Raw genomic sequence first — 144,179 nt, 5'->3', positions numbered from 1 at the left:
GCTTTCATAAAATGCTTCCAATTATTACAATGAAAAATAAAACCAAAACCTTTCTCTGTTCTCTTTCTGGTACATTGCTCTCATTGTACTACTCTTACATTATCCTCAGATTACAGAAGTCCTACAGCAAAACTTCTGGTATTGTTTTATCAAGCTAAACATGCAAGAATAGCTTAACATTCTGGAAGTCCCCAGCTACAATTTATGTGACACAGCAGAGGGTGGAAGGTATCTTTCTGTTTCCAGAAATTATAGGAGTCTAGAAAACTTGTTTAAAAACTGAACATTTAACTGTGCATGGCTAAAATCAGGGAAGACAGATCCTTTCTAGGTGACAGCCTGTGAAGAGTGGCTGAAGAATTGCTATTGTATTGAGAACAAGATTTTTTTGGTTCAGTAATACTAGCTCAGAGAAACAGATGCCACTGGTGTTTTAACCAAACAGTTGAATAAATTATTTCAGAAATAAGCATCAGCCTCTCCTGCTCATTGTCTTGGGAAATGCCCAGAAATTAGTGATTTAGGCAGTATGACTGCTATATAAAGAATCTTGTAAGAAAACATCTATTTGTGAAGTATTTTTAGTCAGACTGAGGTCTTTTAACCCTACCTCCACATCTGTTTTCCTCTCACTTCCAGCATTTATGAGCTCTGCACAAATTCTATATGATGCTTCAAGAAAATTATGTAAAATACGTTATACAGGACTAGAAAAGAGGAAGTGATAGGGGGCAATAATGGCAGGTGACCCTGAATGCAGGCAAGTACCAATGGAAAACATATTAGAAGAATTTGACATGGACATCTATTGTTTCTGAAAACATCCAGGCAGTGAACAATAGTGGCCAGATCTGGGGGGTTTGAGGAGACATAGAGCTCATTTCTGAAAATACCAATTGCCACCTCAACCCACACACAACAGGTGAGAGTCTGTCTTTACACATAGGGAAACACATTCTCACCCCAAGGAATTTGAGCACCACTGTTTTCCTTCCCTGCCTTCTCCCTTTTCAGTCCCTTTATACCTACTTCAGATGCCATTAATTCATTCTGAGTCACATTTAATTCCAAATATAAACTCCTGGGCAATGAATGTGAGATCCAGAAATACTAAAACGACAAACACTTGCTAGTGCAGCCTAGATTAATCTTGGATATTTAATCTTAAAATATTCCTTTCCTCTGTGTTATATCTGGACTGCAATAGAACAGAACAGAACTGCATTTTTCTAAAGTATCTTTTATTCCATTCCCCAATCCATGTTTCTCTTAATGCTGTCTTCCCGATGATTTTTTCATTGTTTTTCTAAACTTAACTTTTGACCTTTGCAGCAGTTCTGGATTCATGGCTTTCATACCATAGTGAGTCCCTCTCTTGTCCTGTAGGCAAAAACGTACCATGTAATATTCGCCTACTGTCCTGTCAGAAAGTCTTGTTCGTAAGGACTCTAGTCTAGAAGTGTCCGTCTTCTGTTCAGTGAACCCATGACATTTGTTTCTGGCATTCACTAGGTATCTTTCTTTTTACTAAAAATCTTCAGCAAGTAGCTCACCTAAGGTCACGTAGGTACCTACCAGTCTCTTGCCATCATCCATCTTTCCTCCCACCCTTTACGGTTTAGGCTTGTATAGGTTCTCTCTTCTACTTGATTTCCCTTCTATTCTCTTTCCTCTGTTAATATAGTTCTCAGGCTTTTGCTTTCTTTCACACTTCAATCTTTTCTTTTCTGCCCCGTTGTAGTCTGTGCTAGAAGCAAACCCTGGTTTGTCCCCATTGCCTTTTCCCTGGGGTCTTCTTTCCGCACTCAGAGCATTTATGGAAGAAACACCACAAAGCATTTACTACATCTTTTCTGTCCTGTTCCTCAGTTAACAACTCTTCTCCCATTTAGTGGATTTTCTCACCCTGAACATTAATCGCCTTGTCATTATCTTCAAGACCCCCCCACTACAGCCAGCATTTTACTTGTTCCACAAATAGTCCTCTCAGCCTCCCAAGAGGAACCTGACCAAACAGAGTGCCTTTGCATTGCTTTTGTTTTCCTCTTCTTAAACTATTAAATTTGCCTATGAAAAACAGATGTTTCTTGACTGCCTTTTCCCTAATTCCTTTACTTGTTCCAATGACCTCACTGTTTGGCCTGTCTTCCTCATGCTCTTTTGATCTTCCATATTACTGCTTTCACGACAGAGAAGTGCTTCCTGGCATGTTTTTCCTAAACATCTTTGTCTTTTACCTGTGAGACATCCCTTTTCTGCGTCATTGCAGATACAAGTGATCTACCTTTTAGATTTGTAATCTAGGTTTAATCTTTAATTTAGAGTGCTTTTTAACATTAACTTGTAAAACCTATTTTTAAATGTGGCAGATTCTGTTTAGGTGGTGGTGGGAGCTTGCAGAGCACTGCAAAGATACAGTTTTATTGTCCATTTAAATTCTTAAAGCTTTGCCATCTTACAATTCAGTTGCTGTGGCATTATGTTGTCTGTTCCTGTCAAAGGCAGTTTTGCTCTGCCAGTGTGCATGTAGAAGGCTGCTGCTAAGGTCATTTTCCTAGTCCATCACTTTGACTTTCACACCCTGCAATTGCTCTTCCCTTCTGTGTTACATCAGAAAAAGTACTTTTTTAACTTTCCAAGCTCTTCAGGTCTTATTGCTGTATCAAGTTGTCATTTCCCTCCTCCAGGTGGTCTTTGAGGCCAACTTTCATCACACCCATGTAAAATTCTGAACTGCATACATTCAGGCACAAAGTGACACCTCCACCTATCTTTTATGTCCTAAAATCTTCCATAGAGGCCTGCGTTATTCCCTTTCAAGACACTGCTTAAACCACCATTCTTCTTTGACATGGTGCTCACAAGAGTGGGGATTGCTGGGCTTTTGGTGTACTGAGATCAGAAGCCAAGCACACCCACGAATGTTGCTCATTGTTTTCCTTTACTCCTCCCATCTGTCTCTGTCCATCTGTTTTGCCACATAGTTTAATTCTAGTCTCTCTGAGTAGAAAACAGTTTTATATGTCCATAGCATCACCACCTACAGCACTTGAGACACTGGGGTCCTGAACTGTGGCTAAAATTCAAAGATGAAAGCCATAGGATAGTGCAAGCAAATAAAAGAAAAGTAGATGTAATTATTAGAAGAATTTTACCAATATTTTACTGAGTTGGTTTTGGGTTTTCTTTTGTATTTTCCTGACAAACACAGTGTTCATAAGTTTAAAAAAAAAATTCTTTCTTTTCCCTTGTAGTTTAGAAATGTTAGTGTTGGTTTTTTTTTGTCACAACAAACTAATCAACATTAATTTGTGTGCGTGAATTCTGGCAGAATTTCTCCATCAACTGTTCATGAACATTTTCTCTAAAACAGTCTGTAACGTGGTGACACAACAAGTGTTAAAAGGATACATTAACATTCCTGCCAGTAATGACAAGAGGGAGTTAATCCATATGCTGATATGCTGTCAGTCAAAAGCAAATTAAAGAATAAATTTGTCTTTGTGCAAAAAGTAAAAGGGACATTCCTTGGTGGTTTTTTTTTTGTTTCTTTGTTTGTGGTTTGTTTTGTTGTTGGTTTTTTTTTGGCTGTTGTCCTCCACGACTTTGTGTGGCTAGAGTGCATAAAAATAAATACCATGGCTCATACTAGACATGTTGTATTATTATTATTATTATTATACATTATTATTAGGAAGATACATTCAATTTTTATCTCTTTTTTTGAAAGGTGTTTTTCTCATTACATAGTCTAATATTAGGAAGCAGAGAGGACAACAGGTAGCTTGGAGTCCTTCTGCCATTTTCTCAAAGCCTTCAGTGGAGATCCATATGCCTACTGTGCCATTTCTACAGTTACTTTCCCTGTCCAAATGTCAGGGGCAGAGATGTATCAGGGGCCCTGACTAGAATGTAAAACCAGCAGTGGAGCATTTTTAAGTGCCAAACTTTCCTACTGGCTATATGAAACATTGGTGTTTCAAGCAAACAGGGTTTAAATTTATTTTATTTTATTTTATTTTATTTTATTTTATTTTATTTTATTTTATTTTATTTTATTTTATTTTATTTTATTTTATTTTATTTTATTTTATTTTATTTTATTTTGATGTGGAATATCAAGGTTTGAATTTCTAGTTTTTCCAACATTTGCACCTCTCTAGATGGCTAATGTGTTCTACTAAAATGCCTTACTGAACATCAAGGGACATAATCATGTCTTTAAAAGATTTGCGGAATTGAGAACGTAGCTTTATTCATGAAGAGTTATAATAATCTTTCATGTGTCTGCCCTGGTTAACAAGGTATTTTGATAGAATTTTCTCCTGATATATAGCATCAAAGCCCCTAATGTTCCTAACCTCTGAAACAATTTCTAGTCCAGATAATGAAAGTCAGTGTCTGTGTGTCATTTGTGTCTTTGAAAATGTCCCCTGACGCCCAGCAATACAGCGGAGTGCTGTTTTGATACTGACTGCTCGGAAGAACAGTCAGTCAATGGTTTGACATTTTCTAATCTGGATGCATGAGATAAGTCAGTTTAAAAAGCCCAGTGAGCTCACTATAATGGCAAATATAAAATAATTTGGTCTTTTGATATAAACAGGTGTTGTACAGAGTTGGATTTGGTACGGCATTACTTGGTTAACTTTGGAAAGTGCTGTCTGCTTCACCTCAATTTGTATATGCACATATGAAGTTCTAACTAATGAACATTTCTGCTAACTCCACTATGCAACAAGCTTCCCTCTATCAGGCAGTAATAATCACAATGTTTAAGCATTTGTACTGCCTAATGGTAAGAGAATACAATACTGCCACTGCCATAAAAAACCCCTGATGGAATTACTTAGCCAGACCACTTCTGGTTTGCATAAAAAAGCTCTGATTTATGAAAAATATCTCTCTTCCTGTGTGAATTCATTGCAGGCCTCTTCAGACCTGAGAGTTCTTAAGCAGAATGTATGATTTGTTCTTGATGGAAAGTATGAACTGTTGCAATCCTCCTCCTTCCTTCCTCTCCCCATTCAGACTATGCCTGTATCTGTCACTGAGGGTCAGTACCCCAAATGTATCAGAGGAAGCAGTAATAAATCCTAAAATTGGAAGTTACAGATAGATGTGGTTAAAGTTCCATCTTCACCTCCTTGGTTAGAATTAGGAGGTTTCCTTGTTGACTTTTAATGCATTAGGATAGAAGTAAGAGAAATCCTGAACCCAGTTCAGTGGAATATTTCCTCCCTGACCTCAGTGAGGACAAATTTTCTGTCTGAGACCTCCCTCAGATTTCACTGTAAAAGTCTGCTCTACCTGTTTCCCCTTGAGAAAGTGGGCCAATCATCTCTTGAGTCGTCAGCAGTAGCGGAATAGCCTCTAAGGTTAACCAAGGAATTTTATGGAACACTTACTGCTTTACCTCTCTCTGTTGTAGTTCTGATATTGATAGCGAACAAGATACATACTCTTATTGGGTGAAAGGCAAGACACTTGGGTGTGTCATGGTTATGTTATTACAGGTTGCTTTAGACAGATAGAAACAAGTATACAGTAGGCAACAGATGAAAAAGTAACAAACAATACAGCCCTCTAATGGTAAAAGTGAATGCTAACATTTCAAAGAATAAACAATAATTGCATGAGAGAAATATTTTTATAAATCATATAAAATGTAGTCCCCATAAACCTTTCTCTGGTACTACTGATACCAACTGGATTGAAGTAGAGAAGATGTGAAATCCAAATAGTGGACAATGATGAATCCTAAAGCACAGCAAAAACATGTAGCCCTGATCTTAAAGGCCAGCAGAACTGAAAGAATCAGGAGGAACTTGAAGGATGCAACACTTTCTCTGTGACTGCTCTCCATAACTGCATAGCTCACAGAGCTGCACTGTGCTTTGGGGGTCCTTTGGCTGGTTTCAAAAAAATCATCACTCCACTAGGGACATTCTTCTTTCCTAAGCTACCCTGGGATCTGACTTTGACCTGAATCCTACTTTTTAGTGCTGATGTTTGAGCCTAAAGCTGCTTTTGTCGTTGACTGTACTTACAGTAATGCCCTATAGTTTCCTAGGCAGTGACCCTGTGGTGCTATAAAAGCAGCAACTGACACTAAGGGATTTTATTCTCTTTGTGAACATTAGAAAACACAGTTGTGTTCAGTTAATTAAAATGGGAGATAGTTTGTTGCAGGAAGTACACTGGGAGAGGTTCCTGGCTCTGTTCTTCATCCAGATCTCTGATCTGTTGTCTTTACATGTATGCTCACCTTTTCCCTCGTGGAACAGTCCAAGGCTGGGCAGAAGCTACGTGAGGAACTGACTGAAGATATGTACTAATAAAATTGTTTATGTGGAATTATTTCTGTTATTATCTGGGATAAACCTTCAGTTTTAGGGATATACTTCTCCCTGCAGATTTTTTTGCTGGTTTTCTATTTCATGCCCTTTGCATGGGTCAGTCCTCAAGTGAATGACTACCATCAGTAATGAAGTCCTGGCTGTCTAACAATCAAAGCTAAGAGCCTCATCGCTATCCCAATGACTACCTTCTGCTCTCATGCCCCTCTAGCAGCCTCAGCAAGTCTGACAGGCTGACATGGAAACACAGGCTACTTCCCCTCTTACTGCATATTTATGAATGAGGAGTTTAATGTAATTTCTATGTTTAAACCCAGATCTCCTTCTACCGGAAAATTTACAGCTGTGTCATAGCTGGCCAGCAGACACAGCCAGTGTATCATATAAAGATAATGTGAACTACATAAAACCACATTATTATCACTTTTGTCTCTTCCTAGGTGCTATGGCATCCACATATTACATCACAAAAATACGTTGGAAGTTCTTTGTAGCAAAGACCTTCCATTCCCCTGTGTTTGTAGAGCAGAGCACTGACCCTTTACTGATATGACTTGGTGCTACTATTGTGTAGCTAAATACATGAATGAAGGGCTAAACTCTACCCTTACTCACAGCAATGAGTAAATGAAGCTGTTTCAAATTTGGGCAACAGTCATATTTCCAGCTGAAGGTATAATTTGCTTTCTGTGCAATATAAGCTTTTTCAGGAAGCTTGATGTAGCCTGCAGGATATTTATTCAGGCATTTGTGTGAACGCTAATTCTTTTGGGGACTGTTACACTTAGAACTGCATATAGAATCTCATAAGCATTACTGAAGATCTTTAGTTAAATCATAACTTAATAAGACATACAGGTTTGCGTAGGACACAATATTTTTGCACTAGTTTGCACATTTTCTAGAATGGTAAGAGACAGCAAATAATATCAGCCTAATTAGAAACAACTCCAGAAATAATCCCATTAGAATTGCATCAATGGCATTGCAGTGCATTTTTCAGCTACTCTGAGTATGAAATACAAGACAGCCAGGCTTCTGCAAATTAGCTACTATTAACATTTTTCCACTTCATGATTTAGAAGAAATTCAGACCAAATAAATCATATTTGCATACGTGAGTGATACTAACAGTGACACTGAAGAAGTTGTATTTGTCATGCTTTCCTACAGTATGGTCCATACTGCACTATAGACTGCTTCTTTTTCACCTCTCTTATTTCTAATAGCAAGGATTGCATTTTCACTCAGAATCATTTAATATGACTATGGCTGTATCATCTGTGAGAAATTGTTATTAGGAAAGCAAATTAGTTTTGGCTTTTTCATGTTTTCCAAAGCAGTTTAGCAGTTGCAAAAGAGAAGAAAAGAAGACTACATACATATTATATGGATCATGTCTGGAGAACTAGTGATTTGCATATCTATTCTTTGTATTTGAAGCAGCTGATCTATAGGATAGAAGAACCTTGAGAAGACAACTTATGCTTTTATCTTCTCAAGAAATTTTCCTCCATTCATTTCAGTTGTGAATGGCTGTTTTCCATGGATACTTAATACTAAAGTTCTCTCTACCGATTGTGTGTCAGTACCTCAAATACCTTGCAGTCCTTTCCAGACTGGGGACTTACACAGGGCTGTACATTACAGTTTGTCTTCCCAGCTGCTGATATACAGTACACGATATTTTATTCCAGAGGTGAAAAGCATATTATGTTGTATACAGAATCCCATAGAGCCTTTCCATTATATGAACTCATTTGTGTGAAAGGCAAAGTTTATCAATTCCTTACAGTTTTAATCCTATAAGTAAAATTATAATTAGGCCAAATTCCTCTGCTTCAATTGCATTTACCTGAAAAATTTAGTTGGGAACTTAGTAATGCTATGTTCTCTCAACAGTAATACAGTCAGCTTTAAATATCAGTCCAGACCTGATATGCTCCCTGGAAAGGTCTCTGTCATTCCACTGATTTTACAGGTAACACAGAGAACTTAAGCTCTAAATTTAGACACGTCAATTAAGCGACTTAAATGGTGTGAATCCAGGCTTAATTTCCTGAACTTTTGTTAAAGATGTTCTCCATTGCCATTTTGTTTCTCTGAAGGCCTTCCTTAGTGGAAGAAAATTGTCTTGACACCATGAACTCTATGGTTTAAAATATATAACTTAAAAATTGTTTTAATATAACTTAAGTTAAATTAGATTTTAGGATTCAGGACACTTGGGATGCTGAACAGACTTTTTCACCTTTGTTTATAAACAAAGTAAATCTTTATGGGCAAGTTGTAACTGCTGAAAAAGATTAAAAAACAAGCAAAGTTTATATTATTAAAACACAGAGGCAGTGTTTCTGGCTGCTGAGAGTCTTCATGAATGTGCTGCTATGTTGCTTCCAAAAAACTTCCTGTCCCAGTTGATGATACAGCAGGTTTTTTTCAGGAGGAACAGCACTTAGGAATGGGTTCTTCATTCTCCTCATATCATCACACGTTACAGTGCAAGGGTCAGTTTTCTTTCACCTCATTTGTCTGGTTGTACACTGTCATTACAGGATTCACTTTACAGAGTAGGTAGGTGGAGACATCATTTATTTCTCATCATGAAGATACATAATCGTGTCTAATTTTTTTGCATGAGTGCCTTTTGCAAGAGGCATGATAGACTATTGTTTTGACTAGGACTTTTTACATACAGACCTGGTTTGTGAGAGGTCCTCCTTTTTGCTGCCTGGCCTCACTACATCACAGGAATCAATTTGGTCAAATATAATTTGTAGTTTGGATTTTTCACTGCAGAAAATTATAATTTGAGCTGTAAAAATGCCAGGCATGTAACACTTCTCTGTTCTTTTTCTTCTTTGCAAAGGTGAACCAAATAGACAAAGAGCATCCTGACACTTCACCGTCTCAAAATGTAAATGAAGCATCAATGTATTTTCAATAACCCTTACTGACATTAGATAGAAAACCTGTAATGTTCTTCAAAGAGAAATATTTAATTTCTTCATAGTAACTGTGTAGGGCTTTTTCATGTGCTTTGCTATTTCTCTTAGAAAGTGATTATTACAAATTGTGCTGCTATTTCTATGACTTTCAAAGGTGTTTTCTTTTGTTTGTTTTCTTTTGGCTTCAACTTCGCTCCTGTGTTCGCACTTCATTTGTTACATTTTAAAGAATCCCACTAATCAGCTGGAAGCTATTAAGTCACTGGAAACATTGACTGCAATGAAAGCCATATCCCATTTTTATGGCACCTGAGACCCTATTTTCAGGAATCCATCTGCACAGATGGGCTGGAATACAAACACAGGAGACCCTCCCCATCACACCACAGTGACCTACAGAGGATGAGATACTTTATAAAGAGAAAGAAAGGGAACATTGCATTGGGATACCTTCTTGATAAAGCTCAGTACTCTCTGCATGAGTTTATGCCTTGCCCACAGAGGTAAAAGGAATTTGTTCACTCACTAAATACAGGGGACAAGGAGAAGTTCTGCCCAATGGAGCTTTTGGGAGGACTCAGACCAGCTAGCAATGCCACACTTGGGGACTAGCCTGCCCACAGCGGAAAGGAAAGACACAGTGGCCACTGCCGGATGGAATAGCCTCTGCATACAGATGGGAAAGAAGCAGTAGCTCTTACTCTGGAAGGTTCAGCAAGTATTGGGGCAGCATGACCAGCTGTGGCTGGATCAGCAGCAATTTCCATGGAAGCAGCCTGGGAACCAAAAACTGCTAAAGCTCCTGTTTGAGCATCAAATATTCTTCAGACTATCTACAAGAGAGATTCTGCTTCTCAAAGACCAGTCTAAACTAGCTGGGTGAAGACTGTCAGATATGACATGGGAAGGCAGCTAACAATGCCTGGTTTTGGAATTTCTGAAAGATGATCTGAAGTATCACTTTTAGATGCATCTGAAGATGTCTTGCATTGTTGTCCTTTCCTTTGCTGCAGACCAAGTTGCTAAAAAGTAGGCGGGTTTACATGAAATGGAAATAATCTTTGAATCCCTAACTGAATGACTGTTTATCCTGTGAATGGCCAGATGGATGTAAGAAGACAAAATATTTAAGGTACACCTAAGGAAACAGGAAGACTAAACCTTTTCTTAATATGGTAAGAGATTTAAATGATATGTCCAGGTCCTACCATTGACAGTACAAGTAAACTCCTTTCTGAGATTAGTAGGATAAAACTGATCAGTCCTAACTGAGTTTCCAGCAGACACAGTCCCCTTAATTAATCTCTTGTGTAACAAGATATTTTACAGAATGAAATTATCACCTGTGTGTGCAAACATGTTTAATAAGACCAGCTGTGCTCACTGAAATGCCTAATACTTTGAAGCTTGGAGGGTACCATGGAATTAATTTCGTATATAGACACCTATGGAAATTTAAGGCAGTCCTCTTATAAACGTGAGAAAGTGTCGATCTTACTGTGTCTGAAGCAAAGATTTCTCATATCCAGCAGAATAATGTATGTGATAATAGAAAAATATCCCACAGCTAAGGAAGCCAGCTGAAACCCTAAAATTGTATCTGCAGTAGGGTTCACTAGAATTATTACCACACAAGTGGTGGCCAAATCCCAAACCAACCCTCTGCTATTTATCACTTTAGCCTTTTCTGTCATCAGGATGTCACAGATCCACTGCTATGAACATAAGTCCATATGAATGAACATTTTTCCTTACCATAAGTTACAGGTCTGTCAAATGAAGAGCAAGCCTGATTCAAGTTTAATGGGGTGGAAAGGAAAAGAGAAGGTGTGTAATTGAGTCTGAGGCATCTATACTCACTCTGAGGTAGGAAAACATGCAAGAAGAAAAGCAAGAAAGAGAATCTGGGGAACTACAGGCTGGTGAATCTAACCTCAGTTTTTGGGAAGACATTGGAGTAAATACTTGCGGAAACCATTTGCAGGCACATGAAGGACAAGAAGGTGACTGAGAAAAGCCAGGATGGATTTAGCAATAGAAAGCACAACCGATCAACTGTTGTGATTTGGCCCCGGCCAGCAGCCAAGCACCACACAGTTACCTACTCACACCCCCACAGTGGGATGGGGGGGAGAGAATCAGAAGAGTAAAAAGGAGAAAACTCCTGGGTTGAGATAAAGACAGTTTTTAAGAGGTAAAGCAAAAGCCATGCATGCAAACAAAGAAAACAAGGAATTCATTTACTTCTTCCCATGGGCGGGCAGGCAGGTGTTCAGCCATCTCAGAAGAGCAGGGCTCCATCACATGTAACAGTTACTTACAAAGACAAACACCATCACTCCAAACATCCTCCCCTTCTTTGTCTTCCCCCAGCTTTATATACTGAGCATGACACCATATGGCATGCAATATCCCCTTGGTCCGTTGGGGCCAGCTGTCTCAGCTGTGCCCCTTCCCAGCTTCTTGTGCACCTGGCAGAGCATGGGGAGCTCTTGACTAGTGTAAGCACTACTTAGCAACAACTAAAACATCTCTGTGTTATCAACACTGTTTTCAGCACAAATCCAAAACATAGCCCCATGCTAGCTACTGTGAGGAAAAGTAACTCTATCCCAGCCAAAACTGGGACAGTAATTTATTTTCCATGAGGAGATGTCTTGATCTATGGGCAAGGAGACAGGGCAGCAGATGTTGTCTACCTTGACTCCAGCAAGATTCTCAGCACGGTATTCCATGTTGCTAAGTTGAAGAGATATGTTTTTGATAGATGGAGCATAAGGTCAGTGGAAAATTGCTGGATTGTTGGCCTCAAGGGCTAATGGTCAGAGGTTCAAAATCCAACTGGCAGCTGGGTACCAGTAGCACTACTTGGTGGTTGATACTGGCACTGGTGCTGTTTAAATTCTTCATTAATTACTGGCAACATCAAATACCCACCCAACAGTTTGAAAAATGAGCAAATTGCGGAGTGGTTGATGTGCTGGAGAGTAGGGCTGCTATTCTGAGGGGCCTTCACAGGCTACAGAGGGTCAACAGGAACCTCATGAATTTCAGCAAAGACAAATCAAAGTCCTGCACCAGGCCTGTAATGACCCTATACAACACAATAAACTGGGAACTGGCTAGCTAAATAGAAGCTGTGGACAACAAGCCAAGCTGTAATTGCCAGTGTGTTCCTGTGGTGCAGGAAGCTGCAAACTGGATTTTATTACCATGACACAGACAATAGGTGGAGAGAGATATTATTCCTTTCTCCTTGTTTGTGTAGCACACTTTTTATTCTACACCTTATGCTGGTTAAAAGCCATGGGAGTATTAATAAAAGTGTGCCCTAGATGAATGACAAAAAATGCTTTTCCAATCTGATTATTCAATATAAAATGTACCTTTAATTTAAACACTCTTCTTTTATGAGATTCCATTATTTTGGTAGGTATTTATGATTCACAGGGAGAAGAATGGTTAGGAGAGATTCTAACAAACATGGAAAAAGGGGAATTTTGTCACAGAACCTCGGAAAATAGGTCATAAAGCTTGTGTGTTCACACAGAAATTCAGGAAATTTGCAGACTCTTTGGTGCATCTGCTGTTCTGACTGGTGTCTGGCCAAGGAAACAGAAGCCTCCTCTGATAGGAGAGCCTCTCAGCATGGACAGGAAAGGAGATGTGAAAGCTGTCAAAATAAATCCCAGTTATATATACTTTATGTCTCTCAGTGCTATAAAGACATGGTTCCTTCCAAAGTTTGCATCTCCCCAAGGACTGCAGTCATTAACTATGACATGATCGGCACCTGGTCTCTGTATTGCATCTGACATTTAGTCAAGTCAGTGGCAAGGTGCATCAGTACTCTTATCACAGCCAGAGTCCCTGTTACAGTGGGTACCAACTTTTTTTCAATACTATCTTCCCAATGTAGTGGCTCAGTGATGAATGATTTTCAGATATATCACCTAGGACAATGCTGGATTCTTTCTCTCTGATCCTACTAGTATCTTTTCTATTCCTTCCTTTCAGGAGATGTTGATTATATTGTCCTTCATTACTTTATCTCTGAACACTATATAAACTGGGGTCATAACCTTGGCTTGGTAGAACACAAAGAAGCAACTAAAGTAGTTAGAAAACAGGATGAGATTCAGGTAGGAGTACCTTCTAGAAACACCAGTGAGCAGCTTGGTGCAGCAATTGTCTACAATGATCTTGGAAAATGCTTTCCTTATCTAGTAATTACCAACAGATGTTTTATAGTGTATGTTAATACACTTAATGTTATTCAGCATGAAAAGAAAGGGGAGACTAGAAATAAAGTGTTTCCATACACAATAGCTGACACCTATCCATAACAAATGTTCTGTGAGGATTACCCGCAAAAGGCTATAGCAACTGCAATTCTGTCCCATGGCAAAGATGGCACTATTTTTTCATCCCCACCCAGTTTTTGGATTCAGTATCTTCTAGCAATGCACACCTGAAGGCTGAACATGGGTCCATAGCTTTTATGAACACTATAACTGGCACATGAAGAAGGAATCTATACAGCCTTTTCCTCCCCTCTCACATGGGCCAGCTCAAGCCTTGCAACAGTGATCCAATCTGAAACTCTGAGTTAGGTTAATACCTTCTTATTGTTCTGTTTCTCATTCAGGGGAGGGGACAGCCCATGGATGGAGAGGTTTACAGGTATTTGTGAAATAAAGGTTTTCGGCAGGGGATGAAGATCCAGCCCTTGTTACACATTAAGTCTGGAAGTCAAAAAATATGGATAACTTTCAGCATATTCCACTTCTTCTTGTCAAAGTACAAGAGAAAATCTCTGGATTCCCAAAACCCATTTGTAGGAGGAAAAATTAGGTATATCAGGAAGATATACCTAATATTTTTAGAGAAACAAATGCTGTAAAGGTATAAAGTTGCTGCAGCTGATATATTTAGAGACCTCATACTTCCAATGTACTTCTTGGTAGGCTCCTGGGAGTAAAAAACATTAAAAAGCACCAATTACACATGGAAATATAAAAGCTATAGGATGTTTTAACCATAGTTTCACTAGAAATTAGTTAGAGATTAGCAATTCTATATGAATTTTGCAATATTTAACAGTTCTTCTCTAGCTGTTCACTAGGCCAAGGAGTGATGGCAGACATTAGTACTTCCCAGCATAACACTATGACTCTGAGTATATACATATTTAACCTCGTGTTTTTTACCCTAACATTTCACATGAAACAGTCCTCCTATGCAAATTTTGTAGCTCTTTTTCCTCTGCCTGACTTTTTACTCGCTGACTGGGCTTCTAGTTCTACATAGGGTGTTTGTTGAAACAGACTTTGATTTTTCTACTGTAATGTGGACCTTCAGCCCTAAGAAAAAAATTGTTTCTCTGCCAACTTTTTCCACTATGCCTGTGCTGAACTGGCCATGAAAGTTTTGGTGAAGCTAAGCTCACCTCTCCTTACCCAACTTTAAGTGATCTTGAAACTAGGAAATCTGCATGGTATTTGACAGGACAGTCTATATGACCAACATAGGGTTGGTTTAGCCTCATGTAATTTTAAACATTTAATCAAAGATACTGCTCAGTAAAAGCTCCCTTCAAATCTGTGCAGAGTTTTAGGGCCTCAGTGGATTAAATCAATGTTTTCAGGTACCTCTCTCTTTGCACTGACTATAGGGGAGGAATTTAAAGTCACACTGCTGATGAATTCCATGCATAAATTTAATGAGAAAGAATTTGGGATAAAGTATAGTGTGTGACAATTAGTTATTTTAAATATATGCCCTTGGTATATATTTTTATTTTAATAACTTCACTTCTCTTATATAACATTTATTTTAAAATAGCTCACTGAACAAATACCTCAAATAAGTCTGTCTTTGGAGAGGTGCAAATACTGGCACTCACTCAGTATGGTGAAAAGAAGAGGGTTATGGACTAAAGAGTGATCTCAGTTGAAATTATTGGTGTTTTAAAGGCTTGACTGTTGTCATCCTCCAGCTCCTAAATGGTATAACCCATGTGAAATTGAGCCATAGTTTGAATACCAATAGTAGCATCATGGTAGATTTCCAACCTCAGGAAATACTAAGTAGCAAGAATTCCTAAATCCCATAGAGGAAAATAAGGCTTCTCCTCAGCACAGGATAATATTCACCTTTACCTATTTTTCATTTTCTTTAAAAAAAATAAAAAGAAAGAAAAAAGATTAATAGTTCTAAAAAAATTCTAGCAGAATAGATGGGCTGGACAGAAATTATATTTATTGAGCCAGTAGCCTCCAAACATGTTATTCCTGCTCTCACTGTGTTATTGAGATGATTTTTCTGAAATGAAAATAATTGAAATTGACATTAGAAAAACCAGCAGCACATAATAATAACCAGCAGCTAAGCTACTGGGTTCTGAATAAAGATTTCTAATTCTCCATAAGCTTTTCTCAAATTCCTCCTAATATGGCCAAAGACATTCATAAATTGGAAAAGCTTCTGCCAATAGGATATGGCTTATGGGCTTAACATGAGAAAGAGTTGGCTTCACAAAGCTCCCTCAAGGCGTTCTCAGGAGAGTCTGAAGTGACCAAAGACAGTGACTTCTCAGACGCTCTTGTCTTTAGTAGGTAAATCCAATATTAGTTCATCATCCCGCTAAGAGTTTTTGTGAATCCTTTGGCAGCTGTATTGCTCAAAAAGCCCAGGATTTCTGAGGCAAAGTGGATTTCTAGTGGAGCCATGTATAAGAAAAGCTGCAACAATTTGAATGAGAAAAATTAATTTCTCACATACACAAATAATAAACAGTGAATTCTACAGACCAGTAGGTTTGTAAGCACAGGATATGTTGCTTTTTGGAGGACTCTAAATGTCCTTGCAGAGACTAGTTTCAGTTTAACAGCTTTGTAGCTCTATTGTCAAGGGAACTATTGTGCTGTTATTGTTGTACAATTTAATTTTTCAGACCAGATAAGGTATTGTCTAGTAATGAACCCTGTTACACAAATATGGACATTTATATTATAAATGGTGATAATAATTTCTGTCTGTGAGGCGCTTGTACATCATGCAAGGTATTGCATTCTTACAGGATTAAGCATGCTCTCTGTTCCAAATCACTGGCCAACGTAATTTATGACATGGGGCTCCTTTTTGCTCTATTCAGCATCTTCAAACCCCTTTATCTGTGTGGAAGACACTGGCCTGTTTTCTTCTGTATAGTGTTCTTCCCTCCTAGTTTTTCTAATTTTGTTTGTCTTTTAATTCACATCAATAATTTCAATATAATTAAAAAGAGGTGAAGAAAACCAGCTGGTGGGAAGTGAAAAATGTAATGATTTCCACAGACCAGAGTAATTGTGGTTCATCATCTTTTTCCGTGGAAATGTTCTGTCATCAGATACCATCCTGAACTACCACCTACTGTCTGGTGGGTTTGTGCTTTGTTTTAAAGCATTCATTGTTGCAAACATAGCTTTTCATGCAAAGCCTCAAACCTGCTGAGAGTTGTCTTGACAATGAGTTATCCAGAATTCCCTGTAGGGCAGGAAGCTAAACCCCCGAGCCAACAAAAGGAAAACGAGGATGTGCATACAGTTATCGCTTGTACTCCCACTGTTTCAATGGAAAACTCATGTGCTCTAAAGGGACAGACAAAATCGAATCAGATGAGGAAGCAGGACACAAGCTGGTTGGTAATTTGAACCATGTATAAAACAACGGAATATTTTCTTGTGTCTACAGGTGCCTTGAAACAATAGCTCAGAGTGGGATCAACCACTGTGCTCATCTCTGTTTAAGTGTACTTAAACATAGAGAATACCAAGACATTGCTAACTGTAACCCTCTTCCTGAATTCCTCTGCCAAGGGATGCAGCTTTCTGTGGCTCAAGGCTTAGCTCCAATGCAGCCGACAAGAAAACCTGGGATAAATGTCAGAGAAAATTGTTTTATTGTGAGAAAGAGATACGAGGCAGTGCATAGAATCATGCAAGATAAAAAAGCTAAAGCTGCAAATTCATAGCAGCTTCAGGATCTAAGGGGAAAAACACCAACATGGAGACTTGGTGCATAAAGCCCTAAAAGAAAAAACAGGAATCGTAGGACAGCAAAATAGCAATAATGAGGGTTGGCCTCTTCCACAGAGCAGCGGAGGCTGACCCTTTGCCCCCTCCTTGACCGCTGCCTGGCCTCACAGGGCTTCTTATTAGGGGTTTTGAGCATATGAATGCTTAGACTAATAGCTTGGTAAGTGCAGGTGTTTGTTGTGTGTATTAGCTAATAAATTACTTCTTTGGTCTTTCAAGCTATGTGTGAAGCACTTGAGAACATGGTAAAAGCTGCCTGAACAAAATGATTGAGGGAGAGCTAAAACAACCATATTGAAAACAATTTTGTAATTTGCAGTTTGTTTTTTCTCTTTCAAGGGAGTGGGCTTAGCCATTCATGTAACCACAATTTGGAAAATCACAATCAGCTTCTGTTTTCTATACTAACCTCTGATCAGTTAGATGGGAACAGAAACCAACAGAGAAAAAAAAATCAACCCTGTCAACTCAAAGAATTCACTGTAGTCTTTTATTTTGTATTATTTCCTACAGTTGGACAAAAAAAAAAGAAATTTGGCAACTCTTTTTCCACCATATTTGCAACGTTCTATATTTCTGATGTATTCTTCATTGTCCTTGTCTGGGTCTAAAACTCTTAAACTTGATATAGATTTCACAGACAGGAACAAAGACTCTAACATGGAACTGCATACTCTATGGAGAGTTAGGGTTAAAATAGATTATATGATACTTACAAAGGTGTCCTTCCAGCCAGTGGGGGAAAATATGTGAATTAATTGGTCTTGCTGGCTATCTTTGAAAAGCCCACAAAATTTAAAAGAAAATAAAATTTCTATAGAAAATAATTTCTATCTTTATTTACTTAAAGAAATTATGAAAGGAATAAAGCCAAATCTTATTTAACCATCAGAAGCCCTTCAGAATGATATCAGTTAAACTCTGAGGAACTTATTTAATATCCAGACTCTTTTAATTATAAAAGCATTTGTTTTATTTATAGTTTTGCTCAGAAAAGAGAAAGATGGCAGAGGGAGATAGAGTTGGGCGACAAAAATAAGTGTTTGGATGAACCTCTGAAAGTTCTTAGGCTGAATTGTGGTAGACAATTAGAAACGCTACTTCAGGTATAAAATGTAAAGCATATTGTGTATCCTTCAGTTCACTGTAGTAGAAAATACAATGGAGAGGATGTGCTTTGGGATAAAACTGTATGCTATCTGCTTTGAGTGCAGCCAATACAAATGGAAATATTAAAATGCAATAATGCCTGTATTGAAAAGTCAAATAAGAGAAAACCTGTCTGCTGCTATTTTGTTCTCAGATCTTCATGCGGTCTGATATTTCTAGCCAGATTAGCAGGAAGCAGCTTCACAACACTGGGAGCTACACTAACAAAGATTGCTCTCCTGTAGAGCTGAGCCATCAGGACAAGCTTCTTAACATTTCTGGCATAAAATGAAGACATTTATTATGATTCCTCTAGAGCCTAGAGACAGAGGAGAAGCTGACACCACACAGGCTTCCTTTAAATAGTTTCAAATTATGCTGTGCTCTTCCATGTTTGGGCTTTCACACTGTAAACAATACACTTACATCCTTAATTTTAACACCTCTGATACTCCAGTCATGGTTGAAACATCCTCACCTCTGATAACAGGTTTCATACCCCACCTCAGCATTTCTTGTTTCCTCTTTCATGTCCCCTCCATGCCCAGGAGCCTTTCAGATTCTGCCTTCAAACTATCATGAAACCTCTGCATTTGTTAGAACTGGCCAGAACAGCAAATGCATCTTTGTGAACTCCGTGGGGAAAAAAAAAACCCAAATCCTAACAATTTTACTCTACTGTGATCTTACCCAACTCACAGCAAAAGGCACACTAGAGGGAGGATGCTGGGGGCTGATACGATCACTTTGAACATGCAATGGGTAAAACATAGATCCAGAAACAGTCAGAGATTGCATAGGAGAATCACCTCACTCAGAAGCAGCCCACACCAGCACGGACAGAGCATAGCAGCCCCTGTTTTTCACTGTCTCACCTGTCTGTGTGTAGGGTGTGATGCCCAGAAGTAATTTCAGTACATTATATCTGTTAGTAGTTAGGGTAACCTAACCTTATGGACAGTATCCCAATAACAGAAGAACTTTACATGTGCTTTTCAATGACAGAAGCCAATTTGGTCCTACAAAGACTGCCCTTTTTGCATGACTCCAGCACTGTAGCTCTTATGTACTTTAACACAAATATTTCCAAAGTAGAAGCCTTTTAGAAATGCATGGAGAACTCCATTTTAGTTCCGTTCCTGGGCTCGGGGCTTTCTATTCCTCCACAAAAATAACTCCAGCGAATTACACGAGAAATCTGTACCTTGTATGCCAAGAAATACAGTTCAAACTTTGTTTCATGAAGCTAAAGGTATCAACACAACAGCATTCTCATATCACTTGCAAAGAAGACACAATTATGTAATTTTAAGATTTAAAGTAGATCTAGAGTGAGATAATAAGTTTGCTTCCCTTAGAAATGATTTTAGGGATTTTGGAGCAAGAACTGAATATAAAGTTGGAGGGTTTTTTCACTAATACGATATTCTGCATCACTCCTTATTGCCAGATGAGTATTTTGTAGAAATATTTTCTCCAGACAGTGTGATATCCTGAAATGTTCTAAGATGCTTTGTTGTCAGATTTTGAAATAGAGCTGTACAAAGAAAACACTTTTTGAAAACAATTCACCATAAATTTAAAATCAATGTTTTCCTTGATTGCATATCTACCCAGGAGAAAAATTCTAGTTCATTTACAGGCTATTAGGTTCAAAACAGAAATGACTGGATGAAATTCAGTGAGTCAGATGAAGTGGTAAGTCAGAATAGATAATGTTTATGGCTTAAAATCTATTCAACTGTTTAGAAGGAAAAAAAAAAGACATATTTGTAATATGCAGTTGTTTGTTTGGGGTTGGTTTTGTTTTTTTTTTTTAAGGGAAAGAGAGAAAGCTCAAGTCTAGAAATGCACGCTTCCCTGAGAGATCTGTTTGGTTTATCAAACTAACAGTGCAATTCAACATAATTTTGAAGGCCAAGAATAGGAGCTGAAAACTTGGGCACTGATTCAGCAAGGTACTTAAGAATGAGCTCAGCTTTAAAATTGCTCTAATCAAAGACAATGTTCATGGAGCTACTGCCTGATTTTAGAAAGCAAATTTAGCACTAATGAAAAGATGCAAGAATGAAGCAAGTAAAGGCTGTCATCTCTTTCTGTGCAGAAAAAAATTTACTGGGGAAGAAGCAACACAAGCTTTTTTAAGCCTTTCCTGCCCACCCCATCCTCATCACCCCTACCCCCATATGTTTAAACTTAATTTTATTTCTGATGCAATCCTTGAGATGCTTAGCGACACTTTTAGTTAGTACCAACAAAGGTAATGCTGCGTTGACACCAATTCAAACTAATAATGTAAAAAGCAGTTTGTAGCTCTAGCCAGCCCTGGTAACTAGCCCGTCCCCTTAACGGTTCAGCGTCTTTTTTTCCTCTTCTTGTCACAAACTCACTGCCTGAACTTCTTGTCCATGGTTCCCACATTAGCAACACCTCAGCACAATGTCTGCTACCTTTTCTCTCACTCAGAACATGTCAGGATATTTGCCTGACTGACAGGTTTAATTATGAGTAGCTGGAGCATGATCAAGGGCACTAAGATGACAAAGAGAGATGAGATTTGGGGTGGATTACTGGAGGCCTTCGGTATTCTTGTAAGCCTCCAAAGATGTTAAGCTGTGAAACAAAGATTTTCTTGGTAGAAATTTTTTTGAAGAGGGGTTCTGGTTTCTTAACCAGGGAACAACTTTCATAAATAATGAGAAGTTTAACTGAGAAATAAACTTTTATTCCCCCACGATACCCTGTTCTTGGCATTGAAAAATTTCTCATCAGTACCAAGTATCACTGTGTCTGTAATGCAACACTGAAAAGAAAATTCTTCTTTGTGTTATAATATGGTTTGGAGTATTTATTTCAGGGCACATTTTCTACAGTGTCCCACTGTGGTGAACAAGAAGTCTGCAACTTCCAGCAAGGGCTTACCAGATTTTCATTAAGACATCTTTTGCACTGTTGTGCACCAGCAGGACAGGACTGAGATTCACCCTATACTTCTCGCACAGGACACAGGAAGGCTGCCCTGAATTACAGTCTGTCACCCAAAACACTGTAGAATTTCTATAGTCTCCTCAGAAACCAGAAGGATTCAGGGGTCGGTGGGGACAGGAATGAGAGCCAGACCCAGCTCTTCTCTCCCAGCTTTCCATCTCTGACCGTAGCTGGAAAATGCATAAGGAAGAACATGGCATCAAAGCAAGGAGTAGATCTTCCTGGATATTTGCCTTGTTTGGGGAAACAAGTAGTTACAGGACTTAGATGAATTTGTCTATTTTTTGAATGTGTTAATACATTTTTCCACATGATGTTCTAGAGAAATAAGTTCCCAAATTGCCCATGCACCATTTGAAAAAAAAGAACTTCCTTGTGATTAAATTTGGAAATTGATCAGAGCTCTTTTGCTTTGACTGTTGTATCTCCCTTCAGCTGTTTCTTTCCAAGCTGAAAAGTCCTAATCTATTTAGCCTCTCCTGTCTCATCATATGTGTTGTCCTTCTCCGCACCTTTTTTATGCCTGCTATATCCTTCTTGAGTAGCTACACGAAGTATTCAACATATGGAATGCTAACATTTTACACCGTGGTGCTACAATATTTCCCAAGCATTCTGTTTGATCACAATTTTTTTCCTGCTAAACTTATCCTTATGTGGGTATTTATGTATTTGTTTTCTTCTGTGCATGTATATTACCTTGCATTTGTTAACTCTGAATTTCATTTCTTATTTCATGTCTCTGTAACTCTGCATCATAGATTGTCCATCAAAATTTTAGGCAGATTTAATTTTCACTGTGATGACTAATATTGTGTCAGCATCAGATTTTATCACCTCACTAATCTCCCCTTCTCTCAGATCATTTATGAATACATGGAATAGCACCAGCTCTAGAAAAGATTCTTGAGTGAAAATATCAATGGTAAACCATTTATTTACCTTTGCAGTAACTTTTTGGAAATTCAATAACTGAATCGAAATTCAATAATGCTATATTTACCAGGGCCCTTTTATCCCTTGTTTTTTGACTGCTCCAAAGGATCAAATGGATCTGTGATGTATGACAAGCATGCCGATTTTTCCCCAATGTTTTGTACTTTTACATAGGAATCATTCCATCTTTTATTATAATGTCTGCCAGTTTTCCTACTGCAGAAATCAGATTTACTGAGCTGTATTTTTCTGAAATCTCTCTTAAAAATTGGCTTAACATTCTCTGTCTTCTGATACAAAGCTGTATTTTAAAAATTAGATATATGCTTTAGTAAATAATTTTAGCAGTTATTATTAATTGTTTAAATTCATTTTAAACATCTCTTCTTTTGTTCTTCCATTTTGTAAAAGATTGACAGACTTGTACCTGAATGCAGGACCCTTTTTAATCCTCTCCACAGTGAAAATTGGGGCATAACAACAAAATTAAATTACTTAACTTTTTTTTATTTTTCCTTTTACACCTGGATAATTTTCTATCTATCTCAATTGACTCTCTGGTTGGGTCTCTGCTTTGATGCATTTTGAAAAATGCCTGTTAAAAGTTTTTCTGCCTTTAGCAAGTTTCTTATCAAGGACATTGCTGACCTACCTCATTGCCGTTTTACATTTCATGTGCTGTCTTCTGTTCTTTTTTGCATTTGGACAATAAAGGGAACACAAATGCTTATTTTTCTTCTGAACCGTCAACTGTTGTCTGGCAGCATGGTGAAGGGAGTACACTGGCCTCTTGGAAGAAATCTCTTCATAGAAAAAGTAAGTAGGCTTGGGAAGCAGAGTTTCTTCAAAGCACAAATATCCTCCCTGGGGGCAATTGCCACCCCTGAAATTGTACAACTCCACACCACTCCCAGCACTACAAATCTTTGAGAAGTATAGTCTGTTCTAAACAGTAGGTTTAACCTTTGAGTAGACATATTGAATACTGCATGAAAGATGATGTGCTGAGTGATGTTTGCCTAAAATATCACCTTCAGAAACTCCTGGATTAGAACTGAATCCTTAAACAGAGCATGGAAAACTCTCTGTTAAACTGACAATCACATTTGTTATTAATTTTCCTAATTTTTTTTCAATAAAAGTGTTTTTTGTGGGTGATATTTTTTGGGAAAGTATGAATTAGTGAAGGAGTGGTGGTAATCACTGAAACAACTTCAGCTGGGCGCAGGAGCATTAGAAGGAACAGACTTAAGTGTGGGGAAAAAGGTTCCTCCTCACATCTGAGATATGTCACAGCAGACACTACATGTCTCCTGTCCAACATGGTTATGGTCTTTTCAGTTTACTTTCCATTGCTGAATCTTCTCCTTTTCAGTTTAATTTCTTTTACCTTTCTTATTTACAGTCATCCACAAGTAGCAAGACCAGAGACCAAAGTCAAGTAAGAAACAAATCGCATCTTCCACCTCCAGGGCTTGATGAAATTTCATTCTTTTCTCAGCTTTCAACATCATGTAATCTGTATCTAATAAAATGCTAGCATAGCTCTTCATATTCCTAAAATTTTATAAACACTTTATTGAATTTATAATATATATTTATAATTTATAAATGTATGTGGGAAATGGTTATCCCAACCAAAGAAACTTTGGGTGATCACAGCAGTATGGCCTACAATGCATCAGGGTAAAACCAAGACTTTTACAAGGATTCCGTGAGAAACAAGCAAGCAAGTTAGAGTATTTGCAAGAGATCTTGGGGTTTGAAACTAGATCTGCCATAATTCCAGTAAGTCCCCTGGCATTATAGGAATTCTGTCCTACAGATCTCTCTCCTTCATTTCAATCACACATTCCATCTTGAGCCTCCCCAAAAGAAAAGTCTCTGAAAAGTACCTCCAGTCACCCTGCAGCTTTCTTGGCAACTGCTGGTAGTTGTCCTGACCAAAGGAATAGGAGATGTCTGCTTGGGAATATGGGCTCTAGGTTTAGCTCAGGAATTGTATCATGCTAATGACTCCACTTCCGCAAGGCAGGCTTTTGCGCCTTCCACTCACTGATGATACAGCTTTCATAGTAACAGCAATTGGGACTAAAAAATCATCTGGAACAACAGGTTTTAAGCTGTGCAGGTATGCACAGTGCCATTTCTGCTGTCTTCTGCTACCACAGCTATGCAATTGACCGAAATAGTTGCTTCTGTAACACTCTTGAATCTGCTATACTGATTGCGTTTCAGAGACATGTTTGGACTTCTCTTGCATTTGTAAGCAGCCTGAACTGATAGAAATCAAAGCACTTGACATTTTATATCACTTGGTGACAATTATTTCATTGCACTGGATTTTTCCCCATTGTAAAATCAGAAAATAACTACATGTACTTTTTCCTCCAAATTATACAAAATTCTTCAAATGTGTGTTCTCAGAAATTCACAGGACATAGTCTTTTTTCAACAGAATTTGCAGAGCAGATGCATACAAACAGCCTGTGCAACGAAGAGCTTAATTTCCTTCCCCATATACTCATTCTCTCAGGTTGATGCAAATCACAACGTATGAGGTCACGGCCACCTTTCCAAGGTTGATGGATCACCTCCTGAGACTAACACTCAATACAAAGCTGCCTACTTAGATGATATAAGCCATCTATGATGAAGACGGGAAATGCCAGCTGCACAGACTGATGGCTGTTCTGTAATCACTGCAAAACACAGGTTGTGCTGTTAACGTGGCCAAATATTCCACCAGCTGATGAACTACCTGTTATCTAGGATACATCATGGGAAATGGCCAGGGGAGGGTGTCATTTATGAAACTGATCCTTTGGCCTAGAAACTGATCAGAATACTAAAGGAAGCCTGTGGTGGTTTAACCCCAGCAGGCAGCTGAGCACCACACAGCCACTCACTCATGCCCCCCACCCAGTAGGATGAGGGAGAGAATAGGAAGAGCAAAAGTGAGAAAACTCGTGGGTCAAGATAAAGACAGTGTGATAAGTGAACAAAGTGGCACATGCAAGCAAAGCAAAATAAGGAATTTATTCAGTACTTCCCATCAGCAGGCAGCTGTTTCCAGGAAAGTAGGACTTCATCACGCATAATGGTTGCCTGGGAAGAAAAATGCCATAACCTGAATGTTCCCTCTTTCTTTCTCCGATCTTTACTGCTAAGCGTGATGTCATATGGAATGGGATATCCTTCTGGTAAGTTTGGGTCAGCTGTCCCAGCTGCATCCCCCCCAAGTTTCTTGCCCACCCCCAGCCCACTCGTTTACAAGGCAGCATGACAAACAGAGAAGGTCTTGTCACTGTGTAAGCACTGCTCAGCAATAGCTAAACCATACATGTGTTATCAACACTGTTTTGGCCACAAATCCAAAACACAACATCACATGATGCTCTAAAGGAAACAAATTCTATCCCAGCAAAAAGCAGTACAATCTTCACCCCTTATTCCATCCCATTAGACAGTGTGGGACCTGAGCATGACGTTCAGTGATCAAGAAGGTGCAATTAGGATGACAGGGAGTTAAGAAAGATCACCAAACATTCTTCTGGTAACATTTCTGTGCTCTCTTTCTACAATATCTGACAAATCAATTTTCAAAAAATAACTCTCACATTTAAGGAAACATTTGAAAAAGTTTTGCAAACTGAGCTGCAGGTGACTGGACCTGCTGACAGATTCAGACCCTTTGAAGGACACTTGTTGGAATCAGGCTCCCCTTTGGTGCATTTTCATTTTGCGGTCAAAGAAGCTCTCTCTTATAGTTGCCCCTGCATGGGATGCAGTATAATTGTTTACCTTTCCTACATGGGTCCAATAATTTCCTTTCATCAAGGAGATTGTACCCAGCGATACCTTACCTGATGAATCTGCAAGGTCTGTGACTAGTTTCACAGAATCACAGAATCACAGCATCCCAGGGTGGAAGGGACCTCAGAGATCATCTAGTCCAACCTTTCTAGGAAGAGCACAGTCTAGACAAGATGGCCCAGCACCCTGTCCAGCCTGCCCAGCATTCTGGTTTTGCCTCTTTTCTATGTTTACTTATTTTTTGTAATATTGGCTCTTTTGTTAACGTATTCATATAAACTTAGATCTTCAAACTTCATCCAAACTCACAGCTGTTGACTGCCCTAAACCCAAAACAAATAGTGGGGTTCTGAATACTTAAAACTGCTACTTCAATAGTGGCAGTACAATGAAAACATATACAGATTATTCACTCTTGACCCTGAAGTAGGGAAAAAAAGGAAAAAAAAAAGACAGCTTTAATAGACAAAAGTCCATCCTGCAGCCTTATGCATAAGAATAGGTACCAAAAGTGACCCATGTGATACAAGGACTGTAGAATTTTTAAAAATATGGAAGAGAAATTAGATTTATGTCTTTCTGGAGGAGAACAGCTAGATATCTGAGGGGAATAAACACATGATGCTGCAAGACTAGGTGACTTAACATGGGAACATGTGCTGGTTTTGGCTGGGCTACAGTCAATTTTCTTCATAGTAGCTAGTATGGGACTATGTTTTGGATTTGTGCTGAAAACAGTGTTGATAATATAGAGATGTTTTCATTATTGTTCAGCAGTGCTTACACAGAGTCAAGGCCTTTTCTGCCTCTCACCCCACCCGACCACCGAGAAGGCTGGGGTGCACAAGGAGCTGTGAGGGGACACAGCTGGGACAGCTGACCCCAACTGACCAAGGGGATATTCCATGCCATATAGCATCACGCTCAGCATATAAAGCTGGGGGAAGAAAAATGAAGGTGGGGACGTTTGGAGTGATGGTGTTTGATTCCCAAGTAACAATTACGCATGATGGAGCCCTGCTTTCCTGGAAATGGCTGAACACCTGCCTGCCCATGGGAAACAGTGAATTAATTCCTTGTTTCGCTTTGCTTGTGTGCGTGGCTTTTGCTTTACCACTTAAACTGCCTTTATCTCAACCCACGAGTTTTCTCACTTTTACTTCCGATTCTCTCCCCCATCCCACCGGAGGGGGTGTAAGTGAGCAGCTGTGTGGTGCTTAGTTGCTGGCTTGGGTTAAACCATGACAGAACATAAATTTTCACTCTGATAGAACAGAACCAAACATGCAATGAAACGGATTTATTTTGCAGAACATAAACTTTAGCATAAAATACTAACAATGACATTCCAAGAGAAAAATATTTACACGTAAGAAGGGGGAAAAAAGAGACAACAGGAATACAAAGGAAGCCTGAGACATGCAGAAATAGAGGCTGGCTTCATTAATCTTCCAGTATTTTGGAGCATTACATAAGAGCTCATGGTTGGGGTAACTTCCTTGAAAAAGTCACGGGTTGTTGTTTTTTTTTGTATTACAGGTTTTAACAGTTTATAACTGTTTTCTCTCACTCAAGACCTGCACAAATCCTCTGCCCTTAGCCCTCTCAGTGAGAGCTGTAAGAAGAAACAGTATGAGTCTCGACAGTGATTCAAATATCATGCTTGCTCTATATATTAAATTCATTTGAAACCAGTGTTAGACCCTTTGTAGTGGCAACATTTTAAGAGATGGCCTGAATTTTCCAGACAATCTGAATTTGAAGTGAGCTCAAATTTTGTACTTTTGAAAAGCAAATATTTTCCTGACAATCCTGCATTTATTCTTCAGAGTGTTTTGTATATATTGGGACATACTTCATTTTATCTAGAAGACTTAATTTGTCACTAAGTTCCTAAACTGCAAAGGAAAAAAAATAAATATAAATGTTCAGCTTCTCTATTACTCATATAAACATTAGCATAGTCTCTCTCCAATGAAAATTTTTTAAAATAAATCTTCCCAGGAAAGTCAAGAAACTCTTGTACCAAGATACAGCTTTAAAATTTTGAGATGCAAGTACTGACAGGAGAAACTGGTTAAAACTTAGTTTATTACTTGCCTTCTATAACATGCCTTAAGTAAAATTTTCCAGAAAGCCGCCAGGAAAAAAATGTCTTTGTTTAGAAAGAAAACTCTGTTTTTGTGAAATAAAATAAGGGTTCTTGGCTTTTTCTCAATGTGTTGCTAACACTTGCTACTCTCATTTTTGTCACACACAAACACACATACAACCTTCCATAATCCATTTGTACCCCGCTGCCGGCCCTGGCAGCCAGTCCCCCCCAAGAACCCACTCATCTATATTGTTCACCTTCTGCTCAGCCTTATGCTTCCCAGAGCTTCTGGCAGTGGCCTCCGCCACACCAGCTGAACCACCAAACACAAATTTACACGGGGTTGGATGAGTTTGGGCTCCCTGGACCCATTAGCGACAGCTGCTCTGGCATGTGCTCTCTTGAGTCATATGGTAGAACTGCTCAGCACCTCCTGTTAGAGTGAGGCTGCATCTATCCCTGCCTACCCAAATGTTTAATTGCTCCTTCAATTTACCCCAGAAGGAGAGTATTTAGTTTATCCATTGGCTCTACTTAAGTCAGTAATTATCAGCAATTATTAATATTTTCCAGTCTCATACAATTTCAGTTACATAGAACAGAAAAGTTTTAAAATATCATCTTTTTTCACAGCAAGTTAATTCAGATAAACTATCAAAATGCCTGCTTTACATCCAAGACTGCTGATATCAACATCTGGGAACAAATTAGGGAATATCCCAGCAATACGGTCAAAAGGAAAAACATATTCAGCACTTCTTATTTGGATGATATGGCATTTGCTTAGTGCTCACTACATAGCTTGAAGAATGAAACAAGGGAGTTTGCAGGTTTTGTCTTTATCCTTATCTTTGTCTCTTTATCTTTGTATCTTTATCTTTCTTTATCCATTTTATATACTACCATGGACTGGGACTGCTCAGCGGTGTTAGACTGAAATTTGGGGATTTGGCACTTTGAAATAGCCTAGAGAGTTAACTGCTTAAGTATCACCTAAGCATTAATCCCTCTAGTACTCCTAGGATACTAATTATATTTTGAAATATCTCCAGTGATTGGTCCTGTCCTGGTATCTTATAAACAGCAAGGCTTAAAAACCCCTTGTGAGGTAGATTTCATTACATCTTTTAAACTGTTATATAAACTGGACTGCAAACAGATCAAGATCCTTGCTTAGTGCTGTGCTGTGAATCAATGATAGACTTGGCAATGTACCCAAAATGACCTACAGCAGTTTCTTTTTGTTTAACTGACAGGCTGTATTTTCTCAGATAATGAGTTATGAGATGCACAGGTCTTTTCTTTTCCCCTACAGAATACAAAATTTCAGTACTTGGAGCTAGGCAGACGCTCTTTTTTTATGACACTGTATAATGTTTCACAATTAGTCAGTTTCCTGATGGGAAAATTCTCGTTCTTTTTGCAAAGTTTTATTGCTCCATGGAGCATTGGCCTATTTTGTTATTTTAGCTCGCATTTTTATATTTAAAAAAAATAAAATAACAAAAAAAAAAAAAAAGCAAAACAGGAGAACTTTTGAGCTTATGCTCATCTGTTTTGCCTCTCTACTTTAAAGGCCTGGCCTGGAAGTTGAAAATTGAAATCTTCAAACATGTTCTTTTTCAAAGGTAGCAATAACGAACAACTTGTTTTGGGAGAGGAAGAGAGAATGGCAATTCATTATAAGGGCTTCAGAAGTGGAAACTGCTGCCTCAGAAAAAAAGTAGGTAATTGTTTCTTTCTTTCAGTCATTGTTAATAAAATGGAAGTTCTGTTTTACAGAACTGCAGGAGAAGTAATGTCAGAAATCTCTTCAGTTGAGACATTAATATTATGTATTAAAACAAATTCTTCATTCAGATCCCATTATTTTCCTCCAGCACTATTTTTAGATCCCGACTGCCTCAGCAAGCACTTATTATCAGGGAAATAGCTGTTACAGAATGAGATGCAAAGCCTAGAGTGGTCTCAGCAAAGTATTGCACAGTCTAGAGATAATGGTGAAGAATCCCTTTCCCCTCATACTGAACAAGCAAAATCGTGGAAAACAGCCTTAGCACTGAAGCTACTCAGCTTCTTAAGCACTGAGTGTTTGTTTCATATCCTTTGATGGTATTGGCCAACCAACTTCTTTTATGCAGTGTAAAAATGGTAGGAGCCTGGTTTTGCCCAGCAGACTCAAGCTGTCTTGCAGCTCCAGTGAATGAGAGATATAAATTCAACGGCTCTTCATTTGCCTGCTGCCTGGTATCTCCTGCATGTTTCCCAGCTGACTGCTAGCTTTGTCAGATGACCAACACACTGTTGTCTTCCAACCACTATGAGAAGCATGTTCAACACACCTGAAAACAGTATTAGGATGATTCCCAGGTACATGAGAATTCGATGCCCTCCTTCGACTACATGTGCACTCTATTGGTGCTTGCTAGTCCTCCACTGGGCAAGTGGTGTGTTGGATCAATTAACGCATGGTCAGCAGCCTCTCTTAGTGTGTTGTTACTCCACCATTCACAGACAAATAGTGAAGCTCAGTGAAAGTTCGCTCTTTCTCATGTGATGCATGATGACCCTGTTTAGCAACCAGATCCGCATGATGTCATAGATGTGATAAAACTTACTGTTTCCTAAGCCAGTAAAACTATTGTGCTATGTTAAGAGCAAGCCTTAACCTTCAGAGTACTCCTGGGCCTTAGTTTTAATGTACTCCAGTGATCGGTCGGGATGCTGGCAACACAAACATCTGCACACCTGCAATGGTGGGTGTTTCCTAAGGACAGTGAATAAGGTCAACTCCCTTTACCACAGCTATTGCTTAAATTGTGTTTCAAAAATAGTGACTCTTTAAAGTGATCAGACATCTTGTTGGACTAAACACAGTTTTGTTGCGGGATATATCATCTCCTCATGATGCCTTTAGTTTAGGCCTTCAAAAGATGATTGATTCCTCAGTCAGTTATCCTGCCTCCATAACTCAAATTTTCATTGTCTTCTGCTCCAGAAATAAGACTGGATGGAGGAAGCAGAGAGGATTAACTCCCTGCCTCACCCTCCTGGGCTATTTTGAAGCATTTATATGAGTTCTCAATGGTGCTGGCAACCCTATAGAACAACTCTATATTGTACAAAGGTTGGACTAACCCCGCTTTGATTCCTGTAAGACTTAGCTGCGCAGCATTCCAGCATGGCATGCAGTGCATGAGCTGCTTACATGTATTAGCTCATTTGAAGATAGACAGTGTCTTGTGCAGTAGTGGAGATATATGCAGAGAGATTAGTTTTGCTGCATGTGATAAACCTTTCTTTAACAGCAAATAACAATTCCATTGTGGTTTTCTTAAAGGTAATCAAAGCTCTAATAAATTCAAAGTATTTTGGTATAACATAGAATGCTACATATTTCTCACATGTACCCATTCAGTAGTTCAAAAGACTGATTGAAGAAAATTTGTATTGGAATTACAGCAGCTTAATATATTACAAACCCCCTGAATTTCAGCTGAGAGTTTTAGAGGGAAAAACAGGCTCCTGAGAATTTAATAATTGTTTTTCGAAAGGCCTTAATGACTTAGGAGTCCAAGTCCCACTGACTTGCAATGAAAATTATGCTCTCACAGGTCCTGGAGGTTTTTAAAAATGAAGACAAATGTTCCTAGATTACTGGGCACTTTTGAAAAGTTTCCCCTAAATCACTGCTGTGGAATACTGCACACAAATCAGATAAGGGTTATGTTTTACATGTTTGCTTCTCCTTGATAAGAAAAAGATTTTACCTTTCTATTTTCACTGCTATAAACATTATGTGTCAGTATAACTTAAAGACTACTGGCTTTTATTCTCACAATCAGCCTGTGGTTTAAGTGAATTATAAAGAAGAAAAATGTTGTTAACAATTCCGTTCACAGAACCCCTAGAATTACCCTATGTGGCATTTTAAACCTAGCATTAAAGCAAATAGTCTAGCCTTAATAAAAGATTATGGTTGTTGTACTACATGAGTTACTGAGGAAAAATATTCCAGCCAAGATAAATCGGAGTACTAAAAATCATCCTCTTATTCTACTTCTATCTGTTAAGTCAGCTTAGATCAAATAAGGTGATTTTAGGCTTTGATCAAAGATTTGTTTCTTTTAAGATATAATTTTTGTTGACATATTAACAAAAGCCTATCTAGCCTTTCAAGCTGGATAACACAGAGGGCATCAGAAACAAAGATTTCACATACTGCTCCTGTGTAGCTACTTCTGGGGTAAACACAACAGCCCTTCTGCTGATCAGCATCTAACACGGGAAAGGCTAGACTTCTCAGCTGTGCTGGTACCCCAGACTGAAATCTCAACTGACTGTAACATGTAACATCAGGCTTGACAATGGTGTTAAAGTGGGAAAGCAAAACCCAACAAAATCAGACCTTTTTAATCTAGAAATTAGGTTACTTATTTGGAGCCAAATCCTATCACTTTTATATATGTGGAATGGCATTTGTCCACATAACACACAAATTTCATGGATTTCCCGTGAGACACGCTGCTACCCAGTAGAGGTAGGAAAGCCTGTACATGGCCAGTGACTGCTTGTGCCTCAGTTTGCCCATCTGAAAAATTAATATAAGTAACACCTACATTCCAGGTCTGATTTTATTAAAGTTTTGGTAATACTTAGAGATCCTGAGATGCAGAGATTCAAATAAACACTAGGTATCATTACACTTTCCCATTTCTGCCATTTAGTTTGGTTTTCTGATTACTGGTTCCCAATAAGGGCAAGTAGACAGAGCAAAACAAAATGGAAAAGATGAGCCACACAAAGCCACGCAAAGAAGACAGGCTTGAAATCATAAATCTTTAATCTACCTAAGGAAAATACTTAGGCTTGGACATACTTCCTTTAAATCAGAATTTTCCAAGCTCTTTTTCCCTGCACCACAATCTCAACAGTACACTCCTGCGTGTGCCTCTTGCTTTGTTAGCACAATCGCAGCCCTGTCTCCCTGTAGCCACACCACCCTCTGGCTTTCGGTGCCAGCACCTCCCCTGCAACCTCATGGCACAGGCAATGCAAGTGCCTGCCCAAGTGAGTACCTCTGCTCTGCTACCTCAGTTCAGGTGAGCTCTGGATTTTCTCCTGTCTAATAAGATGCTTGTGTGATCCCTTGCGGGAAACTGTGTAACAAGGAAATGATTTTGCCAACTGCAAAGGATGGCTTGGTTCTTGTTTGCAATTTTCCATTTGTATTTATATATATATTTGCCTTTCATCTGAATGCCATGCTTTGACATATCTAGATAAACACAGACAGCGTGTGCCCTGCCTGGTCCATATACCCAGCAAGGCAATGTTCTCGAGTTCAAGGCATAAAGTTCCTGTCAGCTTAAGGACAAAGCTCTCTGTCTGATGGAAATGTCAGATACTATATTAAAAAGGTAGCAGATTGTGACGATAATGAAGTGCTGCAGCCTGTCGCTATGTTACCAACTGCTCTGAACTGACATGTCAGAAGGAACAGCAAGGAAAATGCCCAGAATCCCTGTTTGGATCCCCTTCCCACGCCTACCACCAACTGAAGTATTTAAAATATTTACAGATATAGCCAGCATGTTTCTTTATAAACAAAGCTTAAAATGATAAATAGATAAATATATTATCCCAGTGAGCCTGCTGTCTAAAATCATCCTCCTGCCTCTCCAGTTTGCCTCAGATAGCATCTTGCACCCTCCAACAGAGAAAGATTGATTTGGAAATGAGCACTTCTCTGCCCCTTCTCTGTCTCTTAAAGAGGCCAAACTCCCCCTGACCGATGCAATGTGTTTAAAAGTAGATTGAAACAGGAGGGGAGATGTTTTCCTGCTGACTGAGGACAAGGTGAGAGCTGTGGATGCTCTTTAAAGGGAGGGGAAATATTCTCCATCCCTTGGCCTACTGATTCTACTTATTTATATGGCGTTAGCATCACCATCCTGGGCAATGAGCCTCACTGGATGATAACACTGGCTGCAGCTGGCCTGTAAGGGGTGGGGGTAGAAGTGAGGAGGGTAGTGCAAAAGGACACAGCCAAATCCATTGCTTTCATCCTGTACAGAGCAGTGCTCACAGCAGGCTTAATCCCTTCCCCTCCCTCAGCAAATCTACCTACTGTGCAAGGCGGAAAGCACTCACAACGAAACCACTTCTGCTCTCATGGAAATTTTGCATAAACAAAGAGAACAAAACAGAGTCCTTATCGTGATGCTAGGGGTGTACTGTGACTTGCCTGGCAATTTTGATATGAGACGGGTCTTCATCACGGGGCATGTTTGGTGAGAAGAGATTGCGTTTGGAAGGGCACAGGATCTGGATACGATTCTGTGCTCATAGACGCCAATGTAATTTTTAAAACTGTCGACTCAGTCAAGCAAACAAACTGGTTGGAGTTGCTTGTTTCCTGCTGCACATTACACAGAAATGGAATTCTTAGTTATTTTACCAGTTGTGGCTGAATTTTCAGTTACATAAAATGGTAGGTTTTCTCAACATTATTAAAAGAGATAAGTTCTCTGAAAAGCCTACAACGTTTAAATTAGAAATAGGTTCGTTTTTGCTGAAAACCTACCATATCATTATTCCAATTCAGAAGTAAAATATTTTAAACTGTTTTGGGATGAAAGTAAATTTGTGCTAAAAATACACGGCAGATACATTTTCAAAAGGCAAGAACACAATTACGGAAGTAATTCCATTGTTTGTAAAAATCACACTCAAATAGCAGAAGCTGCTAGATATTCCATTTCATTAAAGATTTTTTTCAAGATTATGTGAAGCTGAGCATCAAAAGGAGACTGTCCGATTTGTGTATCACACAGCTACAAAGCACCAGGTACCAGATGAATTGGAGGAAACAATGTGGTATGAAGCTTATGCTGCTACCTGACAGGATACTCCATAGGTAATGGAAAAGAGAGTTTAAAAAAAAAAAAAAAAAAAAGACAAAACCAAAACCACATAAACCCCACAATTCCAGGTATTTCTGATTGTGTTTGAAAACAAATTGCTCAGAGCACAACGGAAGCTGTGCACCCCTAGGAGAGTCCTACTCCTGCCCTGTCCTCCTGGTGGTAAGGGCACATGATGGCAACTGCTGTACTAAAAAGGAGGGGAAAACAGGCATTTAACCAAATTTCTGATTAACAGTGCATGAAAGCTTCATGGCTTATCACACTTGATCAACTATATTTACCCTCATGCCACTTGCCATCACTTCTCTTTAGTCCTGCCATACAAATCAGAGGAAAATTGGCAGAACTTATGCAATGAATACAAGGCCATGCAAACTTCTTACAGGTGTTGTACTTGCTCCTCTCTCAGCTTCATTTTCTGTTCTTCCATTTTGCACCCACACTAGTGAGTGGGCAGAATCTAGACCTAGCTGAGACAAAAATCTGAGAAAATATCTTATTCCTTAGGCCCCACTTAGCAACAGCTAAGGCATATATGGCTGGGCTAATATTACATATAAAGGAAAAGAGAGAGACTGACAGGACTAACTCCAGTGGCCTACAGTAGCTTCTGGCTGCACTGTAAAAGGCTGGTTTTGGTAGACCAGGACAGGGCTTCAGGTAGAAGTGTGTGCTTTCTCACAAGGGACTAATACTATGGGAAGTGAACAGATAGTCCAAAGAAGGTGTGGGATGCCCACTGCCTGAGGTTTTCCAGATGGCTGCCGGGTACATTTTAGGCATGATGTGCCAGCATGATCCTCATGATTAACTGAGGTCCCCTCCAAGCCTATTTTCTATGACTGTATAATTCTGATGTATATTTTAATATAGTTTCTGCCTCCTATGAAAGAGGAAATATATAAAAATGCTATTCTTTAATAGTATTTTGTGGAGTATTTTTATTGACAGCAAGGCCCTGGAGTGCAAGATGTCAGATGCATTGACTCAGACATAAATAATTAAATTGTTTTTCCCCTCCATTTATTCTACTCAGTCCTTTACTCCCATCTTCTAGACAGATTCCCGATTAACATAATTGGAGCAGAGAGTTTTGTTTTTCACTTTTCAGTAGAAAGTTTTGTTGTTTCTTTCCACCCCATGGGAATTCAGTGTATGAGCTTGACAACGTCAGCCTGGTTGATTGAAATTTGCCTTTTAACTTCATCTTAAGAGAAAACCTAGAGGAAAAACACAGAAGAAAAACAACTTTAAATGAAAAGTGCAAGATACCTACTACTCCACAGCTCCTGTTCTGAGTGGATCAGCAAAGGTTGATTAATAGAATAAAGTTAAGGTCTGCCTGCATTGGTGAGACTTGTAATGAAAGAAATTTGGGGGGGCTTCAGCCAGTTTGTTGCAATGAGAATTGTTCTATGGTCAAGGCTCTTGGCTCTAGTTGTTTTTATCCATCTACTGGCAGTGCATATTTTATAGATGAACCATTATTGGCAGGAGGTAAGCATGCACATGTGCACCCAGTTGGACACCCAGGAGCCTCAATAAATACTGACATTATCCATAAGAACAAATGAAGCATTGTCTAGATAAATTTTGACCATAGCAAAATCTGGTAAAACATCAGTCTGTCACATCCAAAGGCTTGATAACCATATATTACTGTGTACATAGGAGGTGATATGTTTATGTTCTCTGTTTTTCTGAGCCTGAGATGTCCTTTGCATTATTACAGTTCCTGGGGGCATTCTGAGTTACCAGCAAATGAGAAGAGGCTTTATGGATGTATCCCCATCTCCACATTTCTCTTCATGCTGAGAGAGTTACAGAATTAATTTTCTAGTTCATAATCAATAACTGCAACACTACAGTGAGAGAGAAATTATTTAAATAATTTTATAAACATAATTTCATAAATGCCATAAATATCTCTTAGCTATCTACTTAGAGTGTGTGATGTAATTTCACCAAGCCAGTGCTGTAGGTTATAGGCACCAGTGAACCTTTCCTACTGTGCCCAGGTTCTGCACAGAGACTTCATTCTTCAGTTCTCAGAATTACAGCTTTTATTCTATGCATGAAATAGAACATTTCTACTCCTTGCTGTTTTAGCTGCTTGAGTGTTTTCTTGACTAGCTTGCTAGTCTTCTAGTAAGAGAAGAATTTCACTTATATGGTTAACAAGTTTTCCATCTGTATTGGGTTTGTGTGGCAAGGTTTTGGTAGCAGGGGAGCTACAGGGGTGGCTGCCATGAGAAGCTGCTAGAAGCTTCCCCCATGTCCGACAGAGTCAATGCCAGCAGGCTCCAAGGCAGACCTGCCGCTGGCCAAGGTTGAGCCCATCGGCAACAGAGGTAGTGCCTCTAGGATAACATATTTAAGAAGGGGGAACAAAAAAACCCTGCACAATTGCAGCCAGAGAGAGGAGTGAGAATATGTGAGAGGAACAACCCTGCAGACACCAAGGTCAGTAAAGAAGGAGGAGGAGGAGGTGCTGCAGGCTCCAGAGCAGAGATCTACCTGCATCCCGTGGGGAAGAACATGATGAGGCAGGCTGTCCCCTGACAGCCCATAGAGATTAATGGTGGAGCAGATATCCACCTGCAGCCCAGGGAGGACCCCACACTGGAGCAGGTGGATGCCTGAAGGAAGCTGTGACACTGTGGGAAGACCACACTGGAGCAGGCTCCTGGCAGGACCCATGGAGAGAGGAGCCCAGGCTGGAGCAGGTTTGCTGGCAGGACTTGCGACCCCATGGGGGACCCACGCTGGAGCAGTCTGTTCCTGAAGGCCTGCACCCCATGGGAGGGACCTACACTGGAGCAGTTCGTGAAGAACTGTAGCCTGTGGGAATGACACATGCTCGAGAAGTTCATGGAGGGCTCTCTCCTGTGGGTGGGACCCCATGCTGAAGCAGGGGAAGAGTGTGAGGAGTCCCCCCTCTGAGGAGGAAGGAGCGGCAGAAACAACATGTGATGAACTGACTACAACCCCCATTCCCCACCCCCCTGCACTGCTGCAGGGGAGGAGGTACAGAAAATTGGGAGTAAAGTTAAGCCTGGGAAGAAGGGAGGGGTGGGGGAAGGTGTTTTAAGATTTGGTTCTATTTCTTATTACCTTACTCTGATTTGATTGGCAACAAATTAAATTACTTTCCCCAAGTTTAGTCTGTTTTACCCATGACAGTAATTGGGTGAGTGATCCCTCTCTGTTCTTACCTCGACCCACAAGCCTTTCTTCATATTTTCTCTCCCCTGTCCAGCTGAGGAGGGGGAGTGATAAAGCAGCTTTGGAGGGCACCTGGCATCCAGCCAGGGTCAACCCACCACACCATCTCTACCGCTCTGCTTTTGAAGCATTCAAAACCTATTCCAGGGAGTAACATTACAGTGTGTTGCAAAGAGATAAAATGGAGATGCGATCAATCAGATCCAAAGATGGCATGGATGAGAGGGGAAATTCTGGTCCATTTAAGTTGCTGGTAATACGCTCATCTCTCTCTTTGGAGCTAGATCTGTTCTCTTGGGTTTTCTGAGTTAAAAACATGACACTTAAATGCACACTCTTTTGTGTTGACCACTAGATGGCAATAAGGCCATTGAAATGGATTGCAGCCAGACAGAATGAGTGTGCAAAAGTTACTGCTTCAGGATGGAAATGGTTGTCTTGAGTACAGGCGGACAAACTGCAACGAACTGAGTTGGGTTTTAGCAGATCCCTAAGGAAAACAGGCTGCCAAGGAGGGCAAACTGAGTGGCTTCAAGTGGGCTCAGCCTCTTACTGACAGGCTTGCACCCATATCCTACCCCAGACTCACATAGTCATCTGCTGCAAGAGTGCCACTTCCAACACCTCCAGTGTCAGAAGCCTACAGATTTTACTTGGTGGAAAGTCCTCAATCTGCTTCTGATAGCCTAATGGTGGCTTTGGAAATGAGACTTTCTGACGATCTGCTTTGCAACATCCCCAGTAGATGTTATGATCAAATTTATCCCCTGAGCATTTCATTTCAGTGCATCTTTTTGTAACATGTCATCTAGAAAAGTCCCTTGAATATTAACAGTGATGTCCTCAGGAAGAAAGTAGCTCCTGAGAAGTTACACTGCGACTGACTCCCACAATAGTATGGAACCATTATACTGCCATTTCTAATTAAATCATAAACAACTATCCAAACAAATTGAATAAAAAAGTGATTTCAAGTTGAAGTACTGCTACTAAATTTCTAACCTGTTCTGCCTTTTAAAATAGCAGAGGGTTGGACCAGCATCACAACAAATTAAGTACCTGACAAGTGTATCAGGAAAAATAAAAGAAATCTGATTTGGTACTCTCCAAATTAATAAGCAAGTTTACGGTGCTGGCACAAAATACTCAGTCCTATTGTATCATCCTTGCTACCTTCCCGCCCACCATTTCATACCTGAATATATTCCTGTATGACTGGAACAGATGTGAACATCTTGAAGGAAGAAAGTGACTTGGTGGCTTGCATTTGATACTTACTAAGCTAGTATTTCTTTATAATAGCCAATATGACTTTAATTTTCAGGGTCTGTGATAATGGAAATGTACCTTTTAAATAATAAAAAATAATAGATCATATTGTTCCCTTGGGACAATTTTAAACAGGCTGACTTCAGTCAGCCTTCAGTGAACTTAAATGCGTTCACTGAAAGGCTAAGTTACAGCATTTACAAAAGTAGCCATTGTACCCACGGGTTGGTGTTGTCCTTTACTATATTAAAGTATTTTGTAAAAACATAATGACCAGTAATCAAATATTATTATAAAAATTATACAAGTTACATGTTCGTTTATCAAAAAAAGCCTATTTCAGATTCTACCAGAATCCCAGCAGAAACCTGCTTAGAGCCATTTAGAAGCATATAAACAAATTAGTAATTTGGAAGACAAGCTCAGATCAATAAATGTCAGATCAGTAGGGTCTCTTGAAAAAAAATTAGATGGAAGGCACAACAGAGATGTGCCTTTTAATGGATTACAAAGGTGAAAGTGATTAGAGATAAGATTATTCTGAACCCTCTTTGATAATTTGTGCTCAATGCCTTCCTGACAAGGTGATTACTTGCATGGAATGGTATGGAATTATACTTCCAAATATTTCTAGAATATCTGCTAATATACGTGTTTGTGTATATATGTGCGTGCATCTATATACACAAGTACACACACACACTTTAAATAAGATAATATTGCAGAAAATGTTGGATTCAGTCTCCAGAATCCTGAACTGTATTCACTGTGGTACTGTCAGAGAGATGAGTGACCTTGAATCAAACTTTGTTACTTCTGTATGCCTCAGTTTCCCCATTTACAAAATGATGTCAATCATACTGACTTCCTCATGAAGTGTATTGACATCTGCTGATGAAAAATATTTCATGGTAATGGACTGAAAATCTTTTACAGCTGTTTCTCACTAATATGAACTAGTTAAAATAATAGCCATGAGCTTGATTTCAAAAGAAAATCCTGTGTCAGTGGCAGTGTTTTTACCCCCTACTCAGCACGCTGCTTTTTGCTGCACGTTTTCTTTCCATTGGCATTGTGGTACAATTTAGAAGTCTTATGAGGTCACAGCACTTGCACAGAGACCCCAGAAAGGTTTCATTGCCCCAAAGAACTCAGGGATCTATAACGGGAGTTTTCAATGCATTCATGTCAGCTGCCTTTGTACCCTTCAGCATTGCTTTCTCCACAACATTTCCAATATTGCTAACTTTCATGCTGTTAGTGTTTTTTCCTCTGAGGCTCAGAAATACAAGGGGAAAGAAGAAGGGAGAGGAGAAACTCTCTGGATCTAAGAGCCTATTCACTGATTCCTTTTCACACTCCCACTCTAGCAGGCCCTGAACAGCTACCTGCCTCTCTGGCCTAATGATTCTCATGCTCATCAAAAGCTTTATTGCAAGATGGTTATTTGGTATCTTCTTAAATGTTGCCATACATCTTTCTCAATGCAAAAAGGAATCTGAATAATACCTGACAGCCAACAGATGTGCAGTCTGTAGACAAAAAACCATTTTGAAATTCTGCTACTAACAAACAATAGCAAAACTTCTCTTTGTTGCAAGGTATGAAAAACAGAGTGAGATGAGAACACATGCATGAAATGGACCTCCATTTCAATAGTTACGTTTTCCAAGAAATGAACCTTTTATATCCAGTAATCAGTTACACCTTGTACTTGTGGGGCTGATTTGGTTTTGCCTGGATTAGTTTTTGAATCACTTCACTGCAGGACCAAACAGATGGTGACACTACTGCAAAGGATAGGGTGCAAACCTAAGCCCCAGATAAGGTGTAGCGCCTCTTCAACAACCTTGCTACCTAAACCGTTCCTGATTCTACAACGTGTTGAAAGTCCTTCAGCACCATGATCCATGACACTTCCACAGCATGAGAGCCCCACTTCTAAAGCCAAACATTCAAATCTTTTGGCTCCTCTCTTTTTGTAAATTCATAGGCTACTGGGAAGTGGCCCTTAATCACAACAAGCTTTTGAGCTCATGTCTTAGGCTTAAATGTGTGTTGAAGACCTTTGCTAGGCTGCTGAGCTCATGACTGCAACTGTGTGGGTTCCTCAGAATGGGTTTTTCTGCTTCCACTTTAAGTGCAATGATAGGTAGGTCTGCTTGAAGAAAGAAATGAGGGACCACAAACAGAACAAAGAACATCATAACCATTACTGTCATCTGTGTGAAAAAAGCATTGTGATGTCACCTTGCCTGGCACATCTAGTCATAAATAGATATTTTATTGTCTTCCTTTGAAGAAACATATTCAAGTACTAGGGAAGAATGTGCTTGTTTTGCCTAGCCTGCAGCTTCGGTTTTGCAGCAAAGGGTCTTCTCACGGTTTCTGAGCTTTAGGCTTTAATCTGTGCCAAGGAGTAAAGGAGGTGAAAACACTGAGGTAGAAAAGCCAGGGCAAACTGTCTGGGATCCTCAGGCAGAAGGAATAGACATAGTGATGGGAGAAAAAATGCCTAACTGGAATGAAATCAAAGATAATTTATGAACAACAGCAACAAAATAGTTTCTCCAAATAAGACTTATTCGCATAATTCACTTCTCTCTCTGCTGTTTATATGGGCCTTTTTATTTGAGGTGGAATGGGACTTTGAAAATCATTGAGCTTGTCCTGATGCATTCACATAATAAATAATATACTGCATGAAAAATAATTATATATTACACTGGAAAATTAGGGAGTACTAGGATTAAACAGGTCTTTTCAACTATGCTTCTCCCCTTTGAGCAATTCTGCTCCTGCAGAGTCACGTAAGTTTTGATTCCATGCCTGCATACTGTTTTTCTCAGCAGGCACCCTTCCCCTATAAAGAAGTCTCAGGGCTCTCTGGAAACTGAGTTTAAGCATTCTTGCCTGGGGTCCAGGCCATCAGCTCAACAGACCATTCAAAATGTACTTGTTTTATATGTTGCTGCACATCAACAGCCTTAACAGGGCCATGTGGCACAACACAGCTGTGCTCTGCTGAGTGTTTTAGATGGAAGATGAAACTTTTGAAATAACAAAACAAGATTCTGAAAGGAAAAAACGACACAGATCTGGTAAAATCTAAATAAGAGGACTGTGTCTAGTGAGGCTTCACTGACTCTGGGACATACTAATGCCAACTGCTCTGATTGGCAATACAGCTCTAGCAGATACACTTCATACAGAGCAACCTGTGACACACTGAAATGTGTATCTGTAACTTCTTTTTACCAAGGTTTCTCTGCTAGCACAGGTCTGTCGCTCAGGGATCATACCTCTTCATACCCCTGACAAATGCCAGCACAAATTTGTAGTTTAGATTTGACTTCTGTGGAGCTCACCTGATACCTGGTCTTTTAGGGGCTAGTTCAAGAAGATATGAAGGGAGAGCAGTTTAATTCCCTTTCTCCCTTTACATCTTTAAGATATGACTTACTGTGTACTATGAAAAATTCCCTAAGTACAGAAGCAGTTCTAACTGCAGCGTAACAGTTTGGTTCTTTCTTTGTTTCTTACTTTAAGCTTTGACTTAATTCTTTTCATGCTTCAGCAGATGTGAACCATAATAATTAGAGCTAGATTTTGGAATGAACTGCAAGGATAATTGCCTGGGCACCCTGTGTATGGAGAGAGGACAGAGGGACCATTAAGTTATCTTAGTCTGTCCCTGCACTGAGAGGCTGCTGTGCTCTATGGTGTGTACTGCAGCCTTGGACTCCTGGTCTCCCAGATCTGGCATGACCCCTTTTGGCCTGCCCGCTGCGATTTTCTTTCCCTGGAAATCCAGTTGAGAGGAGAATGAGAAAAGAGGCTGTTGCACAAACTGAAAAGTGCTCCTGGATCCACAATCACCATATGGAAATGTCAGAAAGGAGAAAGATCCATGAGTTACACTCTAGCTCTAACATTAAGACTTGTCTTCACTTTTTGCCAGTTGTTACCTGCAGTTTTCTGTTCTTCTACAGATAGCTGGTGTTTGCTGAAGGTTGCACTGAAGAAAGACGCTAAAAAGCAGAAAAGGTATACATCTAGCTACCCTTCTTCGTGATGATTAAGTGGATTATATGTGCAAGTAACTATCTGGTGTAAATAAGGGACAGGAAGGGAGAAAGGCTATTACCTTTCTTTTTTGCTAACCACTTTGCAAAACAGGCATCAGTAACCTTAGAACAATGTTTGTTTACCTGTGGGTTTCCACAGAAACTCATCCACAGATATAAAATTATTTTTAATGAGGCTTTTGACCCTTATGTGCAGTTTTCTTAAACAAAAATGGTAGGGAAAAATGTCCTGTCCTTAGGGTATTTAACAGGTGAGCAGTAAACTGAGCCAAAGATCTGATATGATGTTAAAAATTAGCTACCATTTCTTCCAGCAGTTCTATCCAGCCTCTAGGAAATGTCTCCATTTATTATAATAGGGAAATAGCTGAATAGTTGAGGGTTAAATTTACAATGAATATTGGGTTAATTTAAATCCTCGGTGGGGAGCGAATGGTTACTAAGGCAACAGGAGCATGCATTCAATACCTGTTATTCAAGTCTATATCTTCATGCTCATTAACTATCACATTGTTTATTAAAATTCACTCTAAAATGGATGTTGCCAGAACCTCTTTGCTTTGACCTAAGCAGCAGGACATGAATTAAAGTGAAAAGAACTCGCAAATACAGTCAATATATTAAGACTCCTCTCAAGAAGCACAGATCTTTGTATCTGAAGAACAACTTTTGATAAAACATCAAAAAAGAATTTGTAAACAGAATTCTGAAGGGAGCTCTGCCTGGAAAACAGCAGGACTAATCATGATATCCTGAAACAAGCAGTAGAAATCAGCAAAAAAAGCCAGGCCAAAACACCCACTTAGATACTAAGCGCCGATATATAAGAATTGCCATGCAGGATCAGACTAAGACTATCTGACTGTATGTGTTGTTGAAGGCCATGACTAATAGGAAGTGTTTTAGGTGAAGCTGGAGCATTTGTGTCTCCCTATTTTTTTCTCCTGTGATAAATGAGAATAATATGTTCAGAAAATATATGCTAGCTTTGGCCTACAATAGTTTGCAAGGGTCATTATGATAAGGACTTGCAAGAACTAGTACATATTATACCACACAATAGTACTTCCAACGTTCTTAAGACATCTTTGTGTAGCCTCCCACAAGAACACAGAATCAAATACACATAGCAATTCATCCCTGAGCTTACTCATTCCTCTCCCATTCAGAAATTAAATATCAACAGCGACAGATGCTTCAATCTGAAATAAAAAAAAATGTATATATCTAAAATGCTTCCTTAGGAGTGAAAATTATTCTCATTCAGAACCATCAGAGCATGTAATGTAGTTTCATTTAGACTTTTACACAATACACAATATTATATAAACCTTACATGACACTTATACATGAACATGATGTGTTATTTTAATAGTGTGCAGATATGACAGTGTGACTAACAATGTCTGTGGAAAGCATGAGCTTGCATTGCTGTTTCTTGAAACACTACCAGAGAGAAGTTAGGGTCAGCTGGATCGTCTCAGTTTGTTAGTTCAGCAACCTTTCAGAAGGCAAGGCATAACATTAGTCCTGTTGTGAATTTGGCCCTAAATGCCCAATGTGTTTCATAATTTGGATTTAGGATGAGAATAATGTTGATAACACACTGATGGTTTAGTTATTGCTGAGCAGTGCTTACACTAAGTCAAGGACTTTTCAGCTTCTCGTACTGCCCTGACAGCAAGGAGGCTGGAGGTGCACAAGAAGCTGGGAGGGGACACAGCCAGGACAGTTGACCCCAACTCGCCAAATGGGATATTCCATACCGTATGACATCATGCTGAACAAAAATGTTGGCAAGGTTGGCTGGGATGCAGGGCCACTACACAGGAACTGGCTGAGTATCAGGCAGCGGGCGGTGAGCAATTGCATTGTGCATCACTTGTTTTGTATATTTTTTTAGCTTCATCATTATTTTCCCTTCCTTTTCTATCCTATTAAATTGCCTTTATCCCAGCCCATGAGTTTTACCTTTTTTTCCGATTCTCTCCCCCACCCCACTGTGGGGAGAGTGAGCAAACAGCTGTGGGGTGTTTAGTTGCCTACTGGGTTAAACCATGACAAGCCTTTAAATCTATCACATTTCCTTATCCACAGAGTTTACAACCTATGCAGCTGCAATGCTCCCAAGCATAACAGAGACATATCTATCAGTCCATCTTAAAAACTTACGCTATTGAAGCGAAGGATCTCATTCTTCATATCCAAATGAGTCTATGAAAGCAGGAGCACTCAGTTACTGAAATAGAACTAAATCACCTGTTCTAAATAACATATTGCAGACAGGTATAGAGCACAGGCTTGATCTTACATTGATCAATCTGGAAGAAAAATATTTTTGCTTAAGCTAGAGTCCCATATCCTATAATGTCTTTGACTTTAGCTGTCTAAAATCACAATGATTTGTATACTCCCTGTAACATCATATTGTAGGGCCTAAACAGAAGAATCATTCAAAGGATTAAAAAACAATCATTGTAGGAAAAATTTTTATACATAGTACGAGTTTCAGGCTTTTTGTTTCATTTTCATTAAATTCTTATAAATTTTCTATTCTGTAAGGGCAGCTGTCACATGAGACCTGGCACACAATGGACAGCTATGGAAAAGAGGTCAAGATGTCCTCATAGTTACAATGCTTTTGAAGATCCCATGGGATAAAAAAAATGTTTATCAATCAAACATTAAAATCTATGGGGGAAAAAAGTATCTCTTACCGAGTTTAAGAAGTGTTTGAATTTTTCACTTGAAGTGGCTTTTACTTTCCTTCCTTTTGCTAGCCTCAGATGCTGGCTTTCTCAGACACTACAGTGATGAGAATGAGATTAGCCATTATTCTAAATACCCAAGACTTTCTATAGTGAAGGCCAGCACCTCAGAAATACATCTGAAGTCTTTTGGATTGCATTAGCAATTGAAACTTTAAATCCTCCTTGGGCTCCTTTAAAATACTTAGCCCAAACCCCAAAGCCAGGACAACTCCTGGGATGCTGTGGGGCTCCCGCGTGCAGCATTCATAGAAGTTGTGCTTCGCAGATTTATTTGTATGGCTTGTTCTTGTTCAGTGACAGAAACTTGGGAAGTGCCAGCGCAAACTTTCTTGCTAACTTGGTACTGCAAGCATTTGAACTCTGGTTGCTTGCCAGTGAGTATGACAGTCATCAGAGACAGACAGAAAAAAAGTGAGTTTCAAATAGCCAATCACATAAGTGAGGTTTCTCAGTTCTGTGTGGTGTGTGCAGGTTTTTCATTTCTGTTGAAGACTAAAAAGAAATACAAACAGGGCTCAGCAGAAAGTATCACTGTTGATTTTCTTGCATCAGAGATTAATTGAATATTTAGAGCTACAGTCCTGCAAAGGCATGACTTCTGTGATGCATCCCATAAAGCCACCTGAACTTCTCCCAGTGCGAACCTGGCAGTCTTTCCAAGACAAGAGTTTTCGATTGACTTTGAGAGCACTTTAAAAAAAATCTCTTCTTTTTGACATTCCTACTGTAAGGAGAACAGCTGGTAAAATATTCTGTCTCTGTAGTTGATCTCCACATTCATTCAGATTATTTTAATAAACTGAAGAAATGATGTCTAAGAAAATAACACCAGACAGTATGAGGTTTTTTTGTTTGGGGATTGTGGAGTTTTTATAAAAAGCAGAACAAACAACCTTAAGACAGAAAGAGGAAAGCTAATTAAAATCTGGACAGATAATCTCATTCTTTTTTAAGAGCTGCTTGGTAAAGTGCAACCCCATAACTAGATTATTCCACCAAGTTTAATGAAGTGCGTCAGTTAAACTAGTGTTTCTCTGTCTGTTATGTATTATAGTGAAAATCTGGAGTAACTTTTGGAAGGAAAAAAGTGTTTGAAACTTAATTTTTAATAAATATTATCTAACTGTGGGATAAAAAGATTGAAAGAGATTGATAATATTTTGATAATTTGAAAAATATTTCTTAAATTCTTACTTGGGAAAAGTGTGCCATCTACTGCTCATCACTCTAAAATTCCAGTATGATATTTCATTTGCGTGTCCTTTACTAATATATGATATCACAATCTTAATTCCAGAAGCTCTGGATGACTTTGGACCACGTGTGAAAGGCTTACGTATCTTCAGCTACCAGCTAATATCGCTGTGGTATTTTATTGTGACTAGTAGCCAGCAATACCTTAGAAGCAGAAAGCATGCTTAAGTACTTCAGAAGCTATGGTGATATCAATAAACACACATTATAACCAAAAGGATCATAAACACTTTCCTAGTACAGTTGTTTGTTACAGGTCCCTGATTCTTGCTGGCACAAGTCCCTTTTTAGTCATATGAAGAGCTAACCTAAGCAGGGGACAAGCTGTTTTCTTTAAGTAGGACCCGGTTTTGAGCTGCCCTGAGGGGAGGAGGACAAGGACTTCCCTTTCCAGTCCCAGCTCAGATTTATGTCAAATTACCATACATTTAATGTTGCCTTAAAAACATGCATCTCTTCTGGACTAAAGAGGATAGTGAGTTCTTGAGTTCACCTCCAAAGCTCTTTTTTGAGCTTTCTTTTCTGCCAGAGAACCAGCTGTGATAAAGAACATTACACCAAGGAGTATTCACCAGAGAGAGCAACACTCATCCAATGCCATAAACACTTTCCCCACTTACACCCAGAAGATGTAGCTATACTTAAATCTCAGGTTATTACTCAGGTAATTCTTTTAATTATATCACATATGTCTTCTTTTTATTGCTGCTCTGAAGGCACTGACTTTTTTTTCCACAAAGGTTGCTCAGGCAAGTTCTTTTCTTTATTTTCTTTCTCTCTTAGGAATAAGTGATTGCACTCTGGCTAGTTTGAACAGTGCTCCAGGAGCAGTGGGATGGGCTGCCCAGCGGGTGTGAAGATGCGAAGTGGGAAGAGGCTGGGCACTGAGGGTTGTGGTCCAGCAGGCTCTAGTGGGGCAGAGATCTGGCTGACCAGGCAGCCAGGCTGTGACAGCGACCAGGACAGCTGCAGCTTTGCTCTGGACAGGGCCAAGGACTGGAGTGCCCGTGCAGCCTCTGAGCCAAGGCACAGAGGCCCCCAGTGAGGTTTCTTTCTCCCAGCTCTGTCTCACAACTCAGGGGATGGCAGTAGAGACTGCAGAGTCTGCTGGTGCGCTCAGGGCCCTAATAGTAGCAAGCAAGCTTGGTTATAAATCAGAGTTTTTTCTTTCCTCATTTTCCTGCACATTTGATGGGACTTGAATTCTTAAAAAGCTCTAGTGCTGTTCTGAAAAGTGATTTCAGAAAATTGGTGTGCTGTTGATTGCTGTCATCCTATGAGTGATGGGGCTATTTTCCCAGTGTCTCACATCTGATGTGATTGTGACAACTGTCTCTAAACCAGAATGTGAGGCGCTGAACCAGGAGCTCCCACAGCTGCATGAACAACTACAGCTTGAAACTGCCAGCTAAATCTCCGTGACTGGCACTGATGCCCTTTGCAGGTCTGGCACAGGGAGGACTTCTTCACATGTCTATTATCTGCTCATGCAATTATGCCTCTCTGTGACCACAGGAGAATTAAGATCCTTCCCATGCTACAGCCCTTCTCAGGCCATAACCTGGCAGCTAGAGCTGAAGGGTATCACTGCTCAATAATTTATTGCTTGGCTCAGTCTTCAGTGTTCTTGATCTCATTGTCCCAGGAACGTGCAATCATTTGAACATCTCAGTTGGCTGGGGGAGGAGTTGTTTAGAGAACATTACTAGATTTTGTAGCTTCAGGGGAAAAACTTAAAACCAGGACTCACTTTCATTCAAGATACTCCATTACCCTGCCTAAATATAAAATTATCAGTCTTTCAGGTTTGAGATTTTTCTTTCTTTATACACTGGAACTTTTACTGGACAGGTTTCTACTTTGCCTGGCAGGGTCGATGGTTATTTAGTGATTTTTGGATGCAAGGCCAGTAAGACTGAAAAATCTGTTTCCTTCATTAAAAAGAAGAAATGAGTGACTGGATATAAAGAGAAAGCATAGTAAAATCATATGTTAGGATAATTCAAGCAGCTCTGAACTTAGACAAGATTGCTCAGGGCTTTATGCAGCTGAGTCTTGAAAACACCTAAGAATGGAGATGGCATAGCCTCTCTGGGCACCCTGCTGCACCACCTGGCTGACCTCCTGGTGAAACACTTGAAAACTGAGTCCAAGTTAAAATATAAGTTGCCTAGACATATATATGCATTGAAGGAATGGAGAGAAAAGGATAAAGTAGAGCCCTTTACATGAAGGAAACCAGAGCCACTGAGGTGTGTAGTCAGATATTAAGCAGGTAAGTTAGAACCATCTGTAGCCTATGTATATCACTGGGTAATGTAATTCCAAGGTATATGATCGATAGAGCTTGCAGATGTCCTTCTGATGAAATGCAGAATTAAGTTAAAATGCTAAGGTGGAATTAATGGCTGAACTGGTGAGGAAACGCATCTTCATGCATCTACAAGAAAAAAAAGTGCACTTGAATTATCTTGTTTTTCAGTCAAAGTACTTCTTTAAAATTCATGTGGTTGGTTTGTTTTAGGAGCATCTCATTATTATTACTTTGCACATAAAGAAAATTCAGCAGGTATTTTGGGTTTTCTAGTTATTTCTCAAGTCCCTCTGAGTCCATTCCTTTGTGCTAAGCAATTTGTGGGGTTACTTTACAGGGGGCAAGTTCATAGACTTAGGACATAGAATTAGGACATCAAACATCAGACCATGCCACAAGAATAAGGACCAATTTCTTGTTTTACTGGAAAATGTAGAAACAATCTTCAGTGAAGTTAGGCCAGACTCCTGTGTTGTTGTGTCACACCAGGACTGAGACAGACCTCTCAACTCCAATTTGTGAGTCATGCTGCCCTTCAGCCCTGCTGCTCAGAGACCTTCTGTAGGTTATTTCTTCTGTTTCTCCTGGGGCTTACGCTGCTCATGCTCTAAAGTTTCCCCTTTTCTGGAGAAGAGAACTTTTAGGACAAGGGAGAGCTCTGGAGTTTGCTCTGGAGCCCCTGGGCCAGGTGATGTCTGACAGTCTCCCTGTTCCAGCTGTGGCTTTGGTGATGGTCCATTGCCACCACAGCAGCAGAGAGGTGCAAACACTTGCAGGTTGTCCGAGGGCTGATACAAAGAGCTGAGCTGCCCCGTCTGCCCCTGACAAATTAACGAGAGCTGGCCAGGCTCAAGTGTACGGCTAACATAAGGAAGGCTTTAATTCTCACACACATTAGGAGGAAAATGTAATTTCTTTTTTTCTAAAAAAAAAACAAACCACAAACCCACCAAAAAACAAACCAACTAACCATTTTTATAAAGTAAATAGTTTGATGCTTTTTTTTTTTTCTGTATTGAACTAGGCCAGCTGTCTGTGTTTTGTGGTGTCAGGAATTACCTTTGAATCTCATAGTGCACTGTGTAAAAATTAGACTTTAAAAGGGTCAATATGAACCACCATAAAACAACTATCTCCTCTAGTCAGTAACTACATTTGAAAACTTGACCGTAAACAACTTCAGACTCACATGGCAAGTCAGTGATGACTTCCGGTTTTCTGTGAAAAATGTACTAGGCCGTTGATCTGAGAACTCCAGAGGATCCTTGGGATACAGCATCTAAGAGGACAGAGGAGGGAGTGGAAGTTATTTTGAAAAAAGGTCTTTTCAATGGGTTTAAATTAACAATAAACTGCACCCTCCACTGGAAAAGACTAGAAGAGGTGCAAACTGAAAGGCTATTTAGTATTTTTCAGGTAGGCAATTATACTTGGTATATTTAAATGTGGTAAGTTCTGGTAAGTTTTTGATAAGCTGATTGCTCTGTAATTCTTATTTCTTATTGTTCTATACATATTATAATACATTCTGTATTTATTGTGTACTAAAATGGTGCATGTCTCCACGGCAGGGCAAAAAAAGTCCTGGATAATTACAGCTCCTCAGAAACTGTTCAACCACATCACAGATTTTATAAAAGGCATTTTACTAAAGCAAATAAAAGAAAATAAACTGAACTGAAAACAAAATCTGAGGATTAAACATAGTAAAACATAAACAGAAATTTTAATAGATGGTTTTATGGCTCCATCTGGTGTTTATTTTACAGAATTTCTAGCTCAAGGAAATCTGTTTTCCACTCCCCTTTTCAGCTATACATTGGAAGTGAGGAGTGGTATTAAAAGGACACTTAAATTTATGCATCCTGAGGCCTTACATTCAAAGTTGTATATTAGCTACTGTGAAGGTACAAGAATACTTGTGTTTTTTTAAGATCAGTGTTTATTTCCTGTGACTTAAACCATATTCAGATCTGAGAAAGGGCTTCTATGGCCAACAACTTACAAGTTCCCCTCATGATATCAGTTAGACTGCTAAAATACTATTCCTCCCTCCCAACCTTGCCTTCCTTACATGCTCATAATGACTAAATCATCAGTACTAGTGCTTTATTCAAATTAACTCTCAAATACTTGCAACACAATTATTACAAGTATTCACATCAAATCTCTTCTTGTTGCTGCTTTCAGGTTGGATAATGACATATTTACTGACTGTACAGAAGAAGCAAGCTGGAAGGAGGAGTGAGAAGATCACCCCTTGACCACCTCCTGGGTCAAAGGTTTGTGGAGAAAGCACCTGTACAGTCTGCAACATAAATCACTTTTGGTATCAGAATCATAGAACATCCCAAGTTGGAAGGGACCTCAAAAGATCATCTAGTCCAATATTTTGTGGGAGAGGCAGCCTAGATGAGGTTATCTAGTACCCTCTCCAATCACATCTTGAAAACCTCTGGTGATGAGGACTCTACCACGTCCCTGGGAAGGTTGTTCCAGTGATTGATTGGTCTCACTGTGAAAAATTTCTTTCTCACATTGAGACGAAACCTCTCCCAGTGCAACTTGCACCCATTGTCCCTTGTCTTTTCCATGTGGCCCCATGTGAAGAGAGAACCTCCATCCTCTTTGTAGCTGCTCCTTAAGTGCTGGAATACCCAGATGAGGTACCCCCTGAGCCTTCTCTTCTCCAGGGAGAAAAGACCTAACTCCTTCAGTCTTTCCTGGAAAAGCCATTGATCGCCACCCTCTGAGTGAGGCCTGTGATCCAATTTCCTACCCATCTCACAGACCTCCTATCCAGTCTGTAACTTGCCAGTTTGTCCAGGAGAAGGCTGCGGGAAACAGTGTCAAATGCTTTGCTGAATTCCAGGTAAACAACATCCATTGCTCTCCCCACGTTGACAGAAAATGTTATTTTTTTGTAGAAGGTGATCAGGTTTGTCAGCCATGATTTGCCTTTGGTAAATTGTGTTGGCTTTTCCCAATCACCTGCTTCATTTCGTTTGTAAAATTTTCTAGGAGGACTCGTTCCATTACTTTCCCAGGGACTGAAGTAAGACTAACGGGTCTGTAGTTTCCTGGGCCCTCTTTTGGGCCCTTCTTGTAGATGGGCATGACATTTGCACTCTTCCAGCCATCACAGATATCCCCTGATCACCATGACTGTTCAAATATTATAGACAGTGGCCCTGCAACAATGTCAGCCACTTCTCTTAACACCCTAGGGTGGATCCCATCTGGGCCCATAGATTCACATGGGTATAAGAGTATAAGCTCTTCCTTGTTAGCATTTCTCATAACATAATGGCATAAGAACCTCCTTTTTCTACTGGGCCTAACATACAAAACTGTCTTGTCCTGGTATGTTCATACACCAGCGAACTTACTGTAAAACACAGTGTAAATTAAGTATTATCCTTTAAGAAAGGGATTCTCACTTTCCATAGAGTGGAGTATATATATACCCCTGCACATGCATGTTAAAACCAATATTAAATCAATATGAATGCATTTTCAAATATGATTTAGCAATTAAGAATAATGTAGAATAGCCAGTGCTTCCTGATAAACAAGATTTCTGCATACCTCACAAGCTTGACTATACTTGTAGAGTACCTGAGTAAAGTAGATAATATTGAGAAAGCCTTCAGCAGCAGCAAATGTATTAAAAAATACACCTTTTTTTGTCCCTATCTCAGTTAGAAAGATGAGTTTTCCAACTTTACTCATTTTGAGTGCCTTGCTCTTCAAGATTCTTGGTAACAAGGGAGAATCGGTTTTCAAAGACATTTTCATTATATGTATGGGTATTACCATGGCATTTACAACTTGCCTGCACATACGTATTGTTCAAAATTATCGGACTATCTGTGTGTCTCATCTGCAAGTCACTGAAGAACTCACTGTACTTGATATTCAGCATTTCAGCTTTGGTTTTTGCTGAATGCATGCAAGTAGCTCACTGGTGCTCCATGACTTTTACAATCTGCTTTACACTGCAGATATTCACACTTCTGGATTCAGATCTGTTGTTTTTCCACACAAAAGGCTCTATTTCCTAAAACATATGTGCGTAATAGCAACATGGAAGAAGCTAAATCAAAGATCCTGTTAGTCAGTTGTCAGTCTCACTGAGCCCAGGTTTACCTGGGGTAGGCAGGCGAGTGCAGCCAGCTCAGTATCACACAAGCTCAGTGCACTCCTGTTCGGGCTGCTGCTCCTCATCCCATCCTTATTCGTCACATACTGTTACCACTCTCTATGGCAACAGCGGGTAGCTACAAGAGAAGCTGCAAGAGCTACCTTAAAGAAGACCCAGACAGCCTTGAGCCCCTGGTCTGAGAAGGATTATAAGTTGTATCATCCTGTGGCAGGACAAGCAGGGAATGAAAAAAAGCAAAGCAAATGAAAAGCAGGCCATGTAACCAAGCAGGCAAAACAAAACTGGTGCCATGTAGCAAAACGGACTCCTTCCACCCCCTGAACGTTGCCCAGAATAGCATCAGTGGTGTTGGAGATGGGGAGTCTTTTGCATCTTTTTCTGATTCCTTCTCTTCTTCAAAATGTAATAAATGCACTCCAGCTGAGGTACAGCCAATGCCCACGCTGGAGTAAGTGCTGCCTGCTTATGGGACTCTCTGGTCTGAGGTGAAGGCATATTTTGGGGACCTCAAAGAAAGAATGGTTGTTTCTTTTTCTTCTCCCCCCCCCCCAAAAAAAAAAAAAAAAAAGCACTATGGTTACATTTATAGCTGTCAGACAGAGCTGTTCCTTCCAATAGCATATGCCATTCACCATATCCACCCTCTACAGTCTCTAACTCAAAATGATTCACTGTTGACTGATGTAAATGGAAAGGACTTACTTTAAAGGAAAAAATGATTTTTGGCTGCCCATTAAATGTCACAGAGGAAATCCATGGCATGTAGGAAAACAACTGCGTACAGTACTGTTGAGCCAAGACGGTCTAACAGATGTTGTACTTATTATAGTCTAAGTGTAATAACAACATTTTTAATGAGCAGAAAACAGGGAAAGCCTTATCTACCTGTGGTGATACTGTAGAGGCATTATTATTACTAAAAGCCTTGTTTCCTCCTTCAGATTTCTGACATGTGCTTAGGCTGGAGTCTGTAATATTATCTCAGCACTCTGATGCTGCGCACGTATAGATGGCCTCAGTGTTAGGAAAATAGTTATTACCAGGTGATTTGTTCTTGCTTCCAGAACAAAGCTCATTTCCAAGATACTTGGGAGTGCCATTCCAGAAGGCAAGGAATCCCAATTCTGGATTTTGCGCCACACCCATCCAAACCTCTCTATGCCATTTCCAGATGTCAGTTCTGGCCCAGGGAGGGAAGCACAATTCAGCAGCTTTGAGATAGCCTGAAATTCAGGAGAAAGTTGTCTCAAGTCAGTTCCTCTCTACAGTTATCACCAGGTCCAAAAAAAGAAGTTACTTAGTATCTTTCTGCGCTTCCTTTCCTAAAACAGGTACACGATACATCTTTATCTCACCAAGGTCCCTGTCCCAGAAAGGCAGGAAGCTACATGTTTTCTATTAGATGGAGCACTTGAGCTTTCTGGGAACAGAGGCTTAATTTGGGTTAACTTGGTTTCAGGGCAGAGTTGCCTAATAGTTCCACAGCAGCCATGTGATTTATTTTGGGTGGGTTTGGTTTTTTTTTTAAAACCTGAAATGGTATGTGAAAAAGAGACTTGTAATACATTGCAACAAAGTCTCCAATCTCTTACTGACTTAAAACAGGAGAAAGCTCCCTAACTGATATTAACTGCCCAAATCTCAATTAATTAAGTATAGCTATTAAAAGAAACTAAACCCAGGGTGTTTCACAAAGGACAACTACAGAAGAAGGATGGGACACAGGTTTTTTTTGAACTCTCCTGTGGGATATTTTGTTGATTCAGCTGGGAGGGTGCTTTGGGAAGTCCCTAGTCCAACCTCCTACTCAAGGCAGGGTCAGTTCTGAGCTTATAGCAGGTTGCTCAGGGTTTAACCCAGCTGGGTCTTGAACACCTCCAAAGGTGGAAATGGTACAACGTCTCTGGGCAATCTGGGCCAGCTACCTGCCTGCCTTCTGTAAGCGACAAAACAGTCTGTCATTAAATCCAGCCCAGCCCGCTCATTTCATCTTGTCCCTGCTGCCTCTCTCCCTCCCATCGTGCACAGCTGTGAGGAGCACGGCACCACCGGACCAACACCCGCCTCGTAGGCCCTGGGTGGCTGCCGAACAAGTCCCGCTCCTTCAGCCTCTCCTCGCAGGGAGGTCTCCAGCCCAGATCAGCTCTGGGGCCCACTAATGAGCTTGCTCCAGCTTATGCAAGTCTTTCCATCGCTGGGGCCCCTAGATACGGTCTAGCGAGTGCTGAGCAGGGAAGGAGAAAAAAAAAAAACAAAACACGAAAAAAGAAAGAAAGGTTTTCTTTCAGCCTTCTCTGGCATGGAAGGCTGAGACTTCCCACGCACTGAGGAACTGGGCACCCAAACCACACAGGATTTCTCCCCCATCTAAATGCCTAGTTCCCATGGTTTTTCCCTGAAGACCCCAGCTTGAAATTACACGTAGTGTAAAAACCCACACTCCCATTTAACTGCTCGGCAGCCCCTCGGGAGCGGCGGGCTCGATGCCCGGCGCCAGACACCTCCCAGTGCAACAGGACGGGGGCCTTAAAAGATGGGCCGCCGCTGCCCGTGCGCGGGTCCTCATCCCAAAACTCGGCAGGGAGGGGCCGCCCCGGGCATGGCCCTCCGGCGGGCCCGGGGCCCGCTCGGGTAGAGGCTGTGGGGCCGCCCAAGGGGCGCGGGCGGGCGGCGCTGGGAGGGTCCCGTCCCCTCCCCTCCCAGCCGCGGCGGCGAGAGAGGGCGGGCCGGCACCCGGAAGAAGAGCCTCCGCCGCCCGCCTGACTTCCCCAGCAGCCGGGCGGGGAGGGAAGCAGGCAGGCGGGCGCCATGCTGCAGTTCTTGGTAAGGCTCCGCGCCGCCATTTCGCGGCGGGGCGGGGCGAGGCGGGCGGGGGCGGTGGGGGAGGCAAGTGGCTGTGTGCGGTCACCGCCCGCGCCCCGCTCTGGGGATACGGGGCGGGCGGCCGTCCCCCGCCCGAGGGGCCGGCGGCGGCCTCTCCCCTCAGCCCCCCGCTGCGCGCCGTGGGCGCTCCCGCCCCGCCCCGCGGCCGCGACGCCGCTTACGCGGGGCAGCTGCGCCCGGGTTTGGCTCTCCGGCCGCGCGGCATCCCTGTGCGCGCGGCTACGGGCGGGTCCCCCCCCGGGTGTGTCCGCCGTCCCCCCCCCCCCCCCGACCCGCCCCGCTTCTCGGTAGCCCCGCAGAGCGGTGCCCTGACACTGCTCGGGCAACGCGAAGCTCCTGCCTTGTTTTTTCTCCAAGTCGCGCCCTTAATTTGCCTTAGGGATTCGGCAGATTTCGCTTGCTCACGGTGATGCCCTCCTGCTCCTCAGATTTCTTTGTAATAGCATATGTACCCTCCTCCTTCTGTGGGAGCAGGGGCTTTCAGTCCTTGCCGTTTTGCTCGCCTTTAAAAATTTACCTCTGGAGATGGAGGTTTTTATATATAGAAGTTAAGGCGAGGGATCACGTTTCATTACTGCCTTTCACTAAATCCCCTTAAGAACAGCAGAATTAATAGACGAAATGTTCTTATACTTTTTTGCAATTTTCCTTTCTGTCTTTTTGTGTGTTCCCCATAACTCTTCTGGGTGTCTGAAGTTAGGTGCCTGGCTACTCTTCGTTAAATACTTATTAATGCTGGTATTTTTACTGCCAGGTGTGGAAATAATTTACCTGACCAAAAATACACTGGTTTCCGCTGTAGCAAAGCATGCAAACAGCCTCCTGTTTTCATCCTAGTGATGTGAGGGGTACTCCAGGGTTTTAGTTGTGTTCACATGTGTCCCAGTACGTACAAACTATAAGTGATATTCTTCTATTTTTTGGGGGGGAAGAGTAATTTAGCAGGCTAATAAGTTTCATACCAAGTGTTGATACATAGCGAGATGAGATGGCCTATTGCATGTTTTTATGAAATGAATAAAAAAGGCCTATTTCTTATCTCAGCTTTGTAATAACAGCTATGAAAGCCTCGGTCATTTCTGTAGCTGTTTGTAGTCTCTCTCCACTCTGCTGAAAACACTCAGTAAGGGTAAATAGGTGTAGCCATTCTCAAAGTTTCTGTGTTTATCAACACTACTGCTTGCTGCTAATTTTTTATTGCTAGATAAAAACATCTTATTAATTATTACTTCTTAATTAGCACCTGAAAGTTAGAAAAAAGGGACACTACTTCTGGGTTTCTTCCCTCTTTGGGTGTAGTTTGGGCGTTTATCTCCCTGCTACAGCCCTAACAAAGGAGAGCGAGACTCAAAGTGATAATCTCACAAACCATATATTTTTGCTATCCGGAGTTAAGCATTAAACACTTGTTTAAAATGCAACCTGAAATGCTGGGTAGAAACTGGGAGACCCCGGATTCTCATCAGCCCTGTTATCCTTAGTTAGATGCACATTTTAATTGGCTATATGTTTTGCCTTCCATGTAATTGAACTCTAAATAGTGACTTTTTTCCCTCTGCTTGAATTGTCAGCTATAAAAGTAACTGGGTGGATTGCTATTGAGTGAGTGTAGTGCTAGACACTTCAATAAAGGAGTACACTTAAAGGAGTACTGATCTCAGTACTATCTGTACTGAATAAGGTTTATCATACAGCAGAATATAATAGTTGTCCCTTCTTTAGAAATGTTCTAGGGTGAAAGCCTATAAAACTGCTAATAAACAAGGACCTAATTTGTGTTTTCAAGTGAGTTCTCAGTGCTAAAGATACAGGAAATTATCTTCTACTGGAATGACGCTCTGCATTAAGAGGAGTCACAAGTCTGGTTTAAATCAGTGCGATATTTGTTAATATCTCCCAGGGTACTACTTTAACTAGTAGTTAAAGTCGTAAGAGCAAATGATAACCAGTGCAGTACACAAAGAACTCTATTTTTTCTTAAATTGTTAAAGCGAAGCTCCTTAAAAAGTAATAAATGAAGACTAAGATCAAAAATCTGTTTAAGAAAATACTGAGGTAATTTGTCATGGTTCATTTGGCCGTTTTGAACCATTTTTAGTTTTCTACAGCTAGCTTTTCACCAGTGATGTCTATGGAGTCTGAGTCACTGAAAAGATGAGCTGTACTGTAGCCTGCTTTGGGCATGGAAAAGATGTGTAGTCAGTATGTGATGGCAAAGCTGCTGTTGTGGACAGTGGTTTTATTTTTCTTAAAATATTCTTATTTGGACAGCAGTGACCATGAGTAATAACAATTTTCTTAAATAGAACTGGCCTCAGCTGCCATGTAGAGTAATTTATCTACTGACAATGAAGGCACAGTGTTAGAAGTCTCCTCTTCCAAAATAGTCAAACGAGCTTTCTTAGTATAGGATGTACTTATCAAACATAACAATAAAAATAAAATCTAGGACCTTGGGGAGCTGCTGAATGAAAATCTCATCACCTTTCTTTGGAGAGAGGAATTTCTTTCCCTCTCAAAGCTTTGTTACACTTGAGGATCTTCCTCAACTGGCAGGTAGGGACGAGGCCAGGAACTCTGCTTCTGTTTTGCTCATGTTCTCCTTCCAGGGTGCAGTTTCACAGATACCCTTTAGGGACTATGAATTTGCACAGGTGTCAAAAGAGTTTGTGCCCAGCTTTCCACCAGCAGTGCTTTCCTGCCTTGGAGGAGCTCCTAGATCAGAGTGGATTTGGCTGAAAACTAATCTCTTGCGGGCAAAGGGATCTGGAAGGTGCACGATTGTTAGTTGTTGCAGAAGAGATGTAGCAGTTTTACATCAGTTTAAGTTGATGGGGGAGCTGCGTTCTCAAAACTTTTAAGGTGAGACTGGGATATTTTTGCAGTCAGAGCCTCTGTCCTGACTTTCAAGCTTGTGAAACTTTTTGTTACTGCGTTTTGTACTTTGTATGCATGTGTCCCTCCCCACTATTGAACATTGTCTTAGTGGGGTGTTGCTTTAGGCTTTCCAGGCATGGACCAAGAGCTCAGTGATACGTAGGTCCCTGCTGCTATCTCCCTATTTTTTTTTAGGAGTTACTGCCTTTGTGCATGTGCAAAAATTTTGCAGGCAAAGGTGATCATAGCCTGATCTGAATAGTCTTGGACATCTGTATTGAAAACACAACTGTGCTGTATTTTGGAAATTATGGTAAGGTTTTTCTGATGAGGAAGTTGGGTAAAATTGCAACTCTTTCTGGAAGAAAGATGAGAAATTAAGTAGGAATGGTACTGAAACTATTTAGTCTTCACCTGACTTGCAGTATTCCTTTTTTTTATTTTTATTTTAACCAATGTGCTTTTGGTGGAAGGATGTTAAAAATTCTTTTTTCCCTTTCTTCCATTTTAGCTTGGTTTTACTCTTGGCAATGTGGTTGGGATGTATCTGGCTCAGAACTATGATGTGAGTATCCTTGTATTCTTAGAGTTGAATCTATTCTGAACTGAAAATATAAGGCTGTTTTCCCTTGATCGGAATTGAATCAATCTTTACTTTGATTGTTTATTGTATTTGAACAGAATGCAGGTCATATTGACTTTAATTACAGTTGAACTCAAATGTAAATGGACCAAAAGCATCTACCTCTTTGACATCTCCTCTTTAATAGAGTAACGCTGAGAGCCTTAATTGATGTTGGGTCCCTAGAGCACAGATATTGTAACCAGGCATCTACATAGATAGAGGCAGGAGAAACAGAAAAGGTCTAGCAGCTGCTTATGGACTGTACCAGCACTAAATTTTTGTTTTCTTGATTCTGATAGCCTGTTACAGTGTTCTCAGCTCAGTATACTTGTTTGTTACTTCAGAATCCTCTAGAGCATCTGAAATTTCTATCCTCTGTACCAGCCATAAAAATAAGTTTTGCCAGCCATTTGGGAAAATTCAGCACCTGCTTCTACTTCAAACAGTATATTGACCTGCAATCTTTTTCCTGCTTATCTCACAGTGAGAAAAGCGAGAAAGTGAATTTTCTTTCCTCAGCTCTCACAGTGAACTGAGAATTTTCACCGTGAGAGTTAGAGTAGAAGAAGATTTAGAGCCAAGTCTTCAATACAAGCTTTTAATTTCTGTAGAATCAGCAGAATCCCTTGTAAGAGCAGTGCCACTTAGCTGTTTACAGGCTAGAGTTGCTGATGAAATGTAATGAACTTCGCCCCCCCCCCCCCCCATGCAATCTGTATTAGCCTAGTTAAAAAAAAAGGTGTTGAGGCTCAAATTTCTGACGTTTGTTCTGCTTTCCTCTATTCTCCAATATTGAAGTCATCTTGCTAGCAGAATTCTTATTTTTTGCTCCTTGCTTATGGGCAAACTTCTGTGATGCTTCCTGTCCGGTCACCTCCAGTAAGAGTACTAATAAAAAAGGCTGGTGTTTATTTTCAAAATATGTCTTACAAAGTTAAGAAAATGTAGTCCTAAGAATTTATTTGGGTGCATCAATGTGTATTGTAAGCATGGCATAGCGCTTTTCTGGCAGCACTAGTAGAGTATTGCCACAAGAGGGGGACTTACGCTTTTGATTTGCAGGAAATGGTTACCTGGGAATTTAACACGGACTTGCAGGATAAACATGGTAATTTTATTGCCTGTATTGAAGATGATTTGTTTTAGATTACATCTAAGATAAACTTGTCATAATGAGGTCCTAATTTTGCAGCTGTATGCACACATGCTTAGTTATAAACACATGGAGGGTTCTGCTGACAGCAGTGGACTTCTCTTGGTTTAGCTTGTAAGTAAGGCATGTTGCAGGCTGGGCTCTTAATTTAGCTTTCTCAAATGGAGATTAACTTTGAAAGGGAAGAGAGAAACTTGTGATATTACCCATACTATCAGCCTCAAACCATCCAATGAGAGAACTGCAGTCTGTTTGGACTAATTTCTGCTCTGTGCTCAGGTTACATGTGAAATAAAAGCCCATGATTTTTTTTCACAACGACCAGTGGGAACTTTACTTTCATTTCAATCAGTTAGTTTGTAAAAATCCTGTGTTGTCAATTCCCAGTTTTAGCTAGAGTAAAGAGGTAATCTATTCCTGCCCTTAGAAGTTGCTGCTTTTTTTTTTTAAGTTGTCAACATTTACTGTTGGATTCCTTTATCAAAACAACTTATTTGAAAGAGAAAGCTGAAGTTTTGAAGTTCATGAGTGGCAAATTGAATTTTCATTCAAGTTTCAAATGGCAAAAGGTTGCCAATTTGCAATGCAGTAGAATTTCCCAGTGGGGATTTTTGGTTCATACAATCATAGAAATTCCTGAGTTGGAAAGGACCCACAAGAATCAGTTCCAACTCCTGTCCCTGCACAGGACAACCCCAAATCTACACCATATCTTTGAAGGTGTTGTCCAAGTGCTGCTTGAATATCGTCAGGCTTGGTGCTGTGATGCCTCCCTGAGGAGCCTGTTCCAGTGCTCCACCACCCTCTGGGTGAAGAAACTTTTCCTAATATCCACCCTACAAGATGAATCAGGAGAAGTGTTTCTTCATAAATTTCTTAAGTACCTATTGGCTGCTCTTGAACATCTCTTTTCTCTTGGTTCGTGACCAGTATAATGCAATCTAATTTCCCTTCTGAAAGTCATTATCGAGGTCTGTGCTTCAGTGTTTAAATCGGCTTATTCCTGGCAGTTTGTCCTCTTTCAGTGAGGAAGCCAGTCTGGTCTTACTAAATTTCCTGTAACGTGATCTTCTTTTCCTCCCTCCTGTTCCCATCATCACTGGCTAACTTTTAGTGTTAACAATCTAAAACATTTCCTGAAGCCTCATGTGAGGTGCTTTCATCTGCTGTTTGCTTGGTGTTCTTCTGTTTTTAACCTCTGTGCAAGGTAACAGATCCTGGAAGCAAGTAATTTTTAGAAACCAGTTTAAACTTGATGGAATTTCTTGCTGTCTTTATGGTATTGTTTTTCCTGCTGAGGCTCACATAGCTCAGGAATTTTTTTGTTGTTAATTTGTGTGGTTTTTGTTTGTTTTCTGGTTTTCTCTTTAAAGATTCCTAACATTGCAAAGAAGCTTGAAGATTTTAAGAAGGATGTGGAAGCTAAGAAGAAACCCCCCAGCGACAAGTCCTAAGAGAGCAATGTCACATCTGTGCATCCATCAAGGATGCAACTTACCTTTCAGGCAACAAAGATCAAGTAGAGGGTTGGCATGGGAGGTTCCTCCACTTTTAGTCTCCTAGAACTGGAATGTTCCTCTTTTGAAAGAGCAACCGTGAACTTTCCCTGGGACTGATTTTCAAGGGTTTCAGAATTTGGATTTGCAGCCGATATGTGACTGGATAAGATCATTTGTATTTTTTGTTACTGCTTTTCCTAATATTTTGTAACCCATTTTTACTTGATCCAACCGGAGTCCTGTTAGTTATGTTACTAAGCGTACCTCACTCTATGTAATACCCTAGTTCTTAGGACATTGCAAAAGAAATTAAATGCATAAAGAAGTAACTTTCAGGGTTTCTTGTCATTTGTTGTGAGAAGCGGTACTTCACTGTCCTTAAGATCTGCATTCCATTATTGGAGATGGGAAAGTTCATTTGTCAAACTATGAACCTGGGGGGAAGGGGGGAGCTCCTGCTTTTTCCATTATGTTAAATGATCCCTTCCAGTAGCGTAGACTTTGCGCAAACATGGCTGATTTCAAAAAGTGTGAAAGGCCATCAACTTCAACATACATTTGAAATTCATTGTTTCTTCTGTTATTGCCTCTTCCTCCTCTTTCCCTTCTGCTTGGTTGCTTGAGGATATCGCTGGAGTGATGAGGAGGATGGGTGAGAGAAGCACTATCCTCCTAAGAGGCAAGTGGGGCACGTGGGAGTCAGCAGTTACACTGTGAATCCAAACCATTCACTCTATGTACTGAATGGTCCAGTGTGTGTAATTGTTCTAAGTATGCTTTTTTTACTGCCTCTTGGTGAGCAACAGGGACTAAAGCTCAGTGTTTTTATCAAATATGTCTGGTATTCCCACTACTTCCTCATTCCTGTGCATGGTCTTCAGCCCATTGCCTTTGCATTTGGTTCAGTTGTCTGCCATGTATGTTCTTAGGACTAGAACCATTTATCTGCTGTCCCCTTTATTGTTTGTCTGGTATGCTCCTCTACCCCCATTGCTGCCACTAAAAACTCTGGTGTGTGAGAAAATACACATCGTGTTGTAGCGCTGTCCTTTTCTGTTTGAATGGAAAGCAAAAACTGCATTTGGAAACAATAGTTTTGCACAAATTCTGTTGTAAATTCTAAATAAAATATTGCAGTAATTTGAATAGATGCAAGTCTTATTAATTCAACAATCTATCAATTTTTTTTTTCCTGTAAAACAGAAGAGTCCTACAAATCCTGTAAGGTGGCTTAAATCATTAAGACCCTTTGACAGTCTTTTGTAGGATGTGAAGGACAAAGAAAAGTACCAGAAATATATTCTCCTTCCTTTTATTAACAATGGCTGGTGATGGACCGCTATGGGCAAGTAGGAGGAACAAGCACAGAGAATGGCCTCCTCCACTCCTTCAGGCTCTTGATTAAAGCGTACCTAAGTGCTTCTCCATTAGTGTTGCAGTTAGGATAAGGACTCTGGCTTTGAAGTGAATTCTCCTTTTACCATGTTTTCACTCTCATCATGGGAAAACTGTAGAGCACATGGACCGGATTCCTTTCAGAAGCGACTAATCAAGATACGTTTTGATCTCTAATGGGTGTTTAGTCAATGAGACAGGCCTAGAGACATTCAGAGGTAAAATATCCCAAGCTTTGGGCACTATTTTGCTCTGTAGACCCAGTGGACTGTGCTGTGTGAGACAACTATTGCATAAAAGCTTTTAAACACAGGACTCCCTATGTACCTGCTGTAATTTTCACCCTCTACCCCAAATCCTTTAACTCCAATGTATCGGTATGGATTCCAAGCTCAGGAATTTTCACTGAATCAGCAAAGACACGTTACAGATTATCTTATGCCAAACTTTTGCTTCCTATTCCAAAGTTTGGTGATGGCACAGTTTTTCCACAGTGCAGTCCTGCAATTGAAGAAAGTATTTCTCATCTAAAGGTTCTCCTTAAAGAAAAAATATATGTATTATACATATGAGAAATATTTCACCTGCAATTTCTCATCCTGATAACTATTGTTATCAGAAACCTTACAGTAGAAGTATGTGTTGAAGATACCAAGAATGTGCTTGGTGAAGGGCGTTCACAAATACAGTACAGCTATGTTTAGCTATTACTGAAATAGTAGTGTTCACTCTGGCCTTTGAAAGCAGTTTCCATTGGCTTTCAACAGACTTCAGACCAGACTCAAGGAACTGTCTCCCACACACATAAACTTTTCCATAGAGTGAGACAGCACTGTGCAGCTTTCATGAATGTGATAAACTTAGTTTCCCCAGGGTTCCCATTCGGTTCCTCCCCCCTCCCCCCCCTTCGTTCTTTTCTATTCTTGAGCAGAGTATTGAAAACTGCTGGCTGCAATCCATTCATATTTCTTTGCTTGTCATATGAAATTATTAGTGCTTAAAATTTCTTTCCTCAAACATACTTTATATTCTTCCCCTTTTTTTATAGAGATGAGGAAGAAAATAATATTCAGAATATCTGTATTTGTTGCCAAACAAGCCTCTGTTACTCTAAAAGTGTAATTTGGAGCTGAAACTTCCAGCTGAGCATTCCCAGTAGATGTTAGGATATTTCTTCCTATCATATTATGAAGTGAACCAGCCATAGCTGTAGTGCTGTGGGAACAATATATGCTCATCAGTATAAAAGCCAGGACTTTTTAAGTGTTTCATGCTGTTTGCAACACAGAATCCCAGGTTGGAAGGGACCTCAGGGATCATCTAGTCCAACCTTTCTAGGAAGAGCACAGTCTAGACAAGATGGCGCAGCACCCTGTCCAGCCAAACCTTAAAGGTGTCCAACATGGCTGAGTCAACCCCTTCTTTGGGGAGATTATTCCAATGGTTGACTGTCCTCACTGTGAAAAATTTCCCTCTCGTGTCCAATCAGAATCTCCCCAAGAGCAACTTGTGTCCATTCCCCCTTGTCCTCTCCATATGACTCTGTAAAAAGGGAACCTCATTCTTCTTTGTAGCTACCCCCTAAGTACTGGTACATGGTGATGAGATCCCCTCTGAGCCTCCTTTTCTCAAGGCTGAACAAACCGAGCTCCCCCAGCCTGTCCTCATATGGCAGGCTTCCCAGTCCTTTGATCATCTTGGTGGCCCTTCTCTGGACCCCTTCCAGCCTGTCCACATCCTTTTTGTAGAGTGGGGACCAGAACTGTACACAGTACTCCAGGTGTGGCCTGACCAGTGCTGAGTAGAGTGGGATAATGACTTCTTTCTCTCTGCTGGCGATGCCCTTTTTGATGCAACCCAGCATCCTGTTGGCCTTCTTGGCTGCAGCAGTACACTGTTTGCTCATGTGGAGGCTGGCCAGAGCCATTAAGGCACTCAGGGCCCTGGCACTGGCTTTCCTAACCCCATCCAATTCAGTTAAATCACTAGTACCTCTAGTCACCTTCTGTAGAAATGCATTGTACTGCAGAGGAATTACTCAAGGACAGGGAAAAGTTCAACGAAGCCAACTCTTTTTCTGTATGTTTTTACATTATGTAGCATCATCTACATCAGAAACTTTTATTATGTATTCAGGTAAAGATACATGACTCCTGTTAATGTAGAGTATCACTCTTCACAGTGATTTCTGATGAGTAAAACAATGTAATGGTGATCTGGCAGCACAGAACATTTCTCTCAGTGATGCTGTGGGGAGTTGTGGTATCACTCAAAAGATTTGTTGTTTTTGTGAAGGCAGAGTTTTTCGATTGTGGTTCTCCTTCATGGTTCGCCTTTGTCCTGTGGTGCTGGCAGCTGTGTGCACCACCAGCTGTTACGACTCCTTTATGTGTACTTTCCTGGAGGGATTTGATATATATGCTGGGCATCTGCAAATGTGCTTTGAAGGGCCCAGGCTACTGTTGGCCCAGATTACAGATGGCCCTTAGGTTACTAGTGAAATTGAAATGCTGCAAAGGAAGAAATTAGAATTTTTAAAATTAATAAGGAGTTGGTTTCAAAAGCCTAGATTATATCTGTGTTTGCAGAAAGATGATTGTGAATTGGTATTCATGTGTAAAAGTAATATCTGCTGAGTATGTGATGCAGAATTACTTTGAATATTAGGAAGTGATGGTAGATATCGGAGTGCATGTGTTACTGGTAAACTCCATGGAGAAATTTCCTGTAAAGCTCTTTTTATTTTTGCGTCAGAGGGACAAGAAACAGACACTTAGTTCTATTTGTTACACTTCTCAGTCCTATATGCTAACCTTTACTTTACAAAGTCCCAAGCCAAGGTAATTTTTATTAAACTTGTACCGAGATAAAATAGCTGTGGAGGTTATTGCTTTTTCACATGAAACATAGGTTCATGGACAGTCAAATTCACATTCTTCCCGCCAAAGTAAATTCTGGCTTTAGTCTGGCCTTAGTACCTCCAGAAAATACCTAAATACCCCATTCCTGTAAATCACCAACTCAGACCATAACTTCACTAGTACCCTTCCTACCCTGTGAGCCCAAATGCTGGTGTGGAACATACTGTTGGTTTTCTGTGTGTAAACAGGGATTCTGCAACCTTTCATCATGCTGATTAGAGACCTCCTCTGACAACTGCACCTTTGGGTTCAAAGATGCAGCCCGAGTAGTGAGACACTAATCAATGTATTAAAAAGAATATAAGGGCCTGCTTTAAATTCTATTATTCACATTTTCTGCAAACCAGAGAGAACTGAATAACCTTTATACAAGTATTAAGTACAGCTATGATGCTCTGCTTTTCTCCTGAGAAAAATACCATTATCAGCTACAGAATGAAGAATTGCTCAGTATAAATCACCTCAGTTTACTTAAGTGAAATTGTTCAGATTTTCTACCAGTGTGACAAAACCATATATGTGTAGCCTTAATAAGATTCTAGTAAAAGGTAATATAAAACTGTAGGATAAAATAGTATTCTGCTACTAGTTAATGTGGTTATACTTTTTGGATAGGAATCTTAAATTCTGGCCTGAAAGCAGAACTTTTCTTTTTAGGACTTGATGTATGTGCTGAATGTTGAAAGCATCTGGAAGTCACTTAATTTGAAATTAGGCTTATCTCCCCCTCTGAAGAAAAGACTTCAGCTTTGGTTATTCATAGGGGCAAACCTGAAGTAAAGTGACAGTATGCCATAAATTACCAGTGATAATTTCCCACTTCTGTGTCAGCTTGCCATTAATACTAATTAAAAAAGAAACAAAGCAGCAATCAGCACCCATTGCTGTCACACTATGAGCTGTATAGCTTGCCCAGCCCTAACCTTGTTGTTCATCTGCTGCTATTTTCCTTTGTGATATTTAGATCCTGCCACTAAATACTTTCTCGTGTACTTTCTTAAGTCTTCAGTGAAATGAAAAGAGTCATACATGTACATCTAAGGGCAGAATCTGGCTGTGGTGCATGCACTGACTGATCTGAGATGCAAAAAGGGCCAATGCAGCACACTGCCTTCCTGCAAATGCCTGGTAGGACGTGGCAGTGACAAGTGCCAGCAGCTGTGGATCTGGAAGTGTGCTGAGAGCACTGATACAGCAGGGAAGGCTGCTGGGAAACTCCTTGCCTGAGCCCACTCCAAATTTCTCTGCACCGATCTTGTGAGACACAAACTACGCCAGAGACTCATGGAAATGTTTCTGAAGAAATATTGCTTGAGATGTGCAACACAGCACCAAATAATTTCCATTTACCTATTGATATTGGTGTTATTATCAAAGAGTGTTCATGGCCACCCTGTTGGATTTGTGAGTAATCCTAGATCTCCCTAAAGCTGATTGGCATGACATCTGCTCATCTCTTGCAAATGAGAATATCCTGTGTTTATATCCCCTGGGAAAGGTGTGGCATAGAAAGGCCTGATGGGAGCTGAGCTGAGCCCATAAATAAGTATTAGGAAGGTAGAGAGTGATTTGTTGCTGAGCAGCTAGGCAATCTGAAGATGGTGGTGGATGAAGTGTGAAGTGAGAAAAGTTTAGCAGGTGAGTGAGTACACAGTAAAAGGCACAGAGCTACTAAAGCCTGGGGAAGACAGCAAACTGGAAAGAGAGTTTCTTGGCAGGGGGAGAATGATTGAAAATAACTTTGGGGACTGTGAAAAAAGAGATGTCCTGATTTCGTGTAGGGACAGGACCCTTGGTACTGCAGACACCCCCACCCACTGAAGTGCTTGTTCCTGGAGAAAGTTGCTCGTGTTGGTGGACAGGTGTTGCAGCCTCTCTCTCTTGCTTCAGTGCCGGGTGCAGCTTGTTGGGGGACGGCAGCTGTGTGCTGGGAGGGAGGCCAGCGTGCCTCTGCTTTGAGCACCATGTTGGGGGCTGTGCCCAGCAGCAGCCACTTGCTGGGGAGCAGGAAGACGAGCGTCTGGATCCTAGAGGCAGGCCTGAGTTTTGTATGTTGAGGTGCAGCAGAGCAGCAAGGTCAGGATAGGGGGAACACAGGAACTGGGGAGGTGAGAAGGGTTGAAAAAGTGAGGCTGAGATCTTTCATTGATTAGGAGGGCATAGGGATGCACTGAGGCATTGATTCACAGAAACTTTTTTTTTTAAAAAACAAAATCACAGGAAGTACTATGAATAGAAATTGTTTTGCTAAAGGATGCTGTCTCCTGTTTTTTGTACAAGGGCTAAGATGTGCGTTTGTGATTTGCCCATTCTGCTTCCCCTCTGCCAATCTATGACCTATTACTGTTTACTTCCGAGACGAGTCTGGGATCCCTCTGTTTTGACAGAAGCAGTAAACCAACACTTCTTGCTGTCTCAATGCTACTTCCCTAAGGGCTTGCTGGGTTATGAGGTGAAATATATCCTATTTATATTCTCACAGAGCACCAGAATATGCAATAGTGAATAATTTATTTTATTGACATTTTATTTTTGCAGAATAGGCATTTATACTAACATCTAAGTAGCCCAGATTATAAGTGGAAAGCATAAAAATTCATTAAAGTGTATATATAAAGAGTGCGATTACAAGATCCAATCATCCTAATACAGAGCTTAAATGCATTGACATGAAAGAAATTATTAAAAACAGGACATAATACAAGATAAGGTTTACTGAGTATCACAGGGATCCACTCAGAAAAGCAGGGCATTCACTTTGCAGATGATGAGGAGATTGGTGTTTTGGTTTGGTAGTTAGCCACTCTATGTCACAGTTTTCTATGGTTGAAGTTCCTGTTCTCTGAGCTGCTTGAGAGCAGGTGGGTGTGATGTTCAAGTGAGTGCGCACCATCAGGAGATAGACCAGCACCACTCCACTTCAGCCTTCTCCCTTTTTATTCATGGAGCAGTGCTGAGTGCCACCTTGGACCAGATTGTACTTTCTCTGTTGGGAATCGTAACTGCTGAACTGTCTAAACAGCAGCCAAAGAGGGAGGAGAACAATGGGTCTGTTGGCCTGGGAAGGTTTTGCTGGTCACAGCTTCCCCTGCTGAAAAAGCTCCCGCTGCAGTACAATGATAAGGAAAGAAGGTATTGACCAAAACTTTCTATCTGTTTCTGAAGCTCTTCCTTCCAAAGCAGAGATTGCAAGTACTGCAATATTGGAAACTTTATACGAGTGCAGTGGAAAAACAAGTCTCATAGGAGACTTCTCCTTCCTAGCTGTTTGGTGGTTTCTATTATCCCTTTGAAGTGCTGTGGTTGGTAGCTGTATTTCTTTCTGGGCCACTTGCATTAGCTGGGAAAGTGTTTTTTTCCAACACAGTGATGACTCACCTCAAAAGAAGACTAATAATTTGCCTTTAAAAGAAGTAGGCTTATAAAACTCTAGGTTTGGGAATAAGACTCACTCTTCATTCACCATAGGAGTCAATGGTAGGATTGACTATCCCACTACTGAGCACACTAGTGTATGTATTCACTTCTGTCATTGGACTCCCATATCCCCTGTTTTACAAGTCCTACGTAATTGTTCTAGGGCATGAAAAGGCCATAGGCAGAGAATTTGGGGGAGATGCTTCTTTTCAGAGTTATGGTATCACAGGGAAAGCAACAACAGAGCAAAACTAATCTCTCCTTTTAACCCATACTGATTTTCAGAACTGAAAAGCTTTTGCAGAAGACTTCCCTGTTGGTTTTCTTCATGGTTTGCTATGGATCCTTGTTGTATGTATACACAAGTTTTCTCCTTTCTTTCATGCGTGCAATGTAGGTTTAATATTTTGTCCCAACTCACTTTGGTCTTGCACTTTTTTTTTTCATTGGAGGTTATGTTTGGTTAGTGATGTTGCTGACTGCTGCCCATTCTGGAAAAGTATTCAGCTGGAAAAGTCTAATTCCCCAAGTGTTGATTGCCACCATGACAACAGCCAAGCCAATCAGATTTACACCCAGGCCAGCTTTCACCTACAAAAGCAAAATGTATCAGAGCACAATCAGTGACAACTTGATCAAAAACAGTTAACGTGGAAAAAAAAAGGTAGTAGGGTGTATGTGTGTTTGTATACTGACTTATATGTCGTGTGACAAATTATGTATACTGATTTCTAGAGCCAAAAAAAGCATAGTGAGTATTATGTCTCTGAGTATACATTGTGGGAGTATTCAGGAGTGACAGTCAGAGGCAGATGCAGCTGATTGGAAAACTGCTCAGTTTGTCACTTGAACTTCTCAGTCAGATAATCATAACAGGGTGTTATACCACACATAGCAGGCTGATAACTACATGACTTACTGTGGAGCTATGCAATAAATTTACTTTCTCATGTTCTCCCTCCTGTGCTTGTCTTAACAGGTCAATGTAGAGGATTGTGTACTGTTCTTTGATACCTCTTTAGACCACTACATTAATGAAAAACTAAAGAAGAGAACTGTACATATCCTACAGCAGATGTGTTGATATTCTTAACCTGACAGCTCAGTCACGTAAGAGCAGTGCAGCTCAACATGACTTTATGTTAGCAGCAATATCATCATCATTATTATTATTGGCTGATGGATGTGACTGGGACAAGGTGCTGAGGTTGCGTGAAGCATGGGGGGATATACACAATCTCAAGACTCACCATATCTTTAATCTGGCAGTGCCCATAACTGAAGACAATGGCATTTGGAGGATTACCCACTGGCAGCATCACCGCAAATGAGATACACATGGTGACAGGAATCAGGGTGTATAAAGGGTTGATAAGCAGGGTTTCTGACTGGAAGGAGAGAGGAGGAGAGAAATTGTGCTGAACCAATAAAAGCCACTGCTCATAATTTGGATGAAAGGACCCTCTCTGCTTTACATAAAGAAAACAAGATTCTGTGAATCTCACCTCCCTAGTCTCTAAACCTAAGCGTGGAAGTATTTTTTGGTTGGTTTTTTTTTTTTTGGAGTAGGGTAGTGCTATAATCCCTGGGTCATGCCCTAGGGATTTCTCTTGAGCCCTTTCACACTGGGTGAGGGTGGAGGTTACTACTATTAGGCCGCCTTTGCTCTTTCCTCCCACTCGTTCTCCATGTCATTCTGTGTTGTATCTTCTGGACCTTAACATTGACTGCCACTTCAGCCTTCATCCGAGAGAAATCACAACAAGTTGGCAGGAAGAACTTACTTCCTTCAGTTGCGGAAGATACCAACACTGTTATGTAAAATCATCCTGAATGGTGGTTCAGAAAACTAGATGTTCATGGCCCAAACTTGCATGGCAGGAAGGCAGTAATGATGGCATATTCTTCACAGTGGTCTAAAGAATTCTTCCACTTCAGCCTTCGGTGGTGGTGAAATTTTGCATTTTCATTTACATTGCTATGGCCTAGTTTTATGTCAGAGGGGGAAAGGGAAGGGTGTTCACAAGGCTACCTTCATTTTGGAGAGGGAAGTGTCTCCAGGTTACTTTTACAGTCAAAAAAGAGAGACTTCCTTGAGATGGCAGTTCAGACTACTAAAAGTAGATTGCTGCTCTAAATTTCTCTTTAGGAAGGTCTCTTTCTGCATGGCACAGAAGTAAATTTGAACTCATAAACCATACAAACATAACTACTTATTTTCATATGACCATAACTTCATATTACCTCAGAGCTGTTCACATAATATACTTTGGGATAATCCCATAAAATTGTTATAATAGGGAAACATGACCTACATTCTACTTCACATTACATAAAAGAAAGAAATAAGACAGTTTTCTGTAAATGCTGTTCCAATATAGAATGAAATTTGTATCTTCTTCCTCTGCCTTTGTCACCAGAATCCTGATTTTCTTCTGTCTCTTACAAACATCTCTGCTTTCTGTGTTGGATGATAGTATGCTTACCAGATCACCCTCTTGAACACATTTAAATTTGATAAAATTCCCTACTACAGTCTTTTCTTACAAGTAGTCAGTGGGTGACCACTAATGATCAACACATTTACAATAACATTGGTAAGCTCATATAATATATAATAACTCAAGCTTTATGTGGACTTCACCTATCTCATTGATTGCATCATCACCTTTTCTTAGACTATGCATCCGTCAGTGCAGGAACTATGTTTTCACGTTGTCTGAGAAGTATTGAGCAAAATTTTTGGTGCTAAAATATGCTTTTGGCTGCCTGAGTTTTTTATTTTTCCTAAACCCAAGACTGCAGAACAGGAGCTTGGGAACCAAGGCTGGGTTTCATGTGAACCAAGTGCCAATACCCTGATGTCCTGAAACATTCCCATGAGAAACATCAGACTAAAAATGTCAGTGTTTTTACTCACCATGCTGCATAAAATAGGCAGGAAGATGGTTATGGTTGCTGGATTACTAACAAACTCTGTTATCAGGGACACCAAAATGCAGGCCAGCAGAGTTACAGCCCAGCAGGGAAGGCTGCTCAGGGAAAGCATTTGGCGTCCAATCCATGTAGAGAGACCAGAGGTCTGGGGGAAGGACAGAGGTGCAAGGATTACTAAATACTTAGTATGGTTGTAAAACAGATTCTTCTCTTTGGGGCGGTTTGCATCAGAGAATCCCACCAGCAAATAAACAAAGTTTAGGTCAATGTTTTCTGCATTTCCTTTTGTAAACTGGATTTCGCTGCAGTGCCTAATAAATAGTTGTCCATGGTAACAAAGAGGTACATTTGGCAGCTAATAACATTAAAAAGGTAACAAGGCTGATCTTCCCTCTTTCTTCAGCATGTGAACTGGAGTATTGCGAATTGGTGATGAAGGATTGCAGAGTCTGGGTAGAATTCATTTTGAACTTAAAATACACAGATTTAGTTGTCTACATGTAGGACTCTATAGGACAGGTAGATGTGTATTCATGAATTATACTGAGTGTAGATACAGTCAGTAGAGCCTAGAGTATGATTTGTCCCATCAGTGCCAGGAGCTTGACTCATTTGCCTAAAGAGGAGCATCCAGCGGCAGCTGAAATGTTCCCTCTTTGTTTGGTTAGCTGCTAGTAGAGAAAGTGTGAGGCTTCCCTCATGTGTGTCATGTCTGCCAGCATTGCAGGAATATCTAGATATTTTAAAGCATCTGAAATGACAGATGCTTACACAATTGACTTGAGCCCTAACCATCTTTTTGTTAGCTAGATAGCTGTCCATTGGGTGCAAGGAGTGGGGACTAGGTTATGTACAAACTTGAAAGTATCTACACTGTAAATCCAAACTGTGAAGCATACAAAGGGCTAAAGTCCATGGTTGTAATTTTTCTTAGGAAGGAGAATAAAAAAATCTAAATTAGTACCTTGCATCCAGCTGCTAAGGCATAACCTCCTCCAACCAACACTACAATCTCCCAGGGCATGGTCTTCTGGAAGTCCTTCCAAGTAATGATGGGATCCAGTGTGTTAACGTCTGTTGACGTTTCACCATCTCCTATATCAAAATAAAGCATGTGACCAGTATTACGTTAGCCTTTTTGCAAAGATCTTAATATTTTTCATACTAGCAGGAATAATATAATATCCATGGGAGTTATCTTGAGAACTATCTGTGAGAGAGGTGAAGAAGCAGCACATTGGCTACTTCTGCGATCAGCTCAGCCTCAGAAAATGCAGCATATTAATTCAAAATATCCCGACTTCCCCTTGGCTGCTCTGTTGATGTGAATAATTATAAACCCCCCTGTTAAATTTTACAGCTTTTTGAGGGACTGCTCTGTTGTGTATATGCACGTGCAAATTATCTGTAGACTGCAAGGCTGGAGTTATAATGGGGTTATTTTCTCAAGGGGCATTTTTTCTCTCCAGTAGGCCACAAAGTTTGATAAAGTGCATTTATGCCCCTAGGTTGTATCTGAGGACATTGGGTTTTTTGATGCCTGAGTATTTTCTTGAAGTAGGAGTTAGAGAGTGTAATTTTTCCTAAATGCTGCATAATATAGGTCAGTTTAAAAAAAAAAACCCAACATATCTGTATACCTTTGCAATCTCTACATAAGACTCCATACAGGTAATTCTATATTCATACAGGACTGCTGAATGCCTGGCACAGCAAACTGATCAATACTACTGAGTGCTACCCAAACATGAATGTGAAATAACCATCATTATTATTATCACGAAGACTGTGAGAGAAGAATTACACAAAATTGGAGCTTTGTCTGACACTTACTGACCCCTTTTATGTTTATTTTATGGCATTATCAATGATTTCTGTTGTATGAGTGATGACCAAATTATTTACTAGAGCTTATCTTTAAATGATTTTGCAGACATCTGCATTATAGTTTGCTATATGGAACTCTGTGTGAACCTTTCCTAAAACTTAGTCCTAAATTCTGATAAATCTGGGAACACAGAAGAGATAGTGGCCTTGGGTAAAAGATTTGTTTCTAATCTGCTGGATGAGACAATATGAATTAAAGCAACAAAAAAAGAAAAAGAGGGGGGGTTGATGTGGGAAGGGCTGGTATCAGAGGAGAAACTGAAACCTGACCTTCCGTAATAAAAATCTCTTCTTGAAACATTTTATGAGAACATAAAAATGTCATTAAAAGCACTGGAAAGTGTGCTAGATCTCTTTCTTGCTGCATCTTCCTCACCTTTTTCCCTTTTTCCAAAACATGGCTTTTTTGCTGGAATCAGGAAGAGAAGAAAGCCAAGGAATACAGAGACAGTGGCATCAGTCCGGTAACCTTTCCTAGGAAAGAAACAGTGAGATTATAATAAAAACACACTAACAGAAACATTTCCAAACAAAGTACATGGCTCCAAGCAAATTGTTGCAGCTGAAGTTGTATTTCCACATCTGAAGTCTTACTAACAGAAAAATATGTCTGCATATCAAGGATACAAATTGGATTTTTTTCCCATTTATTAACCTGACTCCTGTAGCAAACTTCAATCACTGCTCAACAATTTTTAACATCCCAGTGAAAAAAAGAAATAGCTTTTGGCTTACAAACCTATTAACTCGGAGGTACAGAAAGAGAGTGTATTTACTAGAAGCAAGAAACAGTAAACACATTCTGGGGAAAAGCCAAACCCAAGTGATCCTTTACAAATGAACTGTAAATTGATTTTAAATTAAATGTTTAGAACTCATTCCGTGAAAGTATTTTGTGGAGTGGCAAGCTCCAGAGGTCCTTAGGAAATTCCAATATTAGAAATCGGTTTTCTGTCAAAATTAGGATTAAAAAAAATTATACAGTAGAAATGTAAAGATAATCTAAATTTGAATCACTTATTCTTTGATATGCATTGTGTGTTATAGTTAGTTTTATTATAATTTGTTTCAACATTACTTAAAAGAACAACTATTTGCTTCAGTCACTATTCTGTGTAATATTTCATTGAAATTGACATTTTCTTGATAAAATCTATCTTAAAAAATGCACTTTTTGTCAAAAATATTATTTCAAATTTTAAAAATCTTGAATTATATTTGCAGTCTATTCCAGTGACAGCTTTTCCATGAATGCACTAAAATGTTTTAACTTCAGAATCTGACCCTCCTATATTTTTACCTTTGAAATGTTTATTTTACTTTCTCTACTTAATTCACTATGTTTACTGAGAAAGAATACAATTTGCTGCCATGTGACCAGGTGTAGTTTAAAAAGCAAAAATCCTTATTTTTGAATAAAGACTTCATTTTTCACCACTTCTTCAAAAGTGGCTGATGTTTTAAGGCCAAAAATTATTGCAGAAAGTCAGACGACGCAAGGCCATATTCCTTCACAGTTGTTTAGGGAATTTCACTTACTTCTCAAAAAAAGATGACCATCCTGGTACAAAGCCAGGCTCACGAGTAAACCAAAGCAAGGTCATCAGAACGAAGAAAAGCCCAGTCACCATCTCAGGATAGCTAGAAATAAAAGCAAGGGAAAAAAAAAAGCTAGGAATTAAATCCAAGGTCTGCCTGAAAACCTGAGAGCAAATTCCAGAAGTAAGAAAGTAGAAATTGCTTCCAAAACAAGGATAGAAAACATAACAGAAAATGGAAAAGAAGATTAGTTTGAATTAAAGAATTCTACATTTGGCTCCCAGCTGAGAATCATCTAATCCCAGTAAAAATAGGCCAAAAATATCCATCTGTATTTGCAATTCAATCATTCATGGACAAGACCTGGAGGAAAATATTTATGGATGCCTGTTTTGTATCTGCATTATTATCTGATTAAATGTGTTAACAAGGTAAAGCTCGTGTTACTATTCCATTGTAAACACTTTCTATTGCGTTTTTTAAAAGTGTGAAAAGCATAAGAGCAAATGACATTGTAAATTAGCATAGATATTTTGAACACATGGAATAAATATAAGGTGACTTGAGGGTACTGAGGTTTAATTCAGGATAGATGTAAATTAAGTATGGTTTCATATTTAGGCACAGCCTGAACAACAGTCTAGGTTCAGAGCTGATCATATTCAGCAAGTTGATCTGTCAACATTTCAGCTGAACAACACAAAAATGTTTTGGGAAGAATGGACTTTATGAGGTATCATGCCTTTTGAAAATTAAAATCTTGCAAAATAATATTTTCAAGAGGCATTTCTTGCCACCATGATTTTTATAGATTATGGGCAGCTGGGAGGGCTGCACATGTCATGGTGTGGGAGATACCTGCAAAGCCTTTGCTAACAGTGAACTTCTATCCACCAAAATAAGTATGTGTCTGAATTGGGAAGCGGGGTGTTTTAATGATTTAGTTCAAAAGTAGAGACAACCCTTGACTCAGATGACCTTTGGACCTTGGCATAAACCTGAATCTTTCCTTTTATTTCCTTTTTCTTTAGAAATAAATAAAGGAGTAAATAAATGCCTGCTTGTAACAAAGTCTTTGATTTTTATTTCATTTTTGTATTTAGTTCTACTCCTATCCTGGAAAGGAGGAGAAAGAGCTGACAGTTTAATCTACATGAACCAGAGGCAACACAGAAGGCAATATGAAAAGATGGCCCTGCCTAGAGAGCCAAATTCCTGAGGAAGGCAGGTCCGTTTTACCTAACATTTCCCAGTTTCTTATATTCTTCTTGAATTCTTTTCTCTGACATTTCTTCCCGTTTGGTCTTCTTCTTCTTGCTCACAGAACAGGTCTCTCTAAAACTAAAGTAGATAGCACAGTAAAATTAGACACGGATATTGAGTGAAAAAAAAAGTAATGAAAAATAACAGCAACGAGGCAAACTGAAAATTCCAGTTGCCAGAGGCTGTTGGGAGAAGATGTAACTGGGGCAAGGCCTGATGGCAATCAGAAGGGAAATTATTGCATGGGAGCTTTGCGTAGTCTAGTTTCCAGATCTGAGATTCAATCCTAGACAGAGTAGGGAATGTGCTCGGACTAATACTGACTGGTATCACTGAGCTGTCCTGAGTTGTGCCTGTGCTCCCTTTGTGTAGGCTTCCTCAAGCAGCTGGTGGTGACCAGAAACGTCCAAAGGCTATGGCTAACTTCTATCATCACATGGAAAGACTGTGACAGAGGCCAACTATCAATAGATTTTTTTAATGGGGAACTATATGCTTCCCAGTGGGATCAAGGGTATCCAACATATATGAGTCCCGGTCTGGCTTCTGAGCCAAGGTTTGACTTGAATATTCAGGATTCACTGTAAGGAAAGGGGGAAAGCTGTGCTGAGGATCCAATGCCTTTCACGACCTGTCTGCTTCTACTAGTACTAGCTGTTGTTAAACCAGGCACAATCAGTGTAACACCAAATTGCCTCTGCCACAGAGGTCAAGGCACTCAGCCTACTGTTTTGTCCTGGTGAAAAGATGCCTGTACTTCTGCCAGGGACATAGAAGCATAAGCACATTTCATAGCTGAATATATTTAAACCTGCTATACATTTGTATGAAAATTAGGTTAAGTCCTTAGTTTATTCAGATTGCCTTCATACTGTAACAAAGCCTGGACATTTCTAATTGAAATTAAGATACTTGCAAGCTCCCTTTAACCTTTTCCTTTTCTTCTTTCCAGTACCATTACTTTCCTGTGCTTTGAGCAACAGATCTCTGCTTTTCCTCTTCAGCCGTACCAAATATCACAGAGGTGTGTGCGATGGGTTGAGAAACATCTGCAGCTCAGCCAGTGTAATATAGACTGCAGCATCAGGGACTTCAGTGACTGAAGTACCATGGAAGCACAATGGCCTGCTTTTATAGTTTCCGCTATTTTAATATCTCATTTGGCACCCTACTAGAGATCCATGCCATAGCACTGGCCAAACCATGGACTACAATCTCCCTCCTTGTGTCTGGTTATGGCAAGATTCTCAAAGGAGTTTGCGTAGTTCAAGATGGAGGCAGACCCTGCCTGGGTAACAGAAAGTCTTAAACAGGCTTTTCATTTCATTGTAAATGGGCACCTATGTGACACTTGGTTTTAGTGCACTTAGCACTGCCTTGCACCTATAAGTATTTAAATTTCCTTGCAAACTGTTAGACTCCAGTAAAATCCACCAGCAGTAATGCAGCTGCTGGAAGAGAAGAGCTTTATGGTTTATAATGGCCATTTCTATAGTAATGATTTTACTCTTAGCTCTGCTGACAAAAAATGTTTGGTGGGTCCATTATCCTTCCCCTTTGACCTAGTCTAGAGCCTAAAAAGCAAGTGTGACATGTTGTTCCAACTGGCCCAAGTAAGAACAGATTGATGACGCTGGGCTTCCTAGGAAAAGAACAAGAACGTCATGGGAATTCAGTAAACATTTATGCACAGGCATTAGGCAGCTGTTTCAACATGTTATAAGTGTTTCTAAGCTTAGGAGGATGTGAAGGCACAGTATTGTAGCCAAGTTTCTAACATAGTATGTTCTTTAATGAACTGCACTGAACCGGAGTCAGAGATTAAGGAGGGTTGGAATCAACCAGTACTTCTCAAAAAGTCGATAATGCTTCAGTCTCTGGTGTTATTTAGAACAACATTAATCAGCATGAGGTCTTGGATGCAATGCGGAATTTCAATTATATTTATTTAAAAAAAAAAAAGAAAGGGGTCATGTTAGGGCCTGTTTCATCTCAAGATTTTTTTTTTTTTAAAAAAAGGACTTATTTTAGCCTTTTAATTTGGAACTACAAGGCTCAGGAGGCTGACTGAGAGAAGGACATGGAGCTATTCACCTCTAAATTACCTCTTCAAATCTAGTCAAGGTCAGCAGCAAGCAGAAGTCATTATCATTTTATTAATTGTCTTAGGTGAAATAAATTAGTGATGTCAGTTCAGCTTACTTTTAAGAGTAAACTAAATCAGATTAAGGACACTTTAATTCTGAGTAAATGTATCTGCACCACAATTTAATGCAGATTAACTAATTCACTCTAAATGCACACATTTAGTCCATTTTCATTAACTTTGCTAAGTGCCTCTGCAAAGAAAATACATGGTACAAATGAACTAGGAGACTGAGCCTTGTTCTTATTTTGGGACTAAGGGACTTACTGGTATCAAAAGATATTAATCTCTTAGGCTGAGAGTCCTTTCCATTTTAAAAAGAAATATATATGGAGTCTGTGTACTTTTTATTTTAAGTGGTCTTACATTAATTTCATTGTGCTGGGGGCAGATCTGAAAAGTGACTTGTTGACTTGCAGTTATTTTTCTATTCATCTTTTAAGCTGTACTTTTCCAAAAGAACTTATAGCAAGATTTGTGGTCCACAACGGGATCCTCATGGTCATGAGAGTCAAAAATCAGTTGAATGCATCGCAAGGATTTCCATCAGCAATACCTAGGCACTTTACTCTAAAGCAGCAATACTGTACACTGCCGTCTATGCAGCACTGCTAAGCAATAAGATTTCCTCTGGTAATAGTTCTGGCAAGAAGAAGGAAGTTGTGCCTTAGTTTTTGTCATTTGCAGCTGGGAACACCTTTATGAAATGTCCTAGAGGAGCCACAAATGCCCCGCTTTCATTATCCCTGCATCTTGAACAACATGCACTCACTTGCAACCCAAGAAGAGCCAATGCATCCAGAACCAAGTCAGGACCAACATGATGAGGGAGATGGGGAAACTGAACAAAAACCAGGTTCCAAAATTCACCACTTCAGCATTTGGGTAGTGGCTGTAAAGGAAACCAAGGATCCACAAGTTGTTAGTACAGTAAATGGACAGGCACCTCCAGTATGCATAGATGCGCACAAATATATACGTGCACAAATATATATGTAAATAGATTTGTCATGGCGTGATAGAAAAATTGCATCGGTATGTATTTACAACAGCTGCATTACATGTGCATCGTGAAACCAATTGCTAAAGAATGTCAATTGTTGACATCCTGACCAACCGATGAGCCACATAACACTTCACACCCTTAAGACCAGATGGTCTGGGCTGCCAAGCCAGCTTCAAAAACCCTTGGAGTTACCAGGAGTGAAATTCTGACCCTACCTGTGGTTTTTGTTAAAGCTCTTTTTAGTGTTGGCAGACTTCAGAATGATTTCACCCAGAATCTCTTTGTATGTTTTATCGTGGACCACAAAAATAATGACTATATTCTGCTGGCCTCTGACAAAGATGTCTAATGTGTACATTTGGTGGAACTGTCGTAACAGCAAGATCTTTGGAGATTCTGTAAAATCCAAATCCTTGGGTTAAGGATGGCTTCCAAAATTAGTTTTCTTTGCTACCACTATTTCACAGAGAGAAATGCAGGCTACCATGGCAGGAGTGGCAGCAGTAGGTGATCAGAATCAGGTTTGAGCTTGGACGCATGTCTGTGCATGAGGAGAGCTACCACCAGCCTTCTGACAGAGGTAGCATTCATGTCTTTGAGAGCCCTGGGCATATATGATAAATTAAATACTTAGTGGATCAGAGAGCTGCTTTCCATCTGCTCTGAAGTAAAGGTGTAAGGCCATGTTTCTAAGTTTATTTATTTTAAATAAATTCCAGGGCATGGCATGGCAGTTTGCACGGGAGGGCACTCAAAAGAGGGCACCTCTTTGAAGGAGGGGCATTCCACTGGCCAACCGGGAGACTTGAAGTACACATTACCCAGCAACTGGGCACCATTCTGTGGCTATCTGCACAGGTTAAGGGCACTCATCCTACCTGACCCTCAAGGCAAAATGGTGGGTGCTCATCTGAGAGCAAAGGCTGCAGCTCTGACTGGGGAGGAGTCTGCACTATCTACCCCAGCGGTGGCCAATGCTTCCACCTAGATGGAGCTGCTGAAGAGACAGGCTGCACTGCAGACCTCAGACTGTAGGAAGTGCCTAGCCCTTTCTCCTGGGGCAGGGACAGGAGCAGACCTGCCTGCAAACGTTGTGCCCAGATGGAGGATCTCCTGCAGCAGGTGGCTGAGCTGCAGGAGGCGGTGAGAAGGCTGCGTCATATCGGGGAGGGTGAGAAGGGGTTAGATAGCTGGTTCTGAGCGCAATCTGCAGTGGACTCACACCCCACAGCCAAACAGCCAAAAACTTCTCCACTGGCACACACAAAAGGGAGGGGACCCAATAATGCACAAGAATGGACAGTTGCAACAGCAAGGACCAGCAGGAGGAAGAGACTCCCAAAGCCTGAGGTGCCCTTGCAGGACCACTTCACCACTCTGCAGACTAAAGAGGAAAGACCTGTCATACCAGGAGAGACGCTGGAGCTGAGTAAGGCAGCCTGATCTGTTCCCTGTATAACAACCAGCACAATTATGAAAAGGCAATAGTAGTAGGCAACTCTCTTGTGAGAGGTACGGAGGCACCCATTTGCCGACCTGATGCACTCTCTAGAGAGGTCTGCTGCTTACCAGGTGCTCCTATCAGAATGTCACAGAGACTACCAAGCATCATACAGTCCATTGACTATTATCCGCTGCTGTTCTTTCATGTGGACACCCATGATACAGCCAGGAGCAGTCTGAGGAGTATCAAGAAGGATTACAGAGCCCTGGGAGTAGCAGCAAGGGACTCTGAAATGCAGGTAGTTTTGTCATCAGTCCTCCTGGTCAAAGGGAAGGGATTTGAAAGGGCCAGTTGGATCTGGAAAATCAACAAATGGTTACAGGACTGGGGCCACAACCAGGGGTTCATCTACTTAGACTGTGGGACTCGCTTTGAGAAACCTGGTCTACTAGGGGCTGATGGGGTCCGTCTGTCAGAGAAGGAAAGAGCATCTTTGGTCATAGGCTTGACAAGCTGGTGAAGAAGGCTCTAAAGTTGCCAGGGCAGGAGAACGTCAATCCATCCCATTCCTACCAGTCTGATACCAGTGCCAGCAATACATGCCCAGAGCCTGCAGAAGGATCACAGGTCATCAGGAGAGCGCCTGAAGAGCAGCACAAGGGAATTCCAGCCATTCAAGCCAGTCAGCTTCCTCAGGGGCCCAACTTAAATGCCTCTATGCAAATGCACGTAGTATGGGGAATAAACGAGGAGTTAGATACATGCACATGCCTGCAGGGCTTTGATCTTATTGGCATCATGGAGATGGCTCCTATGTCTGGAGTGTTGGAATGGAAAGACACAGGCTCTTTAGGAAGGACAGGCAGTGGAAATGAGCACGGGGTGTCACCCTCTATGTCAATGACCAGCTGGAGTGCATGGAGCTTGCCTGGGGATGGGTGAGGACCTGACCCAGAGTTTATGGTTCAGGATTAAAGGGAGGGCAGGGACAAGTGACATTATAGTGGGGGTCTGTTACAGGCCACCCAACCAGGAGGAATGAATTGATAAGACCCTCTACAGACAGATAGGAGCAGCATCATGTTCAAAAACCCTGGTCCTCATGGAGGTCTTCAACCACCCCGATATCTGTTGGAGGGACAACGCAGCAGGGCATAAGCAATCTGGGAGGTTCCTGGAATGTTCACTTCTCCAAGCGATAGAGGAGCCAACAAGGAAAGGTGCTATGCTGGACCTTTTTCTCACCAACAAGGAGAGGCTGGTGGGGAATTTGAAGCTCATGGACAGCCTTGGCTGCAGTGACCATGAAATGAGGATGTTCAGGATCCTTAGGGCACCAAGGAGGGTGCACAATTCCCTACCCTGAACTTCAGGAGAGTAGACTTTGGCCTCTTCAGAGGTCTCTTTGGTAGAGTACCATGGAATTAAGTCCTGGAGGAAAGAAGGGTTGGCTAATATTCAAGGATCACCTCTTCCAAGCTCAGCAGCAATGCGTCCCAACAAAGAGGAACTCAGGCAAAAATGCCAAGAAGCCTGCATGGATGAACAAGGAGCTCCTGAACAAACTCAAACACACACGAAAAAAAAAAAGCCTACAGAAGGTGGAAGCAAGGACAGGTAGCCTGGGAGGAATACAGAGAAATTGTCTGAGAAGCCAGGGATCAGGTTAGGAAAGCTAAAGCCCTGAGAGAATTAAATCCTGCCAGGGACATCAAGGGCAACAAGAAAAGCTTCTATAGATAAGTTGGTGACAAAGGAAGACTGGAGAAAATGTGGGCCCTCTCTGGAAGGAAACGGGAGACCTGGTTACACGGGATATGGAGGAGGCTGAGGTACTCAACGACTTTTTTGTCTCAGTCTTCACCAGCAGGTGCTCAAGCCACACCACCCAAGTCTCAGAAGGCAAAGGCAGTGACTGGGAGAATGAAGAACTGCCCAATGTAGGACAAGATCAGGTTCGAGACCACCTAAGGAACCTCAAGGGGCACAAGCCCATGGGACCCCATGAGATGCATCTGTGGATCCTAAGGGAACTGGTGGATGAAGTTGCTAAGCCAATCCATCATATTTGAGAAGTTGTGGCAGTCCAATGAAGCTCCCACTGACTGGAAAAGGGGAAACATAACCCTCATTTTTAAAAAGGGAAAAAAGGAAGACCCAGGAAACTACAGTCCTCTAAGTCTCCTCTCTGTGCCCAGCAAGATCATGGAGCAGATGCTCCTGGAAACTATGCTAAGGCACATGAGAAATAAGGGGGTGATAGGTGACAGCCAACATGGCTTCACTAAGGGCAAATCACTCCTGATAAGTCTGGTGGCCTTCAACAACAGGGTTACAGCATGGTGGATAAGGAGATAGTGACTGACATCATCTACCTGGGCTTGTGCAAAGCATTTGACACTGTCCTGCACAATATCCTTGTCTCTAAATTGGAGAGACATGGATTTAACAGATGGACCACTCAGTGGATAAGGACTTGGCTGGATGTTTGCACTCAACAAGTTGCGGTCAATGGCTCCATGTGCAAGTGAAGACCAGTGATGAGTGGCATTCCTCACGGGTCAGTATTAGGACCAGTGCTGTTTAACATCTTTGTCAGTGACATGGACAGTGGGATTGAGTACACCCTCAGGAAGTTTGCAAATGACAAAAAGCTGTGTGGTGCATTCAACACACTAGAGGGAAGGGATGCCATTGAGAGGGACCTTGACAGGCTTGAGAGGTGGGCCTGTGTGAACCTCGTGAAGTTCAACAAGGCCAAGTACAAGGGCCTACATGGGTTGAGGCAATCCCAAGCACAAATACAGGCTGGGCTGCAGAGAGCAGCCCTGAGGAGAAGGACTTGGGGGCACTAGCTGATGAGAAACTCAACGTGACGCAGCAATGTGTGCTTGCAGCCCAGAAAGTCAAATGTATCCTGGGCTTCATCAAAAGAAATGTGGCCAGCAGGTCAAGGGAGGTCATTCTCCCCCTTTATGCTGCTCTCGTGAGACCCTACCTGGAGTACTGCTTTCAGCTCTGGAGTTTTCAGCACAGGAAAGACATGGACCTGTTGGAGTGAGTCCAGAGGAGGGCCGCAAAGATGATCAGAGGGCTGGAGCACTTCTCCTGTGAAGGCAGGCTGAGAGAGTTGGGGTTGTTCAGCCTGGAGTAGAGAAGGCTCTGGAGAGACCTTACAGCATCCCTCCAGTACCTGAAGAGGGCCTACAATAAAGCTGGAGATGGACTTTTTACAAGGGCGTGTAGTGATAGGACAAGGGGTAATGGCTTTGAACTGAAAGAAGGTAGATTTAGATTAGATATTAGGAAGAAATTATTTACGGTGAGGGTGGTGACATACTGGAACAGGTTGCCTGGGAGAAGTTGTGGATGCCCCATGCCTGGAAGTGTTCAAGGCCAGGTTAGATGGGGCTTTGAGCAACCTGCTCAACTGCTTGAGCAAGTCCAGTGGAGAGCAACCGAGATGATCAGTGGACTGGAGCATCTCCCTTATGAGGAAAGGCTGAGAGACTTGGATTTGTTCAGCCTGGAGAAGAGAAGACTGAGGGGGAATCTCATCAATACCTATAAATATCTAGAGGGTGGGTGTCAGGACGATGGGACTAGACTCTCTTCAATAGTGCCCAATGACAGGACAAGGGGCAATGGGCACAAGTTGGAACACAGGAAGTTCCACCTCAATACGAGAAAAAACTTATTTCCTGTGAGGGTGCCAGAGCAGGGGAACAGGCTGCCCAGGGAGGTTGTGGAGTCTCCTTCCCTGGAGATATTCAAAACCCTCCTGGATGCGTTCCTGTGCCCCTGCTCTAGGTGTGCCTGCTCAAGCAGGGGGCTGGACAAGATGATCTCCAGGGGTCCCTGCCAAGCCCTACCATTCTGTGTTTCTAAGATTCTATTTTGCACTACATGTTGAGCAGTCAAGTAGCACTGCTGATGCCTCTAAGTTCACTATAAGAACTCACAGTCTAAAACCCATAGAACAACTTGAAGCTGATTTGATGACATTTTTTCTTTTATATTTCTCTTTGTCTTCTTCGCTATATCTTCATGGCTTTAATGCTTAATCTTCCAGGGTGCCTGCTGGCTTCATAATAATCAGTTTGTAAAATCAAAAGAAGTTGCTAAAGAAACTTAAATGTTACCACATGCTGAGGAATTTTTATTCTGCATGGGAGAAAGACACGGATATGTATTAAGCTCCCCCTTTCAACCATTAACCACTAGTAATAACATTAGAGTAGAGGAGGAAACAAAATTGCCTTCAGAGACACTGTCTTACAAGGGTTCCTTGAGGTAGTAAATAATCCATGGGGAAAGCCACAGATATGATAATAACCCAATCACCATTCCCACACAACAGCAACATGACTTACTTGTTGAAATGTTCTAAGAATATGAGGCTAGTGGAAGTCCCTATGATGGTTGTCAGTCCTCCAATGGTTGCCGCGTAGGAGATACTCAGTGAGAGGCATTTACAGACCATGTGGTCATGTCTGGTCTGATACCGGTACTTAGTGCTCAGGCCCAGTTCTGAGGGCTTAGGAGGCAGGACCAGTATCTGAGCCTGTGAGGAGATACATTCACCAAAGAAAGCAGGTGATCAGAACAGCAGCCCAACTTGCTCTAATGCCATGGTGATACTGGTCCCAGAGAAACAACAGGTTTCTGTAAGAGAGGGCAGTTTTTTCTTCACAGTGATTAGCTGGGATCAGAACTAGAAACCTGTCCGGGGGCCTGAAATTGCCTGGTCTGTGGCAGAAATGTAGGGCAAACAGTAATCAGACTTCTGGCAATGGTTTGGGCCAGCTCTAGTTCTGACTGGAATCCCAGCGGATACCAAAAGCCTTTGTGGGCTGCAGGGGTGGGATGCCAGCACTGCAGCAGCAGGAATCCATAATCCTTGAGGCTTATGAGCAGCCACCAGACAAATGCTTGGTGGACTTTTTGCACTTATACTGGCTCAGGGCCTCTAATTAGGAACGGTGTGCTAAAAGTCTCAGAAATGGCATGAAAAGGCTGGGCAATGGGAGTAAGGAAGAAAATGCTGTAGGAGAATATTGCTCCAAAAGAAGCTTTCTTAGCAGTGACAGGAAGGTCTCCATGTTGGTAAATCAAGTTTTTGTACTGGAAAAAAAGGTACAGCACTTCAAGGCATGGCACATGCAACCCAAAGCTGTAATTTAGGATCAGGAAAAAGGCAGCAAATGGCTCAAATAGATTTCTTAAATTTATTAATTTGGATTTAGGTTTATATGGTAAAATCAGTCATGCTACAGGTTCATCATTGTGAGGGTACCCTGGCTAAAATCCCTGTAGGTTAAAAGTGAAGCAAGTATATTTGTTACAAAATAACCACTGAATGTGTATGGGAAATGGGTATAAGAGGAAATTAATTATCAGGACCAGTGCATTAGCCTTTTTTTTGGAAATGTACGCGCAGATTCTTTTGAACTCTGAATGCAAATTCATGTGTTGATTTTAGCCTAATCTTTCTGGACATCAACTTAAGAGATCTTGGATCTACTTAAGAGAAGTAGAAATACTGGAATGGACTGATGTAACGGGGGATTTGGAGGGTGGATATTTGGCAAGACAAAAATGTGGATACTAAGACTACCTAGCGAACTGGCTGAAGAGTCCATGCCTACTGCTGGTTTAGTTCTGAGTAGGATATTGTCTGTCAGGGTTTGTTATTTTTGAGTTGGTCTATTTTCCAAGGAGGCTTTGCAAAAATGAAGTGGGTAGAACAGCCAAATAAGAAGGCAAACTTGCAGTCACAGTACTGGATGTAAAGCTAGATGAATTCTACTAGCCATTGGGGTGGTGGGGTGTGTGCGAGTGTGTCTTCTGAAAATACCTGTACTGGGGGCATCTAAATGGGACTAAGAACTAACAAAAGGCCAAGCCATGACTGCTGTAAGATGATGCAGAATGATTCAATGTAACACAGCTTACAAGGAACAAATATGAAACAGTGGGGAGCAGGTGATGTTCATGTCTCTCTTTTCCTTCACCCCACCCTACCCCGGGTCTATCATCTCCTTACCTGAGGTAGGCACTGCCCATTGCTCTTAGAATTCATCGTTCCAATAGCGTTGGCTATCATGTGCACACCATTCATACTCTGTAGGGAGGAAAATGCCTTTGGATTAGCCTTTCTTATGTTCCTAGGGTCACTTAGATTAGCATTGATGAGGCTTTGTAAAGGTCATGGGTAGGGGGATTTTGGGAAAAAAAAAAAAAAAAACCACTAAAATTTCAGCTGTAAACTTTACACTGGGAAAAAGTAGATTTAAAAAACCCCACCAACCTGTTTTTATTTCAAAGTGATATTAAAAGTCAAATTATGATAAGCATAGGTCTTATCACTCTGCCACACAGGAGAATCTTAAAGATTCCTTGCTACAGGCTATGACTCTGTGATATGTGTAGGTTGTTCCAGTAAGCGAGATGTCTCAGCTGCAGAAGCTGGCAATATCTAGACAATAAAAGATCATATCTGAACTTGCTAGAAGCCATATGGGATTGTTAGCTTGCTGACTAGATCTCAGGATCTCCAGCAATAAGTACAACAAACACTACAGAGCTAGCGTTGCCCAGCTTGATTTGGGCTGACAGGTTAAATACAAAGCAGAACATTCTGCAATACGTACTCTCTGCCAACAACCACTACCTGTTTGAAATAAAGGAAACAGCAGTTTGTTGCAGAGCTGTGTGGACTCTGCTCTGATGGTTCCTGCATGAGAAGAGAGTGTAGCTCAGAAGATACTACCTATGACAATACCTTTGAGTGCATCAAGGAGCTGAAGTCAGTAGTGGTAGCACTAAAAACAAAGAGAGGAAATATACTGTAAAAATGCCTGTTCACCCAGCTTTCTCAAAAGGCACACATCATGGGTAGGAGGGGCAACATTTGCAGTGGAACTAGTGACTAATAAAATGGTGAAGAATACCATTTATTAGTGCCTCCTATGTGGTATCTGGGCCAGATATGTAAGAGTTGTCATTACGTTTCACAGTTTTATCTCTGTGCTCTCGGTGTGGCAATGGGGTTCCACCTCCATGAAAGAAAAATATGTATTCTAGGTAGTATAGATCCCATTCTAGGAATGGTCTTCATTCACAGTGGAGTGAATCACAGGCAATCCAGCACTACCACTCTCTTGTTCTACCCAAGTTCTTCCTCCGCCAATCTGTCCAATGACGTTTCTGAGCACCTACCTGTACCACATTAAAGCCTTCACTAAAATCTGTCCTGTGTGGTATGTGGACCACCCAAACAATACACTGAACTTTTACTTTGACATTGAAAACAGATTCAATTCCAGAAGACGTGCTACTTCTCTTTTCCCATCGAGTTTCAAGCTCTTTTTCAAGTAATACTATTTTAATAATAGTTCTGTTATGAAATATCCCACGCGTACTCTTCAACAGGGTTTAAAGGGATTAATGGCACAATGCCAGACTGAAAATTTGGTTCTATACTGCACAGAAAATATGGCAGGGGTAAAAAGGCATAACAACAGAGGCAATATTGGAGAACCCTCTAGTCTCCAGACTAGTGAGAAAACTATTTAGATCTTGTAAGTTAACTTAAAGTAATCAACGTGCTGTTTGAATGATAATGTTGTTTTTTTTTAAAATAAATTTTTAAAGGTGTAACAAGAACTTTTTTCCATTTTATTTTGAACAATTGCAAATAAATTAGAAGGAGCTCAAGAAGAGATTGTGCAATTTATTCTCACATCTTGTAAGAAGATGCTTCTTAGGATTTAGCCTATAACATAGTTTTAGGAGAATGACTTTGTGTCTTGAAATTCTGGTTAATTTTATAACTTGACAAAGAAATTAGTCCTTTCTTTGATTTAACCTTTCCACCTTACTAGATTTTACCCCAAATAGAGACCTGGTTGAAACTGTTAGTGTTTCAGACTTCTGCAGAACTTTGTCTGTATTAAAAGAAATATTTTACAGGGTTTTTTTGGGGGGCAAAAGGGGTGTTTTTTGTTGGTCGTGTCTCCCCTCCCAACTCTTATCTCTCTCTTGAATGCTCTTGACAGTTCAGGGTTTTCTTAGGAATCCTTTGTAAGTGTTTTCCCTTCGGATATCTCCTGTGGGCACTCCATACTCTGCTTGGATCTTCTCCATCACTGTTCCTTCAGGGGAACAGAAATAAAAATCTATGGACAGCACTCTCTTGTACAGCAGAAACACAGACTTCAAAGGAAGATCTTTCAAACCCTGAGAGACATTTTCCTTCTCTCTAAAATGGCCAGTGTTAAAAAATAAATGAATCCTGGGAAGATTTAGCAAGATCCAGACCATTGCATTAATCCCATTTCTCATATAAGCCTTCCTTGTCAGTCGCATCTAAAACATTCACTTGTAAGCTTCTGCTTGCCCTTCCTGGCTCTACTCCTGGGTTCATCTCATTGCAACCTGTGTAGGGCTCAAATCTCCAGTCGTGATGTACAGTGTTCATTCTTACTCCTCATTGATGAAGATAAGCTCCAGTGAAGGTTGGCCATGCTTTTCGCTGAGACCTGCAACAAGGGAAGAGAAAGCAGCCCTTGGGGTAAGAACTGAGCTGGGTCCCTGGGCTAAACCAGTGCACATGGAGAAGCTACTCAAACAAAAGCTTGTCTGAACCCTCTCAGGTACTCTGTGACCCTTAGGCAGCATTTTATTGTGTCATATTGTCCTGATCACGTGCCTCTGGCAATTAAATATCTATAATAGACAAGGATAGATGACATCACTTTCAGCCTGGAATCTGTGAACTGAAAGAAAAGAGAGATTCTTTTCTTCCCAAATCTTTTCTTTCTCAGAAGGAATGAACAAAACAAACCTTAGAGGTCTTAGAGCTCCGACCTGGGCAGCCTGGAAGGGCAGGGATAGAATGGGGAAGCATGAGATTGTCACAGAGCACACTTTTGAGCCTCTCTTACATTTCTTTGACTTCTCAGAGGTTTCCATCCAACCCTGTAAAATCCTATGACCTAAGAGTTTATGACACACAAACTCCGGTACATGCCCTAATTCAACGTAGTTTCCCAACTCCAGTTCTCCCATCACATCTTGAAACTTTCTTTCTTTTTTTTTTTTTTTTGAAAGAAATATGAGAGTACAAAAAGAAATAGTACATACCTGTGTCTTTGGCAGTACAAGTCAGACGGCTCTGACCTTGATAGAATTTGAATAATGCGTATCAATGAGTGTGGTCACTGACAAACAAATGAGAAAAGAATGGCCAATATTGAAAAATACCTATTGGCTCGTTTTCTTCAATAATGGTGCTTCCTGCAGTATTGATGACCTCATGTTCCTCCTCAGCATTCACTAGCTCCTGGAGCACTGCCTCCACGATTGGCATCACCATGGCTGTGGTGGATGTGTTGGAAAGCCACATGGAGAGCACCGTGGTACAACACATAAAGCAAAGAAGCAACCTGGAGTACAACAGAGGGAAACCTTGAGGCACTTTCACAAATATTAAAGGCCTCCTTGCCTAACATTTTCATTAGTCAACTGATAACTACACGGGGTCTTTTTCAGCACATGGGGTCTTTATCTGCACCACACTGTGTGCAGATAAAACGCTGCTTTGTGCTGAGAACTGTCGTAGGACAATGTGTCATTGGAAGCTGTTTTCTGTCCCACACGAATATCAGTATGTGACATGAGAAACAGCAATTTTCAGCATATCCAGGATTTAAGCACCCTTTTGTGTTTGCTAAACAATAGGTCAAGAAGGAACAGAGAGGCTAAAATCAGTATCAGTAGCAAATAGAAAGCAAAGGGACAACAAGCCAAGGAGTAGGAGGTGGTAGAACAAGGATGAGAATATTTGTAACCTTTCAAACTCTGAAAGGAAAGGTGGGTAGGAAAAAGAGCCTAAACCAAGCTAGCTTTTGCCTGTGGATGAGAGAGTCAGAGCTGTTATTTGCCCTTTCAAGCTGCTGCTGTCAGCCTCAGGCTACCTGAAGTCAAAGGTTCACTCACATGCCTGGCTTTGCTCCAGCCATCATGACCATACGCAGGGCGATTCGCTTGTGGAGATTCCACTTTTCTACAGAAGCTGCCACACAAATCACACCCATGAGGAGCAAAGTTGTGTTCTTGAAATATTCGGCAGCCACCTGCATTAAGGTCAAGGGGAAAATAGTTAAAAAGCAGTAAATACATTACACAGAGAGCATGCTGAATGAGAAGTATGGTATTGTGAATTTTTTCCCCCTAGAGAAAGAATGATGGGGAGATGGAGAAAATGAAGAATTCATAAGTCAAAATGTTCATTTAATCTCTTTCATGTCATGTTTACAAATAACAAATCTGTATACCCACTTGTTAGTAGTTTCTCAGCTGTGAAGAGATCAAGGGCAATGTTACTTCTTTGAGCAGGATGTTCACTGCCTGAAGTTAATCGTACTCAGCTAGGCCCAGACTGAAGCAACCACAGGCAAAACTCTGCACCGAAGGCAGCTAATTCATGTGCTTCGTATGCTTTTTCATTCTGGAGATGTCATTTTCTATCTTCTTAGTCTTTCTTATGTCTTGTTCAACTGTTGAGCAAAATGTGGCATCCCTAGATTCTCTTAGGAAAAGTCCTTTGGGACATGCTCTCTGCATGCAATAGAGAAATGTTGGGATATTGCTGTGATGATCCACAATACCTGTGCCAGAACTTTTCACAGTGGAAATTCATCTCCATTGTATTAGGAAAATAAGGCAAAGTTTCAAAAAGAGAACTTTAATTTAAAGGGAATGAGGAAAAATCATCAATTGGCTCAGGAAAGAATTCAGAGGCCACGCACAGTCCTCCAAAGCAATGTGTGGATTGCTAAATATGATAAGATGTCTTGTGAAGTGACTGCAAAAATAACACATGAAGCAAACCAAAACATTCACATACACACACAAACACACACACACACACACACAGAGTCTTGTCTGAAAGCAAACAAAATGGGAGAAAATAAAAGATATAACCAGACACTTAGAGTCTAGCTTTTTCATTTAATTCTGATGCAATACTTCCCAACTGTTACTGGAATATTTTTCCAAAAACGTAGTTTATTCAGTTTAAAACTATTCCTCTAACCAAATGCAAGCACCAGCATTTTAAAACAATTAAAGTCAGTAGAAGAAGTATTTTCCCCATTGTCCTCAGTTATACTGATGTTCCTCCATAAAAATGCAAGAATGACGCTTATGTTATTTTGTGAAAGCTGCAGCAAGTTAAGTATTTAATTATATTTATTTAACAAATCCCCATGGTGACCTAAATAGACTTGGCCATCATAGTTGTGTGCCAAAACTTTTAAATATCACCTTTTTGGCTTTCTTCCACTGGTTTCTTTCTCATTAACTTTCTTTATTTTCCTGCCACCTTGTTAAAAAAAAAAGATCTTGAACTGAATGAAAGGAATCCATCAAGCCAGCAACACAAAGAATCTGTTGTTTTCCTTTATTCCTTTCACAGTCATATGGAGAAACAAGTGAATATTAATATTCTTATTAATACACACATACATATACATGACACACTGGCTCATGTTCTTAAGCCCCTGTGAGTTATTTGTAGCTTAAGCTGCTAGGCAAGAGCCCTGGGTTCCTATGGCACCCCAGAACAGCGGACTGGAAATACTGCAGCATCATCAGAGTTGTTTATTTTAAAATACAGGGCTTAATTTCTGTTCCTAAAGCAAATCATACATTCTCTGCAGTTGTCTCACTGTCATTTAATTTGATACTACGTTGTGTTTCTGTCTGTCTGCCCTTAAATTTTCCTTCTCCAATATGCTGCAGAACTTTGTGATGAAAATGCTTAAATACTTTATGTTAGGAAAAAAAATCCTGAAAATATTTAACTGTGTTTGTATGGAAGCGATTCTGATTATATTACACAGTTGTTACACCATTGGGAGGAATAGGCAGGTCATAAAACTCTTGGTTCATGCTTGACTCCATCCATTTATGGTCATGCTCAGTGCCTGATTGTGTTAGAAATTCAACAATTTTATGGTTGCTACATATTCTTCTGTGTTCTTACCTGTATTTTTAGTCCTTATAAATCAAGTGTGATGCCCTTTCATCCCCCCAAAAAAGAGAGAGAAAATAGCAGGAAAATAGGTGAAATAAAATAAATTCTTGGCATATCATGAAAGAAAATGACATTCACCAAAACCTCAAATAAACTAATTCAGAACTGATCAAAGAGACTTTTTTGTAGAGCTACTCCTTTGCCTGAGAACTCATGACTACAAGGCAGCACTAAGGTTACAGCTTGGAAAAAGGACTAGACATTCATCTGAATAACAAAATTATCTAGCCCTATACAGTAGATGGTAGCTGGTTTTAGAATATGTAGCCTTATAGAATATAAGAATATAGAATATAGCCTTTTAGAATATGTGCCATATACATCATCTGTAATAAATACAATTGGAAGGAAACTTTACAGTTTATCCTGTAACTGCTGTTTACATGAGGAGGGGAAAGGGGGGGATCCTTTGATGCAGTACGCTTTGGGAACTGGTGATGCAGTAGCTGACAGGATGGACACCCCTCTTAGATAATAGGAATAGCTTTATTAGCCATCTTCAGTAGAAGAAAGAACTCGTTGGCCCAAGTTACACGTCACAAGAGGTACACTTCTTCCTTCCACACCTCTTAGTCTTGCTAGTCTGCTAAGATTAGTTTTATTCAAATAATTAGCTGAGAGTAGGAAGATTAAATGATAAAAATGTGCACACTGGTCTGACCTCACTGGACTTCATGACTCCAAAAAGTGGGTATAGGAAAGCAGGAACTAAGGCTGCTGCACCGAGAGGTACTGCTTCAGAGACCCAGTATACAGCTGTCACAGTCAGCACGTAGGCACATGAGGCTTCCTGTAGAGAGAAAGCATGGAGGTTACATGTTACTGCCACACCACCTGCTGTGGAAGCCTTTGTGAAAGTGTTCATAGGAGTCATCAGACTGAGGATGCCTGGACTTAAAAAACTCATCAAGGACTGCATAATGACCTCCTAAGGTGCAGCTGTTTGGTTCTCAATCTAGGCTACCGTAGAAAAGATCATTTCCAGAAGATGATGCTAATGAAGGGGTTTGCACATAAGCTGGGGCAAAACATTGGGATAAATGTATTTCTCAGCAAAATAATGGCTCCAAGTGCATTTACAGCTTGGTTTGAATTTAATAATCCAATATTTACCAAATGTTCAACCATGACTCCTCAGATTGGGCCTGTGGAGCTGGTACTTCTGCATGGTTCCAATATTGGACAAGAGCGGGAACCCATAGTTTTCAGGATCAGAAGAGAATGTTCGCATTTGCTATATCTTTGATAAAGCCACATTGTGGCTCTTTTGGGAAATGCTCTGAAAGATTTGATTTTTTAAGCAGTGTGCAAACCTACAATTTTGTCAGTTGATTTTATTTTCTCAGGTGATTTCTACAGACCCTTGAGAGAAGACCACAGACCCGAAGGGCTTAGAGGCAATGGGTTAACTGAGTTAATCAAACAAACTGGCTGCTGTTCAAGTTTCTGGTAGAGAAAGGCACAACAACATCGTGCTGAACATTCATGGAGAGCTGGTATATGATGGAGGAAGGTGTTATCTGTTGAATAATTTTACATGAAACACAGCTAGTCCAGAAAATATTCTGGTCCATTTTTTAGATAGATATGTGTTTATGGCATTCAGTGGAGTTGTCCTTAGGCTCAGTTTGTTATGCTTAGAAACCTGGGGATATTTCCTGCTAATAATTACAGTAATTACCATCAGGAAAATGTTTTTCCTTTCCTTTTCTCAGATTTGAAACCAGATCCTGTACTGGGTCTAACTGGCAGTTCTATGGAAGCTAGTAGTTCTGCACTGATTTACATCGGCTGTAAATCTACCTGTTCTTCATTATTCACTGGATGTTTTGTATGAACTTACCAAGCCATATGGATTCAGAATTCACAATGACTATTATTTTTTAAATTTGCTGTTCACAAATGTTATTTGAGTGTGTTAAAATATAATGTCATTACTTTTGTTTCCTGACCAGATGATTCCCAAATTATGCAGCTTTCAAGAAGTCACATAAGGAATCCCCACAGAGCCTTGTGCAAATCAATCAGCATGTGTACACTTAATTTTTTTGCAATCAGTTTTGTGATGGTGAAGTCTAAAGTAAGAGATATGGATTCACTGGCATGAATCAATACCTTGTATTTAAATTCACGTGTATACATGTCCTTTTTACATTACCTCAACAAAGAGCCACATTCAGCTATTCCTCTTTTTTAGTACAGCTTGTAGTAATAACAGGCAGAACATAGCCCAGAGAAAAAGTTGAAGTAGGTTGCTACGTGTCATTTCCTTTATTTTCTTAAAAACTGCAGCCAAGCTTACTCAGAAGCTTGGGCTTAAATTTGCTGCCAGACCTTGCTCTGACTCCTGTTTCAGAAAACTGTAATGTCGAACAGTTCTGATTCAAGTAAGCAGGACCACCAAAATAACAGAAAAAAGGTTATCGGGAAAAGTAATTTCCTTGACTGAGATAAAATCCTGTGACTTTAGAGGCTATAAAAAATATAGCTGTTGGAGAAATTTTGCTCTGGGTTGCTCCTTTATGGATAGACAAGTACATTTGATTTTCTGAACCATACAGAAACATGCATATTTATTTCTCTTCCTTAACTATTATAGAAGAGTCTTTTAGGTTTTAAGCTCTCCAACACAGGTTTCACTGGTCCTCTATGATCAGGTCCTTCAGCAAAATATTACAATAAAAGATTGTATTGCAGTTGTAGCTTCATTGCTATCAAGAAAAAATGATAAGAGAGGCTAGAGAAGGTTGGCTTAGAATGGATGAGATCAGGTTTTTTCTTTAATATTAATGAATTACGAATCATGCATTCCATAAAACGGAATTGCTATGCTGTTTGAAACTCCAAAGACTGGTGTTCAGTTTGTAACAAGTTCAAGTGATCACTCAGTAAAAAAAAAAAAAACAAAACAAAACCAAAACCCCAAATAATTTTAACTTAAAAATGGAGATAATTTAAAAGTGAGGTGACATGCGTTAGAGATTTTTAGTAATCTCTACTAGGAAGAAGACTATTTTAGATCAGTCACAGAGCTAAATAGATTGGCTCATTAACATTAGCCAACTTGCTGCTCAGTCACCTATAACTACATTATACTTCATGCTTAGTATTCCATAGAGAGCAGGTCATAGGGTCATTTTTGTGACCTAGTGACTATTTGACATAGTTTTTATTTTTTAACTTATTAGTTTCTGCTAAAAAACTACTGTGTTTGCATTGCCTCTCTATGACATCCAGCAGTTGTCTGAGGAGAAAAATGCCTTTTAATGAAAAAACATTGATTTTTATTTTAAAGCAGTGCAGATGTAAGATCCAAGAGATATGTTTTGCCAAAATGTCTATTAATTTCTATTGCTCCTCTGTGTGTAGCAATAAAGAAGACTGATAGTGGAAATGGAATAGGACAAAGGAAGTTTCATCTCTATCAAAACCTAGCTGGCAAGGGCATTGGGTCTTTCGGTTTCCTATATACCAGGGTGTAATCAGTTTAAAACCAGAACTAAAATAAAGCACATTTTTAAATGCTATAAAACTAGGTAGCAAGTACTAGGAAAGCCAAGTTTGATAATCTCCACTAAAAACTTAATCAGCTTGTCTAGCAACTTTCTATTTATTTTCTCAGTGCTTTAAACCAGCTCATTGCCAGGAGAAACCATATTAATCTCTTCTATTTAATTGAACTGAATTTATATAACTAATTAATGGTTACCAGAGCTACTAAGTACTGGACTGAATCAGTGGCTATATAATTTTAACTGTTTCACCCTTCTCACTTCTTGTTGTACAGCTGGAAGTTAATCCTAAGCCCCACCTCAGGGCTTGAAGCAGGGAATAGGAAAACATGTGATGGCTGGAGGGACTACCACCTATCTTCAGTCAGTCCCTCAGGGGAAAAGAAAAGAGGAACTGAAAGGCAGCCATGGCTAAAAACTCCACAATAATGGTAATGCATAAAACTTATGTAGCTAAAAATATCTGAAGATCTCAAAGTTATTAAAAAAGGAGAATAAACTCTGTGTTGCAGATTTACCCACTTAAGAATATGCATTGCGTATCTTGCATGCAGGCACATAGTTAAGCTGTGCAAAGAAGAGGTAGTCTAACCTCTGGACTACCATCTTTGAGCTGATGGAATCACACTATAATTCCTTCCCTTCAGCTTGTGTAAATAAAAACAAAGGTGAATGAAACTACGCCATCCATGGCTCTCCAGAGCATGTTCTGTGCTTTAGGGTCAATTCTGCTGATTTGCAATGTCAAGGTGTCAACATCACCTGATGCTGCAGGTCCCACAGCTTACAGCAACTGTTGCTGACTTGAAGAATCATCCACATGGCCTTGACTGGGTTCAGCGTGGCCACAGGATCAGTGGTCATAGGAAAACCTGCCCACAGTTGACTGAATTCATGTGGCATGCTTTATGGTATCACTAATAGCTTCATGAAAAAGGGTGTTAGATGAAATGGCAAAAATGCTCCCATGTCACTGTTAACAATGAAGGAAATAAGGACAGGATGAAAAAGACTCACAGTTTGTAAAGCACACAATGGTTATTTCTGTATGTGTCATGACCTGAAAGGCACTTATTTGTGTTCTGAACCTGCTGCACAAGTCGTAGTTCAGGTGCAGACCTTGGAAACAGAAGAAAAATTCAAGCAAGTTTTCTCAGGTTTATTTTTTACCCAACCATTTCTTGTCATAAAATGATAGAAAAGAAGCTGAGGACGTTATTGCCATAGGCCATAACTACAAAGGGTTCTGAGTCCTTGTGCTCCCTTTGATCGCCCTTGCCACTACACCTGTAATGCTCCTTTGGCATTTCCAGAGTTGTGCAGATATCATCAAAGAAGTGCAAGCTGATTCCCTGCAGAAATGCAAATATAATCCACCAGGTAATTCTGATCTCTATACGAAAGACAGAAAACTAGTATAATTGTCTGATAAATGAAAATATACGTAAGCCAGCAGGTGACAAATTTAATCTTCAGGTTTAAGAAGTAATCATAGTCAGTGGGTTGTAACAAAGTGAATACTCACTAAACCACTTGAATAGTATGTTGTCAACTGAGTTTATTTGGCGTAGATATTTTCTTAATAGCATTATAAACATTTTTCCAACTCTGTGTCAGATTCACGGCTATACTTCACCATCTGTGGTCATTCATGTGTATATAAAGTGGATGTAAAGCATCATCTGATGGCTTTTCTGCAGCAAAGCAACACCATGAGGTTCAGAGTAATAGCGCAGAGGAGCTTGTACTGTACAATAGCAATTCTTGCAGCAATACTGCCAGTGAACTTCTGTTTCAGCACCCATATGATGCTATTACAATTCCCTTGGTTATTAAAGAGTTCCTTTATTGCATCCTGTGCCTCTGAATCCAGCAGGGAGCAAATATGAGTGACAAATTTTGGTGCAGTGAATCTTGTCTTCCCTAGGTTCTTAAGGGACGTAGAATATGCTGCAGTTACAGCACCATATGGGCATGTCAGGGAGTATCTGTTCTTATGTTGCCCTTCCAGTGACATTGGGGGAGATTAAACCCTTTTTTAAAACAAGCCTGTGGGAAATGGTGAGCCCTGTTGTTCTCCGAAGGAGCACAATTTTCTGTCATTCATTCACGAGAGAGAGAGAGAGAAGAGGTGGAAAACCGCTATAAAAGGGCAGGCGAGAGATAAACAGAAGTTCAGAGCAGGAAAACCCATTCAAACTGCAACATACAGTTTGGTTGTGTAAGAAAATTTCCTTTCTATGAATCCTCTTTTTCTTTCCAAACAAAATACTACAGTTTTATTTTTGAAAACTGCTATACAAATTTTAATCTATTGCATTTCTATTTGATAAAGTAGTAGTGTTCGTAAATCCTCTGGTACTAGAAGGAAGAATTAATCTTTAGTAGGGTAGAGGAAGGAATGGAAATTGCTGCACCATTTGGCCAGCTCTATGTCTAGCACTATGGAAGCACCAGCTGCAGAATTTTTAATATGTTGCAAATTTTGATAAGTTAAACATCACCATCTCTACAAGGTAGGAAAATATTGTTATTTGATGGTTTAGAACTGCAGAAACGTGAAGAGTTAACCACATGGCCAAGGGTACTCAGTAGCTCCAAAAGAGTGTCAGGAATGCAGTTGCATTCACTCTCACTCCCCGGTCTGTGTGTTAAGCACAGACTGTTCCCTCCTTTGTATTGTATGTATGTCTCTGAGCTATCATTTATTAGCCACTGCCAGAGCTGCAATGTTTCAGATGAGATGCCTACACTTGCTTTAGAGTAATGAATGTCATATAAGGTCCTACATGTCTGTCGCTGAGTCTTAGCTCCTGCCTTACTTGAATTGCTGTCCTATAAACCCACACTAAACTGAAAGTCTCTCCATGCACACTTACTGTTAAAAACTAGACATTAAAAGTATTCCTTTTAAAGACCTCTCCTTAAAGAAAGTTTCATCTGATAGGTTTGTTCTGTTCCCTCTTCCACACACACATTATTGTAGAAAAAAGAAGCGAGACAATTTTTCTGCTTTGAAGTAGCGCTTTACTAGTTTCACCTGATCTTCAGCTCTGCTTGACATGACTTAAGGTAGCTCTTGTTCTTACTGTGATGACTTCTCAGTGACCTTCCCAGTCCTTCAGAGTCGAGTCCTTGATTTTTCTAAGAGCAATGCTTATTTAGGTATTTGCCTTTCTTTTTGCACAGTGCAGACTTATCCAGCATGACTACCTACTGCACTCAGAGGCTTTGTTAAAAAGAAAATGAAAATGTACTTACGCTGCTGGGGAATAAGAGTGGCAGAGGAAGCAGCAGAAGTGGAATGAGAACAACGAGCAAGAGATTTCTGGACCGGAGAATCTCCTTCATCATTGCCATACTCTTTTACTTTCTGGTGGCTTTCTTCTCCAGATACTCAGATACTCCAACTTCCACTCCACGTTTTCCTTCACCTGTGCCTGGATTCCCCTGAAAGGTCTCTCACTGCCTCATTTCCTATCCACACTCAGGCTCCTAAAATAGCTTTCTTAATTTGTTTATTCTTCAATCCGTTGTTTTGAAAAGAAGCCTTAATGATTTCTCAGTTAAAAAGACATTCAGTTTAGGTAGGGCTCACCAGTGCATCCAAATTATTATCACACCGTAACATGCAGAGGTTTTCAAGTTGGAGCATAGTGATCTTTTGACAATTTTTCTTTCTAATTCAGAATCACTGGTGTAGCTGTGTTGCATTCTTATCCCCATGTTTTGGAACGGTTTTTTCTTCCATCATCCAGCAATGTAATTCCTGTTTTCATTAACTGGGTGAGATATGTTTCAGGCTGCTTCTTTTCCTCCTGTTTGATAGTCTGAATGTCTCAAATACAGGTTTCTTTTCCGCTGGAAGATTATTAAAACTAAAAATGTATAGTTCAGTGCACAGAAACAAACGTGCAGGTATTTCTTCTTAAAAAAATAAAAGTTAAACTGGCTGCAGCCCCTCCAGATTTTCTCTTTGCTGTAGTTTTGGCTTCTACTTTGTATCTACCTTTACCCTACTTTTGCCCTGAGCTTGGAATTCACAGGGCAGCAATTCCAACACAGATTATACTTGACCTCAAGATAAAAACTTGTTAAAAAGCTTCATGCAACTCTAATTCACCAATGAGGACTGTGGAAGTAGTAGTTGCTCCACCCATTAGCCAAAACCCAGTCACAACATTTGGGAAAGTCAGCAGCCTCCTCTTTCTGACATGCACACAAACAGATAAAAAGACCTTTTTTAGTTGCTAAACAGCCTGTTATTGTTTCAAGGTCCCAGTACTGGTGATAAATAAATAATCTTTGTTTCCTAGGCAGTATCATTTGTCTTTCATGTTTCTTCCATCCTGATCTATGAACATCACTTATTCATAAGGCAGGGGCTGATCTCTGTACTGATTCATGTGCCCTCACTAAAAGTAGGATTCAGACTCACACTGGGAATTTTTAGGCTTTCTACTCTAGTCTTCTAGTGGAGAAGCATTTCTACAACTCTGCTGTTATTAATCCTTTCTGTGGGGCAGAAAGTACTGGACATTTAGGACTGAATCCATTGTCTGGTCGCGCTCACAACCTGTAGACGGAGAACCATTTGCCCTGTATCTCATGGGAAGCCACACATCTAGGATTTTCTGTTCTCCCAAACCTTGCTTGCTTATCATCTCCCCACGCTCTGCTAGACAGACACAACCTGAGCTCCCCAGACTGAACTGGGATGTCTCTGTGATGCTGAGTTCTGGAGAACTGGCAGTGGCAGACCTGCAGAGGAGTTTGATGTGCAGGGTGAGTTCTTCCTGAAATTAGTAATTGTATCTAAGACCGTGTAATGTTTCTGTACCTTGAAACTTCCATCAGGCAACAGAAATTTGAGACCCTTCAGGCAAATTTAGCAATTATTTCTGGAAGCATAAATATAGTTAATGCCAAGATTTTGGTTTGGCCAATATAGCCAGGCAATTTATTATCTGTTTTGTCAGTTGTTTCAGAGAAACTAAAAGAATTTCTAAAATACTAAAAAAAATTTAAAATATTTAATTTTAAATGAAAAAATCTATTGTTTATTTTACTTTTTTATGATATGCAAGGTCAAAGGGTGGGTAAAAGGTGCCATTTAGAGGCAATGGGTCTTTACCTTGTGAGAGAAGGACTGTCTAGAAACACGACTCAGTCCAAAATGATGAGATGCAAACTGAGCTAAGGAGCAGGCCACCTCCACCTGCATCTTAAGCAATACTGAGGGAGAAAAGCTGCCCTAAGCCCAAAGATCTTCCCTGAGGCAGAGTGCTCCTTCCCACTTGAACTCTGGAAAAATGAGTGACTCTCGTTCCTATTTATTACCTCCTCCTGCCAGGAAGAGCTGTTCCATCTTCTCTCCTGTACCGTTGCCCTGTCGTGGTTTAGCCCCAGTCAGCAACTAAGCACCACACAACACCTCTCCCATGAAGAGTTTCACAGTCTGAGACAACAAATTAGTCAAGCTGCAAGTTGCTAAATAGTAAATTTGATGCCGAAATCAAGACGATACAAAACCAATTAGTTTTATGTAGAATATTTTTATTATTACATTAACAGTCTCTGTTAAATTAACCTGGGCAGTCCAAGCACATTCCGAAGGAATAAATCTTTTTCCTACACTACACACAGTAATGGGAGGAGGGAAACAAACTCAGAAAAACTTTATTTTCTGTTGAGGAGATAAAGGTTTCAATTACCAATTTGTAAGGTACAGTCAAGTATGTATGCCACAGGGAATGATCAGGTATTAAAAATTATCTGTAATTCTTTTCTATAGGATATGAGGAATAGACTCTGATGGCTGGACAGTCCTGTTGTGGGGTGAGAAGAGTGGCTGGGAGGTATTTCTGTGGATGGTGACTGCTAGAAATTGATACTTCCTGTGGTGCTCTTTCTTGTTGTCTTTGCAGACTTGGAGTCACTGGCTGTACGGGTCTTATGAGTTGCCCTGGTTCCAGGCTGTTCTGGCAAGTGGTGCTTCAGGGAGCCAAGAGGCAGAGCTGGAAAGGCAGGAGTGCGCCCCATGGCATTTCCCCTCCATATGTATATAAAGCATGGTGTGGGAAGAAAACACAAACAGATCATCACTGTTTATGCTGAAGGCTTAAAGGGCATGGGGGCTGTAGCACAAGGCTGCTTTGTGGATGCTGAGCTGTGTGTGCAAGTAGAGGAGATGGAAATACTTGTGGCTTATAGCTTTGTGGTTGAGGTTTTCAGTTTCCTTTGCCATATGCCAGCCAGGCTTTGAAGATGGCCAACAAAATCTTCAGGTATAAAAGTGCACCTACACCTATGTGTGTCTAAATGCAGATAAGCACACTCATGCATACACATACAGGAACAGCTGGGAGAAACAGGACTGACTGTCTTTTAAAGGTCTGTCCCAGCTGTTTATGCTGTTGCCACCCTGCCCCTAAGGCTGCTGTGGTTCCACATTCCCACAGGTGACTGCCAAACCCAGTGTGCTCTCACTGCTTGCACTATTCGCTGTTTGCTACAACAAGGTGGTGCTGGATGGACTTTTTCAGCTCCAGTCCTTGGAGTATCCTTGTTAAGGGATACAGAAGAGTTCATTTTGCATCAAATGATGCAAAAACAGTTAAACATGATTCAAAACTGGGGCTGGAATTCTCAGTTCTCTTTTACAGACTTAGGGATTTGTGACTTGGGCCTACTTCCTTAAGATATTATGCAAATAGAGAGAGAATGGCGTTATGAAAAGATGAAATAAACATTCAGTTGTTTTCCCATGCTCTGGAAGTAGAAGCACCTCTAGTATCAGTAGAGGAACAGAGTTTGTATAACTTGTTGACAAAAATTAGGGGATTTACTTTAGAAGAGTTTGGATTTTTCATCTGTCTGACAAGACATACGTCCTTTTTCTGTTCATTTTCTATCCATGATTTTTTTGCAGTTTACAATAATCAGTTGCACTATTTCTACAAACAATTTTTGCTGTAAACAAGTACTGCTTTTCCACTGCTCCCAAATTCATAATTCCCACCCCTGGATTGGTGAATGGCCTTTTCTGCTATGTGGTTGGACACAGTTGTTCCCTGACTGAACAATTTAGGATTCTTCCATGTACTCAGCACTTACATGTACACACATGCATGAACATACACACACATATACACAAGTGAATATATAATTTTCAATCAAAAATGAGCCGCACTGCTAAATTCAGCACCAGGTATGTTTTAATGCACCTTCCTCCCTTACCTCAGGGGGATTCTGAAGCACGGGTTTAGATGACCAATGTTCAAGTGATAGAACTAGGAAAAATGTATCATTTTTAAATTAAACAGGGTCTTTGTCTTGCCTTTGTCTTCACTGAGGACAAATACATGTTCCTTTCAAAAAACAAGGAGCAGAAGCAAAGTCATGTGCAAATAATGAAAAAATCATTGCAGCCTGCTTGGGAGGATGGCTCTAGGAAGTGGGGAATATGTTCACAAGCATTGTTTGCCGCTGGTGTTCACAATATCCTTTGTCTTCTGTAAATGTTATTACAACCAAAGACTGGCTCAGTCAAATGAAGTGAACCAGACAGTGCTTATTTACAAGAATATTTTGAATGAATAACATTTGGCATAATTTCTGAAGGCTGACAGTTATGAAACCTCTTCCTTTTACAGAGGGCCTTTGCATCTCTATAATATTCTTTTATTGTCCAGCCAAAATATAAACTTGTTTCCCCAGCTAGGAAAGCAGCATTCTCTAGCACATACACATAGGTATGTGAGCATAAGCATAGTATACTTATATATTGCTTATAGGAAACCCACAGGATGAAACAAGGACTTGTCTGTCTGGGGTGTACACCAGAATCCCTTCTTTGCCTCCAAGCCAGCACAGAAATAAAATTCCCAGGACTGAAGATAACATTTTTCCCTATTTAACACAGAACTATAAAGTGGATTCCACAAGAGGGAGCTAGAAAACAAATAATCTTTCTTGAAGCAGGCTATTAAACTCTTTACATAATGAAGGGGAGAACATGTTACAACTGTCCCTTATCAACCGGAAGAGGTGGCTGAGTTACCATTGCATCGTCTTCCACTATGATGGCTCTTTGTTGTATGGGAACATCAAGTCGTGCTTCAGGGCTTTGTAAAGATTAACAAAAGATTCAACCCAAGCATCTTTCTGGTGCCCCTGGGACTGAGCAGCCCTGTAGGCCGTGTAGACCATGGTCAACACTGTCCTTTCAAAGTCTTCTTTCTTGAGGACCTTTGGGTAGGAAGACAGCCTGCTACTCAGCCTGCGGATCTCTGTGATGCTCTTGGGGATAATCTCATTACAGATGGTGTCAAACTCAGCAGCCTTCCTCAGTGAAGCGAGCTCCTCATCTTTGATGGAGATCCTCTGACTTTTGTCAATGTCAAGCTCAGCTAAAAGAAACTGGTACAAAATCAGAACACAGAAAGCTATTTATCTTCTCCAAGAGACTCTAGGCAGAATAAATGTGAATTAACAACATGTCCTTAGGTCTTTACTTTAGGTCAAATGGAGACAAAACTCTCATTACACTGGCTGGAGGTGGGGCAGACCAGAAAGTCTCTATGTGAATGTTAGACCTTGTGTTACCTACGTGGGAAAATTAGAGGTGGACTGTGGGGAAAGGCAAGAGGAAAAGGAAAAAAACAGGTAGTCTTCTGTTGTCTGAAACAGGCATGGGTTGTTGCTGGTGCCACATGGGGGTTAGAGAGGTGGAGACAGCAGCACAGCTGGGAAAGGCCATTTACCCTCTCAGGGGTCAGTGGTGGCCCAGCTCTGTGTATCAGAGCACAGCAGCAGCTTCCCAGCCCATCTACCCTGTTTGGACATCCAGTGCCAGTTTCTCAAGGTATAGGATAGATAGATTTGATCCATGCACCTTCTTCAGGCGGGCCACTTTATCTTAGCTAACCATATGACACTGTTCCAGACTGTGCATTACATCTGCAGTCTCCACTGCTGTGAAAGAGGGGACCTGAATCATTTTTAAGTGAAACAGTCATGCCCTTGGGATTAATTTACAATGACTGATACTTGTAGCTTTAATAATTTTAACAAATAATTTGGGACTGAGACTTAGACCAAAGAATTTAAATGCATTGTGTTGTTAGTACATAACTGTTCTGGAAGAAAGTTGCTTTCAGTGGAAAGCCATATGCCCTGGTTTTCACTTTGCCTGTCAATGAGCTAGAGCCCACATTTGAGGTACAGCAGGCAACTGCTGCCTGCTTAAGTGCTGAAAGAGCACAGTTTGTCATATATATGTCTGTCCCCTCCCTTCTGGTAAGCTATTACATAGTCAGCAATGGATTTGCTGCTGGGATGAGTAAAAGTGATTTGAAGACAGATAATGGATAACCCCAGTATGGACAGTAACCCTGGTCTTGGTTACAGCTTAAGGTACCATCTACTCCCATATACTGAACCTCATAAAGCAGGACCACATCTTCCAGCGAGTCTTGTAGCACTGGGTTAAGGAAGGCGGATGAGGACCTCTTGAATCGCTGAGCAGCTGGGAAAAGCATAGCTGGAAAATAATAATGGGAAAAGAGAGGTTCCATAGGGTGGCAAACACTGAGAAGAGGAAGCACTTTTCAACAGTAGATTCAACCAAAGAACTGCCTCTTGCGAAGACTTACTGTACAGTATGACTTCCCACTCTAAATAAAATGGGTGACATGGACTGCTTTGAGTATAATCTGCTAGGGATGGAGGTTAGCTGTTTGTTCTGTATCTATACAGTGTCTATCACAGAGCAGTTTATAATCCAAGCCTGGGACTCTGAGGTGCATCCATGGTGTAAGGAATAATAATGGTAACTGCAACATGAACATTGCCTGAAATACTGTTGTACAAAATATTCTTCTCCTGGCTCTGCAAGGGGAAATCAGTACTGACCCTCAACACAGCCTACTTTCTTCAGGCCATTCTCCTGCTGACACACATCTAAGACCCTACATTTCTCCTGGTTTCAGCTGTCTAAAAGTTGATCTATCCTTAGTTGATAGAGGCAGCTCCTCCAGAGAGTAGTTCACCTCATCTGTCCGGGGCATATATGTCTGGAAGGGGTGACTCACCCTTTGGAGACGTCTGTGTCTATTCATTGAGCCTGTTACTGGCTTAGTATGACTTTAATACTTCACAACATTATAGCTAGAAACAACAAAGTCTGCTATGATCAGGTATTTATTCATCACTCTGAAGTACACTACAAATGTTGTCTCAGGGAAATGAAACAGAAAGCATATGTACAGGCCATGAACTCAGCACCCCAGTGAGGTAGAGCATTTGTGGAACCAATGACTTGTACAGTCCAAGGTAGATAAAACATCTGATGCTACATTACAGACCACCTAAATGCTTTGAGTTACTAACTAGGTTACTAACCAAGTAACCAGGTCCTATTAAAAGGTGTCAGTTCCTTTCAGAGCAGAGGGGAAAAAACCCTGTTTTGTTTAATGTTATGTGTATATGATTAAAATGTTGATGTTTAGGTAACCATAGTTTGGATTTGTTGTTTTTTTTCTAATACTCAGGAACAGGAAGGTTTTTTGTAAAGCTGTGCTTATGTGACTATTGGTACATTTCCTCATAAACTTCCCTTCTCAACTTTAACTGTTGTTTACCAACAGGTAAATTTGGAAACCAGTCATAAAAAGGGAAAAAAAAAACCCGCCTTTTGAAAGGCATAGGCTCTGTAGCCTAAATGCAGTCCTGTTTCCTGGGCTGTTGCCAACTGTTGACTTTGTTAAAGTTTGACTTGTTAATGATACTTCAGTTCAAGTAATGCAAGGAGAAAGAAACCAGGCCCTCAGAGATTGTATTAATTAGGACCTTTACTATCTAGCATAAGGAAAATTAATTGGGATAGTACTAGTATGAAGTAATTAATGCTTGACCCAGCAAAGGGTATTTTGGCCTTGAATTAGCTAGGGAATATAGTATAGGTAAAATAGTTCGATGAATTGCAATAAACATAGTGCAGCTGGATACTACTAACTGTAAATATATCCTGCAAGGGTGGGTTTCAGGCATTTTGATAAGCTGCTTACAGATCTAGGTGCTTCCTATTGGATCCCTGTGAGTTTAGAATAAAACTTTTTAAAATAGCCAGATAGAACTTACACAGAATACACCGAATTGGATAAATTGGAAAAGACCTTTAAGATCATCAAGTCCAACTGTAAATCTAACACTGCCAGTTCACTCTAAACCATGTCCCTAAGCACCACATCCAAATGTCTTTTAAATAACTCCAGGGATGGTGACTCAACCACTTCTCTGGGCAGCCTGTTCCAATCCCTGACTACCCTATCAGTAAAGTAATATTTCCTAATATCCAATCTGAACCTCCCCTGGCATAACTTGAGGCCATTTTGTCTTGTCCTATCACTAGTAACTTGGGAGAAGAGACTGACCCCCACCTCACTACAACCTCCTTTCAGGTAGTTGTAGAGAGCGATAAGGTCTCCCCTCAGCCTCCTCTTCTCCAGACTAAACAACCCCAGTTCCCTCAATTGCTCCTCATAAGACTTGTTCTCCAGACCCTTCACCAGCTTCGTTGCCCTTCTCTGGACATGCTCCAGCACCTTAGTATCTTTCTTGTACTGAGGGGCCCAAAACTGAACACAGTATTCAAGGTGCGGCATCACCAGTGCTGAGTACAGGGGCACGATCACTTCCCTGCTCCTGCTGGCCACACTATTCCTGATACAAGCCAGGATGCTGTTGGCCGCCTTGGCCACATGGGCACACTGCCGACTCATGTTCAGCCAGCTGTCGACCAACATCCCAGGTCCTTCTTCGCTGGGCAGCTTTCCAGCCACTCTCACCCAAGCCTGTAGCTTTGCATGGGGTTGTTGTGATCCAAGTGCAGAACCTGGCACTTCACCTTGTTGAACCCCATACAGTTGGCCTTGGCCCATCAATACATCCTGCCCTGGCTCTTCTAATTTTTTCCCTGCATAACCTTGCTATACCTCTGTAGTCCTCCACAGTTGCCTGCCCCCTCTTCTAAAGGTCATAAACTCTCCTTTTATTTCTGAGTTCCAGCCAAAGCCCTCTGTTCTTCCAGGCCGGTCTTCTTCCCTGCTGGCTTGTCTTTTGGCACATGGGGACAGCCTGCTCTTGCACCTTTAAGACTTCCTCCTTGAAGAATGTCCTGGAGTCCTTTGCCCTTCAGGGCTGCTTCCCAGGGGACTCTGTCAATCAGTCTCCTAAACAGGCCAAAGTCTGCCCTCCAGAAGTCCAAGGTGGTAGTTCTGCTGACCCCTCTCTTTACTTCTCCAAGAATCAAAAACTGTCATTTGATGGTCGCCTCCAACCATAACATCACCTACAAGTCCTTCTCTGTTCATGAACAACAGGTCCAGCAGGGCATTTTCCCTAGTTGCTCACTCACCAGCTCTGCCAGGACGTTATCTTCCACACACTCCAGAAGTTTCCTCTCTACTGTATTGTATTTCCAGCATACATCCAGTAGATTGAAGTCCCCCACGAAGACAAGGGCTAGAGATCGTGAGCCTTCTGCCAGCTTCTTGGAGAATAATTCATCTGACTCTTCATCCTGGTCAGGTGGTCTGTAACAGACTCCTACCATGATATCTGTCTTATTGGCCCTCCCCCTGATTCTTACCCATAAACACTCAAGTCTATTGTCACAGTCATTAAGCTCTAGACAATCCAAACACTCCCTAACACACAGAGCTACCCACTGCCTCTCCTGCCTTCCCTATCCCCTCTGAAGAGTTTATAGCCATCTATTGCAGCACTTCAGTTGTGCAAGTCATCCCACCATGTTCCCGTGATGACAACTACATCATAGTTTTCCTGCTGTACAGTGGCTTCCAGGTCCCCCTGTTTATTCCCCATGCTGCATGCATTTGTGTAGAGGCACTTCAGCTGGGCTGTCATCCATGTCACCTTCTTAGAGGAACACCCCTTAATTCCTTTGAATTGTTTCACCAGTGTTCCACTCTTGGCTCCTGTTACCTCAGTAACCCCTAGCTCATCTCTGTACAACTTCAGCTGTGCTCCAGTGAACGCAGTGCATCTCAGAGACAGGCTGAGTGCCCTCACTGGCATCCTGTCCCTCCAACCTTGGTGTGTCATCCCTCAGCTTGTCTCAGGCAAGCCTGATATTAACCCCCTCCCCCTTCAAGTCTAGTTTAAAGCTCTGTCCATAAGCCTTGCAAGCTCATGAGCAGAAACATTCTTTCCCCTTTGAGAAAGGTGAATCCCACCAGAAGCCAGCAAGCTTGGTTCTGTGTAGGCCATCCCATTATCAAAAAAATCCCCAAGTTGTGGTGACTGCACTAGCCACAGAGTCATGAGTTAATAGACTGGGCACACTGGTTCCTTCCAGTGTTGTTGTCTGCAACTGGAAGGAGAGAGGAGAAAATAACCTGTGATCCAGAGTTCCTTACTAGCCACCCCAAGGCCCTGAATTCTATTTTGATTGTCCTTGGACTATGTGTTGCACCTTCATCACCTCACATGGAAGAGGAATAATGGGTAATAGTCTGAGGGCTGTACCAGGCTAGGAAGTTTCCTAGAAATGTCCTTAACGCAGGCCCCACAAAGGCAGCAGACTTCCCTAAGGGGAGGGTCTGTCCAGCATATTGGACCCTCTGTTCTCCTCAGAAGGGAGTCACCTACAACTATAACCCATCTTCCCTTCCTCGTGGAGTTTTGGTATGGGGGGTAGGCCTTTCTGACCCTGGCAACAGCACTGGTATAGATGGACCGTTATACACATCTTCTGTTGACTGGTCTTCCACCTGCAGAGCCTCATACCTGTTATACAGGTGTATCTGGGAAGGTGAGGTGGGCAAGGAGGGTGTTTGCCTGCTGCCCCAAGCATGGGTTGCCCCCATTCACTCTTTTCCTTTGAGCTACTGCCTTCTGCCTGGTGGGTGAGGGATGCAGAAACCCCTTGGTCTTGGGTTTTTTCTGATGGCTGCTCCAGTTTCTGTTTCAGGGACAGCAGAGCATGACACCACCCGTCTATCGCTTTCTCAGCCTCCCTGATGTTCCTTAACCTTTCTACCTCCTCATGTAGCTCTGCCACCATGCTAGGCAAATCATCCATCTGGTCACACCTCAGACAGCTGTTCTCACAGCTGCCATCCGTTACCACTGAAAGGCTCTGGCACTCCCTGCAGCCTGAGACCTGGATGGCTGCATGATTTCGTGGGAGTTCTGTGTGAGTTGCTGTGTCCATTCTGGTGAGTGCAGAGGGCATAGATTTCCACCAGGTGGATACCATAGCTAAGTTCCTACTGAAAGGATGCTTGCAGTGTAGGTTAACAAAAGCCTGAAGGAATGAAAGCAACAAGTAAAAGAACAGAGGTGTTGAAAAGGACTTGGACTCTGCAGTAGCCTTTCCCCAGCATGATGCTTTTACCACCCAAGCCTCTTATCTGGCCCAGCTGAGGAGGTGGTGAGTTTGGAGAGGTAACAAGCCGCCTGTAGGTTCTGCTATGTGAGACTGTTTGCCTGGCTGACCACTGGCAACTGGGGCTCTAGCCATTTTCTGCTGCTGCTCCATCACTGATGTTCAACCCTCTTGCTCAGAGCTTTGCTGAGACACACTGGAGCTATTCCATCTTTTGCTCTTGGCAATTCGAGAATGCAACTGAGTGCATGTGAAGCACTTGAAACTTCAAGCACTAATTGCTGAGTAATTAAAACTTTTATTACTGGGCAATTAAAACTCTAATTACTAAGCAGCTGGCAGAAACCCCATCCATAATGATGACAATTCATTTTTATCTCTTTTAGATGCCCTTTCAGTGGAAACAGCCTCAGAGTGCAGAGTACCTCCACATATGCAGATGTTTTACATCTCAAATATTCCCTGAGCCACGGAAAAGGTGTCTATGGCATCTTGCTTCAGTGCTGTCATGATTATTGTCATCACACTGCTTTCAGGACAAGTGCAGATTCCTACCAGGGAGCTGAGCTAGAAGTCATCAGATTCAGCCCATCACCACTCATGCAGAAAAGCCTCAGTGAAGGACTTGCACAAAAAATAATGCCATATAATCAGTTTAGTACTGACCCATTTGCTGAATCGCAAGTAACACCTCAAAAAGCAGCTGGAGTTTCCTACCCAGCTCTTCCTAGGATGACAGGGGTTAGGTTACAAGATTCAAATGGACAAAAGCCTGAGATGCTATATTGTGAGAAAGGACTTTGTATGCGTATCAGAAGCATGCCATCCTCTGTAGGGACCAGGCTAGCACTGGTTCCCTGATCTCATTATCTTGTTCCCAAAACATATCAAACTTTGTCACAGTTCTTAGAGACTCTACTCAGAAACTCTTTCAGAGCTCATTTGTATGTGTCACGGTGATTGGATTTTCCTGATCCACATTTTATTTCAGTCCTTCCCTTTCTCTCTCTTCCTGCACAGTCGTCAAATCCTTCTACCATCAGTACCTCCACAGTTTCCTCCATGAATTCATGAGTTCCTCTGAGACTGTGTGAACATTTAGAGCAACTGCTCTCTGATTTTCATTACACCTACTTAACACACATGTAAGTTAAGCACAAGAGCTGAGATAGAGAATTATTTGCAGCATTTAGTAATTGCAAATTCCACTTGAAACTTTTGTGTTGACTTTACTTCCTCCTGCATTTACTTCCATCTCTGACATGTGTTAGCTAGACAGTATCAAAGAACAGCCGGGAAGTATTACTGTGCCTTACCATCTCTTTACTATTTTCTTCACCAAGGGAGTTACATGTAAAGCTATCAAGCAATTATTTCATAGGAAGATGCAGAACAATATGCGTCATTTTATGGTGATGTTGCAGCCAATTTGTTTCAATGGCAGTAGCTGTGAATGTCTGAGGAGCAGAGATGCCTAATCACTTTTGACAGAGAAAGACCAATCCAGTAATCTCTGAAGTCAGTGGAGAGACTCCTATTGATTTATTGTTTTTACTTCTCTTACAAATGTGTCAAGACATCTCCAATGGAAATGTGGGTGCTTCTGTCCTAAGGGCCAAACAGTCACATAACAGAAAGCTTATGATCTACAGAGACGAGGTAGGAAAAATGAGGTTTTGATTATCCTTATTGAAAACATTTTCTATTATATATCTGTGTACTGCCAGGCTCATCCTCCTCCAAATTCCTTTTTCAGAGGGGCCTTAGGATTGTGCCCTGATCTGCCCTCCCTTGCTGCCCACTGAGGCGTCAGGGCTGGAGGTGGATGGGAGGAGTGTGCCTAAGCACAGCCACCTGCTGCCAGCCCACCTACCTGACCCTGTACATCCTCATCCTGTGCCCTGCAGTGCACCACTGCTTGTGCCCAAAGATGCAGGACAGCCAACAGGTCTAGTTCTAAGGGTGGCTAAAAGTGCCAATCAAAATGTAGTCCAGGAGACCCTTGTTTTCTGCACTGCTCACTGCAGGAGTCCGTCCAGTCTACTCTGGCTCAGTTGACTCGATTCCAGTTCTTCTTAAGGACTACTCAGGTTTTTAAACAAAAGCTGCAGCCAAGTTTGCCAACTCATTGGCCTGCTTCTAACTATTGTGTTCATGACAGTTAGAAATTTCTTTACAGCTTAAGTGTAACATCACATCTGAGGCTGACAGTGGTTTTATTTTTAAAATGCTTTCATCTTTTTTACCATAATTTTCTGGACCTCATCAGCCACATGATAAACATTTGTGATCCTCTCCAGGTTTTTCATGCAATTTCACTGGTGAGGGTACAGATGTTTGGTTTTGCTTTCCAGTACACACTCCTGCTCATGATTTCCCAGTTGCTGCCTGCAGTGTGTTTGCTCAATAAGTACTGAGCATAGCTGCAGGAGTGCTCGATTATTTGTGCATCATCAATGCCCTTTGGTATGGAGGTATGAAGCCAAGAGCATGAATCAGGCCCTGTGCAGGCCATTGCTCCAAAGCACGTACAGGTCCCCGGGGCTCCAGGACATGAACACAGTTTAACTGGGGTCATGACTCAGTAGGAATTATTTTGATTGACTTCAGCAGCATGGAAAAGGGCTATCTCATTGCTTCTTTGGGACCCCTTTCATGAAGGGCAGGAAGTGTAGAGGAAAAAGAAAGACTTGTGGGCCAAAACTCCTGCCTCCCTGCAAGCAAAGCAAAGGAGCGCTGCTTGTTGGCATAGGGAAAGGCAGCAGCCCAGCTGGAGTTGTCCTACAAGCTGAATTCAGTCAGCAGGCTGCCAGCTTTGTCCTCCTGTCTTTTATTACTAGGGCCTGACTCTAAAGAAACTCATGAAAATCATTTGTTTGGGCATCACTGGCTTCCTAGGACCAGCCCCCTATTTGTGGGAGTGCAAGGCAGGGAGAGGTTGCGCAGGCAGCAGCAGCTCCTGTTCGGTGGTGGACCTAAAAAAGAAAAGTGATCACTGAAACTCCTTTATGTCTTCTCCAGCAATTGTAACAGGGCTCTGCAAAACCATATCTTCTTAGACCACCACAACCATCTTTTTACTGCAAGCTCACAACCACCCCTTAGTAGTGAGAAATGGCTACAAGCTCAGCAGAACATTTAGCTTGATCCCTCACAGCAAAAGTTTCCATTTCCTGCTCAGAACTTTTGAAGTCAGGACTCCTAGACCTCAGTAGAAAGGAATTATGCATCCAATTATAATGACAGCAATTTCTCCCTATTTGGCTTTATCTTATTGGTAAAGCAGGGAATAAAAGAATTTACTATAAAATAGCTGTTTTGTAATAGCTGAAAGGAAAGGAAAATGTAAAACTTTATAGGTTCACGAAGGCGTGCTAAAGTATGTAAAACATTGTCTTGTAAGTTGGCTATAGTTTTGTTCTGTCCTATAACAAGCCCAGAGAAACAGAGCACTTGAATTATACTCCAGTGGTGTGAGTTTTTCCCTACCCTAAATATCACATGGCTAGAAAATAAAATTTTAAAAATCCATGGCCGTGCTCACCCTTTTATATACACCAGCTTCTGCAAGAGTCAAAAAAAGCCATCTCCTCGGCCATATGTTAGTCAGCCTGGAGTATATGCTGGTTTCTCTAGTGAGCTGGAAATTTTCCATGTGTCTTGACATTTTTCTCTAACCTGCCTGGAATTTGCACTAAATAGATCTCAGCACACCCATAGGCTCCTGTCAAGAGAAGACATTTGTTGATAACCTGACAACAGATTATCTCACTTGTACTGAATTCTTTGAAAGATGAGGATGATTCTTCAAGATGAATTTAAGCATTTGCCAAAGCAAATGAACTCAGCACTGTCCAAAAGGTGATTGTATAGGCAGACAGAGCAGCCATTATAACGCCATGCAAAAAATTATGAGTGAGCTAGGCTTGCTGAACCTATTTTGTTGCAAAGGCTGCTGGGCAGTTCCTAGAAGTCACTGTTGCTTTGGATCTTAGGGCAAGTGCCTGAAATGCTCACAAGAGGATTTTCTTTAACAGTGTATGGGAAACATTGTATTGAACTCAGTCTCTACATTTCTCCTTGACCACACACTGAAGAAGAGAGGAGTACATGAGTGGCAAAGTTTGCATACCCTTAATAAAGGCTTTTTGTTTCATGCCCTCTTTGATTACCTTGCTTATGAGGGTTTGTAATCAGACCAGAAGTATATTTTATACGTAAAGGGTTTTATTTCCATCAGATGTCTCTTTGGTGGGTCCTTAGGCTGAGTTGCTCCATTGCTAGAGTAACAGTTCCCTATCCCAAATTTACCGTCTCAGGCTAACTGTGAAATACCTGTCCTTACCATTCTGCAGTCAAAGTCACTAAATATTTTTCTGCCCTGAGCAGCTTCCTGCTTTGTGCCTGCCGCAGATCTTGGTTCCAGAAGCATTTCTTCCTCCAGGGTGGTGTTGGCCTATGACAGGTGTGCGGTGGGGAGTGAAAGTAGTAATGTAAATCACAAAAAGTGCAGTGTTAATAAGTGATAAACAGGTTTTATGCATAGTAATCCTATCCTTCTTTATTTCTTGTCCTGCACTTGCCTCATCCCCAGAAGGATGAGTGTTCACTATCTGTCTGCAAGGTGTTTATACTGCCCTGGGCCTGCAATCACTGCCAGGGCAGAACCTGAGCTGTGGCTGGCCAGTCCTGCAAAGGAGCATGCTCAGGCATAGTTCATCTGTACTTCCTGACCTTTTGCTTTTCTGTATCAATACTGCTACATTAGAAATGATTGAAGACTTTGCCCTAGCACAGGAGAAATGGAAAAAGTGGGAAGCTGGAGGAAGAATAAGAGGAATAAAATAATGGAAACACACACAAAAACCTAGAAAGACAAGGAAAAACAGTGCAGAGCTATAGGCTAGCTTCTGAAACTTGTATCTGGAATTGCAGTTACTCACATAAGTAGCTCCCATGACAACAAGTGCAATGCAGTCTTGTGCATTCCAACTTTAATACATTTAGATCTCCATTATTGGGAGATTAAATCCCAACGCCCCTTAAGAGAACACAGCATTGAGATGGAGAAGACATTTTAATTACAAACCAACATGAACTAGCACGTTTTTTAAAGCACCTACCAAAAGAATTTGCCTCTTTTTACTTTCAGCTCAATATCCTTGCTATCTTAGCTCCTAAGACTAAAATTAATAGAGGCAATCGTCTCTTTTTATTCCTGCCTGTTCACTAAAAGAATAGACATTTGTTTCTTCTATAGTTATAAAAATAATAATTAAAAGAAAAAAGCTCCATCTTGAAATTCTAAGTTTTGCCAATAAGAATGTAGGAAGTAGATCTCCCTACGAAAGTTGGCAACAGGCAACACTGTTTTTAGGAACAAAAAAAAAAGTTTAAAACACTTAGAATTAATAACAGATTTCATTCAGTTCCTTAGTTCACCACATAAACAGTTTTTTCAAAGTTACCTTTTACTATTTTTCTCCTTTTTAAGAAACACACAAATTCTGAAAGGGAGTCCCAGTTCCATAAAATAGAACCCACTCCAACCTACACTTCTGTGCTTCATAAATGCCCTGAGAAGTTTTAGATTAGATTAATGTGCACCCAAACTTTCTATATAAAAAACTAGAGTGGTAATAGCCTTTCAAGCTACTTGGCATGAGTAAGAAATGTAAAGGGGTATTAGAAAGACTAAAAAAACCTTATGTTTAGAGAAATTGATATTGCTAGAGAAAGAAATGGTGCATCTGAGCCTGAGTTTGTCAGAGGCGGAGGATATTTTTTCTTTCATGATTTAAGTAAAATAGTTTCAAAGATATGACGAGCATCAACCAACTAAAATGGTCTGAGAATTTATTCCCTCAGATGGAATTTCTATTATGCAGCATTTTCACCTGTTCCCAGCCTGGAGCGATGTATGCTGTGTTATTTATTCTTCCCTTGGTCATAAGGAGGGGGTCCCCATCTGGAATTATTTACGCTGACAAAAAAAGATGCAGTCAGCCAAGAGAGGCCTTAACGTACTGGAATACAGTTGCTGCAGAAGGTGTGGAGAGAAAAAAATGCACACAGAGAAACTGAAGCAAAAAAGCAGTAAGTGAAATATAGTGTCATACCTCAGTTTGCTGCCATATTACCAGAAACTGGGGATAAACTATGGTGAACACTATATGCGTGAAGGGCAGCAATAAAGAAAGGAAATGTCAACCCTGTTCCACAGGTTTAGCGCAGAGGCAATAAGCAGTTTTGGTAACAGGAAATTTCAGGCAGATCTGGGAAATGAACCAGTGCTTTATATCCCTGTCTTTGTTGCAGGAATCTTCCTATCCTACCTCCCCTATCTGTATTGCTCCCAACAGCCCTTATGCAAGGGGAAGACACAAAGCCATCTTAATTAAACACATTTGAAAATGTTTCTTACAAATGAACAAGTGAAGGGATATAATGATAATCCAATTTACTTCCATTTCTCCCAGGAAGGAACAGAGAAGGGAGGGAGTGACAGGGGGATGAAATACAGCTGAGTGTTGGTGTTTCAGTGCTGAGCCGTGGGGAAAGACCCTAGGAGGAGAGGGAAGTGGATGACTCTCCTGTTGAACAATGAAGTGAGAGCAATGGAAATCAGAGCAGTACTTTGTAGGAGAAGACACAGCTGCAGCAGCTCCAAGAACTCTATGCATCATGTTATTGCTGTTCTGAAAGGAAAGCCCTTCAAAACCAAATGTGTCCCTCCAGTTCTCTGCCCTTTTTATAATAGCATCACAGAATCTAAAGGGGTGGGCTTGAGCCCTGCACCACCTCCCGGGGGGGTATTTACACAGAGCTGAGACACTGAAGCACAGAGGAGAGGCATCCAGTATTTAAGCACAGCCTTTTTACATTTTGTTGTACTTTCTTTTTCCGTCGGGCTTCCTTGGTTTCCTGGCAGGCAAAGGCGACTGACTAGCTAGGGTTTTGCTGAGGCTGACCTAATCACAGCTGCAACTGCAAGGGGCAGGCTGGCATGCCTGTCTCCCGGTCAGGTTCTCCCTCCTTCCTTTTGTGCCGACACCACTTTGTGTGGACACACAGTGAGCCAAGCCAGGGATCAGCCTGGTCATGAATGAAGAGAAAAAGCAAACCAAAAAAAGAGTGGTAGATTTTAGCTGTCTCACTCCCCACCACAGCTGCTATGCCAGCAGTGCTCCTGCATGTGAGAAACTCCCAGTGCAAGTGTGGTCCAACTGCTCTTAGGACATTTGGTTATGATTCCAGTTTTCAGATGACATAAGGATGGACATCAGCCCTGGTTAGGCAAAGCAGAAGCCTTTCCTCATGCCTACACACCCTTGATCTAAGCACCAAGCTCATGGGCTCCTTTCTATGGATGGCTGCCTCAAATAATGTAGCCATTGCTCCTGCTAGAGGTGAGGATCAGCTGCAGGACCACTAGCTGCCAAACACTCCTTTCCTTTCTATGCTTACAGGCCCCTGAGCTTTTAACAGAGTAAATTCAACTGGCACAAAAAATATCTAAAATTTATTCCAAGACTGGATGGTGAGAAAGAAATCAAAGGTCCCGTTTGAACCACAGACCCTGGAGGAAGAAGTATGAATTTTATTTCATTATCACAAATGACAGCTCAGACTCTTCAGTCCAAGTATTAACTGTTGCCATTGACTAGTTCCATAAAATATCTATTCAGAGAGTAGGAACAATATCATGTGCATTATCTAAACAAGCAATACTATTTAGATTTAGGAGCTCTCTTTGAAATTACCTTGCTTTTTTATTTGAGAGAATGGCAATACCCTACTACATGCTAACAAGAGAGTTAGCAATTTCCATCTCATGATGTCTTCCAGTTCGAACTGTCTGCCTTTTCAGAAAATAAGCATTAATGAAACACAATGCATTGGATCTCCTGAAAGGGACACTACATTAAATTCTGTGCAGGTGGCCAAATTGAAGAAATACATGAACATTCTGACTTTAAAACCCGTTGCTGTATGATCTGCAGGTTAAGAAAAATAATGAAGGTTCCTTATTATTGCTGGTTGAATTATCCTGTAGTGAATTATCCTATGGGAGCTGTCTCAATGAGATCAATGGAGCTGTTAGCTGAGGTGAAGAAAACCAGAAGAAATTATGGGGATCATGGAATTATTCACTTAAACCATCTGTGAATAGTTTCAACAAGCAAGTGTTTGATGGTGGATCTAGGAACTGTTATTGAAATAATAACAACCTATTATTTTCTTCATGTATGAACTGCTCACCCACACCTAGTAGCACACATGCAAAACAAGCTGTTTCTCAGACTCACTAAGTATCAATATCACATCTCAAAACTGAGGAGGAATAAACATTATATTGACCATTTCTTCTCCCTCAGATTAGAAAGAACCGCTTTCCTTCTGCTTTCCTTCAAATCCCCATCCAAGTTGAAGTAAATTATTAGGAGAATACATAAATCTCGGTTTTCTGCTTCCTCTGCTCTAGGATTTCACTTGTTCTTCAAAAACAGGGAAACCCCAGCTGACTTTCCAGCTGTTCATTAAGCTCCAAATGTCAGTGCACCTGCTGCTGGTTTTCTTAATAACATGAATATGTGCTGGATGGAGAAAGCATATAAATCAGCCTTGCCCAATAAACAAAAAACAGGGGGAAACTGGGTCCTTTTTGTGAGGAAATGAGTTATTACTGGAGACAATGCCCTTTCAAAACACTGTATGTTTTTCTAGAAGTGATGATAAAGACAAGAAGTCTGAGAAAGTAACTCAGAGCTGAAGATAGATTCAGGTATGCTTCTGAACTGGATTGGTACAGCTGTTTTGCCACCTGAGCAGAACATAAAGGGTGAAAAGCTGTGCTGTATCCCTGGGTAGGAGGCAGAGGAACTACATGTCTCTTCTGGAGCAGTGTGTGAGGGTCCCAGTGAGAAGGCATCTATTCTGTCAAGTTCACACTTGCATGAATGTCTGTGCCCCATTATGTTAATTTCTGCATCTGCATGAAAATAATATTAAAAAATTAGTGGAACTCAAATATAATCACCTACAAAATCTAATCTATGGATTTCAATGTGTGCAGATGCAACAGTGGGCCAATACAATCTTTGTGATATTGCCAGAAACATAGAAAAGAAATCTGAAGGATGAATGCAAAATGGGTTATTTTTATAGCTGCCTTCCCCACTCCACAAACACAAATATGGGATTTCCATTTCACCAAGCTGTCATTTTTCCACTTTTCCTTGTTATTTCATGATCTCCTAAAATCTGACTATTCCTAGATCTTTCAGGTTTCACAATCTGCTGAAATAAAGCTGAGGCTGACGTACACCTGGATTCACCATTAAAAACAGAAAGCCCTGCCAGAACCTGGAGTATTGCAAATTGCTAAAGGCAGCTGGACACTGTGGACGAGGTCCTCAGATGACCTGAGCTGGCACCACCAGCCCCGTGATGCTGCTGTGCGGGCAGCCAGGTCACAGAGAGCCGTGTGCTGTGAAAGGCATGCTTGGGATCACAGGGAAGAGAAGGTGGTCAGATTCAGGCTTACAGAAACCTTACAGCCAACAAAATAACCCAAATGTCTTGTTTTCTGAGGACTGGGACCCAAAAGGCACAAAACGCTGACAGTTGCTCCTGAAATTGATGGAAATTCAAAACTCAACACCTTACGCTGCTGCAGTTCCTGCCTCTATGGATGCCATCTCTCAATGGCTCCCAGCCCAAGAGGACCCTGCCAATTTGTCCCATGTATTTGATTCAGTGCTATTCTTCCTCACCATACCTTCTCTTCTCCTGGAGTCTTTTGAGCTGAACTTGCAAAATAGATTTTGACTTACAGGAAAATAGTCTAAGTAAATGTTTAAGGGAAAAATGTTGGTGACCTCATGCTTTAACCTTCAGAAGAATAAATTTCGAGAAAGGGAGGAAGACTTGATTTCTAGTGAAAAAATCTAGTATGTTGCTGACTGAAACCAGCTGGGAATTTTTTCTTTTATTTAAGTCGTCTGTGCATAGGCACTGGTAAAGAAGACATTATTGCTGTGGAGAAGCACTTTAGATAACCTGCTGTGATATTCACATTGTAAATTTCCACCTCTCTCTTCCTGGATTTGGGCTTTCTCCTACTAATTCAAACACTCTGAAGCTTGCATAATTAAACGTGCTTACTTAGAAAAGCTTTTGCCAGCATGTATACTCCCCATGGGTTGTCTTTATAGGCTGCTAATGAAAAAATTTTCGGTCAATCTGACATCTGTTATCTTGTGCCTACAGAAGCACTCCTTGCAAAAACTAAACTTCATCATGTGATAATTCTGCATGACAGTTCTTCCTCAGCTTGGTAGTGATGATGGTCTCCCAGGTAAGCTTATAGAGATAGTCTTGTTTTGAACATGTGATTGGTATTCATCTTATGTCATATTAGTGGAATTTTATTACTAGTCTTTGGGCTATAGGTAAGAGGTAATCATTGAGATACTGGAGCACACTAATACAAAGAACTGATCATTTACAGGGGTAGATTGACATGTCAGTTAGAGGTCTTTTCTAACCTTAATGATTCTATGATTCTATGATTTAGCATAGCCAAAGAATAAGGCAGGGACTACTTGTCCCCCTACTTATACTTCTAAATGATAGCCCCAGTAATCTTTAAGTTCTGATTTAACCTCTGAGTAGTGCGCAGATACTAAGGATGAAGCAGAATGCAAACTAGCTTGACATGGCTGAGCTCCTTGGTCATGCTGGATTAGTAGCTGTTACCCATTGCATTGTGTTACAGAGAGAGACTGGTATGAGCGCTCCAGTTTGTTGTGAAAGAAACACTCAGACAGTGATTTATAACTTTGTTTAAATAATGCATGCACTATGTTAACAAAAGCACCCATAGGGAAATGCCCTGGGTTTTGAAAACAGGTAAGTAAACCACAATATGTTCAAGTAGCTACTCCCAGCTGAATTGCAGTGAGAAGGACTAGTGCTCTTTTTCACCTCAGCGGGCAGACATTCAGAGGGTGCTGAGGTCCGGCCTCGGGTTCAGCAGCATTCACATATGGAGGCATCAGGGGAGATACATTTGCTTCTTTGACAGTTTATGTCTTGTTTGGTAGCATGAATTCAACCAGGAATGAAAAGCTCCTGGGGCACAACATAGATGGGCCTGAAAAGCCAGCTGGACATGATACACGCTTCCATCTTTGATCATGTAAACAGAAAGGAGGGAGTGGTATAGTGTATTTAAGACACGTGACAAATTGGTTACATTTACCTCACCGACACATTTGTGCAAGTAGAAACTGAGCTCTTTGCCTTGATGATGATATTTTGCTTAAAAGTCACCATATGTTCCTTTGGAGGGTATATGTGCATGTGTTCAACTTTGGAGATCATCTCAGCTGGACCACGCTGGCTGTGAGTGGCATGCATGGAGATTAGGGCTGACATAACCAGATGCATGCTGGAGCCATGGTCTGTGGCACATGCAGTTAGTCATTCAGGGTTTGAAGGGCATCCAGAAATTCCCAGCAAATATCCCACAGCCTGCTCCCTAAATACAATTTCTGGCTAGAAAAGGAGTGTCTTTCTAGGGAAATACGATTTCTTATGGTATGCCTAACACTTAGCTATTTACCAGGCAGACTCTTTAAAGACAGACTTCTTCATCAGCTGGAGGCACACCATTTCCCTGATATGAACATGAGAAATAGAGCACCAGGGCAAGACAAACCCCCAGTCTGTGTGATTGCCAGCTTCCAACAGCCTCATCATTCTCAGTCCCATTGTTAAACATCTAAATTCCCCTCTCAGCTCTCTGCGTTCCTGGAGGATTCCCTCCATTCACAGCATGCAGCGTTGCCCAGACTTCAGCCAAGTGGCTGCTGTCTTTCCTCTGTGCAGCAGAGCTGGTTTTAGGGAGAGATGGGGCACAGTTGAGAGACAGGGACATGGTACAAGAAGGCAGGAAGGTTAGATAATGCAACTAAAAACCCCAAGGCCAGGCCAGAAAGCAGCATTTGGCTGTCCTTGATGGTTGACAGAGGACATTCATCAAAACTGGGATCCTTTGAGCTGAGCTCAGACACCATGCTACCTGTCATTTCACCCTGGCTTCTTCCAGGCATCCTGTGTGGAAGCAGGACCATGGCATCATTCTTCTTCTGCTGGAGAGCCCAACATGGCAGTCACACACTGCCCTTTGCCCCTTGAGCGTAACTGGGCCTGACTGTAACCGATTCTTGTTGATTGTATCTGAGTCCTGTTACGGGACATCCCAGAGTGGAGAAATCTTCAGGTACTTTTCTATCCTTGTATCTTTGTGAAGACCAAATTGAGCTTTAGATTTGCTAAGTGCAAGTCAAGGTAGGTCAGCCCCTTTGAGTTCTGTTTATTAAAACCCCTGGTGGTCGAAAGCAACAAAACAAGCAGTATATATGTTTTTATCATTAGGCTTATTACCTTCCAAATCTTTCCGCCAAATTGGCACGGCAATCCAAAAAACCTGAAGTTGCTGCAACTATGACAAATGAATGGTTTCACTTAATGCATGCTATACTATATTAGGATGTCTGCAAGTAGTGTTTAACTGGAAAAGGAGTTTGTTCAGTGCCAAGCCATGAACAACTGCAGAAAATAAAAATAAGGCATGCCTTAAATGTCTTATTTTAGGAGGCAGCTGAAGACATGAACAATTCCCTCAGATATAAAACCCAAGTTTAATAAATAAATTCAATAAACAATTACTTTGTGTTTCTTCAGAGCATAAACAAAACTGTAATATCATGGCTGCAAGCATTATGAAAACCAGGGAAGAAACTGAGGGCTTGCAGAACTTGATCCCTTCCTACAGGGACTGAAAGGGGGAAACGGGGCCTTGTGCAGCTGTGGCACTATTACTATGACTGGTGCTAATGGGAAAGCTTGACTGGTATTAATGGGAAATGTTGTAGCCCCACAGTCATGCAGTCATGTAAAAGAGCAAGTTTCTTGCAGCTTCTAAAACAGGCTGTTTCTTGGGCAGTGGGAAGAGTCTTTTTACATACCTACATATTTTAGAAAGCTCAAAGGGAGGAGAAAAAAAAAAAAAAGGTGTGCAGAGTCCTTGACATATTGCTGATTCAGTAGCAGTAACTTTAACTTTTATACTGTGACTAGTGGTGAATTGCCCAGACTAATGTATCTCAGTATCCTGGTGTATTGAGAGGCTGGTGGGGACCAGAAACAAACACAAGTCCTGCTTACGTGAGGAAAAGGCAGTGCCAGCTCCAGAGAAATGCAACCATCCCATGAGCCTGCAAAGCAGATGGATAAGATGAAGACCAGCTGTGACAGATGGACATCTTCTGAAGGGCAGGTTCAAATGGGGATGCATACCATGCTGACAAGGGGGTGAATGCTACCCTAATCTTGAACGTATGTGTGCTTTAATCTTTCCCATCCGCATTTATCACATTTTCTCTCTCTTCACACTTTTCCTTTCTCTTCCTCTTTTCCTCTCTTTCATACTACTTCCTTCCATTTTCTATTTTTACCTCCATCTTTTTCTCTATTCTTTCTCAGCATCTCTGCCTTTTGCCTTTGACTCTCTTTTCTCTCTCTCTGTGGCTCAAATAAGCCCTGCCAGATTGGAAAGTCTGTACTCTTTCCAAGGCAGAAAAGAGATTAGAAGTATCAGCTCCATTTGGGGCATGCCACCACCTGCCAAATAGATGGAGACAATGAAATCCTGATGTTCTGGCTCGCAGCAGCTATCCACATCCAGTCCGGTGCAGTTTAGTCGCTTCACAATTAGGCAAAACCTAACCAAAGTGTTCGGCTCCCCCAGTGCCATGCCTGCAGGTGGGGGTGGGGGTCATACAGGCATCGCAGAAGGTCGTGTGCATTTGGGTCTCCAGCACAAGACTGCAGCACAGCATTACCCTTCCATTGTCCCATTTCCTCTGAGCTTTGAACAATTTATTTTTCACTTTCTCAGTGGCATTTTTTCAGTTACCCACCTGGCTCGTCCTAAGCGGAGAGAGACTCAGTGAGTTCGGAGCCTGGCTCCTGGCTGGTGACCTGTTTCCCTGTGGCTGGGGAGGAATTTCCAGAGGATGAGTGGTATGCGTGCCGATCTCAGGGGAACTGGGAAGCTGCCAAACCTAACCGGCAAACTGGGCCAGGAAAGGCCCCACATACGCTTTCACCAGAGGAAAGGAATGTTTGTGGAAACCGGGAATAGTGGAGCTTATTTAACTCTGCTCCTCTCCTCGTCACATTCTTCTTAGTCTCAAGCCCAGCACTGCGCTCGCCCTGCCACGAGCAATGCGATAGCGAGACAAGAGGAGCCAGGTTACTGCTACAGCCTGGAGCACCTCAGCGGGGATAAAAGGAGTTACCGGCTAAGGGTTAGCCACTGAGTAGGCAAGGAAGCCTTGTGACTTTTGGTGCAGACTCAGGCTAGTTTAATGTCTCTGTGTTAGCAACTATGCTGTGGGGAATACATCATCAAGCTGCCATAGCAATACCCAGATAAAACAGGATTTTGGGGTAATGAGAGGCACAGGGACAATAGAGGCATTCAGGATCCCTTCTTCTGCTTTCTTTCCTTCCAGTGGGAGAAAAAGCTCCATAAATTACTGTCTTCTTGGGGACTTTTGTCTGTGTGTCTCCCCACAAGCATTATTTGCAGCTTATCCTCAAGTTGCTTTTTTTTTTTTTCTTTTTGTAATGCTCTGATACATTTCCTCTTCTGCTTCCCACCATCAGCTATCCATGTAGATGGCTTGCATGAGCTTCACCCGTGCCGGTGCCATTTTGCTGAAAAACACTTTAACTGTCAAATAACATATTTGGGCTGGAAGCTTGTAACAATCAGGGTTACTACAGGAAACCAAATTCCAGATAATGACCAAGATTGTGGCCTCTCTCCTGAGAGTGGCAAAACTCCTGTTGATTTCAGTGGTGCTGTTTTGCACATTTTAGTGCTTTTAAAGGTAAAGCAAGGAGCAGACTGGTTTGGTCACGTAAGCCAAGCCACTCCCTGTTTTGCTGCAGCAGGTCCATATGCCCACCTAGCTTCTCCATATCTTGGATGGACGCAGCTCCCTTAGCAGAGGCACTGGGGTGCAGAGGGATAGTGCAGGGTTCTGCAGAGCCCCAGTTCAAAGTGGGTTCAGGCTGTGCACATGAGCAAGCACCAGAGTTCATCTCCAGCAGCCTAGGGTCCTGCCCTGCCTTGAACCTGAGTGCAGGCACTGTGTGCAAAGTTAATTGTTCCTCCACTCAGTGCTTTACCTCAGCAATTTACATCTTGCCCATCACTATTTGAGTAATCAGAGCCCCTTCAGCCTGATGATGTTCCATTAAGACCTGCTGACTTTCCTTTCAATTAGATTGTACTATTCAGTGCTTCTGATAGGATTTCTTTCTGCCTGAGAAGTTATTATGCTCCTACTGAACCTGGTATGTTCTACCCCAAGAAAACAAGAAAAACACTTTATGTTTCAGAAACAGAATTAAAAAAAAAAAATCACCACTTTTAACAACATACAGGACTACATGAACACAGTCATCCTGAAGAGATCTGGGACAAGTGTTTTAATTACCCTGTGCCTCACAATGAAAAGGAATGCTAACGCTTCCTCTCCTTAATTACACTGAAAGGTCTTTGGAGAAGGAAAGATTTATTTTCTTTTTTTTTTTTTAACTCTGTGTGTTTTCATAATGCCAGGTGCCAGTAGGGGTCTCTGGGCCCAGCAGTTGAGTATAAGATAATCAGGAGAGGGTTCCGAATGCTTCACAGTGTTTGCATGTGTACATGAGTTATTTCATTTGTAACAGAGCTGCTTCACTTACTTATGGAAGGGAGCATTGGCTTAACAGCATGCATTAAGAGCAGTGAGGTGGTTGTTAAAGGTAAGGTGAAGGGAGCTATTTCCATGTGAAAGTGTAAGGAGGGATTTGAATGGCAGGAGGTCCTTCTGAGCTGGACTTTGGCTGGGACATGAGGACCCTTGTGCAAACTGATCCGGATCCTATGACAGTTCTATACCTGGGACTGAGGCAAATAGATGGGACACTACAGCATGCAGGAATAATAAAAATATTACCAAAGTTGCAGCAAATGTCTTACTGACTTGCCATTCCTCAGTACTGCGATGGAACTGGGATCACTGAGAAGATTCGACTGGTGCCACTTTCAGCTCATAGTTCTCACTTAGTCTAGCACATATTCAAAGAGAAAACAGCTTTACCTCATGTGTCTCCCTCTTGTTGCTTACCCAGATTTCTTCAAAATTGCCTAGCTCCTTTATCTTTTTAGCTTTTGATTCTGTCAACAAGTTTATGACTGTACGAGCTGTAAGCTTTAGCCATTTTTTGGCTGCTTCCTGTGGTGAAAAGAGCCTTAGAATTGCTTAGATCCTTCCTTGCTAATGGCATGACTGCTTTTCTAGGGTACAATGTCTATCTATGTTCTAAACGAAAATGTGGAAGCTTCTATAAACTATCCTCCCTCTGATCTCATCACAGTTTAGCATCATTGCCCTGGAAGAGATTATAAACTGATTTTTTTAAGCCTCCTTTATATGTCTCTCAGTTTCAGGTTTCCACTGTGAATTCTGATTCAGGGATCATCCTCCGTGCAGGTTAAATTAATTCAGCTTGCCGTTAAAGGAGCATTTGGGGAATCCAGACATGTTAGAAAGGATTTTGATTGCAATCGCAGACCTACCCTATTGGTTATTTATCCTATGCAGGTTAAATCCATTCAAAGACTGTTATATTCTAGCTACCTTTCGCAACACCAAGCAGCTTTCCCAGGTACTAATAATGAATCCCTTTTCAGCCCCTTCTTCAGTCATCTCCCTGCTCTTCCTGCAATAAAGCTTTATTTAACAGTTTCAGACTGCCACCACCGCTGATGCCCAAGGGATCTGCCACAAGGAACGGGAGGGCCATGTCTGCGCCATGCAACAAAGCACAGGGCAGAGACGACAGAACCAGAAACAGTATGACCATATTAGTGTGGCACTGGGTCCAACCAGGTGATCCTTGTTGAAAGGCTGAACTCATTCCCTCGGGCACATGCATATGACTCTCATGCTGCTGGGACACCAGCTAAAGTCCCTGCACTGTCCTGTGATGTGCAAGGCAGGCAGAATGCCTTGGCCCTGGGTCTGTGGTCTCTGCTCCACACACCGTTGTGCCATGCAGACATCCTAAGGCCTCCTTAGGTCATTAATTCTCAAATGTTTTTCAGACCTGCCTGAAAACATATTTTTGTCTTTGCTTTCTTCTAGGGCAGAAAATATCCTTTTAATGCCTCCTTCCTACTACTTACAGTCAGTAATTAGTTCTATATATCTAACCTATATCTAAAAGATACCTAAAAGATATAGATTATATTAGATATATTAGATATTATATTAGATATAGATCTCTATATAATAGATATATGTATCTATATATATCTTAGAAACATATATCTTACATATCAGGTAATAATTATATATATTTTATATATATAGATTACATTAGGTATATATATCTAATAAATCTAACAGATTAATTAATCAACAGGACAATTTGGTTTTTAAGCATATATTCTCAGGTCTATAATGTATATTTATACTCATTTCTTACACAGCTCTTTGCAAAGGAATTCAGGAAGTAAAAGCATAGGTATATAAATTGTTTTCTTCAGGTTATCCAGCTGCAAAGCTGATTCCTCTGAATTTCAATCCCAGACCTCCCTGCAGACAGTGCTTCCTTCTCTTTACAGGCACAGTTGCGATATGTGGTGCAGTAATAGTTTGGATCAGGCAAATAAACCCCAGACCAGGACACTCCAGCCTACAAACATGCATTCCCAGGAACTGGGTTGGACTTATGGAACAGACTTGGGATAGGTGGGAAAAAAACTGCAGCAGATCGATCAAGCCTTTTGCAGCTCCAGTGAGGTCACTGGAATGGGTCCATCAAGCAGGGAAGTTGAGGCAATTTTCCAAGTGGTCACATACGAGACAGAGAAAAGGGAAATATTGCATTTTATCCATAAAAAGAAACATTCTTTACACAGCCAGGCTTAGACAGAGTTGGCTTTGTTTCATAACATTTAATATCTTCCATTGTTTTACATGCACTACATATTTTAAGAATTGGATAACAATGGCTTTATGGAAATTAAAGGGAGTTAGATAGATGATGCATTTTAAAATATTCTTGTATCTGGTCTAGCTGGTGTAATTTCTTTTTACCCTTGAACCAGAGCTTTGGAAACCTCAGCATGTCATAGATAAGCCAAGACAATAACCTGGTACACTCAAGGCTCGCTGGGCATATATGCGTATATGTTTGACTATTTGTGTTGTAATTACATGCTGTGTGCAGGCCACATTCCCTTTGCTTGTGCTGTCCAAGCCATAAATGTCAAACAAGCATTACTGTCAGTGGTGAAATCTCAGAGGTTGCTCAAGAAGGAGTGCTTGGCTGTAAGGATGCAATATGAGATGGGGGGAAGAGAAGCAAATAAGGTCAAAAGGTGTGGGGATGCGGTGCATGCCCTAATCTCCAAGGCACTCATCCTTTGCCCACACGGCAAGATCACCAGCAACCTGGTATGCAGCAAATGATCACAGAGTATAGAACATGTTAAACAGTGCTTCCTTATAAAGTGACTGGCTAGCTTTCCAGCAACAGCCAGTCTCTCTTTCTCTGGTACAGAGTCCTCCCTCTCCTGGCACTAGAGAGCTGCCAGCCTGCTGTAGTTAAGCCCACAAGCAGAAGCAGCTTGCAAAAGTTGCTCATGTAGCAGCTGCGCCATCAAACTCACAAACTCAGTTGCCACAACACTAGAGCAAACACTAAAAGTTTGCACTGTTGTGGGGAAATCGAGGAGGATGGGCCTCTTGCTCTTCCAAATAATTATTTCTGCAGAAAACCTCTGAGGGGGACAAACTGTTCCCCTGGTGTTGTGGAACAACCACTCAACTTTCACTAAGTACTGGAGACTAGATACAAAATAATGCATGTGGATGAGATAGATCTGGATGCGACTATACTACTGCTTTTGACGTCTGGAAGGCACAGCATAGCCATTCTCCAAAAGCGAGAAACCTCAGTGGTGCTAATATAGTGATTACAACCTTTTCTCACTGATGGGTAAAAAGAGCTTTACCTTCTTATTTTGTGTCTTTCAACATCTCCGTTTCCAGCCTCCACTGAGGGGAAAACTTACCATCGCAGCTGCTTCCCCACTGTTCAAGAAACCACAACCACAAGAAATCATACTGCATCTTCACTACCTGAGCAACCACGTAGCAGGCATGCTACTGTATGTGTACCATTTATTTGAATCAGGAAGCCCATACAGCAAATAAACTACAGCCAGCCAAGGTGAACCATGCTAATAAGGATTGCCATAGGGTTTCTCCTCAGGAAACAGGCAATTCTTATAATGCAGATCTGAAGCTAGCTTCTGCTCTCCAATGTATTGGTACTCGTCAGAGCAGTTAGATGAAAGCAACTGGGTGGCAAGCAGTGACACCTGAATGGAACAACCATTCTACTTTCGCCTACTACTAGAGAATGGGTACAAAATAACAGTTACCAACGCTTCGTGGGTTTTTCTGTTTATTTTGCTGTCAAAGAACAAGATTTGTTCCTTGGTTATTCCAGCAAAAACATCTCTTCAGATCTGGAATTCTCATTTGGGACCTTCAGAAATTAATAGGACCTCACCTCTGCCACTGCATTGGGAATAGCACTCAGTAGAGCCCTTACGTTACCTTTTCTGCCTAGACAGGTGCTTCACAAAATCTGAGAAGGTAACACCATACAGCTAAGTCTGCAAGAGGCTCAAGGAAACCTGAGATGATGGCAAGCAAATTATTTTGTCACCATTCAGGATCTTTTATTATTCTAAACATGTCCGTCCTAGGGACCAAGATTTGCCTGTGACTTCTGGACCAATGTCAACAGCTGGATCTAGGCAGAGTGATGAGTGTGTGAGATTTTTAATGCAAATGGCTGAGGGAGTGGGAAAAAAAAAAAGCACTCAGTTTTCCTGCCAGAAATGTTTGGTTTTTTTTTTCTCCCCATTTATTGATGCTCGTAAAAGCAAAGGGAACAGGGAGGTGGCAGTCTGGAGTTCCCACTCACCAGTCAGCACAAGTATGTTTATCTTTCTTCGTGGCTGACTTTTTTTCTTGAGCCAAAGCTTAAATACTTGGTTACAAGGACTGGGCATCCAAGGCTGCCCTGGTGTCCCCTAGTGAAAAAATGGTAAAAGCTACACCTTGTTTTAGCCAATATTGACTGTTCATTTCTATTGCAAACAACAACTGTTGGTAATTAAAGCAGGACCATTTGTCCTACTGTTTTGTAAACAAACTGGACTACTAGTCAACATGCAGAGCTTGTCTTTCATTTGCATCAGACCAAATGCTGACTGTCTTTGCTTTTCCATTGCAAAACTCAGATCAGGAGTTGACTAAGAATTAAATGACTGAGGTTTAACCCAGACAAGAGTCAGTTGTCATTTGTGGAGGGAAGGAAGAACTCTGAGTGTGCAGGAGGGTGTGTCATGCCTCAGTATTCAAATTTCCTCTCAGGCTTCTATGCAAATAAAAAGTTAGGGCAGTGATTTGGCCCTCTAGGTACTGCAGATTAGGATGGGATTGGTTGGGCTGACACACAGGTAGTTTAGGGGAGTGGAGGTACTCTGAAGTAGCTGTTGTTGAAGGAGTCATGCCTCTAAAACATAGTTGGAGCTGAAGAGACCCAGCAGCTGTGGAGGAGAAATCTGGTTTCCTCCTCGGCAGAGGGCTATATACAATATTTGTGAGAACTGAACTCCTTATCACAACAGGGAATTAATCTTCTCTTCCCTCTGAAGTCTCCAAAAACAAGCTCGAGAGTTTCCAGCTTGAAAACAATCCGCTTTCCCAAAAGGCATGACAGAGTTCTGGTGTTTCCCTTGAAATATTCATGGTGATTAGAATTGGACTTTAATAGTTGCATGGATTCCTTTTAGGGTTGTGTTGTTGTTTAAGTAAAATAAGTGTGTTAGCAAAAGTGAAGAACAACCTTAAATTGCATAGTGATTATTCCATGGAAATGAACCCCTTTCTTTTTGCTTTTTTTCCATTTCATATGTAAGGTAACCTTATTCTTCCAAAAGGTAGGGATGATTTTTTTCATATATGCAGATCTAGTTCTGATTTCCTCACCTTTTCATGTGTCATCCCTAGAAAGACAAACTCTTATCTACAGAATGAAGGGATTTTATGATGACAATTGGTATCATTAGCTCTATTATACAGTAAGAAAAAAGTAAGGTACATGCAGGTATAATGACTCATCAAGTATCATCCAAGAGGCTGATGGAAATCTGGGGAAAGAACCTGCCATTCTGAGTCCTAGGTCAATGCCCTGTCTGTAAGCCCCCACTAACTCTAAGGAACAATTAAGCATTCACACAGCCTTAGCAGAATTGCATAGCTCTTCATTGCTTCATTCAGTCATTGCCTCCCCTACAAAATCAAAACCAAACCCAAACAGCAGACTAGAAAGGAGCCAGCTATAACAAGGAAGACATGGGAGATTGGGGTGGGGAGGGGGGGCATCTGAATTCCTGATTTTTTAACAGACTCTCGTTCTTTTAAATATCTGTGAATTTCAATATCATAACCAAATACATCTTTTGGGAGGTATTTCCTTTCTCCACTTCCAGCAGCTACAGAACTCATGCCAAAAACCAGAGGAGAGAATAAAACAAAAACAAAAACAAAAAAAAAAAAAGGAAAAGACATCATCAGTAGCTTTTAAGCAAGCATCTCCTATGCAATTCAACAGTCCCAAACCATTTCATCTGTTACGGTCACACGCTTGAATACAAATATGTCACAACTATATATTGTCATATTGACAGCTGAAACCTGGTAACACCACAGGTAGCTTTTGCTATGTTGTATGTATTAATCTGTCAGGGTAGGGTGTAGGCATTTCCTGGTACCTTGCACAATCCAGGCATTGTTGTATTTGCTATGACCAGGTGTCTGACTGGTGGAGCAGAAGATTATGTCACCTGTGACTGCACAGGCTTTTGCTTTAAGGTTTCATGACCTAAAATTTTTGTTAATGTAGGAGAAAAAGGAGGAGGAGAGAGAAAGGAAAAAATAAGAAAAGAACATAGGTTTGGTTCTTTGGATATTTTGTATATATATATTTGTATTATAATAGAATACATATATTATTTTACCTTTATGCACTTATGTATGTGTATTTTCTATTTGTCTATATAATTATTTAGCTGACCTGTTTAACAGAGAAAAAGAATTCTAAGGTTGGGAGGGACAAATTGTATAAATATGTGTATATATATATATGTATAATGGAACATAACTTCAGACCATATCTACAAACTCAAAGTTTTCTCTTAAATAGTTTTTCATGTTTAAATCTTACCTCTGCTCCATTTGTTGGTCACAGTGGCATGAGCACTGTAATAGAACAGCAGCAGCAGCAAAGTCTTCCAAAGCATCCTTCTCTTTAGAATTTATATGTCTAGCTGTATAGTAGCTTTATAATTTCCTACCTCCTTACTTTTCAGGAATAAATAAATGGATTTTCCTCTCCCCCTCCCCCTTTGAAGGAGAACCTGTCTGTTCTTCTGAGTACAGCTGAAGTCAGTGTGCAGCTTCTCTCCCAAACCAAGTCTCCTCGGGATCAGGAAACTTACTTTCACAGACAGACTTTGTTTTTATCCACATCTGGAATGACTCATGGTGCATGTGAGTTTGCTGGCAGCTGTGTGAATAAATATCACTACATTTTTGTAGTTGAGTTTCATTTGCTATATGGGCCAGTTGGAATTTATTTTTGTCCAATGAACATCCACAAGTAATTTCATTAAAGGACACTTGTGAATCCTAGCTCTGTAGCTACTCCTCTGTAACACAGGGAGCTATACGCTAACCCGTGCCTAAGGCGAAAGCCTCCCCTGGAATGATGTACAGCTGCCCTTGGATGCTTAAGTCAGGGAGTGGGGCATGTGCTCTGCAAGAACATTTTGCTACTGTGATTCATATAATCACTCCTTTATTAAGAACATATAATGCAGCGCTTAGACTTCAGTTCTTCAAGGCAAGCCCTGGCCTTTTCCTCCATTTGGCCAGTTCAGTGAACAGGAAGGTCCAAATCCTTAAGTGGCTTTCTTCAACATTAATACAGGGAACACTAAGCAATCCTAAGGACAATCTAGAATAGCCAGACTGAATGTGGAGAGGTGATGCTGAACAAAAAGGCTACTGATAGACATCTCCTTGCTGACACTGGCCCCAGGGAAGACAACACTGAAAGTGTTTATCCCAAAGCAACCCAGCATGGAGGAAGCTGCAGTGTTGTACTGTCCCTGGCACAGCTTCATCAGCAGCATCAGGGGGTGCTTTGTGGGAATACAGCACTGGAATAACAGCAGGTTGCTGTGTGTGGGAACAGACCGATGAAAAATAGGAACACAAGAAGTATTTAGCAGAATCAAGGGATAGGGGATACTCCATTTGGTGCCTAGAAGTGACAAGTATAATTCTCTTCTTTTATAGGTGAGTGTAAGCCAGGAACAAATCCACAGACATCCACGAATTTAGACTGGTGTAAAGTTGGCACATAAGAAAGGAGACTCCAGCTCAGAAGCTATAAATAGAAGAATGAAGGGGAAGGACCAAGAGATGGAATGACAGAGGTCACTGTGGCTCAGGGTTAATGGGCACTGGCAGGAATGCATGGAGAAAACCTGTTCAGCTCCAGTCTGCCCTACACCAAAGTCTTTGCCTTAGCCTCAGTCTCCTTATTCTTCTCTGTCCCAGCTTCAAGTAACACCTCCTCCTAAAGGAAGGAGGGGGGTCAAATAAGGTTGTCTTGCTTAAGGCGACTCCACTCCTTTTCTTATATGTACAGATTTTCCTACATTCAGACTGCTTCAGGTTACTCCCACATGAACAGCACATGAATGTAAGATAGTATTTTACATGCCAAGGAGATGACAAAAGGTATAATTCAAGCAGAGGGTGGGTAACTAACTCTCTCGCTATATACCCTTCTTGTTACCGTAACATACTAGGGACGGGTCTGAATGCAGGGTTAAAGCTACGGGTGGGCTCACTCATATGTATCTGTTTGGACATTTTGAAGCTGGAATAAACTGGTTTTACATTCCCTAGAGAGGGAGGGAGAGAAAGAGAGAGATGCCACTAGAGCATGATTGTTTCTCCTTAGCTCAGGTAAGTCACTTAGGACAGGTTGAGCTGCTCTCTGGAGGGGCTGGATCCAGTCATCAGCATGGCCAATTCTGAGATGATGTGCATCAAGATGATTTACATCAAGAAAGTGCAAGTTGCACCATAGTAAGGGGATAATGATCTGTCAGCTGCTGAAGAAAAACCATTGTGGAATAACTCCTAATGGAAAGACTTCAACCAGTAGGGAGGGCTTGAGGAAGTACACTTTAATTTAGTAAACCACCGTAGTGGAAGCCCTCTAGCAACCAAACACAGTGGGTATAGATGGCTTCATTAACTTAACTGCATCAGCCCAGGTAACCTGGCAAGGTGATCTTAATGTCAGCAGGGTCTGCAAACAAAATGCTTCAAAGTCAGGTAGACAAGGGACAAGCAGCGCTCAGGATGCACATTGCAGGCTTGAGAAATGAAAGAAAATTATGAGAAAACTTTAAATCCTGTGGGGTAACAAAAGAAAAAAAATTCAGTGGTATTTGGGGGGCGTGGTAGAAACTATTCTCAGGTGTTGTAACATTTCCTTGTTTACATCTAAGGAAACAGCAGCTGATAAAAAAGGATGAAGGAGGTCAGATGGCCTCCCCCCCCCAAAAAAAAAACCAGCAACTCAGAATTGGTATTATTTTGCAGAAAAAGGCCTGCAGGATGGCTCTGCCTCCTGGCTGTCAGCAACAGGACACTTCCCCTGCTCGTTCGTTGTCACTGCTTAATATAACCAGCCTAGAAAGCGAATTTTCTTCCCTAATCTTCCCCTCCACCTCCAGCCTCTGAAGCAAGCACCCCAGGACCATCAGAGAAGCAGCAGCTGAGAGAGACAGAATAGAAGTGTAATAAGACTGGCATACAGGTCAAAGGGATATGAGAGTATGAAATGGTTACTATTCTTTTTGAGACCCTGGGTATGTTGTTCCAAAGTGATATTATATGTGATTTTAAAATTATTATTATTATTATTTTCTCCTTAATCTGAGTCTGGCTACAGAATCCTTTTTAGCAGCCTTTTCCTTGTCTGAGCTCAAATACAGACTTTCCCCGTCTGTGGTTCAAGGCCCCACTCCTCAGTGTGGTCTTCAGACATTCCAGCTTTGACTGCCGCTCTGTGCGTACCACAACTGTGGGGCAAATTTGACTTTAAGACTACGAATGATGCCCTCACATCTGTTTTCTTACAGGAAATGCAGCTGTAAATATAACTGTTCCATGTAAAATAAAGAATGTTTTCCCTGTGGCATGTCCTCAAGAAGTGTAAATACCCCCCTCTCTCCTTAAAACTGTAGATATTTTTCTTTCCCGTATGGATGTATATACACAGAGAGTCATATCCTCCCTATTAAAAAGCCCTTCAGATGTAGCCAGGAAATAAATCTTTCAAGCGCGCTCGGGGCATTTCAATTATACAGCTTCTATTAATCTCATGACTATATTTTATCAGGTAGTTGCTCTGTTTCAGCTCAAGGCAGTTTCTGCCTATGCTGGAGGTTTGAATCACTACAACTTTAATAAATGCTGAAGCAGGGTAGAGATCCTCACTCTTTATAAATATTAAACACTGCTATATTGCTTTGGAAGTATCAAGCAGAGGAGCTTTATGGTGAAGAATTCATCCTGAAATGTGTTGAGTATGAGAAGGTGCCATGCTGCTGAAGCCAGGAGGCTGAGAGCTGGTCTGCCAGCTGGTCAATACTCAGGTCTTAAATCAGTGTACTGCTAGACACTGTCACAGTCATGTTAAGACAAATGTTTTATGTTTTACCCATTCTCATAAATGCAGGTGTTAGAGCTGCAAGTCATCCAGTATTCCTAGTATCTGTGAGACCTTTCAGGCACTGACTGTGGCCTCTGGCAGGCTGTTTGAGGTGAAAATAGACATTTATGCAACCCTCAGCGATATGACTAGATACCAAAGGAGCAGCATTTCCATTTGATTCCTCCTTCCTGATGCTGTCAGTGAGTATCTGTACATGCAGCTACTCCCAGATTCTTTTTAAGAAACCTGGAAATAAGGAGGGGAGGAAAGAAGTGGATGAAGACTGGACAGGGAAGCTGCCAGCTACCTTTTTGCAGCCCATGCACAATGAGAGCAACGAGCTGGTCGTGGTACTCCAAAGCTGCCCTTCCTTCCCATCACAGGTGGTGTCATGGTGAAAGGACAGCTTCAGCAGACTGGGAGTGTAGAAACCCTGTATTTCCTACCAAATGCTCTGGAATGAACAGTGCTTCAGGGGAGGTGCCTCTATGTCCTCTTTAATAGCTCATTGTGTGAAACAAATTTTATAATCTAAAAAGAGAATAGAAGGGGAAACAAGGCAATGGGTAATCCAAGATCAGCAGCCTCTGGGCCTTCCAAGAAAAATAATCTCTTTTTCACTGGAGAACACCAGCTTATGATGTCTGTTCAGCTTTGGCTTTAATGGGCTTCTGCCAAACCCAAGACGGGGTTGCAGTCTGCCCTGACACCTCAGTTGCTGTGGTAGCCCCTTGCAAATCTTTTATCAAACAGACAGATATTTTTTAGACTTGCCCTGTTTCAATTAGAAAACAGAGTGTTTGCGGGGAGGAAGTTCCTCTGAACCAGAAACTCTGCTTTGCAGCCAGAGCTCTGCCCTGCACCATAGGCAGTGCAGCATCTGCCTGCTAGTGTGCCAACACAGTGAAACGATACTGGTGCATGATGCAGGCATTGATCTCCTTCCCACCATAGACATGGATAAACGGAGACATACGCACAAAGTGACTCACTCACTGGAATAACAGATGGTGGAGTGGGGGATAGAAACCAAGAGCTGACCCACTCCTCTGTCCAAAATATAAGGCCCCGATCTGGCACGGCAGTAGCAAACACAGCACCAGTACCATCTACCAAAAAGAAAAAGTAGCTTCTATATGAGACCAAGAAATACCATCATAACTAGGAGTACAGAAGCAGAAAAAAAGATAGCTGTACACAGGCTCCCAGGAGAAGAAAATAAGTCCTTTCAAAACTGGACTAGTGGCATTTGAACCTTGTTAACCATAATGACCCTTGCTGGCCCCTCAGCTGAGGTTGCATCTTCCTGCAGCAACAGTTTGGATGGCAGAATCTCACCGAGCCTCAAAGGAACAGCAGCCAGGACGAACCTTACATAGTCATACAGTACAATGGAGTTGTAAATTGGAAGGGACTTTGAGGCATCTTTTAGTTGTCCCATCCCAGAGCTCCCTTGCTACCTTGATCTCAATGCCTGAGCTCACAGTCACAAGAGCACTTAGATGCTGAGCCTATACTTTAAAGATCTACACTTAAATAACAAAAATTTAAATTCTGCCCATGCAGCTTTGCAGGTATCTAAATTCCTTGTGTGCCTAAGCTTCCCCTGTGGGTCTCCTTAAATGCCTGTATCACTGTATCTACCTTGAAAGCATTGAGCCGCCCACATCCTATTTCACATTTCAAAGAAAATATTGAGACTTGCCTTAATATTTACAAAAATATATGACTGTAAATGCCCCTTCTCAAGTCCCACGTTGCACATTTCAGTTTTTTTCCACACAATCAGGAAGCAGAAAGGGCTATATTTTACACTGACTCGATTGTTTGAGAAGTTGCCTGCTTTATAAGGTGTCCTGGCTCAGATCTTTTCTCTGCCCGAGGAGATGTATATACATACCATAAGAGATTACTCCAAGACCTGAACTGCAGGATCTTCTGGGATGGAGCTTTTCAACTCTGTTGCTGAATCTGTTACTATATGGGGGAGGTAATTAAATATTCATTGTGGCAGAGAGAAGGAATGAGAGGGTGACTCTTTCACCATGATCACATCACTCACACGAGATGCCTACCTGTTTTTTTATTTAGAAGCAGGATACAGTCTATTGATAGTTCATGATTCTTCAGGTTCATAAAAAAGGTGAAAGTTCTAGTTGCCCCAGGAAGAAGAGGTATTTGAATCCAGGTTCTTGGATCCTAGTCAAGTACGCTAGCTAATTAACTATGAAGAGACTCCTCTCCTGTTTTAGATATAAAAAGTCAGGAGAGGATTCACTTTTACAGTGAAAAGCTGAGCAGAGACAAATAACTCCCACTAGCTTTAAGCTCAAAAGAGACACAGAATTTAATATGCCCCTTTCTCCTTGGTATTTCCTCTTGACTAGCTTAGACAGTCTCTGTGTTTCAGCCTGGATTATGTGAATCATTCTCAGACATCAGGCTTTCTCCCCAGGCGCTGTACAATATAGCCTAGATACTGAAACTGGGGCTGTGAATACAGCTCAGAGCAAGGTTAAGCATGCTGACAGTTAAGTCCAGCAATGCTGAGCCAGGGTCTCTCCTAAATCAAGACTTCATAAAACTGATGTGCTAGGAAGGCTGCTTCGGCCAGATGTATGATGCACTACATAAAAATTAAGGATGCAAATTTTTTTCCCCAAATTTTCAAGACAATATGCAAGTGGTTTTTTGTTCGGTTCCTCAAGCATCAGTCAAGGTGGTGCTACTCACACCAACCCACAGAGGAAGGAGCATGGAGATACAGTAGTCAGCAGAAGCTAGTATGGAAAGTCACTCATGGGAGTCTGACTTCTTTTTCTTTCTGCACCTTATAAATAACAGAGTGTTAATTTTCCGTGTGGCTGCTAGGGCAGTTGCTGATGTAAATCACTAGAGCTACACCTAACTTAGAGAGTCTGTGCTGATTTATACCAGTTTATAAGCTTGTAGTCCTTGCTGGGTAATGCAGCATAACCCTTTTGGAAAATTAAACTTTTCAAAAATTCCATCAATTCTGCTTTTTTGCAACCTGTTGGCCGCCAGTGTAAGCTCCAGTGGCACAAAGCCAATGTAAACATGAAGGCCATGACTTGCAGTTAAGCAACAGAAAATGCTGTTAGCAGTGCTACTGTAGGATGAGGTCTGAAATGAAGCAGACAAGAATCTTCTGTCACAAATCACTGCTAATATCATAAAGGAAGGTCAGCTATGCAGAGAATTTCCTGCCTTTCAGCCTCGAAAGTCAATAATGACAGCAGTGAACATTCACAGGGGGAGTTTTATGATTAAATCCTCAGATCAGCAGAAAAAAAAATTATATTCAGTAAATATAGTAATGAAATGGTAAATCCAAAGCAAAACAAAAACAGAGCTTGACAATACAAAACCAAGACTAGCTCATACCTTCTCTGGAGCTGAGAGAAACACCAAGTGATAAACATAAGCTTATTACCACAAGTCACTACCAAGAACAGCGAGACCAGAGCTCTCTACAGATTTTGTGTTTTAGTTCAGAGTATAACCCTAGATTCATCAGTTTGTTGGCATTGTGGAAGGAAATTGTCCTGGGGTAAAGGGACAGGCAAAGTCTCTGGCTAATAATTATACTACTAAGAGCTTAGAGACACAGTAAAGATGGATTACATGGTGATAGCATTAGAGGTGGGGTGTAATGCAGTGGCATTACTTAAAGAGCCAAACGGGAATGGGATGAGGCTGGATCATACAAAGAGGATGAGAGAAGAAAGGTGGGATTAAGAATGAGCACCAGATGCAGGTGAGGTTATGGCATCAGCATACAGGCACAGGAACCGAAAAGAGCTGGACTCTTTTTTAAAAGGCCTGAGATAAAACTTGAGTCAACGGGAAGCACAACATGAAAGTTAGAACCCAGTTGCTCCTGCTCTGAAAAATTCTTCTGCCTACTGCCTCTTCTGGTTAACACACCGGCATGCCCACTTCTGTACTCCAGTGTAGCACTGGTGGGGCCCTTCAGGGGAGGGTGGGTGATTTAAAACGGGAGTGAGATGAGAGGACAACTTAACCCGTTCCCTCCAGATGGAAGAGGCAGCATGGTCCAGCTCTTTCTTTCTCCTTGAGCAGCCATGTGGGCAAAGCAATGAGAGATGGAACAGGTGACATGAAAAGTAAAGGCTGAACCTTAAGATACTCTAGTCTGTAACCTGAACATTCACCTTTGCAAAATGAGAATTCCCTACCCCATCAAGTTTTTTACATTGAAAAATCACAAAGCAAATTAATTTCTGCTGCAAAATGAAATCTTGCTATTTCCTAGTTGCCTAAATAAGCCCCTTAAACCAGTTTGCAGGTAGAGAGAATGCTGGGAGTCAAAACATCCTCAAAAAATGGGAGGCCTGATGTGTGCCTGACACCTCAGACCTACTGAGAATGTGCAGATATTTATAGATGCAAGAGTTACTTTTCCGTGCTACCAGCATGCTTGGCTGTCAGACCTCCAGAGAAGCAATTAATCATTTTCTGAAGCAGCAAAATTTTCAAATATGAGAACAACTTTGTGGCAAAGGTCTTCAAGAGGAGTTCACGGACCTTTCCATTTCTTTCTCTGTGTGATGCAGGCTTCAGGCAAAAGGCAAACTTTGAGTAAACCTTTGACTTTTCTCTGCCTTGGTTATCTGTGTGCAGAAAAGGGAGGACAATGCTGCCCTTGTTCCTCATCTGTTTATCTCTTTAGACTGTCAAACCTTTTGGCCAGAGACTGTCTTTGCCATAGCAA

At 41.1% G+C, this 144,179-nt stretch overlaps 3 protein-coding genes across 4 annotated transcripts; 1 reads left to right on the top strand and 2 right to left on the bottom strand.

Moving 5' to 3' along the window:
- Positions 1-57,070: 57,070 nt before the first annotated feature.
- STMP1 (short transmembrane mitochondrial protein 1) lies at positions 57,071-63,750 on the top strand. Its single transcript, XM_064457630.1, has 3 exons — positions 57,071-57,207; positions 60,656-60,709; positions 63,296-63,750. Exons 1-3 carry the CDS (start codon positions 57,193-57,195, stop codon positions 63,374-63,376), a joined length of 150 nt encoding a protein of 49 aa, XP_064313700.1. The 5' UTR covers positions 57,071-57,192; the 3' UTR covers positions 63,377-63,750.
- A 6,481-nt stretch (positions 63,751-70,231) lies between these two features.
- SLC13A4 (solute carrier family 13 member 4) lies at positions 70,232-103,064 on the bottom strand. 2 transcript variants are annotated; one of them, XM_064457612.1, is made up of 17 exons: positions 102,253-103,064; positions 96,141-96,269; positions 93,379-93,515; positions 92,644-92,825; positions 92,524-92,559; positions 91,865-91,919; positions 90,161-90,200; positions 89,423-89,500; positions 87,750-87,940; positions 81,699-81,818; positions 78,757-78,858; positions 77,518-77,619; positions 76,355-76,452; positions 75,056-75,186; positions 74,075-74,236; positions 72,405-72,542; positions 70,232-71,745 (listed from the first exon to the last, which is right to left on the bottom strand). In XM_064457612.1, the coding sequence occupies exons 1-17, from the start codon at positions 102,349-102,351 to the stop codon at positions 71,608-71,610; spliced, it is 1,938 nt and encodes a 645-aa protein (XP_064313682.1). In that variant the 5' UTR covers positions 102,352-103,064; the 3' UTR covers positions 70,232-71,607. The 2 variants fall into 2 exon arrangements, with proteins under 2 accessions (XP_064313682.1, XP_009499317.2); XM_009501022.2 differs by lacking the exon at positions 92,524-92,559.
- Positions 103,065-104,541: 1,477 nt separating this feature from the next.
- On the bottom strand, positions 104,542-136,372 carry FAM180A (family with sequence similarity 180 member A). Its single transcript, XM_064457599.1, has 3 exons — positions 135,848-136,372; positions 108,435-108,535; positions 104,542-107,412 (listed from the first exon to the last, which is right to left on the bottom strand). Exons 1-3 carry the CDS (start codon positions 135,921-135,923, stop codon positions 107,071-107,073), a joined length of 519 nt encoding a protein of 172 aa, XP_064313669.1. The 5' UTR covers positions 135,924-136,372; the 3' UTR covers positions 104,542-107,070.
- Positions 136,373-144,179: the final 7,807 nt, after the last annotated feature.

This window comes from Phalacrocorax carbo, chromosome 1 (genome assembly GCF_963921805.1).
Source record: "Phalacrocorax carbo chromosome 1, bPhaCar2.1, whole genome shotgun sequence".
NCBI lineage: Eukaryota > Metazoa > Chordata > Aves > Suliformes > Phalacrocoracidae > Phalacrocorax > Phalacrocorax carbo.
This window is presented reverse-complemented; position numbering and strand designations above follow the sequence as displayed.

What these genes read in the sequence shown, in the direction of transcription:
- STMP1 (XM_064457630.1), top strand. An exon ending in ATCTGGCTCAGAACTATGAT is followed by an intron (nt 60,710 to 63,295) that starts GTGAGTATCCTT and finishes TTCTCTTTAAAG; the next exon opens with ATTCCTAACATTGCAAAGAA.
- SLC13A4 (XM_064457612.1), bottom strand. Translation starts at nt 102,351, where the DNA reads ATGGCAATGATGAAGGAGATTCTCCGGTCCAGAAATCTCTTGCTCGTT. An exon ending in TGGTCATCTTTTTTTGAGAA is followed by an intron (nt 76,453 to 77,517) that starts GTAAGTGAAATT and finishes TTTCTTTCCTAG; the next exon opens with GAAAGGTTACCGGACTGATG. An exon ending in ACTGCCAGATTAAAGATATG is followed by an intron (nt 71,746 to 72,404) that starts GTGAGTCTTGAG and finishes TTGCTTTTGTAG; the next exon opens with GTGAAAGCTGGCCTGGGTGT.
- FAM180A (XM_064457599.1), bottom strand. Translation starts at nt 135,923, where the DNA reads ATGCTTTGGAAGACTTTGCTGCTGCTGCTGTTCTATTACAGTGCTCAT. An exon ending in GACCAACAAATGGAGCAGAG is followed by an intron (nt 108,536 to 135,847) that starts GTAAGATTTAAA and finishes ATTATTTTCCAG; the next exon opens with CTATGCTTTTCCCAGCTGCT. An exon ending in ATGTGGTCCTGCTTTATGAG is followed by an intron (nt 107,413 to 108,434) that starts GTTCAGTATATG and finishes ATTTTGTACCAG; the next exon opens with TTTCTTTTAGCTGAGCTTGA.